Source organism: Lytechinus variegatus, chromosome 11, assembly GCF_018143015.1.
Source record: "Lytechinus variegatus isolate NC3 chromosome 11, Lvar_3.0, whole genome shotgun sequence".
NCBI classification, from domain to species: domain Eukaryota; kingdom Metazoa; phylum Echinodermata; class Echinoidea; order Temnopleuroida; family Toxopneustidae; genus Lytechinus; species Lytechinus variegatus.
The window spans coordinates 20,125,150-20,269,328 of record NC_054750.1 but is presented as its reverse complement, the minus strand read 5'-3'; the positions used below and the strand labels follow the sequence as shown (position 1 = coordinate 20,269,328).

General features: G+C 36.5%; 2 protein-coding genes and 1 long non-coding RNA gene across 3 annotated transcripts; 2 read left to right on the top strand and 1 right to left on the bottom strand.

Annotated features, from left to right (window-relative positions):
* Positions 1-9,608: 9,608 nt before the first annotated feature.
* LOC121424253 (E3 ubiquitin-protein ligase HECTD3-like) lies at positions 9,609-46,346 on the bottom strand. The gene is made up of 20 exons (XM_041619870.1): positions 45,952-46,346; positions 33,919-34,026; positions 32,953-33,303; positions 27,697-27,812; positions 26,943-27,056; positions 25,645-25,727; positions 24,652-24,754; positions 23,684-23,746; positions 23,204-23,362; positions 22,471-22,576; positions 21,204-21,321; positions 20,286-20,389; positions 19,063-19,185; positions 18,414-18,503; positions 16,496-16,702; positions 15,668-15,797; positions 13,613-13,687; positions 12,944-13,022; positions 10,204-10,272; positions 9,609-9,943 (listed from the first exon to the last, which is right to left on the bottom strand). The coding sequence occupies exons 1-20, from the start codon at positions 46,243-46,245 to the stop codon at positions 9,859-9,861; spliced, it is 2,577 nt and encodes an 858-aa protein (XP_041475804.1). The 5' UTR covers positions 46,246-46,346; the 3' UTR covers positions 9,609-9,858.
* LOC121423756 lies at positions 35,672-37,738 on the top strand. Its single transcript, XR_005971307.1, has 3 exons — positions 35,672-35,739; positions 36,383-36,598; positions 37,458-37,738. It is a non-coding gene; the product is annotated as an uncharacterized LOC121423756 (long non-coding RNA).
* A 5,273-nt stretch (positions 46,347-51,619) lies between the features above and the next one.
* On the top strand, positions 51,620-114,917 carry LOC121423724 (spliceosome-associated protein CWC27 homolog). Its single transcript, XM_041619160.1, has 11 exons — positions 51,620-51,777; positions 73,222-73,431; positions 74,141-74,284; positions 75,384-75,482; positions 76,194-76,291; positions 77,029-77,181; positions 78,108-78,353; positions 80,480-80,601; positions 82,480-82,589; positions 86,235-86,398; positions 114,130-114,917. The coding sequence occupies exons 1-11, from the start codon at positions 51,736-51,738 to the stop codon at positions 114,281-114,283; spliced, it is 1,542 nt and encodes a 513-aa protein (XP_041475094.1). The 5' UTR covers positions 51,620-51,735; the 3' UTR covers positions 114,284-114,917.
* Positions 114,918-144,179: the final 29,262 nt, after the last annotated feature.

Here is a 144,179-nt window from a genome sequence, read left to right as displayed (position 1 = left end):
CCTTGATTCGCTTTGAGGGCCGTGTGAGTCTCTTCAATTCCGGGGGTAACCAATCAGTGCTGGATGAGGGTTGTGTACAGGTAAGTTGCTTCCGCCACCTATTTATACAATATGCAAACATTGTTCTTATAAAAAAATATTTATTTTGGTCTCATATTCTTTGATTTTTGTATGTACAGTGCGTCCCAGAAAAAACGAAACCGAGATTTAGCTATCATTTATCATAACTTAATCATAAATAAAATAGACAAATGACCTATCAATTTAAAGCTTAGAATCTCCTCTTTCATCTGATATTACTTACATTATTTCTCATTCACACATGAGTGAGCAGATACAATTTGAAGAAAGGATATCAAAAATTCATTTGGCGGGGGGTATCTGGGTTTCAAAAAGAAAACCACATTTTTGAAAAGTTCAATATCTCCTCTTTAATTCGATATCTAAATTACAGAAAATGGTCAAGAAATAACAAAGTTCTGGTCATTTGAAATAAGGCTTAAATTTCAATAATTTCATAAAATGAAGAGGTTCTCCAGGCTGGCTTTCAAACTCACTCAACACTCCGTTTTGTTGACGATCAGCCATGCATTAAATCTTTTGTTCACCATGCGAAAGCTTCTGTGGGAAACCGGTGAAAACTCGTTTATCTCATGAAATTATGGAAATGCAAGCCTTATTTCAATGACTAGAACTTTTTTATTTCTTGACCATTTTCTGTAATTTAGGTACCAAATTAAAGAGCAGATATTGAACTTTTCAGAAATGTGGTTTTCTTTTTGAAACCCATATACCCCTCGCCAAATAAGTTTTTGGTATCCTTTCTTCAAATTGTTTTTGCTCACTCATGCGTGAATAAGAAATAACCTGAGTAATATCAGATGAAAGAGGATATTCTAAGCTTTAAATTGGTAGGTCATTTGTCTATTCTATTTATGATAAAGTTATGATAAATGATTGCTAAATCTCGGTTTCGTTTATTCTGGGATGCACTGTATAACTGTCAATGCTGCTTTTTAAGTCATTCTTTGATTTTGGAACTTTAACATTCGCCAATCAGACTAATTGTAAATTTAGTGATTTGATAGTGATTTCCTAATAAAACATAAAAATGTACATATCTCTGTGGTCCATACATTAGAAAAAATACATAAAATCCAAGTCATGAAATCAAAGGAAAATAAGGGAATAAGGATACTTACTCCAAGTCTGTCAAGCTCTTTTAGATGTACCCAACATATTTGACTTAGGTGGGTCGTCTTGTTTCTACACCGCCTCTCTCGAGGCCCCCCTGTCTGTGCAAGGCATCTTCTGGAAATCTCACCGTATTCCCTTTCTGGCCTTTGTCTAACCATCTACATCAAGAAACAGAAAAAGGAAAATAATCCTCCACAAATCAATTTTTAAGGGAAAATACATGTCAGTAGTCGTATTTATTAAAAGTTTTCAACTTGTATTTCAAAGGTAATAAAATTTCACCGTTTTCATCATTAAGATATCACTACGCAAGAAATTAAGTTTTTTGTAGATATTGATGGATCCAGGCACATTAAACTTTGTAATACTATTTTTGTTATTCTATGAAAATATGTATTAAATGCATTTTTATAATATGATATGTGGAGAAATTATTGATTAAAGTCTTTCTTAAAAAAGTAAGAAAATCAAATTGAAAATAAAGAGTTTCGTAAAAATCCTGGCAGTCAACTATTTTTTTCACATCATGTTCGTAGGATTTGAGTCTCTTGTAACCAGGATGCAGTATGATACTTATCACAATGGGTGATTTCAAGTTCAGTGTTGACCTTTTGGTGTTGGTGTTAAGACAATTTTTACACGAGTATAACACCAAACGTACGATTAAAATGGTCCTAAAAAGTAAAAAAAAAGTCAAAATTTATTTTGTATAAAGTCCTCAATACGTGAAGAAACAATTTGCGCTCCTCTTATCATTGGGTGAAGACCATCTGAATATAGGTAGGAGTCATCCCATTCAAAGAGTTCACTACAGTAAAAAAAATTGCATGATAGCTTGTGGCATAAGACTGCAAGTTTGGAATTATAATATAAGCTCTTCCGATATAACTGTTCACAATCCCATCTTGGCAGTATAGCAGAAAATATAATCCTTGCACACCTATATCGTTCACGTACACTCAAATATAAATTGTGGAACGCCTTCACATCCGACTCCCAAACACTCTTCTTCAAATTATTTGTTCCTACATGTATAAAAACAACCTTGGTTGTGAAATTGAAGTAACTGTCAGAAGAGTTAATTAATGATGATCTCAAACTATTAACTGTTGCTCCTGGGAAACACAATGTATCGGAAGAATAAGGCCCGTTATAAACAAAATGTCGAACAATCAAATCTCCAATAATCAGTACCCGACTGTCTGATGGAGCTGAAGGATGTGAATGAAATCTGTAGAGTATAGTAGAAAAAAAGAGAGGAGTACAAAGTTTGATTTCTTACAAATCAAATATCAAACATAAATAAGGCTGCGTTTATGCGACCTCAACCCAAAATCATGATTTGAATCATAATTCATAACAGCAACATGAATCACGATCCGACAGAATCAGCGTTTATACGACCATCTTTCTAACGCTGATTCTCCTTGAATTCGGGCCGATCCAGTGCGCATCACAATGCGCAGTTTGACCCAGGAAGTATAGGTCAACATTTTCGCGCGTGTTTCTAACTTCAGATGGGAAAGTTGTTCGGATCCGAGTCACCGCACAGGATGGTAGGGGGACATTCCTCTCTCCTATCCAATTCACGATGCCTCCTAACCAGGTGGTTCAGGGGGCCTACCTGGATCCCTTCCTAGATGTCTTCGAGTCAAACAATGTCTATATATATTTGTTTCTCAAATACATTGAAGTTGAAATTATAAATGTTATTTTTTTTATTTACCTTCATAATGATTTCCTTTTGAGCTTCACAATGCTGAACAAATTTAGCAGCTGTTTCTCCTATATGCTGAGGAATAGTGTGAGTGTACTCATCTGTTTCAGCATTCAACAATATGACACCTACAAAACTTAGTACATGGAGGCTGACGGCTACACGCTTTATATGATCTCCTATTTTACTCTCACATGTTGGTTTTCCCTCTCGGATGTTGTCACTAAGTTGCTTTGCATGTTCATTGTGTAGAGATCGCAACCATATCTTGCTTTCATCGTAGAACGAATATTTGATTTTTCTTTATGAAGACTCTCAATAGCTTTTATAATGAATTGCATCACAGAGGGTACATGTATACATGCATTTCTCCATTGTCTCTTGTGATGTCGGTATATGTGGGCTTACAACATTGTGAAGCATACAATAAAAAGCGATGATGTAATCCATTGCTCTTATCAGCCATCATGCTCAACAGTTCAAACGCTAGTCTTGGTTGAGTTGCACCTAAGATGCAGAAAGGTGTATTTGCTTGAATTGTTTTTTGGTTTTGAGTAGCATAATTCATACTGGAAACTTCAACACTAATGAGTTAACAAACATAGTAGTGTAGTATCCACAGTTCCTGAATCATTATCATTCTTAATCAGTTTGAATAAGATATCTCTCCTGAAACAAGCATTGCTCTGCCATTAGTTGCTATTTGTTTGAGGAGACTAGCTAATGTGCTCCTACCAATTATATTAATAATAGGTTTATCTCTTTCTTCAGCGATTCTAAATAATGCCTCTGTTGCTCCTGCATTTATTGCCTGCGATTTCCCGGTCCCAGGTGGTCCTATTATATTTGACATGTTGGGCCGTTTCTTGGAATTTCCCACTGGTTTCTGAATCCATGATGATTTTCAATGAAATATGCAGTAGCAGCTAACATAGATGTACACAAACATCCTTCACTACTGCTGAGAGCGGTAGCTTGCCTCTTATTTGCAGTCAGCTGTTTATGAATAATTGTATTGTGTGAATAAGAACCCATCGTTCTACAGAGCATAGACTAGAGTCTCATTTCTTGGTGCCCTGATATTCTTTAGGTCAATTGTGCGATATACTATGGCAATGGAGGAAAATTTCAGCCTTTTCTATACCTCAAGATATGTGTCTATTGAATTGGTTTTGACGTAAAATTTAATAACATCTCTGTTATTTTGCTTTAAATCATTTTTACTGGAATAGTATAGTATTTAATTTCCATATGAAAACAATACAAATACAAAACACATGGACAGCCCTGATTTACTTTTGTCAACTTGACAGTACTGTTCTTCTTTGGGGTCCCTATAATGATGATTGTAATTGATTTGCCCTCCCTCCCCCCTCTTTATTTGGAAGCATTATGTTTTCATGTTGTCAGTTGTCCTGTTTGTCGAATTAACTTCAAACTTGGCTCCTTTATGTATTGTTTCATAAGGGTTACAATATATACATGTCTGTATATATGCCAATTACATTTTCATGCCCATGGCCTATTTCTCTGCTTGCTACCATGCTCAAAGACCAATCCCATTTCTCAGGTCTCCAAAAGCCTACACCCTCTGTAGCCTCGCCTGCAGTAGATCCTGCTTGGTCCTCCAGTCTTTCTCCCATGAGAGGAATCATCAACATCCCCAACCAGGGTGCTACATAAGTACTTGCCTGATTACCTGGGGCAAGTAAAAGTCTGGCAAGTGTTTTGAAGAAAAGACTAAAACTACTTGTCCGAATTGAGCAAGCGAAATTCTCACAGTAGAATGACCAAAATTAGGGTCGATATGATATTGTATTGACCCTAGTTTTGGTCATGGCAGGCAAGATAAAATCACATTGGAAAAAGAAATGCAAAAACAAGGTAGATCAGTTCATGTCAAAAAAGAGAAAAAGGTCAATGGTTTATAAAACTGCAAAACTTTCTTTTGAACAGGTAAAACTATATTTTCAGGGATTTGGGGGGCAAGTATATTTCAACTATTTAAAAATTTACTTGCCTGACTGGGCAAGTGCTTCTAAAAGTTATGTAGCACCCTGCCCCAACTAATTCATTCACCCCATGACCATATATTGGAGCAGGGAAATATGAAGGCCTAAAACTTCATAGGAATGCACATCAGAAAATTCTTACAGTATAAACACAAGGTGGCTCGAGCATATGTTGGGTAAAGATCATGACCTAGAATTTGTTTGCTTTATACTTTTGCCATGCTGCTTCTGTCACTGTAGTCCACCAATGGCCACCAGCCCATCAATGTCAAGTGATGTCTCCATTTTGTTCATGCAACCCAAACATCAGACGGAGGTTGTAACTATCCGTCAAGTCCCACATGGTTCCCAGTATTGACTGGATCAACTGGCGGGTTTCCTCCACACAACTTTTTGTTGCTATGCATGATGCTCGGCGCGATTGAACCATGACGTTATACTACTGGGTTCTTCTTGCAGATATATTGAGGATGAATGATGCAATTTTCTTCACATAGGGTAGTTCACTTGTATTCCTTCATCTGTAGTGTATAAGATTTTGACTTGCCTTCTTTTGTATTCCTTTATATTGTGCAAATACGGTACATTGCAACATTATCAAGTTGAATGTTCTCTTGTGGAAGCAGTGTATTTTGATTATTATAAAAATTAGTTCTGCCAATCTTTCATCTTTGACAGTGTGTACCACCATACACAGAGACTCATAGTTATTATTTTTTGGGGGGAGGAATCATATTTTATTGAGAAAAATCTTTGTGTCATGATGTCACTGAACAGTTGTGAAATATGATAAAAATTGTACTGCTAGCCTGCTCCGAGTATGTTTAACTATTTCTAATTTGGACTTTGGATGAAGTTACTAAAATGGCTTGTCACATTTTTATTTATGTACATGTAGGTGGTCAATAAAATACATTGTAAATTGTTTTACCTTTGCTCTATGTAATGCAATATGACTGAAATTGTGTGAGGTATTTTTGACATGAGATTGTATTGCCTTCAAATTTATTTGAATTAAAAAATATCATGATGAAATACTATATATATTCATGTTTTCATTCTCTTTGTGTTGTAATGAAGAAAAACAATTTAATGTACTGTATAGTTAGAAATGGGAAAAATGGCTAGTGTGGGGAGAAAGTGAAGGGGTAGGGGCAAGATGAAGATTTGGAGGGAATGAAAAAATAGGGAAAGGGGTGAGTGAATGTGAAAGAAAAGGGGAGAGCAAGAAAGAAAATTTGGGGTGGGGAGAGGAAAGAGAAGAGGGAGGAAAGAGAAAAGTGACAGATTGAGAGATGGAGGATGGAGAAAAAATGAAGGATGGAGAGAAGAGAGGAAGTGAAGGATAAAAGAGGAAAGGAAGGAAAGGTGAAGGAGAGGGAGAGAAAATGAAAGGACAGGAAAGAGATAATGAAAGAAAGGAAAGAAAAAGAGGGATTTAGAAAGGGAGGGAGGAAAGAAAATGAAGGGTATGAGAGAAAGTCAAGGGATTGAGGGTAAAGAAAGAGGATGGATTAGAGAGGCACAGGGGGAAACTCTGGAGCATGTTGCATGAAAGGAAAACTCTGCCAATTATCTTCCCAGAGTTTTCCAATGTGTTATTGTCTTTGTTTTTGTCTATTTGCCAGAGTTTTTATATGGCAAAAGTTTTATGAAACAGGCTCCTGGTACCCGGGTAATTCTATTGGGACCACATAAATCTGTTTGACTTACGAGAAATTTGACCTAAAAAAGGTATAACAAATTTTTTTAATATTACTAAATCAAGTCTAAAAAATTGCGAAGGTTGATTTAGGCAGAGTTAAATGTATTGGACATTGGAAGTGGTGGGATATCTATGAAAACAAGCACCAGGGTCAACTATGCCCCTTCCATCATAAGGCAAGAGCTACATGAAGCACTAAAATCACACCCCTCCATTCCAGGGGTCCGTTGCAGAAAGAGTTGCGTTTAAACGCAAGTCAAAAAATCAATCGCAAGTCCAAAATGCGCGCTGTTGATTGGTTGAAAATCAAGTTGCGCATGATTTTCAGAGTTGCGATTGATTGCAACTCTTTCTGCAACGGGCCCCAGGTGTTTCTTTTGGTTGCTCACCAATTCTTCATTTTCTGCCCTTTTTTACGCCCCCCATTTCTTTTACTTTATTGGATCCCCTGAAATTGGAGCATAGGACAACTACCCCAGTGCCTCCCACTAAATAGATACCCCACTCGAAATGAAGAAAGAAAGACTTCTAACGTCAAAATCATTTACAGATATCATTTTATTAATTGAATTGCATCAGCATTTGTAGTATAAATGTAAGATGCACAAATCACAAATTCTGCCGGAGCAAAATAAATACACTTCCCCTCACATGATATCCATACATGATAGGAATCTGAAAAAAAATATATAACAAAATCTTTTCAACTAGTAACAATAAAGATTAAATTTCCAATAACAGTAGTTTTAGAAAGTAAAAATAAATTAGTCAGAATCAACAAAACATACATATGAAATATGTTTATGGCCACTACATTTGTTCATTTGATAAATAGTGTGTTTGTGCATGCTGGCAAAAGTACAATTTGTCCAGATAAAGTATTTCAGGGCCGAAAAATATATTAAAACTAGGGCATTTCTTCAGAAAGATAAAAAACAAAACAATAAATCGAAAGGGATACATGAATTATAATTAACATTTGGTGACACATAGCGATCTAAATTAACCTCACAATATTCTTGTTGTATCATTAATATCAAATGGTATACAAAATGTTACACATCAAGATTTCAAAGTTTGCAATGTATACATTCTCTCCTTTTTTCTCTGAACCAAGAAGAATGTTAGCATTCAAATCTCACATGTATCTACCTGTATTGAGCATTGACAAAATTTCATGTCAGTAATTAATTATCATATCGGGACCCTGTTGCATAAAACTTTGCCATGCAATGGTAACTTCCCTGAATTCCTTAAAGGGGAAGTTCACCCTGACAAAAACTTTATTGTAACAATAGCAGAAAAAATAAAAAATATTGCCGAAGGTTTGAGAAAAATTCATCAAATAATTAAAAAGTTATTAGAATTTCAATTATTTGATTTGTGACGTCATATGCGAGCAGCATTCCTACATAGCAAATGGTAAAAAATCAATGAAATGTAATTTTCTCAGAAAATTGATAATGGTTTTCGCTGTACCTTTTGTATATCAATAGACAAATCATTTCACACCCGATCATGAATAGAAAGAAAATAAAGTCATCAGGAACCATGCAAAATTTGAAATTCATGCATTTTATATTACATAACACATGGGCAGCTGCTCGTTTATGACATCACAAATGCAAAATTTTGAACTCTAATAACTTTCTTACTCTTTAAAACGGATTTTCCTCAAACCTTCACTAATATTTTTTACTATTTTTTGCAACAAAGTTTTCTTCAAGGTGAACTTCCCCTTTAATTTTGATTGGCTGCTTAGCATCATTACCATGGTAGTTACCATTGCATGGTAAAGTTACTATAAAAGTAACTTTCATGCAATGGGCCCCTAATGGCTCAGAATGAGATACCATAACTACATGTATGCCACAAGTTTGGTTTGATTTATTGTTTCCTTCTGCAACAATATTATTCATATAAAACATTTTTTCAGAACATAAACAAATACAATATATTGATTACTCTTTCTGGCATGGACCGTAAAAAAACTATATTAAAAAATATAATTCCAAACAAAAATGATCTACTACCAAATTATTCTAACACTGACAATGGTTGACGATGTTAAGAGTTAGAGCAAATATTGCATGAATTAAAGATGAGTGCAATATTTGCCCCAACGAGTGGAATACATGCATTTCTAGTACCCCCTGTAGAAAAGACATCCAATAACATTAATATAATGTTATGTTTTCATTCATTAGACTGTGCAACATGTCACGATATTACACAGCAAGGTTTGTGCATACTGTGTGCCTATGGGGGATTTGTCAGTCTGACATTTTGTGCAAACAATTCGGACCAAAACAGATATTTTCAATGCCCTGTTCAATTGCCCTCATAGATAATAATGAATAATAACATTCTCAGTTGTACATCAGAAGAATGTAGACTCAAATCTTTTAGATTGCATTTTTCCCCAAAATGGCATGTCTGAAGCCTCAAAAAAGTTTATTTAGTGAAGAAAGAATGTCACAGCCTAGATGAGTCATGTGCATAAAACTTTTTACAGGGAAAACAGAGGTTTATTTCTCTACCATATTTTTTTCCTGTGTCAAAGTCAATATTTGGCAGAATTGGGGTACCCTAGAGAATTCAAGTTTCACAAGAGTTTTTAAGGTAAGAAGTCTCATGCAATGTACAGTGTCTGCTTGACCTCTACAGAATCTGCCAAGAACTCAGGGGATGTTTCAGCTCTCTACCATTCAATGGTATGCTAAAGCCAAAATAAAAGGCCAAGGAATTTACCTATCTGAGTAATGATAGTAGGTAAGTTCTCTGTTTCATCCGACTGCCAATAATGCATGAATAATTCAAGGAGAGCAACCAGAGGTCTACAGCTCTACGTTCTCTCCGAGGAACCTGGCATGTGAAAGCCTTGCACGAGAACAGACATGCAGATCCTATACAAACGGAGATGACAGAACTGGAGATTTAATCATTCTGTGGTCCCACATACTCATTTCTGTGTCTAGTTTACCCATGTGATCTCACTCATGGTCACTGGTGCTCTGCAGGAATATCAGGTTCTGGTTTCACAAACTCACTTCTGCATCCAGTTGACCCAATTTGATCTCAGAGTCTCTTGCACTCTACGGGAAATCGGTCTCTGATCCCACACACTAATTTCTGCATCCAGTTGACCCAATTTTATCTCGGTCATAGTCACCGGTGCTCTGCGTAGAAATCGGTCTTCGGTCCCACAAACTCATTTCCGTGTCTTCTCACTCATCCCAAGGACTCATATCTGTGTCAATGGCAACACAATTATACGCAGCATACCTCAGCTTCTCCTCTGTGATCTTTGCACTGCAATGATATACAGAAAGAGGAATATGTTAACAAAATCTGGGTGTTGCATTTTTTCTTCAAATTTTTTGCACTTTAATTAAATATTGTGGCTACAAACATGTAAACAAAAATACTCCAGACAGCTGTTTTTCATGTGCGATTGCAGATATTTGTTTTATGTTTCTATGTCAATAAAGACCATTATTGAATTGAATTTAAATTGAAACGAAACAATGAAATTACAATAAAAAATGAAAGTTCTATAGAGAGAAACTTACCTTGAATATACTGGTAAGAACAATGTGTTGGAGCATGTAGATGACTCAGGTAAGGCATCAACCTTGTCTCTAGAAAAGAATGAAAAGAGAAAAAAACAATTCAGATAAGTTAAAGTCAGTCTGTATTGAGCTTAAAGGTACATGCCAGTTTTGGTAATGATATAAAAATGAGTTCGTACAGAATCCATTGAAATGAACACCAAAGTGTCTGTATAAATAAAACACATGTACAAAAGGATTCTGGAAGAAATGTGTAATTGCTGAGAAATCAGCAAATTAGCACAGGATTTGGGTCAACCGTCAGGCCGACATTCAAAGCAATAATAATACACTGTCCCACGTGTGCTTATCTGTGTTGGTGATCTTCAGCATAAACATTTTTCAGCGTAGATTTCAAGATTTTACAAAGTGTACCAGATCTAGATCCTCGATGATATACTGACAACTAAGCCTGGTTTTACAGACTTTCTCATGAAATCAGTGTTTACTGCAACTTCTGGCATTCTATTTAAAAGAGAAGTGAATTATGATATGTGGACACCAGGGGTGATATTCTGAAACTCTGTCATAACTTTTGTTATAAATTTTGTCATTTCTCTCCGAGATGTGACACCGCTATGATTGTCACAAATCGGTATTCTGAACATTGTCTTTTCCCTGTCATATCTCTCAAAGTTCCCACCCATCTTTTCGGAAGCAAACCAATCAAAATCATCGTTAGTTCCCAGTGGGAGCCCTTCTAGCCAATAGGAAGGCCCCGTGGCAGGTAGGGCGTATCCCCAAAACAGTTGCTGGCATCGCGCAACTACGCGTATATTGATGCGCTTAATTACAAAGAGAGACAGGGAGCTGTGAAGGATTTTAGAGGAGAAGTAAAAAAGTAAGGAAAACAGAGAAAAAAGGGGAATAAATATGTAGGGCCTAACTAATTGTAGCATGAAAAAATAATTTTGAAAATTGTCATGGATGATGAGTGAAACTAATACCACAATCTAATCTTAATAATAATCATTTGCTTCACATTCAGTCGGCAGGGTATCGGGATATTTGGTACTAAAAGATATGACAAAATTTATGACTGCTACCCCTCTGTCATAACTTTTGTCATATCTTTTGCTTGTATAAAAGGATTACGCGCATTTAAAGCCGCGTATTTTTGCTGCGCGCTAAAGAGAAGAGACAAAATTTATGACAATTTTTGTGACAAAAGTTATGACATCCACCAGAATACCGATTTTGTCATATCTCTGAGGTAAGATAAAATATGGAGAAAAGACGATGTTCAGAATACCGCCCCAGGGTCCCATCTTACAATGAATTATAATTGATCCACTCAATCTCAACTAGGGAAAGCCATTCTATTAGGTTCATACACACATTTCAATCTTCATCAAGCCATCCTTTCACTCTGTCATTCTATCACTGTTATTCATTCATGCCTCATTATCTCAACTACTGTTTCCATCTCCATTCACAAGCTCACCTTCATCATGTTTCCATCCCCCAAACCAGTTGTGTAAATATTGACCATGCTGTATTACCCCCACCATGAAGAACCCCATGTTCAACTCCATCTGTTTATACTTTCCTTATCCCTTTGCCTTCCTCCAAATATTATCTAACTATGTACACTGAATTATGTATTGTAGTTTAGTACAGAGAACAAAGTCAGTTGTGAATGTGACTCTAAGCCAAGCAGACATGCCTAGTTATTGAGTAGAGATCGAGACCGAGTATGAGTTCAAGTGCGTATTAGAGTAAGAATACGCATACACAAAGCATTCATGTCATTAATTTTCATGCAGGAAATTTGCACTATCTCCTTTAGAGAAGCAAACAGATACAATGATGCCTGGATGAGTATACATCACATTTAGAAAACAGTTTGGCTAGACGTATGTATTTTATATGTCAGGGTTGCTGGATTTTCATAGCAGTAATTAATTGGATTAATTGCAATAAATACGGGGCACAGACCATGTTTTTGTGATTTATTTGTTTGATTCTCACTTGAATACGATCTGAAGAAAATACTAAGGTGCAAAGCTGCCCCGAATAAGCAGGAAATACATAGTGGCCAAAAAGGAGTTCTCAATTTGTAGGTTTAATCAACCAATGAAATCATTGTATTTTTTCTGTCCAAAGTGTTTTTATTGATGTCAAATTTGTAATATGGAAAACAAGAAAATAGTCTCCTTCACGTCCAAACACAAGTAATCGCAACTCCATTGACATATGATGACATAGAAGTCAAGCTGTTCAGAAGTACTATGAAGCCCATATTATGGGCTAATCAATGAGGGTTTCTTATGCAGAACACTCAGCTGGTTAGTAATAAAACATGCATGCAACTTGTTATCCTGGAAAACACTCCGTCCCTCGGATAGGACGTTAAATGGAAGCCCTGTGTAGAGGAGAGACGCCACCTTGAAGGTTAAGTATCCACTGCACTATTCGTATAAGAGTAGGGGGAAACCCCAGTGTAGTGGTCCACCTGCACTTCCAAATCAGTCACATCGGGAGTAAGACCTGGGGGTCATAGTGGTTCGGTTCGCTTTTCGCCTTCCAGGCACAGGTGACACCAAAACAAATAATAATGAAAAAATACTTCGTTTTTTTTTCTTTCTAATACACCACCAAATAATAATAATAATCGTACTTTGCTTTTTCCTAGCTTTCTAATACAGCAACCCATCACAACTAAAAAAAAAAACAAAAATGAACTATATGATAAACTTACCCTCTATCTGGACATATATAGAGAGGAGCAGGAAGGCGTCGACGACCAGTCACAAACCTCAGGAAACGACTTCTATCCTCTGTAAAGGTAAAAGAAAAAAAGAAGCTAAACCAGGTACCAATTTCTCTGATTCTCTGTATTGCTATTTGCAAGTGGTTTGAATGATACACTCTAAATTGCATGGATTTGGAATGGCTTCAAATTGGCTGCAGCTGTGGTCCGGATGGGTTCTTGATTTAATTGGATCCTAAACATTTTTTTTTAGTCTCAAAGGACTCGAAATTAATCCTTTGAGATGGATGTATGAGATTCTGAGCCAGATTTTAAGGGGCTAAAGTGTAACTAGCTGAAAAAATTGAATAAGTATTTTAAAGTCTATGAAAGCTCACTTGGATACTTGAATTGCAACATATAAGTTGTATCTAGCACTGGGCATCGATAGGAATGAACTTGAATCTACATGGCATTGGAAATTGATTGTAATTATTCTGTTAAGGGAAGATTATCATGTGTTTTCATGGGGTTTGACACCATTCAGATGTAAATCCCCAGAGTAGATTGAAATTTATGACCAGCAGATGTAATGCTACTGAAAATTGCCTTGCTGTAGAGTCATGATCTAATACTTTCCCTGCCAGAAAATGCTCAGTGATAGATTTGTCATTTTACCATGGGTGAATTTAGTGAGTGCTTCCCAGAGATACTTGACCCTGACGTCTAATTCCTCAATATCTTCATAGAAAGCTGAAATGAAACATAAATCATTCATTCATTATTCATTCGCATCTTCATATATATATATATATATATATATATATATATATATATATATATATGTGTAAAGTTATACATGTACAACAGTTTTTGGCAACTCTTTTTCCTGAATTATGTTTTATTTCAGCTTTATATACATACATATATATACAGTGCGTCCCAGAAAAAACGAAACCGAGATTTAGCGATCATTTATCATTACTTAATCATAAATAAAATAGACAAATGACCTACCATTTTAAAGCGTAGAATCTCCTCTTTCATCTGATATTACTTAGATTATTTTTCATTCACGCATGAGTGAGCAAATACAATTAAAAAAAAGGATATCAAAAAATCATTTGGCGGGGGGTATCTGGGTTTCAAAAAGAAAACCACATTTCTGAAAAGTTCAATATTTCCTCTTTAATTTGATACATAAATTACAGAAAATGGTGAAGAAATAACAAAGTTCTGGTCATTTGAAATAAGGCTTGAATTTCAATAATTTCATAAAAATGAAGAGGTTCTCCAGGCTGGCTTTCAAACTCACTCGACACTCTGTTTTGTTGACGATCAGCCATGCATTAAAATCTTTTGTTCACCATGCGAAAGCTTCTGTGGGAAACCGTGAAATTACGTTTATCTCATGAAATTATGAAAATACAAGCCTTATTTCAAATAACCAGAACTTTTTTATTTCTTCACCATTTTCTGTAATTTAGGTACCAAATTAAAGAGCAAATATTGAACTTTTCAGAAATGTGGTTTTCTTTTTGAAACCCAGATACCCCCCCACCAAATTAGTTTTTGGTATCCTTTCTTCAAATTGTTTTTGCTCACTCATGCGTGAATAAGAAATAACCTAAGTAATATCAGATGAAAGAGGAGATTCTAAGCTTTAAATTGGTAGGTCATTTGTCTATTCTATTTATGATTAAGTTATGATAAATGATCGCTAATCTCGGTTTCGTTTATTCTGGACGCACTGTATATATATATATTATATATATATATGTATGTATATAAAGCTGAAATAAAACATAATTCAGGAAACGTATTATTCATTCATTCATTATTCATTTCGTTATATCTTCATAGAAAACTGAAATGAAGTCTAATCATTATTCTGAAATTATTCATTCATTCACAAATAATCTATTCAGTCTACAGATATCCCTTTCAACTAAAGATGTGAAATAAAAACACTACAACATGAACAGATGATAGAACAAACTCACAAAGAAGTGGCTCCAATTAAAATAATAATATTATACATGTAAACAATAAATGATCAAAAAATTACATTAGATACAATCGATGCAATGGAAAGTCATTTGTTTTGCCACTAAACATTGTGTTTATTGAGATTGTTTCTCTTTTTGAAAAAAACTTCCTCTGAGACTTTATAAATTAAAACATAATTATTAAATTGTTTCAAACCAGGGAGCATCTCCTGATATGGAAAGTGTTTATCAATGAAACTTCATCCAACCCTAAAATAATGCTAATAATGTGAAAGGTGAGGATGTATTTCTACTAAATATGTTTGTTAAAAGATGTTATGTAATCATTTACATTCCATGAACGCGGATTTCAAAGCGTTGTTGGTACAGTGGCAGATACATAATTTTGATCAATGCGAGTATTATGACATCGCTAATCAATGCATAAAAATGTGTATTGAATATGTTCTTGATAATTATCAATATCGGTAAGAGAATTTTCTTACCGATAACAGCGCTACTGGACATACAAAAAGGTTGATTGTTTTATGGAATTGTCCAACCATTAACATGAATACAAGCTGTTTTCAATTTCTATTTCTAGTTTTCATGATAAATAATTGTAATACAAAGAAATAGAAATTGTGGCATAGCAAAATTTGAAAAAAAAAATTCTCAGAGAGTTTCAGCTTGTAAAGTAATCCAGAACCTGGGGGAAATCATATCCTGAGTTAGAGTCACTTACTAGTCTTCTTCAAGTCCTCCACCGTGATCATAGGATCTCCGCAGATCTTTCTCTCGAGCTCTTGCCAGGTCAGGAGGTCAAGGACAGCTTGAGGGATGACCTTCAAAAGACCTTGTCTCAGGGACTCTACCTGAAAAATACATGGAGGAAGGGGGTGCATCATCAGCTGGTTCAGCAAACTTTCTGTACACTTAGAAAATTTATCCTTAAAATAAAAGAAGTTCCTGCAGCAGTCTCGAGAACACCTTCAATCTTACCAGATTGCGTAATCTTACAGGACATTGGTATTTGGTGGATGGAACTTTACAAATTTCCTTTGATAAAACACCCTTTTCCCCTTTTTAAAAAGACCTGTTCTGTTAAATTGCAGAAAATTTTCTGTCTTATGAATTTACAGAATGATTCTGTTAATGCTTTTTGCAAAATCTTCTTTGGTTTTTCTGTAAAATCAGGTTTTTTTAACAGTGTATGGTTGCTGCAAGTTGACACATATTCCATCAAGAGACAATTTTGTAACTTTAGGGAGTAATCTACCAGGATTTAGATATATAAAGAAATATAGATGTCAAAACACACCAAGTTTAGGAGGGCTTGAATCGTAAGCCAACAATCAGTTACTAAGAAAGAAATAAGGAAAAGAAAGTTAGATTTAGATCAAATTAGATCATCCAAACCTGGACCCCATTTCATTTAAGTTATTATTGACATTTCAACGAAATCCATGACATTTGTTGTAGTCACGATTGGAAGGCAAAGTTACCATGATAGTAATTTTTATACCATGGGGTGCAATATGCTGTAGCAAAATAATATGTATGTACAATGTACCTGTTCTGTGCATTCATTCATTCTAGCCTTCTTTACCAGCCTGCAGTACTCATTCCTGTCATCATACAGTACTTGTGTATCAGTGCAACCATCCTTGAGGGGTACAATAGTCTGGTCACTAAGACTAGTGGTGTAAGTCAGCTCACCAGCAAAAGAAGCCTCAAAGGTTTCCCTATCCATGGATTCTATGAGTTCTATCATCTTCACCTGTGTACAAAAATAAGAATAAACATAGGTATACTCATGTGTTTTATAAAGGGAAGTTCATCCATATATAAAACAGCTTTTGATAAATGCAGAGCAAAAGGAACTTAAAGGTCAAGTCCACCTCAGAAAAATGATGATTTGAATCAATAGAGAAAAATCAGGCAAGCACAATGCTGAAGATTTCATCAAAATCGGATGTAAAATAAGAAAGTTATGACATTTCAAAGTTTGCTTATTTTTAACAAAACAGTTATATGAACGAGCCAGTTACATCCAAATGAGAGAGTCGATGATGTCACTCACTCACTATTTCTTTTGTTTTTTATTGTTTGAATTATACAATATTTCAATTTTTACGAATTTGATGATTAGGACCTCCTTGCCTGAAGCACAAAATGTTAGAATAATGGAATTCCATGTGTTCAGGGAGGAATGAAACTTCATTTCACATGACAATGACGAGAAAATCAAAATATTTCATATTTCAAACAATAAAAAAACAAAAAAAATAGTGAGTGAGTGACATCATCGACTCTCTCATTTGGATGTAACTGGCTCGTTCATATAACTGTTTTGTTAAAAATAAGCGAAACTTTAAAATGTCATAACTTTCTTATTTTACATCCGATTTTGATGAAATTTTCAGTGTTATGCTTGTTGATTTTTTCTCTTTTATTCGAATCAAGTTTTTGTTGGGGTGGACTTGTCCTTTAAGATTCAGTGCATTAACAATATGGTGCGCCATCTATTGGTTGCAGCTAACAGGCCAAATTTCTAACTTCGGGTTCGACATCGCGATCAGGTAGCGCACAGTGCTAGTGTTGTGACCGTGATGCTTCAAAAATGAAAACGATTTGGCAAAAGCGGAGGAAGAATTCACCGAAAACTGTCTGAATCTTGCAAGAAAAATATGCGGCAAATTTCTCTCCCACCTCCTGGACCCTAGTAAACAGCATACGCAAGCAGCATCAGCCAGCACAGAATGATTGCATGCATGCACTAGCACGCAACCGATGTTGACTTATTCCCATGAGGCCTGTCCGCTGCAACCGATAGATGCAGAGCTGCCAACCTGAACAAGATCATTTCAGTATTTTGGTAATAATAATAATATAGGTATATTTACCCAGGGAGCCGCTTCAGTTCCGAAAACTGTTCTCTCAGCGGGCCCTGCTATTATTATTACCTTTAGCTGGGCTGCCTAGGCGCTCAAAGCATTCAAGGAATTTCTTCCTACCGGGTACCCATTCGTCTCACCTGGGTTGAGTGCAGCACAGTGTGGATAAATTTCTTGCTGAAGGAAATTACGCCATGGCTGGGATTCGAAACCCTCGACCCTCTGTTTCAAAGTCCGAAGACTAATTCACTGGGCCACAACGCTCCACACTTGGTGAGGAAATCAGTATTTTCAAAGAAACACCATAGGACAACACATAAAACTGAAACTTGAGAAATCAGTATTTTGCATGAAACCATCAGTATTCTTCTCATTTTTCAGTACTAAATACTGAAAATCCGTACCACTTGGCAGTTCTGTAGATGGTGCTCTGTATTGTGAATTCACCAAATGGAAGGTTATGGATTGTTAAAGTTTTGATCTTGTTGTGTGAGAGAAGCTCCCCCATATGTCATGTAATATAATGCCATGAAACATTTTTTTTTTCAGAAGAGTGTGATATTCTTAAAACTGATATTGCAGAAGACTACTTACGGCAGCTGCATCAACAGTCTTGAAGTCTCTTGACCAGGTTACATGTTCATAACCCATTAGCTTCCACACAAAGGCAGGTAATGACAGAACCTGATTGGATGAAACAAACAAAATATGTTCAGAGGATACATATATGCTCAAAAGTTTATCTTGACTTTAGATTCATCTTATATTTACAGCGGGGCTTAAATCTTGATATTATTAAGGCAAAGCCACTTTTCTAGAAGGCACTTTCCTATATTAGAGCAAAATGGGACGAACAAAGGACATAACAAAATCTCCATTCTGAATACAGTATATACCAATATGCAAACGAATCAATCATTTCAGCTGTAATCGTATTCTACATGACTACAGCCGAAACAACTTATTATGGCTTGCATGAATTAAATAAAAATTGGGGACATATTCATACAGTTTGAGTGTAAATTGAAATAAACGAGATCTTCTAATCATTCATATACTTACGATGGAAAAAATAAATCTATTCATCTGTACTTACTTTGATTGAAACAGTTTCACGTCCGATCCGGGACGCTTCTTCAGATTTATTTTTTCCATCATAATTTGACTATTGATGGATGAATCAAACCTTACATCAGTTCATTCATATACTTATTTATGAACTGAATTTTAAAAAAATTCTTACGAGATGTTCTCTACTTCTGAGACAGGCTCCCATCAACATCCCAATCCATTCATACTTGGCAAATTGACGACACGATGGGTTCGGCAAGTAGACATCACGGTTGATGTTGGAATCATCATTGTTCTGTATCCAAAGAAAGAACACAAAATATTTCAAGGGTAATTAAGCAGTTGATATTCACTTGCTCTACCGGTGTGTTGGCTCACTTGGTTGAGCGTCTGTCTCACAATTGGGAGGTTGCAGTTCAATCCTGGCAGTGTCAGACCAAAAGATGTTAAAAGATGGTAGTTCAACCATTCAAGGAATAGAGCTACGTCGATCTGGCACTGCACAATGGCTGCTGGGCCCACAATGAATCGGATAAACATAATTTTTGAAGTATTTTTATTTCAGACTTAAATTTGAACGATGAAATATAAATTTTCATTTTTTTTCAGACAGTCTATTTCTCAGATAGTCTGATACCACACTGGCTAAACCCATTTGGTCTAACTGTATTTAGTCCACACTACACTTGGTCCAACCATCACTTAGTCTAAGTCTCATTTCATCTAATGTCCAGTTGGTCTAACTTCCTCTTTGTTTACTTATTATTTCTTACTTTGTCAAAAGAAAATTTGGTTCATTAACAGTTTATCTAACCGTATCTAGACTAATGGGGCATTGCAAGAAACTTGCGATCAATTGCAAGTCTAATTTCGTTCTTGAAATCAAGCGTAAGTCGTGCAATTAATTGTAGATGTGCGATTGATTGCAAATCTGCTCCATGAAACAAGGAGTGTAATCTGATTTGCTACAGTTAAAAAAGGGATCAATCAATTGTAAAATTGCAACAGAATATTTGCGATTGATTGCAAATATTTTCTTGCAACACCCCCTTAGTGGTGTTAGATCAAGTTGTTATCAGACAAAATGATTACAGTCTTACTAAAAGCAAGACACTGGTAAATGAGCTAAATGTCGATTAGACCAAATGGTTCGTAGACAAACTGGCTGAGTAGGATTAAACCATGTGGGAAGAAACACACTACATTGTCAATGTTGAAGATACTCATTCCTGAGAAAAATGATGGTTGATTTAGTAATTTCCACAACACTCAAATACCCCCAGAATATCTTCTATGTTATAAGCACATCTTTGAATAATACTAGCTGACTCTAACTTGAAGATGATAAATAGGAGAATCAAAATAAGGTGGTGGGGTGGGGAGGTCAATATTTACCTGATTTGGGGATCTGATAAAGAAAGGTAGAGGAATAGGATCATCTTTCCCTGTTGGACAAAGCTCTTCTGCAAGATCTGCAAGGCTATCACGGAATCCTCCTCCTAAACACACACAGAAAAAGGAATAAAAACAGTTACGCAATACAGTTAAAAGAGCTACATTGTAAGTATAATACTTGATGAATGTAGAAAAATGGATGTTAGAAATGCAATAAGATTAATAGGTTTGTGACACTGCACATATGTGAATTGACTGAGCCAATTTCATCACATGTGACACTCTTTCCAGATTTTGATTGCTTTGGTACATCTATTTTACTTTAATAGAAACACTAAAGTATTGCCGAATGAGAAAATGCAAATCAATTTTAACTATGTCTAGAAGTGAATAATAGTACCCCTCAATAATACTTGGACATTCTAAAGTGGGATTAACTCCAAGGAACTCTAGCACAAAACAAATTTCCTGCCATGGGCTAATGACCAAAGGATGGACTTGATATATCATCAGCAGCAGCAGCATTTATTTTAGTCAGCATGTTCCCTCTTACAAAAGATAACTGACTCACAGACTAAGATGACACCCCCTCCTCCCTCTTCTTTCTGTCTAGCGCATCCTCCTCAGTCAGACCAACCTCACTGCTTTCCCTCTTCATATATTTCCATATTCTTTGGTCTTCCTTTTACTCATATGCTATATACTTCCACATTCCATACTCTTTTTACAGATTCATCATCATCAGGTTCATATACATACATTTCATGGAACATTTAGTGAATTTTACAAACAAATAGTAATTTTCATGGATAAAAAGTCAGTGATTTTCTGTTATAAGCTACTGAAATCCTTGCATCTGATTGGCTCAGAACAAACTGATCCCTGAAAAGATGCTTCATGAAAGACTCCCAGTCTTACCTTGGTCAATGATCCCTTCTGAAAGGAACTTGCACTCCCACCATTGATCATACTGCTGAGGCCATCTGAAGTCTAAAGGCTTCTCAAACTTATCCTTAGGTTTTAGTCCTTCGTACATCTGCGAGATAAATCAAGAATAAGAATTTCAGCGTGTAAATTCCCTCATACTAAGATTTTGAGCACTAACTGACCAAAACTACATCATCTGACAAGGGTAGTTTTTCATTTCCTTCAATCGAACCTTGTGATATAATTTGTAACCCCTCACAGGGACCTTTGTACAGTGAATTGCTGGCATGGGCTACATGTACCTTAGAAGTGATAATACCCAACTTCATCCCAATGAGCAGTCAACATACTATTGCCCTTGCAATCTTGGTAAAATCATTTTCGCTAAAAGCAGGCCTGTGAGTGGGGTTTAAAAAAAATAGGTGAAAAAAGCTGAAAATTTACCTTACTATTTACTTCTCGTCTTGCTTTTTAGAGGTATCTTGCTTATCATGGTGCTCTTGAATGTCTGTATGCGATCTTTTAAAAGACACTTTTGAAAAACACTAACTTCGTAAAGATCCCGAACACGTGAACTGGTTCATTCACTCGCGAGTCTCGATCGTATGTACATGTATATGTACGTATCCAACAACGTACACACGCAATGATTTCGGTGTTGTATGCGGTTTCCGTCTGCTGACAATGCATACCGATTGACGGGCCCATATGCCAACAACGGCAACGGTGCACGGTGTGATCCGCAGCAGTTTCATAGTTACATATACAAAAAATTCGAAACTTCGCGAAGGCAAAATACAAGGCCCCGTAACATGTATATTCACAACACACACATTCTGCTCGCACCCATTTACCTAGACTTGTTTTCCAGCCGTTTTGGATAAAATAGCGGAATTTTGACTTAGAAAAAACGGAAAAGGAACACAGGAAAAAAGCAGAAATTGAAATCGGTCTTAAAATGAAAATAGCGGATTTCCGCTAAATAGCCGAGATTTCACAGCCTATAAAAGATCAAAATCAAATCTGTCAACTAATAATATTTTACAAAATAATAGCATTAGTATATATATATTTGATGGCTTGTCAAATTCATGAGCTTCAACCTTCATACATCTGTTAGAAGACATGTATAAAAAATCAATTCTAAGAGGAAAATATGGTTCTCAATATCAAAGACCAACTTTTCCGAGAGTACAGATGCTTATAATGTCAACATTCTTCTATCAAGTTCACATCTCAGACTGTGAGAGACCTTTACCTGAGAGAAGATGGAGTTCTTGGCAGAGGGATCCTTGAAGGGATCTATCCTGTGATCGGCGGCACTGCGTCTGTTGATGTACAATCTTGGCATCCTAGAGGGCCTCCTACATGAAAATTCAGCGAGTGCAAAAACAATTAATAATTAAAAGATATATATAGAAATGGAGTTGAAGAGGTAGTCATGGCTCTCTTTAGTGAAGATTAATCTCACAATCTGGCGGGTTTTTCATAAAGCTGTTTGCAAGTTACAAGCAACTTCAAGAACAACCAGTGAACCTTTCTTGTGGTAATCAATATACATGAAATTTTCATTGATGTTGATTTCGTGCTTAAGGTTCACCAATCGTTCATAAAGTCACTTGTAACTTACAAACAGCTTAATGAAACACCCACCAGGGATAATTTAGAATGACTATAGAAACTCTACTCAAACATACTGTACATGCACTGGCCAGAATCCACAAGGATGCGTTTTAGAAGATGGCTAACTGCCAATTTGTCTACACCCGCTTGGTCTTCTTTCCATTCAGTCTGAAACTGATCTGAAATTTGTGCCATTTTCATCCGTTTTGGCTCATGTTATATCCATGTAAAAAAAATCATAGAAAATTAATGATGGGTGCCAATGTGAAGTACAACAGCAGATTATGAGTAACACCTTATGAAAATGTTATAACTCCGTGGGTTATGATTTAAAGTGAAAAATAATAACGATACCAAATACGTCCTACCCTGTTTCTGATTGGCTGAGGAAGTGATGGATGAGACCATTCCGCTTCTTAGAGAGGGGTAAGAACTGACGAACAACCTCCAGTGAACGAAAAGACCCCACAGAATACTCCCAAGCAGGCACAATGAAATGAATCACACTGTCTAGTAACTTAATAAACCTAAAAGTAGGAAGGAAATAAAAACAAAACAAAGTATGGTCATTCATTATTGTTAAAGGGCAAACATGATTTTTTAAAAGATGTGAAACTATGAATTTTATATAGCTGTATGTGTAATATACTGTTATATATGGTTGTGTTTGCTGTATTTAGTAATTTCCCCCCTTTGGGGGGGATGTATTAACTACATGTGCAACTTTCTCTGAGCACGGGCCTGTGTAACTTGTTGCAACCAATGTGATACATGAAGCAAGTAAATACACAAATCTACATATAACACAGTTTACAAACCACTTCGTAAATTGGTTATCACATCCCTACCTTTGTAAGACCAATGCTCTCTGGTATAACTTCTCCTTATCTATAAGCTCCAACCGAGGATATCTGTTGGAATAAGCAAAGGAATTAACAAACTGATTTAAAAACTAGAATGAAATAACTGCACAGCATATCACTCAAAAGACTATGGGTATTGGAAATATACAGACAAAAATCAAACCAAAATTACTTTGTTGAGATATATAGTACATCCAACCCCTTTATGCCTGACCTTGCTTGAAATGATTAATCTCTTCTTCATGCTTCATATGGAAAGGTATAATGCTCTAAATAATCACTGTGGGAGTAGCCCAATGAGTGAAATCAATTTGAGAAAATTGGAGTTGGACTCACAAAATAATTTGATTATTCAATAGAATTAATCTGAGGGACATAGGTTCGATTCCTAGCCATGGCATGTTTTCCTTCAGCAAGATATTTACCCACTTTGTGCTGCACTCAACCCAGGTGAGGTGAATGGGTACCCATTCATTCCTCAAATGCTTGAGCCCCTATAGGTAGCCAATCTAAAGCCGAGGTAATAATAATAGCAGGGCCGCTGGGAGAACAGTTTTTGTAACTGAAGTGGCTACCCTGGGTAAATATACCATTATCATTATTATTATTATGAATTAGATCCTTAGTCTACATCTTATTCTTCCGGGACAGACAGTAATGTGAAAATAATAAAATTAGAATAGCAAAGAAGAATAACAAAAGAAGAAATATTAACATAAAATTATCTGGATTTCAATCCTTTATTGGACTTCACCTTATCTAGCAAATGATACTTTTCTTCTCATCTTTCAATTCCAAACTCTTTCATTCCACCATCCAGCGGGCCTGTTCATGGTGGACCATTACATACCAGCTCTTTGATATTTCACATCTGTTCTTATTTTTTTCACCTTTATAAGACAACAAATATTTTTTTATTTAGTAAATACTAAAATACATCTAAAACAACTTACCTGACAAGTTCCTTCTTGTCAAAGAGATCAATATTGAGTCCTAGATCTCTCTCTTTCAAAGATTTGATCTTAATCCCATGTATCCTAGTATCCACACCATCATCTGAGAAACATAAAAGAAAGCTAAACCTACTTACTTCTCAATCATTATTACCAAAAAGCAAGTGCCCCTAAAGCCCCCTTTTACAATGGCATTTTTAAACCAAAACTCTTAATAACAGTTTTTTCCCATAGTTCATGCTATCTGTTATTGTTTTTTCTGGATATTCAATAGTCTGGTACTAAGTACTTAGAACTTACAGGACAAGTCCACCCCAACAAAAACTTGATTTGAATAAAAGGAGAAAAATTCAACGAGCATAACGCTGAAAATTTCATCAAAATCGGAGGTAAAATAAGAAAGTTATGACAGTTTAAAATTTCGCTTCATTTCACAAAACAGTTATATGCAACATCTCCGTCGGTATGCAAATGAGGAGACTGATGACATCACTCACTCACAATTTCTTTTGTATTTTATTATATGAAATTATATGAAATATTTTTATTTTCTCGACATTGTCATGTGAAATGAAGTTTCATTCCTCCCTGAACATGTGGAATTCCATTATTCTAACATTTTGTGCTTCAGGCAAGGAGGTCCTAATCATCAAATTCGTAAAAATTGAAATATTGTAAAATTCAAACAATAAAAAACAAAAGAACTAGTGAGAGAGTAACATGATCGACTCTCTCATTTGGATATAACTGGCTCGTTCATATAACTATTTTGTTAAAAATAAGCGAAACTTTGAAATGTCATAACTTTCTTATTTTACATCCGATTTTGATGAAATTTTCAGCAATGTGCTTGTCTGATTTTTCTATATTGATTCTAATCAACATTTTTCTGAGGTGGACTTGACCTTTAATGATTTTTTTTCTATCTTTCTTTGTTTTACATTCAATACTTGCAGACTCGAAAATCTAAAACATAAAGATTGACCAACTTACCCTTGCAAGACTTTATCCTGATTTCAACTGTTGAGTAGAATTGTGTCATGTCTTCCAAGATACAGATGTCTCCTGAAAATGTCCTTTGAAAGAAAAAAAAAAGAAAACCTACAGATATGGAGCTAAATTGAATGTCTGAACACTACAGATCTATTCAAATGCTAATTTGATCAAAATTGTGATGAAATTGCTATGAAAACTGTCTAATAATGTTTTTAAAATCCAGAACTCACAAAGTGCTACTGGCAGTTAAACAAAGTCCCGACTCTGTGAAGTCGAGAGTTTGAAGCTTAATGTTCAATTTTCTTAACTCTTCATGCGTTACGTTCGCATTATTGCACATCCGTAGGCGTGTTTCGTTCGCATTTTTGCACCACACATTTCCCATAGACGTCCCCTGTCCCATTGTTTTCGAACAATTGCATGCCCCGGTGCGTACCTAGCTACAATGTATAGCTTGGCGTTTTTGTATACCGTACATGTGTACCGATCGATCGATCGCGCGTGCGACATTAGTTTAGCGTTTGACGGATTATCGCAGTTTACAAATTACAGAATCGTTGAGTTATCCCAAAAAATCAATACATCCTGAATACAGCCATGAAGTTCATTGAAAAAGGAGAGGAGAAAATCAATAAAACCCTCCTCACAAACAATACCATGGGCCAGGTTTATTGTTAGAAATCTGTGACTCATGGCACGAATGTGAATGAGAGGGGATCACTGCTAAAATAATGCAACACACGGGAGGTTTACAGGTGAACGCATGAAGCACGAGTTAATGCTATTTCTCAATTAACACCAAAGTTATAAAAATGTTGTAAAGGTACAATCTAGATGAACTGCTTTGATTTGAAGTCAGACAGATGTGCGGCAAAATTGAATACAGTATTTTATGGTTTACATCAACTTGTGGAGATGATCTACAAGACTACATCCCCTCACATTACGTCATAATTATATCACTCATGTCATTGTGGAAATTCCTTTTAAAAACGTAAATTAGCAATTAGAGTTTGCAATCCATTGCCAATCAGTTTCTTAAAGCAATGTCTACATGAAAAGAAATCCCACAAAAACTAAAATATGCGGAAAGTGGTTTTCCAATTTTTGAAAATCTGTTAGAAAATGGAAATTCCATTATGTCATAAAGGAAGGGTTAAAAAAAAATGTCTTGCAAATTTGAAAAATTTCACTTAAAAAAAAGAATAAAAACAGAATTTCCATTTCCATTTACCAAACAATGGAAAAATTACTGTCCAGATGAATTGAGTAGGGCTCATTGGCTCTACACTTACTGTTCGATGGTATGATCACTGAGCTTGACTAGATGTTCCCGATCACCGGCCATTACTACAACATGGGTTGGCATATAGTTATCATCATGAGCGTTAACTGTGATAAATAGCTTCCTAAAAATAAGACAAAGAAAAGGGAACTTTTAATAAAACTGGGCGTTGTGGCGTGCGCCTGTAATCCAAGCTATCTGGGGAAGTTACAAATTGATGCAGAGGTTTGAGGTTTAAGCCCTGGTCACGTCTTCACGTATCTGACTGATACACATCTGTAAAAACTCAAATGCACACACCCACACACAAAAAAAAATTGAGGTGAATATGTGAGGCAGGATATGTTGTGTTTTTAAAGAAAGTCTTACATTTTATAAGGATTTGTTATCTGAAAGATTTTACACATATGCTTACCTTAATAACAAATGAAGAGGATAAATATACATGTAATTTCTTATAATTACCTGACTTTTCATCATACAAGTTTATAAATACATCTTCTCCATTGAAACTCTGTTGGTACTTTTTGTCACCATCATTTAGGTAATGTTGCTGTCAAATCTGGTTATCGCCTCTGCTTAAGCCAGTAATGGGTCCATGCCCTAGACTATCTTTCACTATTTGTTATCTAATGCTGTATGAAATGCATCTGTCTGTCTTGTTATTCTAACACACTCCCTCTAGTGCTATTCGTTCAATAAAGTTTTGCACACAGCAACTACTGAAATCCTTGCAATCTGATTGGTTGAAATCCCATACTTACTTGATAATGGTACCTCGCCTCATACCCAATCGTATCCAGTGTTGACCCTGTCTACCATCGCTCTCCCAGTAAGTCGTAGGATCGCCATCGGTCAGGCAAGATGCACTCTCATCATCCTACGTAGAAATAACGATACAGAATTTCATAAATAGAATAAAAGAGATTTTCCCTGACAGGTGTTATAAGCTACTGAAATACGTGCATCTGTTCGGCTGAGAGCAAATACATCAGAGAAAATCACCGACCATCTGCTTCACCCCGATCAGGCAAGATGCGTTCTCATCAACCTATGGACAAATATCAGGAGATCAATTCATTCAGTGCATAGAAAGTGAATTTCGCTAACAACTGTTATAAGCTACTGAAATCTTTGCCTCTAATTAGCTGAGAGCGAATTTGTCAGTGAAAATCATTGACATTCAGGTAATTATGATATTTCATAGTTTTTTTATAATTGCATTTCATTAACATTTTGGTCAGATCTGACAACTTTCCCAGATTTTGATTGGCCGAGACGCACTGTTACTATGGTAACTGTCAGATAAAACAGGACTTGTCGGACATGTCCTTTCATGAAACACTCCCCTGATTGGCTGAGAGAAACTTTGTCAGAGAAAATCACTGACCATTTGCTTCACCCTGATCAGGCAAGATGCAATCGCATCATCTTACTCACAAAGAACAAGGGAGACTTTCATAAACAAATATACATGTGAGTTTCAATTGCAAGTTTATAAGCTACTGAAAACCTTGCATCTAATTAGCGGAGAGCAAATTTGTCGGTGAAAATCATTGACATTCAGGTAATTATGATATTTCATAGTTCTTATAATTGCATACAAAAGAAATAGTGGGGGGGGGTAACATTATTGGTTCCCATATGATACTGACCAGGGAGCACATAAATTTATAACTACTTTGTGATATTAATGCAAAACTTTAAAATATCACAAGTTCCTTATTTTACATCCGATTTAAGAAATTTGGGGGCTTTAACTTAAGAGATCACCAAACAGGTAAGACACCACATTCTAATTGATGGACAAATCTACAATTCATCACATGACTTACTTTCACCAACTGGAAGCATGACGAAAATCTCGCGTTTGAGGGCTGTACCCCATCTTCTCCCAGTAATACAAATCCTATTGCCCTCAAGCATGAAATTTAAGTATAAAACACCTGTTTCTTGACCCCGGTCCGAAGATAATTCACCCCAGCATCTACGGTCACAGCAGGGGCCACACACGATGGATTGCAATGTGTGTAGTTCCGGCGAGCGCATGGATGTATACACGCGTTGATAGAAAGTTTTTTCTTCCTTTCTTTCTTTCTTTCTTTCTTTCTTTCTTTCTTTCTTTCCCCTCTCTCTTCCTTCCTTCCTTTCTTTCTTTCTTTCTTTCTCTCTCTTCCTCCTTCCTTCCTTTCTTTCTTTCTTTCTTCTTTCTTTCTTCCTTCCTTTCTTTCCTTCTTTCTCTCTGTCTGGCTGTCTAATTCTTTTCTTTCTAGACTTATTTTCTTCATCCACCCCCTTTCTACACCTCTAAAGAACGTGCATTTGCCAATCATATCTGTAGTAAGGCCTATAAATGTCCTTTTCTCAAAGTTGAGGTGTAGGCCTAGAACATTAAAATACAAAGACCAGCATTATGAATCACAATGTTTGGATAGCATTTCAATGTTCTATTCATATCTATTCAAAACGTTTTCTAATTCACATGCGTTATTAGCAGGTGATCTTCTTTATCTTTATCTCCCATTATTGTTCTTATTTTGTAGGCCTATAGCCTGTGTATACGGTAAACCTCCCTCTGAAATACCTTTCTTGGTTTCATGTTTTCTTTCAGATTTGTTTCCACCCAGGCGCGCCGGAACACTTTCATTTTTTTTTTTTTTTTTTTTTTTGGGGGGGGCAAAATCCCGAAGGGGGCACAATATTTTTGAAAGAGTGAGATACGGAAGCGATCGAGCGGGAGAGGTGTGGTTGAGGGTGTAAAAATTTAGTGTAAAAGTTGCGTTTCTAAGAGCATTCAAAAATAAATTTCTTGAGAATTAAACAGTCTTGGGGTTCTTTTTGCTCCTGTTTCCTCCCTTCTGACCCAGACTGGTGTTTCTTCATGATCAGGGTCGCAGTTCCAGCAAATTACGAGCCTTATTGCAAACTCTATTGTTTCAAACCAATGTAATATAGGCCTTTTAAAGACTTTAAGATGACAAACATGACCGTATGCATCCGGGGGCCGCCGATCGAGAGGGCAAAATTCACCCAAAGTGTGCACGAAATCTTTCAATTTTATTCTAGAAAATGCAAAAGCTCCCCCATCACCATGGGCGGAAATCCCAGGGGGACAGGGGGGACGCGTCCCCCTACCATTTTGGAAAGGGGTACATAATATCAAATGTCCCCCTACTATTTGTGCTCTTTTATTATGGAAAAAATACATAATTTCAAATCGAAATTATACACATGTATCCTCGAATTTCGAAATATATATAAACAGATAGTTTTTGTTAAGAACTTGGTTAGGAAAAGAAAAGGCATACCGGCCAACTATTCTCCAACTCTCATCTAGCCCTATATACCAGCCAAAGAGTGATGACATTGATGACATCGATGGCCATTGTCAATTTCATAACTAATAAAAATGATGAAAAAAGAAAATCGCCTCTGAATTTAGTGCATAGACGGTTAGACGAGAATGTTCCATACCCAGTAAAATCATAACCTTTGTTAATCCAATTCACTTTCCCTTTATTCCAAATTTACTTGAAATATACTGAGAATATTTTCATTGTTTGCGTACTCAGTATAAAAAATAGTTTTCATGAGTTATGATTAATCCTTCACGATGAACTTTAACTATGCTTTATCCCCCAAATTTGTTTTTAAACACTCTATTAACGAGACTTATACTCCATTTTTACACAAAATTCCTGCCGTGGGAGGGGTCATCATAGGTAGATCAAGGGGCGAAGCGGCGGAAGGTGAGGCGAAAAATAAGAAGAAAGATAGGACCGGGAAGAAAGTTGAATGATGGAAGGGAGGTGAATAATTGGGAAAAAAGAAAACTTTCAGGACATATTATAAAATAATAAAATCGCTTGCGCTTTGCATAAATACACAGCCATCTTTTTATTTCAAAACGTGCTTGATTTTTTTTTCACTTTTTGGATCGAAATATATAAAATCAAATCATTTATCTAAGAAGATATCCATCTTTTTCATAATTTGTAGGTTTAGCTTGCCATTCGGTTTTAGTCTGAAATGTATTCATTAAAAGGTTAAACGTTATCACACTGTAATAAGATGGAAAAGGGGCTTTTCAAAGGTATGTTTCACAGAGGAACTGTTCGTCAAAAGACGCCAGGCTTACTATGATAATGTAATTGCCCCGTCAGGGGCAAAATTGTTCATTTTTGACAATAGAAATGACAATTTTTGGGCATAAAAGTGCCTTCATCGTATACTTTTGTCCTTTAATATTTAAAAATTTATCATTTTTCTACTTTCAGGGGGGCACATGGGGGGGGGGCAAAATCTCGTTTTGCCCCCCCCAAAAAAAAATTATTTGGGGGGGCAAGTGCCCCCCTGCCCCCCTCGCTTCCGGCGCCCTTGTTAAAGATATATAGAGAGAAATAGAGATGGGGTGGAAATTCCACCCATCTCTATTTCTCCCTCTCTCTTTCTCCCGACAAAAGCGACAGGGCGCTAATTTTAATCACCTCATATTAGCAGAATGACAAATTTTGAACTAGAAAATAAAACAGACATTTATCACAATCAAATATGGGCATGTTCAAATGGGTCGCTTGATCAAAGATAAAAAAGGACACTGCAAAAGAACTTTCACTATGAAAAGGGGGCTAAGGGGGGGGGGGCAAAAAAACAACTTTTTTAAAGTGATTATTCAACAAGATGTACTTGAGGAAGGGGAACATATTAAAAATGGGCACTGAAGGGATCGGGGTTCAACGGCACGCGGTTTTGTAAACTAAGACACGTGATCGATCTTTCCAACACTCCACCTTCCCAACTCATCAATCGCCTGAACTCGCTCTCCAACGATGAACATTTTGACTTACAAAAAAATTAGCACAACATATCTAAGTTAGACATTTAATGGTGGAAACTAAAAGTATAAACGACCCAAAACAAACGGTGGAATGGATGCAGCGCACATGGGCATTTTACCGGAGAACCACGTATGGTGCAATAATACGTTTGCGATTAAAAAAATAGTTACAGGCATAGTTTGTATTTAAATTATGAATAAGACTTTGGGTAAAAAAAATAATGATTTCATATTTTTGTGCATATCAGCAGCATGATTATTATACTTTGTATGTTGGTATGCCATTACTTCTATTTTTTGAACGTTTAGACTGTATCATTGCGCGAGTGAACCCATTTTCTTGCTGGACGGACATAAACTATGCATGTATCGCGGTCCTTGCATGCTAAGCATACCGTATTTTTTATTCGCTTACTTTCCTTATTTCAAGGTCGATTTTCTTCGTTCGAAATTGAAAATGGACTAGTATTGGATGTCTGAATGTAATATGCCTTTGAAAACGTGATTAATATCGAATACAATAATTTCATTCCGAAGATCCTTCTACAGGCAGACAAGTCTTACGTAATAGCACGGCGTTGTTTATCATTTCATCCTTGCTCAACACTCATTTAGCTGGCCCGTGGTGGTGAAATCGAGACAAGGGGATTACCTGGCCAAGATGGGTTTATCGGGGTTGGAAAAGTTGTTTGAGATATTCCAAACACAAATCGGGGTATGAAACCGCAGTTTGCAGTCCGAAGTGAGGTCGAGAATCAAACGGGAAATTTTTGTAATGAAGCAGCATTCTAATTTTCTGTGAAAATGGAACCTAATCAATTTCATAACCTGAAATGACCTCTGAGCTCAATGACTGTACCCTATCCCCTAAATCAAAATGTTCGAGCATTCCTGGGCCCAGTCTTATCAAGAGTTATGATTGATCCATTCAAAGTTACTCTATGGAAATCAATCAGTGTCATAATTTTTTCTCAGGAAATTTACAAAATGTCCTTTGTAAACAAAGGAGAACACACCAAATTGTCAAGAAATCAATGAATTCATGGATATACATTCATATCTAGAAATTTTTTAACAAACATGCATTTTATATGTGACTTTGCTGGCTTTCCATAGTTGCGATTGATCGGATCAATCGCAAATCTTTGTAAGACAGGCCCCTGGACTCACATTAGCAACTTACCCAGCTCGACGATACATCAACAGACTCCACATACTGCTTCACACTCCCCAGCTTCTCATTCTCATGATCTGTGTGTTCCCCAAGGAACCTTGCTAGCTCCTCATCACATTCGAGACTCCAGACAGGAGGGACCGTCCTCAGATTCTCCACCCCTTCCATGTGGGCTGGTCTCACTGTGGGGAGCTTACCGATCCTTAGGCTATAGGTCACTTCTATTACCTCTTCCCAGCTGAAATACGAGAAAAATGACTTCTTTTGATCAATTATAGTCAATTCATACAACTGAAAAGTAAACAGACGTGTGCCCGTAACTGATTTTTGTAACTCTTTGAATTTAACAGAGTCACAGGCCTGTCAAATAATTGTATAGTATAATCAAAACAACTGGTCCATGAATTATGAAGTAAGATATCTTCAAGTCTATTGGTAGAGAGCCGAGTCCTCCCCATGACTCTATCTCTACAGCTCCCTTCTTCCACAAATAAGTTGTCCATATCTTATTCTATTCTATGTTTTCTTTTCCTCCTATTTTTTCCATTGTCATACCATGGATCCAAGGATCCAGCCACTGAAGCCATGACTGTAGATGGCCATCGACTGCCCATGTCCATTAATTAGCATGGATATTTGTAGGAATTTTTTTTAGCATTGCTGATTTATTTGACACTATAGATAGCTGACTTTGCTCTTAAAACAAATGTGCCTACAGCTAACTTAAAAGCAAAAATAACAGGAACACAAAACAAAAAAAATTAAAATATAAAAATAATACATTTCAGATATAGAACATTCTTTACTTTCCTATTCAATTCTCCAAAACTTTTCCACATAAATAAGGGAAAAAAAAGCGTTATAAAAAATAGCAATTTTCTTTTTAAGAATGTTATCGAATATTGCTATATTATAGGAAAACTTGGCAAGAAAGTTTGATATCGCCTGATCACATACTCATCTAGGGTGAGAGAATTTTTGACAAGGTGAACTAGCTATGTTTATTTCCACTGGTTGGAGTGTAGGGGGGTCTTCTTGGCTTGCCTTGCTGTCATACAACAACACCCAGCCTTCAACTGGCCTCTGGAAGGAATATTAGAAAAAATGACTTCGAAAATAAATTTCAATTCTGGTTATAATACTGAAGTATGAAAAGTGATTAGGAAATGTTGACTATAAAGTATAATTCCATAAAGCAAAAAGAAAGTTATGCTGTATTTTTGTGGAATTACCCAAAATGATAAGAAATATTCTGGCAAAATTAGGGTTGTATGAAAAGGGGTGCTCTCATTTGTATAAAAGTTTTCAAAGGCAGTCTAAATCTACTTTGCTTGGCATTATACGTTGTAATGGCAACCAGTCAGAATCGAATATTCTGGCACAGTTTTAAAACAAATTATCTTTTATAGCTTAACTTTCACATTCTTTGTGATTTTTCTCCTTTATTTTCTCTTCTCTTCCTTTTTTTTTAACCCTTTCCCTTTTTTTTTTGAATTGTCATTTTCTTCTATTATTTTTCTCATGATCTTTTCTTATGTTTCCCATATTTCTTGTTCTTTATATGATTTTCTTTATTTTTATTCTTTCTTCATTGCTTGTCTCTTCTATTTTTATATTTTCTTTCTTTTTTATACTTTTTCTGTCATTTGTATTTTTTCTTGCTTTTGATTTCCTTTTTTCAAATGCATTTTTCTGTTTAAATGTTTTCTGTTTTTTTTTTTGCTACAGTACAGTATACTACAATGTTAAAATAAAATAAACTTGATTTGGGTCGTGTTAATAATTTGGGTTTGGGATCCAGGCCAGGAGAAAGAACAGAATCTAAATCATGGGATGAAAACAGAAAGAGAAATGTGACAAACCTGGTAGGCTACAAAACTAAGTATACTCTAAAACTGTCTTAAGTTTGATAATCTTATTAACACTACACTAAATAGGCCTGTAATTTATGCATATGATTATGACTGCTCATATTGGTCCTCTGAAAAAAACTCCTAGGCCCTATGTCATGTCTGTAATGTAAGACTATATATCATGGAAATCTATTGAAAGCTAAATAAAATGTTATCATGCATATTTCATCTTTACATAAGTATAGTGATTGTATTACCGACCGGCCTTGTATTACCGAACGCGCGCATCATATGCGTCAGAAAATAATCGCTCAAACCTTTGCAACTTCCTTCCAAAAGGAACTTAAATAGAAAAATGATGAAAAATTATCAAAAACACAATTTCGAAGTCTTTATATCCTCAAAACAAAATATGGTCAAATTAGCTCATGAGTGACTTTGTTTTCCCAACTTTTCCCATAGAAAACACACGTTCGGTAATACGATACCTTTTCAAGTGACCAAAATATTTCACTTGCGAAGAGGGGTCCGATTGGAAGCTGATGTCGTAAAGGGGTCCGGACAGCCCGACCACCAGACAGCTCGACCCTGGACAGCCCGACCCGCTGCCCTGGACAACTCGTCCCGGTCGAGTTGTCCAGGGTTGGCTCTGAATCGGACAACTCGACCACTTGAATTCTTCTTCAAAATTTCATGAAATAAAATTTCAAACATTACTTCAAAAGTATTTTCCCGCATAATCCATGTTTCTTCAATACATTCTCGACAGAAAAATTGACATTTCAGTGCATTTTGAGCTATTTTGAAAGAAAATATAGCGAGTTCCCTTGCAACGAGAATAATCCGATACCGCCGGCTAGCCGGCCGCGCAGCCGGCCGTGTTCATTCAACTTACAACTTGCAAATTTGAGTCGATTTTTCCGTCACTTTACATATTTTAATGGTGAGTGTGTGCTATTTTGTATTTTCATATTCCATTTTCACATTTCCTGTACTTATTTAAAGTTATTGCATTTCACAAAACTGATACTTAATGCAAACTTTTTGAGATAGTTCACCTGGAAAGGACACCGATGCGGTGCTTCGCCTCGCCGGCCAGCCAGCTGGGCGACCGCTGTGCTGTGATTGTGACTGAGTGAGGCAGTCGGCTCAACTAGCTATGCGAAGTCAACTTACTTATTTTAGTTAATTTTTACGTCTCTTGACATATTTCCCATTTTCCAATGGCGAGAGTGTGCTATTTTTGTATTTTTTACACTTCTACTTATGAAAAAGTTTTTTTTAATATCACTAAGCTGATTATCATTAGGACACAGTGACTGCGTGGTCTGAGAATGCGCTTCCCAATTAAAGTAACCATCCTTGACGCCCTTTTTGGAGGCCTTCAGGCCGCGGGGGGGTGCTTCCAACCAACATCTAAACCAATTAAGGAAATACATTTGTAAGTTATGAAGTTTACAATATGGAATAGTTTATTGAAAAAAATGTATTGTACCGAAATTGAAAAACTTGTTTTTATCAAAATCTAAATTTTAAAACTTGCTTTTCCTTATCGAAAAACATGTCTCTTATTTTTTACCTGTCAGTATCTGTCACAGCTTTTTTAAATGCAAATTCCACTGGAAACAACGGGTCTTCTGGAGGATACAAGCACTTGGGCTGGTCCCAACCACCTACACCCGGGATGAGGAGAAGAGGTTTCATACTCGACAAGCGATGGCCTTTCCATTTCTTTCACGAGCAGAAATGATACCGAGTTCCAATGACTTGGGCATCAGAGCAGCAGTCCCTTGATCGATGAGGTAAGTACAGCTTCTTAGATAATATCAAATTTGTGCACTAAAAATTCAAAATTGCTTCTTAAAAATGTGAGTAACTACTACATGTTTAGGTTAAGTAGAAGTTGTAACATTCTAAATTAATTTTGGGTATGTAGGGGTTATGCTTAATTCATGAGGAACATTTATGTCATACACATATAGATGATACCAAGTATCGTTCAAGTGAGCTTGAAGGGGAAGTTCACCCTGACAAAAAGTTAATTGTAAAAACAGCAGAAAAAATAATAAAAAATATTGACAAAGGTTTGAGGAAAATCCATCAAAGAATTGAAAAGTTATTAGAATTTCAATTATTGGATTTGTGATGTCATGTGCGAGCAGCATTTCTGCATAATAAATGGTAAAAAGTCAAGAAATTGTAATTTTCTAAGAAAATTGAAACTGGTTTTACTATTCCTTTTGTATATATTCAAAAGACAAAACATTTCACACCCAAACATGAAAAGAAAACAAAAATAAGTCATCAGGAACCATTGAAAAAATTGAATTCATGAATTTTATATTACAAAACATATGGGCAGCTGCTCATTTATGACGCCACAAATCTAAAACTTAAAATTCAAATAACGTTTTGAAACTTTTCCTCATACATTCACCAATATTTTTTTGGTATTACTTTTCTGCTATTTTTACGACCAACTTTTTTTCAGAGCGAACTTTCCCTTATGATATTGAATTAGTTACAATTAATTTAACTTAATATATTTAAAAGTATTTGCTTCTAAACTGAAGGTTGAAATGATTTGATTTGTTTCAGTAGCAAAAGAGGTGCAGAGCTTCAAATAGTTGAAATTACTTTATTTTATTTCTATCTTTCCAGCTCTTTGAGACCACCTGAATTGCAAGCTCTGTATGGCCAGTTTTTGTGTGACAAAATAAAAGATGAGGAAGGGTTGAAAATCCCTCCAGCTAAGTTAGGGATCATGTAATTGCCATGGAAACCAAATATAGTAATGTATAACAGGTTGTATATTCCTGAAAGTGCAATTGTTGGATAAATGTTAATTTATATTGGCACTAATGTAATTTTAAGATTGTCCTTATTTTTAGCTTTACATAAACACCAAAAGCAGAGAATATTGTTCCCAGTTGGAATTGTGTCATATTGTGGTAATGTAATCCTATTTGAAATTTTGAACCAGTATTTATTTTGTGTGGGATATAATATGTTTTATATACACTGAAGTTCAATATGTGTTACTATGTAATTTTAGATCTGATCAAGTTTACCTTAATGTTACTTAATAAAACCCACTTAACTCCAAAGAAGTATTTTGAATATTTGGTTCTTGCACTATTTTGTATCCCTTTTCTCGCTAAATATTTACCTTTTATTGAGAGCTGTGTTGACGGGTTCCATGACATTTGCTCTGGCAAATTCCACACCATAATCTTATGAACAGCTTCAACCAGTAAGGTCTAAACCTAACTTAAAACCATATTTTGCAACCCTGAACCTCTATGTTAAGGGGCTTTCACAATTGCTCGTGCGATTGTTTGCGATCACTTGGTCACAATATATGTTGCACAGAATTGCAACGGTGAAGGGTCGTAAGTAGTCACGCAACCAATTGTGAAAGGGGCTTTAGACAAAATTAAGCCTGGGGCAATTGTCGCAGGAGCAAAGTGTCACATGGTAATCAGATGGAGATGATTGGAGAGATGAAGAGGGGGGGGTGAAAGGAGGGATGGCCATGATGAGGAGTGATGGAGTTGAGAGGGGTGTGGATGATGAGTGGATGGAGATGATGAGAGGAGGGATGATGCAAGGATGGATGGAGATGATGCGGGGATTGAGATAAGGTTTAGAGATGAGGATGGAGATGGTGAGGAGTTGTGGAGATGGTGAGAGATCGAGTAGAGATGATGAGGTGAATGGAGATGATGTGGAAGGGTTGACAGGAGTAGGGGTGGAGATGAAGAGAGATTGAAATGAAATCGGGATGGAGATGCGAAAATGGTTGGAGAACGGGAATGGAGATAATGGGGGTGGAGATGTCAGGAGGCGTGTTGATAATGGGAGAAGAAAGATAAAGGGCAGGGATCATCATCACAAACATTATTGCCTCCACCAACTTCATCATCATCAATATCATTACCGTCATCGTCATTATGACATCATCATCACCACAAACTTCATCATTTATCATTGGCGCAATGAGTGAAAGATTTTGAGGGGTAAGATGTGGCCCATTATGCCAAAGTTATTTTTTTTTAATTGTGAATGAGTAAAATTTTTGACATTTTTATTACACAAACTCATTTTTTTATTATGACATCATACTAAAACTCTTCTCTCTTTTCATTCTCTTTCATTCTTTTTTTGGGGGGTATTTTATCTTCTTCTTTTTTTGAGGGGGGGGGGTGCTCTTGCCCCCAAGACCATGATCCCCCACCACCTGTATTCCACTGTTCATTACCAACACCATCTACTATCATCATCAACGCCACTAGCTTCATTACCATCATCGTCACCACCACCATCATCGACATCATTACCATCACTCATCACCACCTCCCATCTCATAACAATCACCAGTCCATAATTATCTTCATCACATCATCATTATCCTCATCACCACAACATCTTGATCGTCATCATGATTATTTTATCTGTGATTTCATACACAGATACTAGTACTTATGTCACATTATTCATCTCTTACTGTAAGATGGACTTTACATATCACCCAAAAATGACATTTCAATCATTGTAAGTAAAAATCAATGAATAGGATTTATATCTCCCTTATCAAATCAGCGCATGTTGAAAACGCTTTGATTAGGGAACCAGATAAATAATAATGTATTTTATAACTATTAATGAGAATTAATGAAAAGTGAAATGTTAAGATTCAAACTCGCAGCTAAAGAAGTCACATTTGCGATTGACAAAAGGAATATTTCAAGCTAAAGCTGTTTGTTGGAATTCTTGTAGAGAGTTGGTATGATTATCATTAAACGGATGGTCCAGGCTGAAAAATATCTTAATACACACAGAGTAGAATTCACTGAGCAAAACGCTGAAAATTTCATCAAAATCGGATAACAAATAATAAAGTTATTGAAGTTTAAAGTTCGCAATATTTTGTGAAAACAGTCGTCATGAATATTCATTAGGCGAGGTGATGATGTCACATCTCCACTTTCTGTTTTCTTATATTACATAAAATCATATTTTTTCATACTTGTGAGAATAATATGTCTCCCTTATGAAATAAGTTGCAGCAATAAATATCTAATGTACTAAATCAGTAACTGTTGTCAATCCAGTTTTTCTAGTTCTTGGAGGAAAAAATAAACCTAATTTCATATAATAAAATACAAAAGAACAAGTGGAGATGTGACATCAGCCCACCTAATGAATATTCATGACGACTATTTTTACAAAATATTACTAAACTTTAAATTCAATAACTTTGCTATCTGTTTTCCGACTTTGATGAAATTGACGGCATTTTGCTCAGTGAATTCTACTCTATTTATTAAGCTATAAATACTTTCAGCCTGGACCACCCCTTTAATCAAAAAGTGGCACGAATATTCATCTTTGGATAAAGACATGCAAGATTAATTTTCTGAATGTGTTGGAAACGGCATTACCATGGAATAACAAGACAGGGTATTAATTTCCTTCAGTTCAGTGGTATCCTGTTTTCTGCACTTATATTCTATGCATTATTATTTTTTTTTCCATTTCTTAATTTGCGCCCCTGAATGTGCCCCTAGATACGACCCTGACTGACCTGGGTACAATACTAGTTTTATCTACTTGATGGTAGCTCCCCCAAATCTATCAACTTTTGACATGGCTGCCGAATAAAAAATATATCACTGGGGGGGGACCTATAATAAAGCCAACTTTCAAATGACACCAAAATGTGTTGAGCGAGCACTTCCCACTTAAAGGATATGAAAATTAGGCTGGGCAGAAATAGCCTTCCAATTTCAGTCAGTTTTTGAAGGCAAATCTGTTAGAACCTGCAAAGTTAAGGGTGTTGTGATAAGTTAATGATCAATCGTGGCCAGTTTTGGTTGTTAAAGCAAATTTCATAAATTATTAAATTGAACTTTAATGCATGAGTGAAGTTCAACACACATTGCATTTTTTGGGCAGCATTTTAACTTTATTATGTGGATCTCAGCAATGTGTTCATGGGAGTCGGGAGAATAGAGGGTGAGATGGAACTTAAGTGGGAAAAGTAGGTTGATGGAATAAGGTTTAACAGAACATTTAGCCCCCCCAAAAAAAAAAAAACCTCCCTCTCACCCACCCTCCCCTTCTGCTGAGAGACTGATTGCTCTTACATGTACGTATGAAGTCCAGAGCAGAATTTTTTGGAAAATGATAAGTTCCGAAAATTGGGGCATCAACTTTTACCTATCAATCCTTCTGTCAAAAATTTATCAATAAATCAACTCAATCAATGTGCAATATGCTTGATCAAACATTCATTTTTTCAATAAATTATTTAATAAATCATCATCGGCCTAATCAGTCAATTTCTTGGTAATCATTTGGCACCCCCTAGTTCAAACATCAACCCCCCCCCCTTAGTTCAAACATCAATTTTGCACTCCTACATGGATAGAACATGGCAGCGGATAAGGTTTTAATATCAATGACACCCTTAAAAATGTTATGAGGGAATGTGGTGACCGGGGAGAAAATCTTTGAAGAATTTGAATAGTAAAAACTTAATTGATTCTAGAGCAAATTGATGACATGAATGGAATAGTACATTAATACATAATATGGCCCACATATTTTATATAGCGATTATTTTTCTTTGTGGTCAAAAAATCTTGGTAGGGCTTGAGCAATTTTTTTTTTTGGGGGGGCTTTAATCTCCCCCCCAAAAAAAAAAACGCACCTGAAGAAGAGAAAAAGGGAGGGAAAGAAGAGAAAAAGTGGAAAGACAGAGCGAATGAAACAGTGGAATGGGGAGAAAGGAAAAAGAAGTGGAAAAGAAAAAAAAACAGAAAAGGCGAGAGAAGAGGGGAAGAAAGTGACGGTCCTACTTTAGGCCTTTTGAGATAACCTAATCATGTTTTGAGAATGAAATTATTTTCTTAAACTTTGGTCTGCAGGACTATCCCCACAACATATTTATCTTGGTGCCCCCTACAAAAGTTCAAGGCCCCAGTGCACCCAAAGCTGAATAAACCCAGCTACTTCATAGATCGAGTCAATGGATTGCATCATTTCCAAGAGTTTTCAATAATATTCCTGAGATGATGAAAAGGATTTTTGGCGATGGTGATGATGATAATGATGAACATTGGTGGTGACGGTGACGATGGTGGTGATGATGATATTGGTGATCATGATGATGATGCTGATGATTATGATGGCGATTATACTGGTGATACGATGACAATAATGATGGATGATGTGATAATGGTGGCAATGATGGTGATGTGATGAAGATTATGGTGATAATAATGATGGCGATGATGATAGTGGTGATGGCGATGATTATGATGATGATGGATGAAATGATGTTGGTGATGATGATGTTGGTGTGATGATGATGGTGGTGATGGCAATGATTGTGATATTGATGGTGGCAATGATAGAAACGATGATGTTGGTTATGATGTTGAATGATAATATGATGATGGTGATGATGATAGCGATAGTGATTATGGTGCTGATAAGTGATGATAATGATGGCGATGAATATAGCGATAACGATTGTGGTGATGATGATGATAATTAAGATAATGGTGATGATAATGATGGCGATGATAATAGCATAGTGATTTGGTGGTGATGATGATGGTGGTGGTGATGGCAATGATTGTGACGATCGTGATGGTGGCGATGATAGAGATGATGTTGGTGGTGAACTGGTGATGATGTTCCATTCCTCCTCTACATCCCCTCATCTCCATCGCCTCCTCATCTCTGCTCCTCTCAGCTTCATCTCTCATCGTCATCCCCTCCATCCTTTCCCTCATAATTTCAATCCCTCCTCTCATCATCTATTCCTCTCATCTCCATCCTTCCTTTCATCTCCATGCCTCCTCTCATCATCTCTATCCCTCTCATCTCCATCCCTCCTCTCATCATCTCCATCCTTCTCATCTCCAACCCACTTTTCATTACCATCCTTTTCACATCACCGTCTCCATCCCTCCAATTTCAACTTCATCTCTCCCAAAATGTCCACCTGATCACCACAGCACTTAACAGTGAAATGTTCAGCAGAAAAAAATACATGGGAGTAATAGAACACAATATTCACAATACTTTTAGTAGACTCATTATTTTTTATGTAACAATGTGATAAACTTGATCACAACTAAAATTACTAAGTAACACATAATTTTCTGTTATATCTTACAAACAGTATAGCATAACAAAACATGGTCTTGTCATGCTGTTGGAAAAAACAAACATAAGAAAATCAAATAGTGCACCATTCCTGGTATATTTGTTTACTATTTATATATTCACAAATTCATGTGTGCCCAGTCATACTTTTGCCTCTTAGTATAAAAAGCAATTGCCAGTCCAACTTCAGACAAATAATTCCTGCTATACTTCCTTAAAGCCTGCTATATTTGTATACTATTTGAGTATTTGTACATATTCACATATTCATGTGTGCCCATACCATATTTGTTGATTTGTAACTCTGATTGAGAACAATATCATCTGCTTTGGGTGCAAATGTAACAATATAGACAATCTTCAAACTACAATAGTAACCATACAAATTAACATGTAATAATTAATTGCCCCTTTGGTTTAAGAATATACATTTCAAAATTTATTGCATATATATTTGATTACCATGACAACTAACTTAACCCTAACTTACATAGAGGGCTCTTTCAAGGTAAATTAAGTCCACCATGATAATTCCACATGTTCAGGGAGGAATTAATCGTTGTATCACTTGACAATGAGGAGAAAATTAGAATATTTCATTGAATAAAATACAAAAGAAATAGTGCTTGGATAACGTCATAGTCTCTTCATTTGCATACCAGCCAGGATTTGCAGATAACTGTTTTGTGAAATTAAGCGAAACTTTAAAATGTCAAGACTTTCTAATTTTACATCCGACTTTGATGAAATTTTCAGTGTTATGCTTGTTGGATTTCTCTCTTTTTATTCAAATCAACTTTTTGTTAGAGTGGACTTGTCCTTTCAGCCCTTCCTTACAATATTGTTTCATAAATAAAACAAGCTAAGTACGTTTGCAATCCATGTTGTCTCAACTAAGTCAAACAGCTGGAAAGATGAAATGAAGTATGAAATGAATTATTGACAAAATTATTGTAATTTCAAATATTTGAAGATTCAAGATCTGCAGTCTGCACCTCTTGATAATAAAAGAAATTAGACCATTTTCAATCTTCACCTTGTCTTGAACAATTTAGAAGCAAATACAATTTTAATATATCAAAGTTAAGTTAATTTGCTAAACACACTAGAACCATACCTGGTATCTTCTGGAAGATTTACATAACATAAAGTATCCACATAAATTTCGCATTACCATACCCAAAAATTAATTTGAAATGTTACAACTTCTAAAACCTATAAGTAATTTTTTTGTTCAATTCAAACAATGTATAAAGAAAAAAAGTAAATTATAATTCAATTGTCCTTTCTTTCTTTAAAAGAATTTGAAAATACAAAAAAAATAAATTTAACTTTGATATGCCTGCATGAAGTGCGCAAAAATTGATTTATTGTATCTATAAAGCTGTATTTACCTCATCAATCAGGGGACTGCCGCTCTGATGCCCAAGTCATTGGAACTCGGTAATATTTCTGCTCGTGAAAGAAATGGAAAGGCCATCGCTTGTCGAGTATGAAACCTCTTCTCCTCATCCCCCCTGTACAGCCCAAGTGCTTGTATCCTCCAGAAGACCCATTGTTACCAATGGAAGTTGCATTAAAAAAAGCTGCGACAGTAATCGATAACGAAAAGCAAGTTTTTAGATTTTGATAAAAAGTTAAGTTTTTCAATTTCGGCAGAATACATTTCATTTTTCAATAAACTATTCAATTTTGATAATTATAAATACCCAATCTATTGTCAGTTGTTTACCCCCCCCCCCACTGCCCTTCAAAACTTCGAAAAAAAAATTGATAGTTATTTAAGAACAAAAATAAACAATGCACTTTCCTACAAAAATTGTAAACTTCATAACTAGTTACAATAAACATGTACATAGGCCGGCTACTGAGACATTTTCAAATCTATTTCCTTTTAGTTAGTGACATTAAAAAAAAACCTTTTTAATAAGTGGAAGAAGCGTAAAAATACAAAAATAGCACACTCTCGCCACTGGAAAATGAGCAATATGTCAAGAGACGGAAAATTGACTAAAATAAGTTGACCTCGCATAGCTAGTTGAGCTAGCTGACTGCCTCATTCAGTCACAATCACAGCACAGCCGGTCGCCCAGCTGGCCGGCCGGCGAGGCGAAGCACCGCATCGTGTCCTTTCCAGGTGAACTATCTCAAAAAGTTTGCACTAAGTATCAGATTTGTGAAATGCAATAACTTTAAATAAGTACAGGAAATGTGAAAACGGAATATGAAAATACAAAATAGCACACACTCACCATTAAAATATGTAAAGTGACGGAAAAATCAACTCAAATTTGCAAGTTGTAAGTTGAATGAACACAGCTCGCGCGGCGGTATCGGATTTTTCTCGTTGCAAGGGAACTCGCTTTATTTTCTTTCAAAATAGCTCAAAATGCACTGAAATGTCAATTTTCTGTCGGGAATATATTAAAGAAACATGGATTATGCGGGAAAATACTTTTGAAGTAAAGTTTGAAATTTCATTAATGAAATTTTGAAGAAGAATTCAAGTGGTCGAGTTGTCCGATTCATAGCCAACCCTGGACAACTCGACCGGGACGAGTTGTCCAGGGCAGCGGGTCGGGTTGTCCAGGGTCGGGCTGTCCGGTGGTCGGGCTGTCCCGGAACCGTCGAAAATATGAAAAACAATTTCGGCAAAATTTCTGCATATTTATATTTTGTAGGTATTTGTGTAGGCCTATTTATGGTGAAAGTTTGGTGAATTTTATTGGAATAATGTGTTTGATATGATCAAATTCATGAAAAGTGTTCGGTAATACGATCCACTACCATACCAGATTCTACTTGCATGACTTGGAAAAAATAGCTTGCTTTCTTTTTCTAAATTGCCCAAACTAAAGAAATTATCCATTTTCATGAATTGGGTAGGCCCTAATCAATCACCTGAGGCTGAACTTACTTAAGTTTTCGGGGCAAATAATCCACTAATCATGCTAATAATCCACTAATAGCTTACCTCTATTTTAAGCCATTGCCCTTGAGAGTTGCACATTGCAAGTCCAGCAACATACAACGTATTTTCATTGCCAGTTTCTGATGTCAGTGTGTTGATACATTCTGCCTGCCGGTCGGGGTTTTTGTAAACATTCAATCGGGTCGCTGTCGGAGAAAGTTTGAACTCGAGGCCGCTCGGCACGTAACAGAGTGCTTCTGGAAGTTCTTTGGAGTCACGGAAGCATTCGATACACTCTTGAAGACATCTTATTCGAGCCAATGTTGCCCTGGTTTGGGTATATACCGGAGAAAACATACTGATATTTATAAACCCTCCAGTTAAATCTCTGCAGTCAGTTGATGTCAAACATGGAAAAGTGGGTTTGGTCCGGATTTCTCCTGCTGAAATATGAAACTATATATTCCGAACTTGCCTCTAATGGTATCTTCAAAAATTGATTGAGCTAATCATTATGCAAACAAGAAGGATTTTACGAACGAGAAATAAAATGATATCAGAAATGAAAGGCATAATGCAAAGTTATGAAATCATTTTCTGGAATAATATAAACTTTTATGAAGATATTGTTGGCAACAGGGTCGACAAGATGTTAACTCAGTTTTGACAATGTTAGTACCTGGCCCGATCTGATTCTCCCTCTGTCCACGCTTATCAGGCGCGTAGCCAGGGGGGGGGGGCGGTGGGGGCGGTCGCCCCCCCCAAAAAAAAAAGTCCCCAAAAAGAAAAAAAAAGAAGGGAAAAAAGAGGAGAAAAGGAAAAGGGAAGGGAGGAAAGGGAAGAAAGGTAGCTTTGTGTTTTTTTTTCTTTTTATTCTTTATTTTTTTCTCAAAAGAGAAACTCCTTCACTCTTCTTGCTCTAAATTCATATATGAATTTTGCTTCCGCGCTGCGCGCGGTTAAATGACAATATTGAAGTTCTCCATTGTTCCCCCACCTTTAGCTCTAACCCTGTTTTTCCACCTCAGCTATGTGCTTCTTGCCAGTTAAAGTTAAAATTGTATACATTAGGGCATGAATTTGAGTAAGGTTAGGCCGAAGTAAATATATGAAGTAATCTTTTTTTTTCAATTGATCGCGCAACTTCTGGTCTGGTCGGCTCCGAGCGGGTAAAATCTTTATATCAGTTTCTGCCGTCACCTCCATAAAGTCAACTTCTCCCGCTTTTCAGCTCATTACTATAAACAACCATAATTTGGGGGCAAACAGGTTCCTAATCTAAAAAGAGGAAGATATGGAATTCGTGTCGTATTAAATAAAAAAAAGTACAATATTTTTTATCAAATTGTTCATTTCCCTGCATACATTCATCTCGTGTCCTGTTTTGCGCCCTCAGTTTGAAATTTTGAATGACACTTAAGTTTCTTCATATTCAAAATGAAGCGCTTCAGGATAAATCAAAAAAATTAGGCATCCTTTTTTATATAGATAGATAATTTCAATAAATCACAGAAGTTTCAACTTTTTGCGCACTATTTTCCTTGTAATGAAGTTCAATAATCTTAGAAAATCAATTGAATTAGAGCCGATTGGATATTAGAGATATCTACATTTGATGAAACGTCCGCCCTTTGAAATTTCAGTTTCATTGCTCTGGGCGGGGAGGAATCTTCTCCTCTGTTTTGCGAGTTAAAAATATGCACTGATGCTAAATTGTTTTGTAATTAAATCTGATCTTTCCAAAGAAAGTTTCAATATATCTTTGAGAATACCCTTTTCTCGGACCCTTTTTATGGCAAAAAAATTGATAAAACACTTAAGCTTCCGCGCTTCGCGCGGAGTTATTATCATTTTAATTTCCTCCATTGTATACCTCTTTTGTGCGTTCACAATCACTTTTGAAAACAAGGTTCAAAATCGCAATATAGTCAACCGAATTGGAGGTACTATAGACAAGAGAAACGGCTCCTTTTCATTTTAATTTATGAAACACTAAAAGCTTCGCGCTTCGCGCGGGGGGGAAACTCCCCTCCTTGCACCCACCCCCTAGGGAGCGCGCTTCGGGCGATCTGTAAGTGTTGGCACGCTTCGCGTGCATTTACCGCCCCCTCCAAAATGAAATCCTGGCTACGCGGTTGACGCTTATTTATATGGTGGGGGTTATAATTATTAGAATGTTGCTGTCAGCTGCCCGCTTTGTGTAAAGGGGGGGGGGGGGGATTGTAGATTTGCACATCAAACACGAGATGGTGCTAAAGATAGCTATATCCAAGTAAAATGGTTTGAGTGCATTGCTTGCTGTCTTCCCAGTACATTTAAAATGGTGAAGAAAACTATTTTCTAATTATGAATGATTGAATTTGAGCACCACTTAAGCTGAGAATTGAAACCGTAGGCCTACAGTTCGTGATTTTTTTTATCGCAGTTGCCTATATGCGTACATTAGCCACAACTTCAGAAACCGGATCATTGACTTTGAACCGGACTCCCGGCTATAGATATTCTATTACGATTCATGCAGGGGTGCGGCTAAAAAAAAGGTTTTCACTGCAAAACGAAGGTCATTGTCGTCACGTGGAGAGAAAGAAAAAGGTTTACTAAAAAAAAAATATTGGGTTAAAAAACTTTCAAAAGCAAATGACCGATTAATTTTCTGCCTATGGCGAATAACCCATGCTCCAGCACCCCGCTTCTCATGCAGGCTTAGGATTGGTCAAAAGTTGATCACGCAATCATGATCAAAGTCTTGCGGCGATGGAACTTTTATCTTGCATTCGCTTAGTTATGCACATCCCAACCCATCACTTTCTTTTCCCCCCATAAAATGCAGAGTGATGAAGTTCACCTCAGAACAGGGGCGGCAGAACCGGGGGAGGGGCAGGGAAAACTGTATGAGCCCCCCCCCCCCCCAACGTCCTTTTTCAAAATGGAAAATGCCTTTTTTTCAAAATGACATGTGCCCCTTTTCAAAATTAAATATCCTGCTTGAAGTAAAAAAAAAATACTACATTTTAGGTTAGAAAATCGCACAGTAAATCTTTAGCTCGCTCTTCGCTCTCGCTCATCAAAATTGCTTAGAATGTCCAGTTTTCAGAATGGAATATCAAATATTTTTGGGTCGCATTTAGCACTCGTGTCATTGTTTAGTAAGGTCTTCATTCTGTTCCTGGTTACAACTAGTTTTCAGGTCATTTTTTAATATCATAAATTTTCAGCTCGCGCTTCGTGCTCTCATTATTTGATTGGGGAGATATCCTATTCATAAGTTTCTAAATGCAGTCCTTAACACGTTCTTTTGCTGGTCAGTGTATCAAAAGTTTCATCTCGCGCTCCCCTGCGTTACTGCTCGGAATGTTGAATATTGTCTTATCAATGAAATGTCCAAAAGTTTGAGCTCGCGATTCGCGCTCGCAACATCTCTCAAGGATGTCATTTTAACAGTAATTAGCGCCGTAATTGACCAAAGAGCAAGTTTTACATCTTCAGATTTGAATTCTTTTCCAAACCACTTGCTCTCTATACGCTCTCTCGCGGAAAAAAAATATAGCCTAAATATATATTTTATAAAATCATTTAAAAAAAATCTTTGCTAAACTTAACTGCAAAAAAAAACACACAACTGCTTCACGATGATGATATTCTCATGTTGAAAATATCCGTTTGCAACAAATATATTTTAACATTATAAGTGCCCTTTTTTGGCTTTGCCCCCCAACGAAAATACACTCCGCCGCCTCAGTGTCTCGGAGGAACTTGAAAGTTTTCCCATAATGGCGTACAGATGGGGGTGGAGGCACTTCCCCCTACCCCCAAATTTTTATGACCAAGAAAAACAAATAGAAAAGAAAACAAAAGGAAAGAGAGAATAACATTATTTTCCTAATACTAAGTCAAAATCCATCACGAAATTGGATTTTCGTAATAAAAATGTCGAAATGTTTGCTCGCTCACAATTTTTAATATAAATTTTGCCCGATGATGCGCTATGTTTACCCACCTAAATGTTTGTGCCTCCCCCCGGGGGGCACTTACATTGACGAGTAGATACCATGCGCGACCCCACACAAAAAACACGTAAAAACGATGTCTTTTTCAAGGGCACGTTACGTACGTAACGTAATAAGGGTGTCAAAAACACTAAAATAATGGAAAAAAGGGTATATATTTCGCTAGGAACGCTACGTATTTAGGGTCAACTTTGCGAGGGTAAAAAAACTAAAATGTTATACAAAGGATGTACTTTTTGCCCAAATAGTCACCAGCAGGCGCGTAGCCAGGGGGGCGGTGGGGGCGGTCGCCCCCCCCAAAAAAAACGTCCCCAAAAAGGAAAAAAAAAGGAAAAAAGAGGAGAAAAGAAAAAGGGAAGGGAGAAAAGGGAAGAAAGGTAGCTTTGTGTTTTTTTTCTTTTTATTCTTTATTTTTTTCTCAAAAGAGAAACTCCTTCACTCTTGCTCTAAATTTATATATGAATTTTGCTTCCGCGCTGCGCGCTGTTAAATGACAATATTGAAGTTCTCCATTGTTTCCCCCACCCGTTCTCTAACCCTGTTTTTTCCACCTCAGCTTTATGTATTTCTTTCCAGTTAAAGTTAAAATGTATACATTAGGGCATGGAATTAGAGTAAGGTTAGGCTGAAGTATATATATGAAGTTATCTTTTTTTAATTGATCGCGCAACTTCTGGTCGGGTCGGCTCCGGACGGGTAAGATCTTTTATATCAATTTCTGCCGTCACCTCCATAAAGTCAACTTCTCCCGCTTTTCAGCTCATTACTAAACAACTATAATTTTGGCAAACAGGTTCCTAATTTAAAAAGAGGAAGGTATAAAATTTTGTCGTATTAAATAAAAAAGTACAATATTTTTTTTATCAAATTCTATTAAACTTCATGTCATTTCCCTGTACATTCATTTCCTGTCCTGTTTTGCGCCCTCAGTTTGAATTTTTTAATGACACTTTTAAAGCTTCTTTATATTCAAAATGAAGCGCTTCAGGATGGAGAACTTCAATATTGTCATTTAACCGCGCGCAGCGCGGAAGCAAAATTCATATATAAATTTAGAGCAAGAGTGAAGGATTTTCTCTTTTGAGAAAAAATAAAGAAAAAAACCCCACAAAGCTACCTTTCTTCCCTTTTCTCCCTTCTCTTTTTATTTTCTCCTTTCTTTTCCACTTCTTTTTTGGGGGGGGCGACCGCCCCTACCGCCCCCTGGCTACGCGCCTGCGAGGTGGGGCCGTACTTAACCCAGGTAAAACCGACCGTCCGTGACATTCAGGGAATATTGGTATCGTTTTGTTTCCAATACTTGTTAAGGGGTGAATTTTCCGAATATGAAAAATACTTGTTTAGGGTGCTTTTCGAGATCTCATGGTCGCGCATTATATCCACTCGTCAATGGATTGAAGTGCCCCCCCCCCCTCCCGGCCCCGAGACATATTCGGTTATCACGACTCCCTGCAAAAAGTCCTTCAAATGTCCCTTTTCTTGTCAGTGTATCAAAAAGACATTTTTTCTTCCGAAAAATTCCTTCTCCTTCTTTCGGTAGTGTGAACGTGTGTGGAGGGAGGGGGTGGGAGCAACGATGCTGCCATAAATATATTTATAAAAATGGTATCCTCCTCGCCCTCGGGTGGTTCCTCTAATAGGACGTTGAGGAGTATCATCAAGAAGAAGAAGAAGATTTGGGTTATAAGATACCATAAGTCAATAAACAATATGCGCTAATAAAATTCTATCGAAAGTCGAATTCTTCAGTTACCTTAATAGAGCCTGAACTGCGGCTGGTGCTAAAAATGGAAAAGTAAAACCTGAATTTGACAAAACAATTCATTAGTTTGACATCATAATGAGTAATATATACATCCAAGAGCCACCAACCAATGGGAAGGTAATGTATTCAAACGCTATGCTATTTTTATTGCTTAGTTATTTCGTCTGATCACCGTGACTACCCTGTTCGCTGGATGTTGATGCGTAGTCCCATACGTCTGTTGTTGCGTGGGTTTTGGTCTAGTAACGTAAATGAGGCTTGCGCTTTTTAAGTTTTGTGGAGCGCGATTGGTTGCCGACACACATACATGCCAGTCATTCAATAAACAAGGTTATGATATAACCTTATTCTCAGTTACATCTCTGTGTGTGGCAAAATAAGGATGGCAATGTTTGGCTTATTTTCTCTTTTTCTATGGACAAATGCTTGATTTTCTTTACCTCGAGCGTAGTTCGTGCAGGCTCCACTCCACTTCACTAGGCACGGCCGTAGTCACTAGATGGCAGCGTTCTCGCCAGGATTTTTCTTACGCGTGTCGCAAACCCGCCGATTCGTGGTGGCCGATTTTACACGTGATGTTTTGATTTTCACATGTGCTTTGATGATTTGATCCCGGTAAAGTCAAGTTTCATTGCCAATCCGCGAAGTTCACTGTAATATTGTTCTGATCAATACCTAAGTTGATATCGGCAAAATGTTGAAATGTTAAGTTGCTGTTTATCTAAAAATGTATGGGTCTTTTTGTCTGGAAATGTTTTAAAGTGTTTTGAGCTGTATTGACTTAAAATATATTTGAAATTACATGTCGTTAAGGACTCCCGTTCTCCGAGAAGAAATATAAATCACGCATCTATCAGGACATGTTTTAACATTGTTTTTAGTGCTTTAGTTGAAATATATTTGATATGCCTTTCGTTACGGACTCCCGTTCTCCAAGAGTAAATATAAATCACGCATTTTTCTGACAACCGCGGGAAAGAAAAATTAAAGAAATAGAAGTCACAAATATCTCAGATTAATGAACGATCTATTAGGAATGTTTTAAAATTGTTTTGAGGTCCTAACGAGTTAAAATATATTTTATATCCTTTCGCTATGAACTCTCTAAGAATAAAAATCCCCGGTAAAAATCACACATTTATTCTGACAACAGCGGAACTGAAAATAAAAGAACATAATTAAGTCACAAATAAGCCTGGCACGAGTAGTGATTTTACTACTCGAGGCGAGTAAAAAAAAATACTCGAGTTTTCTCGAGTACTCGAGTAGTAATTTGACCTTAAAATATCGCCATCTACGATCATTAATTACGGTCAAATTGTAATTCGGACGAAGACAAAATGTGCAAGAGTTTTGAGTGACAACGTCCATCACGGAACGCAACAGGTGGGACCATACGATTACGAAGCCTGGGTCTATCACACAGTAACTTTTCACGTCTCAAAAGCCGATATTACCTAGATTATTCATACAATGCTCGTATATCTGTCTTAAGTAGTTATTTTGAAGCGGAAAATTGGTCTTTATTTTCTGGTAATACCGTCTTCGAAGTTCGAACCAAGGTCGTAAATTTGTTTGGTATTCCATAGCCGCCGACGAACAGAACACAATCTCACTCGCATACTCGTTGTTGTTGTTGTTGTTTTAGCTTATACGGCGCGTGTCATTCAGTAGTGAATATTTGCGCCAACTCGTCATATATGTGTCAACTCGTCGTTGACAATGATACAGCCTTTTATCAAGACGTGCGGCAGCGCATGCATGATAGCTTGGTACTTCAATGCATTACTATTTTAGCGTGATCGCGATAAGACTTGAGAAAAGGCCATACTCGTGTCAATGCACATTGTCTCATTTCTCTCCCATAACTGGGGTGCCCGGTGCGTAATAAATCTTGCTCAGTGAATTGGGAATTTAGTGAAGTAGTTCGTGAAATGAAAATGCCATGCTACATCTACATGTATATTCTTACTCCCGCGCTCACTCTCAGTCTCTCACCTGTCACTCAGTGATATCTTTGCCGATTTCCAAATTTATTTGTATCTTTTATCACTTGTCTTTAGGCCAGGAGGGGGGGGGGTCTAAAATCTAATGAGAATTTGAGGGCTCCGTTGATGTCTAGATAACGGACAAAACATTGTCATCTTGTAAGTTTTCAGTCATAACTTCCGAAGTTTATTTTGCGAACATTTTTTTTTTAAACTCTAAAAACAAAACAAAACTCTGAATAGCCACTTACCGGTAGTTACAGGCTATAACTAGGAAAGGAAAAAAACAACAACGGCAAAATAGTAATCACAAAGTTGAATCTAATCTACTAATAAGTAATAACGCTTAATTTAGAGAGTTAAAGACCGTTAAGACATGAAGTATTGTAAAAATGAGGAAATGATAAATAATTCAAGAGCTTTAAGATGTACAAATGGGCCTTAGCAAAATACGCGAAAATTAACTCTATATTATTTTTCATCTCTGTAAGTCTCCTGTTTATATGTTTCAAAGTTGTAACGGTTAGTTTGGGACGTTGGTCTTTGCCATTTGGAATACAAGACACACATAAAAAACAACAACCGTAATCACAAAGTTGAATCTAATCTACTAATAACGGCTAATTTAGAATGTTAAATACAGTAAGACATGAAGTATTGATACATGAAATGTTGAATAATGCAAGAACTTCAAGATGTACCAAGAAGCCTAATTAAAAATATGCAAAAATTAACTTCATTATTTTCCATCTCTCGAAGTCTCATATTTTAACATTTTTAAAGTTGTCATGGTACTTAGTTTGGGACGTCGGCCTTTGCCATTTCCAAGAATCCTACAATTACGAACTTACTATTACTTGCAGAGGCGTGCTTTTGCGTCACCGTTTCGTTTCATTTTACTTTCCTGTTTCCTCTCAAAGCATGTCCGTCATTTCCTGATTGTACAGGGCTTTTCAGTTTTCAGTGAAACAATGTACAATTAAATTCATCACTCATCAGAGAGGCATTCTTTTTTACTTTATCGCTGACAACATTAAAATATATCAATATTAACATGTTGTATGGGTTAAATAAAATGTGCCGAACTGCCGATGCAGTTCTAAACTTCCAATCGTACATGTATTTATGTATTAGAAAGAATCATTAATATCACGATCCTCCTTTGATTATCGTATCGATATTATTTTTTTTCTTCTATATTATTGCTTATGGGACATAACTGCCTATTCGTTTCCAAGACATTAGCAATATAAACTGGAAAGATCATTGAAAATGAAATTGCCAAATTGATTTATTAATGATGTCTTATCTTATGCACATAATCTCTTGTCTCGCCATACGAAAGAAAGGAAGAAACTGTTTAGATCACCACTTTCACCAGATTTTGACCATTAATATAGATAGGCACCTGACTGCTCTTTTAAGAATACTTATAAGTTATTACTTGCAATTAGTAGGTTAACGATCACGATTAACATAAACAACGAACTTTTTTCCTCTACCTTCTTATCTCTCTTCCCCTTCGCCCGTCTCTCTCTTTCTCACACTCTCTCCATTATCCACCCTCTCCCCCCTCTCTCTCTCTCTGTTTCTATAGCTCTCGCTTCATCTCTGTCCCAGAAAAGTCAAACTCATCAAAAATGGTTTCAAAGCAGTGAGAAAGAATTGCTCTACCATACCATGTCAGTGATGTCACATTTACTCATATTCAAGCTCTCTAATTTTTATGACAATAAACTAGTAAAAAAACCTAAAAATTGTTGCGTTTTTATTGACTCAGTCGGTATGAGAAATAACCGCTTTGACTAATGAACTGAACTCATGCATGAAACACGAAAGTGCAAAACTGAGATAAATCAAATTTTAAGAACACGATAAGACTAGATGAAAGGGTCCCCCAGCTGGGTACAACTATTTATCTAGCCATATGTTTCACTATAGTTTATAATCGTATTATGATAAAGGAAAGGCATTTTTGACTAGATGTACTAAAAAGAAATAATAAAAAAATATTAGTTGCACCCAGCCGACCCATGATTTTAACTAACTGGTTTTAAGAGCGTATGTATTGAATTTTAATTATATTCCTACTACTACAAGACGATAAAATTGTTTACTTTATTCATGAAACAGCGAGCAGTAAGAACTAAGAATAGAATTTAGGCTGTATATCATCTTCAAGTTCGCACTATGAGAGAATTCAATTCAATTACTTCAAATAACATTTAAAAGCGCGCTCTAGTCTCTACTTAATGAGCTCCCTTCAGACGATTGGCAGCTGCGCAAGCGCAGTAAGGGGACTTTGATTTGAGCGCAGACTAGGCTTCCCGTCGATATGAACGACTGCAAAAACAATTTGTGGCTTATTTTGTTCATGGACGAGCTACGCGACGGGCGAACCGGAAAATAGGAGTGTAAGTTGCGATTTTGAATCTACTAATCTTACCCCCGAAAATGATTTCAACAAACGGATAAAAATAAAATACACGCATGGCTAGCTAGTAATGCGCCGCACTCGTAAGTCGCAACTGTGGAGTACTGGAGTTACGAAACAAATTAACAATGCAATTAAAGTATATTCTCGGTCAATATCATTCTGAACTTCACGAACGTACGAAGCACTGCGAACACAGCGGAGTGAGCGGACTACGCAAGCCACTCCGCTACTGGCATAAGCGCTAGCGCCTAGGTTTCCCCGGTCACATGAATTTTGAACTTGTGCCGCGCAAGCAGGACTTGTGCGCTCTGACTTCAATTCCGCCGTTAAAACATCGTGAATAAACTGTTCCACGTGAAAAAATTAAGAATTCTGTGTAAAATTATGAACAGCAAAATTCACAATTCAACACGAGTGGTCGAGTAGAGAGTCTTCTACTCGGAAGAGAGCGAGTAATCCAGCGAGTGAACGAGTGGAAAACAGTACTCGTACATCACGCGAGTACTCGAAAAATAAAAATTCCCTACTCGTGACGCGAGTAGTAAGGCAACACTCGAGTCTACTCGAGTAGTCGAATACTCGTGCCAGGCTTAGTCACAAACATCCTAGTTTAATGAACGATCTATCGGGACATGTTTTAACATTTTTTTGAGTGCTAATGAATTAAAATATATTTGATATATCTTTCAGTACGGACTCCCGTTCTCCGAGAGGAAAAATAAATCACGCATCTATCAGAACATGTTTTAACATTGTTTTGAGGTGTTTGAGATGCCTTTCGTTATATATGGACTCCTGTTCTCCAAAAATAAATATAAATCACGCATTTTTCTGACAACCGCGGGAAAGAAAATAAGACAAATTAGAAGTCACAAACATCTCAGATTAATGAACGATCGATTAGGTATGTTGTAAAATTGTTTTGAGGTCCTAACGAGTTAAAAAATATTTCATATACCTTTCGTTTTGAACCGCTCAGAAATAAAATTCACACATTTATTCTGACAACAGCGGAAATGAAATGAAAGAATAGAAGTCACAAACATCTAAGATTAATGAACGATCTATCTCAGGACATGTTTTAACATTGTTTTAAGGTGTTGATGAATCAAAATATATTTGATATATCTTTCAGTACGGACTCCCGTCCCCGAAAGAAATATAAATCACGCATCTATCAGGACATGTTTTTAACATTGTTTTGAGGTGTTTGAGTTAAAATATATTTCATATGCCTTTTGTTATGTACTCCCGTTTTCCAAAAATAAATATAAATCACGCATTTTTCTGACAACCGCGGGAAAGAAAATAAAACAAAATAGAAGTCACAAAAATCTCAGATTTATGAACGATCGATTAGGTATGTTTTAAAATTACGGTTTGATGTCCTTACGAGTTACATGTAAGATATATGTTATATACCTTTCGTTTTGAACTCTCTAAGAAATAAAAATCACACATGTATATGACAACAGCGGAATTAAAATAAAAGAACAGAAGTCACAAACATCTAAGATTAAATGTACGATCTATCTCAGGACATGTTTTAAGGTGTTGATGAATTAAAATATATCTGATATACCTTTCGGTATGGACTCCCGTTCTCCGAGAAGAAATATAAAACACGCAATTTTCTGACAACAGCGGGAAAGAAAATAAGACAAGATAGAAGTCACAAACATCTCAACGATCGATTAGGTATGTTTTAAAATTGTTTTGAGGTCCTAACGAGTTTAAATATATTTTATATACCTTTCGCTTTGAACTCTCTCAGAAAAAAATTCACACATTTATTCTGACAACAGCGAAATGAAAATAAAAGAACAGAAGTCACAAACATCTAAGATTAATGTACGATCTATCTCAGGACATGTTTTAAGGTGTTGATGAATTAAAATATATCTGATATACCTTTCGGTATGGACTCCCGTTCTCCGAGAAGAAATATAAAACACGCAATTTTCTGACAACAGCGGGAAAGAAAATAAGACAAGATAGAAGTCACAAACATCTCAACGATCGATTAGGTATGTTTTAAAATTGTTTTGAGGTCCTAACGAGTTTAAATATATTTTATATATTTCGCTTTGACTCTCTCAGAAAAAAAATTCACACATTTATTCTGACAACAGCGGAAATGAAAACAAAAGAACAGAAGTCACAAACATCTAAGATTAATGAACGATCTATCTCAGGACATGTTTTAACATTGTTTTAAGGTGTTAATGATTTAAAATATATTTGATATACATTTCGTTACAGACTCCCGTTCTCCGAGAAGAAATATAAAGCACGCAATTTTCTGACAACAGCGGAAATGAAAATAAAAGAACAAAAGTCACAAACATTTTAGATTAATGAACGATCTATCAGGACATGTTTTAAAATTGTTTTGATGTGTTGATGAATTAAAATATATCTGATATACCTTTCGGTATGGACTCCCGTTCTCCGAGAAGAAATATAAAACACGCAATTTTCTGACAACAGCGGGAAAGAAAATAAGACAAGATAGAAGTCACAAACATCTCAACGATCGATTAGGTATGTTTTAAAATTGTTTTGAGGTCCTAACGAGTTTAAATATATTTTATATACCTTTCGCTTTGAACTCTCTCAGAAATAAAATTCACACATTTATTCTGACAACAGCGGAAATGAAAATAAAAGAACAGAAGTCACAAACATCTAAGATTAATGAACGATCTATCTCAGGACATGTTTTAACATTGTTTTAAGGTGTTAATGATTTAAATATATTTGATATACAGTTCGTTACAGACTCCCGTTCTCCGAGAAGAAATATAAAGCACGCAATTTTCTGACAACAGCGGAAATGAAAATAAAAGAACAAAAGTCACAAACATTTTAGATTAATGAACGATCTATCAGGACATGTTTTAAAATTGTTTTGATGTGTTGATGAATTAAAATATATTTAATAACCTTTCGGTACGGACTCCCGTTCTCCAAAAATAAATAAAAATCACGCATTTTTCTGACAACCGCGGGAAAGAAAATAAAACGAAATAGAAGTCACAAAAATCTCAGATTCATGAACGATCCATTAGGAATGTTTTAAAAAATTTTGAGGTCCTAACGAGTTAAAATATATTTTATATACCTTTAGGCTTTTGCTATGAACTCTTTAAGAAATAAAAAAAAATGAAGCTACAGCCAAAGCAAGTGATACCTCCTTCGTCATATAAGGTACATTGCGTAATACCTTGGGTGAAGCAGCTGGGCTAGATCTGTCATCAGGACACTCGACAACAAGATAATCTGCCAAGATTTGCTGAACCATTAAATCAGGTAAACATGAGATGAAAATCGTTTCTCTTGGGTATCATTTGGGCAGCCACTGAGGTCATTTTAAAACATGAGCCATGAGAGCGATTGCTTTGGGTGGTGACGGACATTTCATTGATTTTTTTTTCAATCAGCGACTATACAAATAAAAAAAATTATACAAATTCTAATAACTTTTAAAGTCTTTGATGGATTTTCGTAAAACTTTCATCAATGCTTATCATTATGTTTAAGTTCTACTATGTTTACAATAAACTTTTTGTCAGGGTGAACTCCCGCTTTAATGTTTGGTCACTTGAAAATGACACCTACGTATCACGAACGTGTGTTTTCAGTAAGTTAATTTTCAGTTGGAAATATTGGAATATACAAAATCACTTATTCATTTTTACCATGCTTAATTTTTTTCAGGTTGAACTTCGAAAATGTGTTGACCATTTCATCATTTTGCAATCAAATTCCCTTTAGAGAGATGTTGCAAAGTCTTAGGCATATTCTGATCTGTACGATGCAGGATCTAGGGGCGGGGAGTTGGCATGACATATCGATTAAAAATACCTAAACATCGATCTCACGCCACCCCCCCCCCCCTAGAACATCAATCATAGAACTGTACACACATGTGAAAAACAATACAAGAAATTATAGTCTGTTTAGATGAAAGAATGAAAAATATAAATGAATCCAGCAATTAGCTGTCATACAAATAACATTAACATCTCGCTCCGGGATCTCGCTTTTTTCCTTTCACAAAATCCACATGTATATCGCAAACCGTTTTAATATTCATTCACATTTTCTAATATCAAGAATTAATTTCTTGATGTCAAGTATTAATTTTCTTGATATTAAGGATTCATTTCTGATTTCGAGGGTCAATGTATTGCAAGAAATCATTCTGATTTTCAATCAGAAATTCTTGATATCAAGAAATTAATTCTTGATATCAAGATCTTCATTTTCATTTCTGATTTTGTGCATGCATCAATATATTGCAAGAAATCATTCTGATTTTTATTCACAAAAATTAATTATTGATATCAAGAAATTAATTCTTGATATCAAGGTCTTCATTTTCATTTCTGATTTCGTGCATCAATATAAATTGCAAGAAATAATTCTGATTTTTTATTCAGAAATTAATTCTTGATATCAAGAAATGAATTCTTGATATCAAGAAAATCATTCTGATATTTATTCAGGAATCAATTCTTGATATCAAGAATTCATTTTCATTTCTGATTTCGAGCGTCAATGTATTGCAAAAAATCAATCTGATTTTTTTAAAGAAATGAATTCTTGATATCCAGAAATTATTTTTTTATATCAAGAAATGAATTCTTGATATCACAAGAAATGAATCTTTGATATCAAGAATTCATTTCTGAATTCGATCGTCAATTTATTGCAAAATATCATTCTGATTATTAATCAGTAATTCTTGATATCAAGTTAGAAATTAATTCTTGATATAAAAATAAATGTTTTTTGGTATCAAGAATTAATTTCTTGATATCAAGAAATCGTTTTATGATATCAAGAAATGAGTTCTTGATATCAAGAAAATGAATTCAAGAAATTTAATTCTTGATATCAATAAATCTATTATTTTTTATATCAGAAAATGTTAAAATAGCTTGCCATACGCACGTCGCTGATTTACAGTTCATACATCCAAGAATTTCAACAATTATTTCGTTGTTACATGACAGCAGAAATTGAGAATGAACGTTAAGAATATACTTAGCAAGTAATTACCAGGAAAATTATAGGGAACAATTCATTTTAAAATCAAAATTTCTTGAAAGTTATCAGAATACGGTATCATGTAAAAATGAAAAGTTACGTCGCATCGCGGACAATCAGTTCCAAACATTGCGTGCAGGTCCGGCTCTGGCTCAGCTAGCTACCCGCGCCAGCGGGCTGGCAAAGCTAGCTAGCGTGGCTGGGTGGCTGCTAGCCGGCTGGAAGTGGAAATGCGCCAGTGTCTATGCATGGATATTATCCGATCAAGTGATAAGATCGTAGTTTGTCTGTTGCCGAAATGATTCTGAAACATTCTATATTTTTGAGGATTGATGATGAATGATGCAACAATTATTTTCGATGATTTTCCTCACTTTTTATAATTTTTTTTTGCCCGTGTCGCTCACTTTTTGCGCGTGACGCACCAGGAGCTTGTGAATTTACGTGTCGCATGCGACGCGGGTGTTCTACACTGGCGAGAACGTTGCTAGATGGCGCTGTCGCGGAAGTGCTCAAAATTTGTACGTAAGTTTCGTCCGCTTGTCAATGAGTGAAATCGCATAGCGATGCGATATCGTCAAAATTAAGCCCCTGTCAGCGCGGATGAATATGATATTTTCTCTTTGTGATTGTCCTCCCGTGCGATGAAAAATATGTCATCGTAATGCATAGGACTTTCGCGAGCTACCGAAGTCATTTTCGTGCCCCAAATTCCATGAAATCTTCCAAAAATAACCATGAAAGTGTCGGTAAGTCAAAAGTGTCGTGAGTTGCTCTCAATTCTTACCTTATTTAGTTGCATTTCTTGCAAAATGGGTCTCGAAGGGTTTTCCGTTGATTGTGAAACTTGAATTGATTTCCTTTCTGTGTCTTGCAGTTAAATTGCAGCGCGGGGAATCGCAAGGGCTGTGGAAGCCCTTCTCAGTGAGGTTTACAAGCTGAGCTGCCCTTGAATTTGGTCGAATTTCGAGCCATTTTAATCGCGCGCACGGGATGATTAATTAACATAACAATTAGCAGATTAGAGATCAAGATTACGTCACGTACGTGCGTACGTGTGATACACAGAAATGAAATAGAACTTGAATCACACGGAATCACAGTCAAGAAATGCTTTGTTTTCTTTGTTTGCTAAATGATTTCCTGAATTTAAAATCATGAATAAACACCAGAGTAATGACATGAAGAAGATAATCATGGTCATATGAGGAATCAAGGCCCTCGCTGCCATTGAGTACGCGTGGCGCTTGCGCCACGCGTAATTCAATTTTGGAGATTTAGCGCCACGCGTAAATCATTCCATCGATGAAGCGCCATCCTAAAAAAATAGCGCCACGCCAAATTCTGCGAGCGCCACGCCTGAATTGCTCGAATCATTTTCTACCTCCATGCTCGAAGCAAGCGCCTGGCTGACCGCTACCGGTATACCATGCATCCCAAAACCCGGGGATGCCAGCGCTAGCGCGCTGCACCCCGCTCACCACAGCACTGACTGACTGAGCACACCGCCCTGACAGTGTAGGCATGGCGGTTTTAGTGAGCATGTTTACGTTATTTGCCTGCATGACGAGCTGGTATAGCCAGAGAGCTACACATTTTCTAACAGAGGTACAATGTACACACACAATCAGTGACTGAGAAAGAATGTATTGCTATGAATTCAGTATCCTCGAAGTCTGTGCATGATCGAGTATTTCAAAATTAATTTTTGATGATTGTTTTGAGTGACTTGATAAAGAATTAACTCCATCAAATGTTATATGTATGATTTTGTTTACCCTTATTTTCCGACCTACCTTTTTCATCGTTGTCAAGTTTCACAATTACAGAATGTTTGTGTTTTTTCTTAATCATATGGGCCAATAGATTGGCGCGGTTCCAAAATTTTGAGGGGGTGATTGTGTCTCCTAAATTAGACGACCTCTCTCCACTATAAAAATAATAAAAAATGCCATCATTCATAGAGGAATTTTGCCCCCCCCCCTGAAAAATGACAAGCAAATAAAAAAAAGTCATCAATTCCAAACTTATTTTGGGTACATGTATGCACACACCCCACCCCTGGATCCACGCCTGTCTGTTATGATAGACCTGATATTTTATTTTCATTTTTTTTTTTTTAATGACTTAAATTGATTGAAATATTGTTATGTCACTAATCTATAATTTCTCTTTCTTTGATGGTATCCAGTGACGGTAATGAAATATCATATGTAATGAACACTCACAAAATAGAAAACGCCAACTGAATTCATACACGCAGTTGGCGTTTACAAGGTAGTACACGGGTCATTTAAAAAAAGTTCCTATTTTTTTTTAAAGTGTAATACAAAGAAAGTCGAAGTTGCAATTTTTAGTGTTAGTGGTAAATGGTATTCGATGGTTGAATGTTATTTGAACTGATTTATGAATGTGTAATATTTGGGACTTGGGTTGAGATGAGGTTTTGGTATTTTTTTTTTACCTGCACGAATTGTCAAATCAATCTTGAAACTGAAAGATATGCCTTTGTTTACAATTATTAGGGTGCAAAGTTTCGAGTGTTGGATAATTGTAATTTTTTTTCAAGCAAAGATAAAAGTTATACAATTTTTTTATGTGTTTGACAGAAATTGCAATGTTTGAAATAAGTTGAAATAGTTTTTACCAAAGTTAGGCAATCATAATAGATCATGAATGCCAATATTTTCCATGTTCTTACCATTATATTTCATGTCTCACAGTTGTGCTAAAACGGGCCAACACTGAATAAATCCCAAAATACATCATCATGAATGCTCAAGAAACTTCGATATCTAAGCAATATTCCTTCAAAGTCAAATAAGCTTTGTCTCGCCTTTGCGTATTTGATCTGACGGTATTTTCCACTCCCCCCCCCCACACCTCCCATCTATGAGAATGAAAACCCCAGACAACACAAGTATCAGATTTCTGATGACCATGTGGTTCTCGATCAAGATTGCGCATTTTGTACTTTCCGTAAACAAAAGGGACGGGAGGAGGGTTCGTGAAAGGGGCTAGTCTATTTCAGTCGGTTCTAAAATGTCAAACTACCAAAATGCATATTCTTCAGTAAACTATACATGTATTCAAAATAAGGAATAGTTGGATGAAACTAAAAACGTTTGCATTAAATATAACTGGAAATTGTCCATAATTGAATTTGAACCACGACTGGTACTTTTATTAATCATATCGTGCTATCATTGATTTCTTGCCAATAAGGCAAGCCTCCAATTTAAGACTAGCAAACAAACTTCTTCTTTATCATACTTGTCCAAAAGAATGATGAAAGATGGAACGTAATTTTCTCAATATGGAAGAGATAAACAACTCGGGGGGGGGGGGTAACTCTGAAATAAAGTATATACAAGGATATCAAATTGAAAAATATATAGCATGTGAATTGAAAACAGATTTAAGAAATAAGATCAAAAGTGGCAAAATATGTCATGCTAAATATATTATTCAATTTGATTTATTCAATCTAATTACATATGGTATCCTGTTCCAAACTCTTAATAAAAGAAGTTCAACTTTTTAGAACAGAAATAAAGAAAAATAGTAGAGGAATAAGCATGGAAGAAAAGATGGAATGGAGGAGAGACCACTCAGACCAGCATGGAGAATGGCTATATTGTGCTCTAATTCAAGGAAAGTCAGATGAACTGATGCCGAAAGGAGGGACATATGGAGTTGGAAATTGGTACAAAATATTTTTTTCCAGGGGGGGGGCGTGTTATCATCGACCAATACAGCAGATCAAGTTGACCAACTGCTCACACAATCCACACACAAATTACAGCGCAAACATGTGGTGTCACTCAATGGTCAGAAGAATTTAAAAAAGTTTTACGACCCTCGTAACTTACTCGCCACATCGAGCCTGGGGATCCACTTGTGTAGATAACTTGATCGACTGTAAATAAAATGTAACCTACGAAAATCCTGGGGGACAAGCTGTCCTTATCTGACCTATAGTCAAAACACTGAGGCTAATCATTTGTACGAGAGCCAAACCAGAGAAGAAAGGGAGATCACAACAAAGTGTATATAAAACTAATTCTAAGCCATTAATACACGAAAACAATTCTAAAACATTCTAAATCGATCGTTATTCTGAGATTTTTGTGACTTATGTTCGAGAACGGGATTTCATAACGAAATGTATATAAAATATATTTTTACTTGTTAGCACAGGTCTCAAAACATTTTTCAAAATGTTCCTGATTGTCCGTGTATCTGAGATATATACGACTTCTATTCTGTTTTATTTCCCTTTCCACCTTGTCTAAATAATATTATGCCATTTATATTTCTCTTTGGAGATTCATAACGAAAAGTATATAAAATATATTTTTACTTGTTAGCATCTCAAATCAATTTTAAAACGTTCCTGATTGTCCGTTTAGTACTAGTAGTCTGAGATATTTAGGACTTCTTATTTCTATTGTTTTATTCTCCATTCCGCCGTTCCTTTTAGAAAACGGGATTTCATAACGAAAGGTATATAAAATATGTTTTGGTAGCACCTCAAATCAATTTTAAAACGTTCCTGATTGTCCATTTAGTAATCTGAGATATTTAGGACTTCTTATTTCTATTGTTTTATTTTCCATTCCTCCGTTCCTTTTAGAGAACGGGATTTCATAACGAAAGGTATATAAAATATATTTTGGTAGCACCTCAAATCAATTTTAAAACGTTCCTGATTGTCCATTTAGTAATCTGAGATATTTAGGACTTCTTATTTCTATTGTTTTATTTTCCTTTCCGTCGTTCCTTTTGGAGGACGGGAGTTCATAACGGAAGGTATATAAAATATACTTTTGCTTGTGAGCACCTAAGAACAATTTAAAACGTTCCTGGTTGTCCGCTTAGTAATCTGAGATATTTACAACTTCTGTTCTGTTTAATTTTCCTTTCCGCCGTTCCTTTTGGAGGACGGGAGTTCATAACGGAAGGTATATAAAATATACTTTTACTTGTGAGCACCTAAGAACAATTTAAAACGTTCCTGGTTGTCCGTTTAGTAATCTGAGATATTTACGACTTCTGTTCTGTTAAATTTTCCTTTCCACCTTGTCTAAATAATATTATGCCATTTATATTTCTTTTTGGAGAACGTGATTCATAACGAAAGGTATATAAAATATATTTTTACTTGTTAGCACCTCAAATCAATTTTAAAACGTTCCTGATTATCCGTTAAGTAATCTGAGATATTTAAGACTTCTTATTTCTATTCTGTTTTATTTTCCTTCCGCCGTTTCTTTTGGAGGACGGGAGTTCATAACAGAATGTATATAAAATATATTTTTACTTGTTAGCACCTCAGAACAATTTTAAAAACGTTCCTGGATGTCCATTTAGTAATATGAGATATTTAGGACTTCTTATTCTTATTCTGTTTTATTTTCCTTTCCGCCGTTCCTTTTGGAGGACGAGAGTTCATAACGGAAGGTATATAAAATATATTTTTACTTGTTAGCACCTCAGAACAATTTTAAAATGTTCCTGGATGTCCGTTTAGTAATCTGAGATATTTAGGACTTCTTATTTGTATTCTGTTTTATTTTCCTTTCCTCCGTTCTTTTTGGAGAACGGGAGTTCATATCGGAGGGTATATAAAGTACATGTATTTTTTAAATTTAATTAGCGGCTCAAATCAATTTTAAAATGTTCCCGATCGCCCGTTTAAGCAGCGCGCATGCGCGCGCATGTATCTTTTGCGCGCGTAATGTGCACGCGCGCGCAACGGCGCGGCCCGACGCTAAATTTGGGTGTTGGAAAATATTATCAATTCTGAAAAATGCGCCACGCGTAATTCCTTACTTTGCGAGAGCCCTGTGAGGAATAACTAAATATTTTCTGAAAACGAGTGAATATGATGGGGCAATAATGTGCATGCACTGGAAAATGAACATTCACCTCACTGTCAGTCACTCAGTGCCGTGGTGTCAGTCACTCAGACACAGTGCTTTACTGCCTTTTACTTTTCTTTGCACTGCCGCCGCCACTGGTTTTTCTTTTGCCAACTAGATATAAAAATCATTTATTAATATGTTTATTGCAATTTTTGAATAAATGGTAATACAAAGTGGAAAATAAATGAAGATAAAAATAATTTGGACTAAAAACTTGTCATGCCAGCACCCCCCCCCCCCCCCCTCTAAAAAATACACACTATCTTGAATGACTCGTTAATTTAATTTGCATTGAAAAAATAAATAATTGTATTTATGCACTTTTTTATTTCTCATTCTTTCTGCCAGAATATCAGATGCCATCGTGAATAACCTCACCACCAGATTGAACTCCTAAACATCTTGACAATGACTATCTACTGAGATATCTTGCCTTCTTGAGATTGGAAGTTTTAAGTTCAAGTCAGAGTGACCTAAGGCCCTACTAACAAGAAGAATCCAGATTTACATAAAAACAAATCAGTGAGACACTGTGTTTGTGTTTATTTTGAGGAGGACCTCCTGTCTCTGTTTTTATTATTTTATTGACTGAATGAATGATCAATACCTAAAAGTGAGAACTGATTTTTGAGGAGAGTACATTAGTGTATGATTTTGAGTGAATTTGATTTGAGTAACTGTTTTTCTTTATTATTTTTCTCATAATTATTATTTTGCCTTTTATTATATATTTTCAGTTATATATTGTCAGTTTATTTAAAGGGGAATGAAACCTTCGGAACAAATAGGCTTGTGTAGAAACAGAAAAATCAAAGAATAAGAATAAAGAAAGTTTGAGAAAAATCAGACAAATAATGAGAAAGATATGAGCATTTGAATATTGCAATCACTAATGCTATGGATATCCTCCCATTGGCAATGCGACAAGGATGTGTGATGTCACTGATGAACAACTTTCCCTTTGGTGGACTATAAAATACCCTCAAAATATCTCTTTTTGCTTTTTCTTATGATGATACAAACTCTTTATCCATGATGTATTCTTAAAAAATATGTATTACATGCCCTCGTGTAGAAAGAACACATGATCTATGGATAGATGTGATAAAAGAGGCAATTCAAGTAAAATATATACTAAAGTAATGGGGAGAGTTGTTCACAAGTGACATCACACATCTTTATCATTGCCAATTTGCTATCTCCATAGCAATAGTGATCGCAATATTCAAATGCTCATAACTTTCTCATTATTTGTCCGATTTTTCTCAAACTTTTGTTGATCTCTTTCTTTGATTTTTCTGTTTTCACACAAGCTATCTTGTTCCAATGGTTTCATTCTCCTTTAACATTAAGTTGAACTTCCAAATTTGATCAAAGTGTTCAATTCTTGGGATAGAATTTTATCAGGTAATAAAACTGAGTTTGATAAATCTAAAAAAGGACACTGAAAAAATATGAACACTTGGAGATGCTCACTAAGAAGAGGAAAAAACATGAAAGGAAATGGAACTTAAGTGGATGTTATAGCATGCCTTTCGCAGATCTCCAAGCACCAGGAATCATAGGCGGCGGAAGTGGGGGGGGGGAAGTACCCCCCCCTAATTTGAGGTGGGGAGGGGACGATTCCATCCCCCTCAATTTTTTGTTGATAACCTTATTTTTTAATTTTTTTTGGCTTGTCAATTTTCAATTTTGTTTCCTGTGTCCCCCCCAAGATATTATTTGGTCACTATCTTTTTTTTTTGGGGGGGGGGTCAAAAGATTTTGGCGGTTCCCCCCTAAAATTTTTGGCTTCTCCCACCAATGCCAGGAATGTTGATGTTCAACTGAGAGTTGCTGAAGTGGAATCTCCGTTTGTCTGTGAACTTGTTATAGAGAATGATTATTCCAGGACAAGTTAGATGATATTACCCAGCCCATAGCATACATCCCAACAATGGAATGGAGGCAATATACCCCTACATGAAGTATCATATTATCTTTAGGTTGGTTTGGAAAGTAAGTCCTCTAGTCAATATTAATGTCTGCCCAACAAAATGGTACTATCTGGCAATTTGGTGGTTCAATCACAAGCAGAAAAAGTTTAGTAAATTGACACTAGTAAGACAATTAAACAAATATAATACAGCCAAACTGTCTGACCCCTTACTTGACTACTGACTTAACTAATTATTGAAAAATGACAAGGGATGCTTAGGCCCTTTGTAACCATTTCATTGGGCAGACTGAAGCAGATGACTAGAATTCATACTTTCATGAAGATGAAGGAACATCAAAATGATTATTACAATTTAGCAAATATGAATTTATAACACTGTTATGGTTATAAAAAATAATGAATTTCTATCAAGTAAAATGACAATACAATGTAAGACATAACTGCAATAAAGTAATTTCATTTCCAAAAGATATCTTCCATAATTTAATAACCAAATTTCTCAAGATAATATTTCTTCTGCACAAAGTGTATGAAATGCTCAGTGTAAATCATGCTGTTTATAAATCTCTAGGAATTTTTTTTTTTCAAAATGAAAATACATGTAAACTTAATCAAAACCAGGGGTGTGGATCCAGGATTTATCCTGGGGGGGGGGGCACATTTTCAGGATGAAAATTTGTCAAGCAAAAAAGGGCCTTACGGGGGGGGGGCATTCTTTGATGAAAAATTGCATATTTTCATTACATCTTGACTGTAGCTCTCAAAGGGGGGGGGGGGGGTTTGAGCTAGATGTGCCCTCCCCCAGATCCACCAGTGATAAAAATCAACATTTATGAAAGATTGCATACCTTATATTCTGAATTGGTAAATTCAATGCATATGTCTACAAAATGAAACTGACATGTTTGGATAAATTGCTTATTTTTGTTTCAATAAAGAATTCATCAATAACAGCTTAGAGTTATTGAGAAAACATCAAGAAAAAATAATATTCTGATATGCAATAACTATATCTATTTTATATATGCTTTTTTTCCATAAATTTAATCCTTGACATGGGGGGCTGGTTTAGTAGTCAAATTCACCCCCCCCCCCCCCCGTTAAGTAAAATGCTTTATCAAAATAAGATTATGCTATCATTTATAAATTACTGCATTTTGGAGCCCATTAAAATTCAAAATGAATCATAGAGGGCAGTGCCACACCTTATTCACTGAAATTAAGGAGGGGCATGCACAGCTGAAAAACTATCAGCAGGGGCAATAATTTTCACTGCAATGTTAGATATCCTAAAAAAAATCCTGAAAACACATAATTAAAATGAAATTAAACTCCCAGGAAGTGCCCCTGTATACTATTACAGCCCTTGACCTGTATATTCTCAAGGGGTTCAATAATTCCTTCTCTTCCCTTGTAGAGTCGGTTCGGGTGCGAATGTGTCTGAAAAAAATAAGTAAAAAAAGGATCATTAGTAAAAATTGTAGAGAGAACAGAACATATCATTTTAAAAAAATTTAGCAAGCAAAAACAAAGATTGATCTGGCATTGGAAAATAAAAGGAAATTAATTAACACCGCCCCCCCCCCCCCCCCCCCCGCTTCAACATTTTTTGTTGTTTGCTTCTGCTTACAACTTTATAAATTTACCCGATACACCTTTCAAAACTTTTGGCTCCATTATCATGATTATGCCACTGTTCAATTATTATTTATTTGGAAACCAGTGCTAAAACTATAAGATGAAATGAAATTATATAAAGAAAAAAATATATATTTCACAAAGTATAAAATCATAATGATGTAGGTCATGTTGAAATTAGACCCTGGACTGGACTCAAAATTAGATCAAGTGTAGTGTAGACCAAATGTAAATTAGACAAAGTGTAGACCAAATGGCAATTAGAATTTTTTTAAACCAAATGGGTCAAGCCCATTTGGTATATGTATAAAGACTAAAATATATGTATATAAGTTAAAAAAATATAGGTTGTGCTGAAATTAGACCAACTGGACATTTCACAAAATGAGAATTAGACCAAGTGTAGACCAAATGGGTTTAGCCCATTCGGCATTAGACTAAATGAGAAGTGGGCAAATTGCATGTGAACCAAATGAATATACATATTTACAAAGTGGAACTGCATGATATAAAGCCAATTTTATGTACCAGTATTTGACAAAGTAAAAAAATATATAATTATGTAGGTTATGCTGAAATTAGACCAACTGGACATTTCACTAAATGAGAAATAGACCAAGTGTAGACCAAATGGCAATTTAGTAGACCAAATGGGTTTAGCCCATTTGGCATTAGACCAAATGACAAGTGGGCAAATTGCATGTAGACCAAATGAAAATACACCAGAAAACACATTTCACAAGTTGGGACTGATATAGAGAGCCGTAGCAGATGACGGAGATGGGTACATGATCTGCGTCCGCAAAAAACGCGCACGCATCTATGTACTAACATGAAAAACAGCATATGGGACGATCTGACTAAAAATCGCACATGCGGGGCTATTTGAGAGTCACAGCAGAGGACGGCTAGCAGACGCCGACGGGCGCGCGCATTTAGCGAGCACATCGTGATCGTTTAAATTATCGATAGTAAGGACAGTGCATTAACAGGGACCCGCGATGTCTATGACTTTTTCAACCCATGTTGGTGCCATGAAATTGCTCTTTTTGCAGTTTAAATGAATTTTACGTAAGTTTTAAGTGGTTTCACATGACAAATTAGATATTAAGAAATTTTTTGATATCATTCTTGGGGACAACAAACACATTTTGAAATTCTTGTTGTCCTGCCTAACTTCACTACTGCTACACTACGCTCCACCTACCCAAACTTCGAGACTGTGAACTTGATCTGATATTCCAAGTGACAAAAGGTGGGATTTTATGGGGGAAATATATAAAATTCCTGCAAAATCACAATCTTTAAAAACAAAACTAATAGTCTTTACACAAAGTTTCACTTCTTCTCCATGCTTCTCAGTCTCAATTTGGTGATTTAGAGCCAACATGAAGTTCCATACACGTATCAATGTTTCGCTGCCGATTTCAATACATCGCATGCACGTGAGGTCAGCCGGTACCTCGTGCATATCACATCCACATGTGTTGTTTTGAAATCGGCAGCGAAATATTGATATTGTTATATTTTGTTGCAAATGAAGTACAAATATAAGATGTGATGGCGAGTGGGTTTACTGTAATGGCATGAGACATACACATATACAATGTACGGGACGACCGAATGGTTGGTTATTACAAGTACGACACTGACAAGGGTTAAAACTCACGAATCACAAATGGCAGAGCTACCAAGTCTCACGCATTATGCGTGAGACTCAAGCATTTTGGACTCTTGTTCATCCCCTCAAATCTCTGTCTCACGCAACTATCACAGCCTATCCCCATATACATTGTGAACAATGTCTGTGATCTCACTCAGATTCACAGAAAATCTCACGCATAGCTGGTCTTTGAACTTGGCATCTCTGAAATGGGTTACTTCGACGGTACAAGACAGCGACAACAATATACTCACCTGGCACTTGCACAGACGATGCCACACGGTAGATAACAGACTACAGGTTTCTTCTAGACTTCTAATGACAGACCACGGCGCTGAGTGGGGAGCTCCTGGGATATCCTCACTCGATGGCGTCTCGGGGTCTTCTCTCTGTGGTGTCTGGATCCAATCTGTCAGCACCAGCTTGTGTACGTGCTGTGCAACGCACACACGTACGTAGCAGGCATAGGAGCATATAAAAGCTCCTCCAATCAGGAGTGCTCCTCGCCTACACACAGCACACACAGACTTAATACATACATGAACATAGATCAATACATAGACTTATACACATATACATAAAGGCTACTATAAGTACATAGCCCAATTACTACACATATTAAAACAACATCCATTGAATTACTTGTAATTGTGGTAATATTAGTTTCACATTACTTTTTACACTGAAAATACATGTAACTCACTGTAACAACTTAGAAAACATGCAAAACTGGGAATGGGTTTAAATAATTATCAGGGAATGTTTAAACTTCATCAGGAAAAAATCAGGGAATTATGTTTTATTGAAAAGCTGGGAACCCTGACTTTGTTCCAAATACTTCTTCTAATCTCTGCTGATTTTTTTTTACTGATTTTATTCAACTAATTTTTTTTTTGTTGAAACTGATTCACCAGGTTCTCCTCAAGACATCATGTGGAGAGTTAGACATAGAGCTGTGGTCCAAAGAGGCACCCAAGGCATGCAGGAACTTTGTCCAGCTCTGCATGGAAGGCTACTACGATGGCACCATCTTCCATCGCATCATCAGGAACTTCATGGCGCAAGGAGGGGACCCCACAGGAACGGGTGAAGGGGGAGAGTCCATCTACGGCCATCCATTCAGGGTGAGTGATGGGGGCATATCGGGGGATGATAATAGTAAAAGAAGATAGTTGGATATTAGAGGAGGGGAGAGGAAAGGATGGGAAACTAGGGGAGGCAGGAGGAGAGGAATAGAAGAAAGAGAAAAGGAGAAAGAAGAAAGAGAAGAGAGAAGAGGAGAAGAGGGAACAGGGCAACAGGCAAAGGAATAGGTGGATATGAGGGGAAGAGAACAGAGAAAAGAAGGGGAATGGAGGAGTCGAGGAGGAGTAGGATGAAGAGGAGAAGAGCTGGAGGAGGATGAGAGAAGAGGAGGATAGGGGAGAAGATGAGAAGAAATAAGAGGAGAGGAGAAGATGGAGATTGGTAGTGGAAGGGAGGAAATAAAGGAAATGAAGATTTGAAAAAAGTAGGAAGAAAATATGGATAGGAGATGAGAGATAAAGGAGTGAAAGAAGAAGGAAAAGCAGGTCGTTTTGATTTTCAGCTTAATTTCAGTTTATTTTTGGCTTTCCTCTGTACAAAAAGTATGAGATCTCTTTCTATTTCAGACTTCATCAACACTCTTGATCTTTTTCAGATTTTTTTTGTGACCACTCACACCCCTGTCTGTGTATTGAACAAATTTTGCTAGCAATACTGATGCTGATTGGGTATATCACTGTACATTGTAATTATTGATTCAAATACTGGTTAAGATGTATTGCCCATTATACATGTATTTGCCCACAGGATGAATTTCACTCCAGATTAAGATTTGTGAGGAGAGGTCTTGTTGCCATGGCAAATGCTGGACCACATGACAATGGTAGTCAATTTTTCATCACTCTTGGTCCTTGTGTGCATCTCCAAGGAAAACACACCATATTTGGAAAGGTGAGTGACAATATACGTATGTGATTTGGGTTTTTTTTAATCATGTTCATATATCACTGATGAGGATACATAAATCTGTATAAAAAAATGTGGAATTTCGGAGGAGGTTACTTAAATCCGATAATGACAGATCTAAGGTTCACAAACTCACCTAAAATTAACCTTTTTTTCTGAACCAGCGTCAAATTAAATACTATGATTTTGACCGGAAAATATCAATTGTATATCCCTATAAATCTTGTGTAATATAATTTTGCGGTACAGGTATGTGAAAAAAATATACTCCAATGCCAATGTTGAAAATGATTGTTACTGGTTCTGTCCATTGCTTCCTTTACATTAGTCCTCACTGCAGTCCTACATGTTCATTGGGAATTAAAAATACAAGGGTTATTAAGGGGAATGAAACCTTTAGAATAAGGTAGGCTTGTGTCGAAACAGAAAAATCAAAGAATAAGAACAAAGAAAGTTTGAAAAAAATCAGACAAATAAGAAAGTTATGAACATTTGAGTATTGCAATCACTATTGATATGGAGATCCTCCCATTGGCAATGCGATAAGGATGTGTGATGTCACATGTGAACAACTTTCCCTTTGATGGACTATAAAATACCCCCAAAATGTCTCTGCTTTCTCTTGTGGTGATACAAACTCTTTATCCATGATGTATTCTTTAAAAATCTGTATTACATGTCCTCTTATAGAAAGAACACATGATCTACTGATTGATGTCATAAAAGAGGCAATTTAAGTGAAATATATACTAAAGTAATGGGGAGAGTTGTTCACAAGTGACATCACACATCTCTGTCGCATTGCCAATTTAAGGATCTCCGTAGCATTAGTGATTGCAATATTCAAATGCTAATAACTTTCTCATGATGTGTCTGATTTTGCTCAAACTTTTGTTGATCTGTTTCTTTGTTTTTTCTGTTTTCACAAAATCTATCTTGTTCAAAAGGTTTCATTCTCCTTTAATGAGATGCAAATTGGGGTTTTGCGCTGCACCTGATTGGGAAGAACATGTACATGGGACCATCTTAATATAATAATTACTTTTTGGTTCATGATTGATGGTTCTTCCCTCTTCCTTGACAGATTGCAGGCAATACGATATACAATGCAGTGAAGCTTGGTGAAGTGGACATTGGAGCGGACGATAGACCGGTTTATCCTCCCAAGATAAAAGCCACTCAGGTTAGTGTAATGTTCCTTTGATAGAATACTCTTCCAGGGGAGCATCTTATGAATCAAGTAGTTGGTTATGTTTGCTGACTATTGGTATAGGCTGCGTCAAATCCTTGAATATGATTGACTGAGAGCAAATTAGTGAATGTCGTCTAAACACTATAGTAGATATGATTTATTCAAAAGACAACAGATGAGATGAAATACATGTATCAATTGGTGAATTGCCTCAGAAAATGCATGATTGGACAAGAAATATGTTTGACAAATCTACATGCCAACCAGATGCCTGATGACACTTCTTCTTTGCAAGTTCATCACCTCGGCTGCTTTATGCAGTAAAAAACAATCATAAAACAAATCCAATAATTGTTTAAGCCAGTATTGAATTCATGCTTATGTAAGTCGCATGTTGATGCTTTAATTCTGAACTATACACCATTAGAGCCTGTTTCTGCCATTTGTAAAGTCATTGTAACTTTGCAAATGGCTTTTGGCTTGTGAAATAGTCTCCTTGGGCGTGTTGCAGGCTAATCATGATCAGACATGACTAAAAAAAAAATTAAACGCTGCTCACAAATTAAACACAAGTAGCTCTCAACCAGTTAGAAGTGAATATTTGGAACTTGCGTTTGATTTTGTGAGCTGCTAATAAACACAACTCTTCATGAAACAGCCTCCAAGACAAACAAGTTTGTTTGTATATATTTTTTTGGTCAGGTCCTTGCTAATCCATTTGATGACATCATACCCCGGCAGCTGAAGAAGAGACATGAGAAGGAAGAAAAGAAGTCAAAAAGCAAATCGAAGGCCACAAAGTAAGTCCAGAGAAATTACGTGCATGTTTCTTTATCAATTTTTTTTTAATAACAATGTAGTACAGATATATTGAAACATAATATGATTTGTATTATTGCAATTATAGTAAGTGCTTTGAGCATCTACTACATTTATCTTATTTATCATTGATATAGGTGTTGTGGCTCAGTGTATTTAAGTCTCCAGGCTTTGAACCACAAAGTCAGGAAATCGAATCCCACCGCTTCACTCGCATCCTTTGGCAAGGCATTTGTCTACATTTGCCACTCTCCACCCAGGTGTGTGATAGCGTGCCTGAGAGGAAAGAATTCCTTTGATGCTTGAGCACCTCAGGGGGGTAGTTGTACTAAAGCTGGGGTGACAGTATGCAGTGTTTTGAAGCCTAGCTACCAAGCTTGAGAAAAACTTTTGTCTTTTTAATAAATTTACCTTTCCTTAATAATAATAATAATATAGGGTATTTATATTGCGCACATATCCACCTTGTTAGGTGCTCAAGGCGCTCCTATATTACCCGGCTAAGCTAGGCGTTCATAGCGCACACAGCTTTTTAAGGAATTACTTCCTACCGGTACCCATTTACCTCACCTGGGTTGAGTGCAGCACATTGTGGATCAGTTTCTTGCTGAAGGAAATTACGCCATGGCTGGGATTCGAGCCCACGACCCTCTGTTTCAAAGTCCGAAGACTAATCCACTGGGCCACAACGCTCCACCTTCCTTCTGTCTATCATCAGAAACTTCAGCCTTCTTTCGTTCGGGGAAGAGGCAGAAGAGGATGAAGAGGAAACCGTGGTAGCCAGTCAATCGATGAAGAACAAAAGCAAGAGCATGCATGACTTGGTGAAGGATCCCAATCTGAGCTCAGTCCCAGCAGTCGAGATAGAAAGGTAAGTCGTTATCCCAGGTAGGTGTTTCATAAAGATGTTCGTAAGATAAGAGCGACTTTAAGAACGACTGGTGATCCTTTCTTATGCGCTAAACCTTCGCCAATGAATATCCCATTTCCCACAAGAAAGGATCACCAGTCGTTCTTAAAGTCGCTCTTAACTTACGAACAGCTTTATGAAACACCCACCAGGTGTATTATTCATAATATACCAAAAATTTGTCTATAAAGACCAAGGGAGAAAAGAAAAGTGTTCTTTTGGAGCAGTTGGTCTCTTTTCTTTTTTCCCCCTTTTATGCAATAAAAACCTGTATATTTTGTGTAAAATTCATTTTGAGAATTTGTAACAGAAAAATACATGAATTCATTAGATTTTCTGATCCAACAATTGTTTAAAATAATATTCTACATTTGGAATTTGTTTGTATAACTCAATGTTTGTTTTCAAAATTTGTTTTTATTGAATCAAGAAAGAAAAATAATTTTGTCTGTTTAAAAGAGAGGAAACAATGCACCAAAATACCTATTGACACTTTTTAAAGTACAGATGAATCTGCGAGAGTCAAATATCTTGGGACTACAGAAATCCATTCCTCTGGGACAAAAATAGAAGGATAGAAGATGTAATTCTAACATACAGTGTACTTTGCATATTTGGGTCTGAAAAATTGCTTTGAATTCAATATGCAATTATTCACCTCCTAGAAGGTTGACTTATGCAATATTGACTGTACATACCTATATTTCATAATGAAAGAGAGAAGGGACAATCAAGTTAATCAACCCAGGTCCTTTGCTGGAGATAGTGGGAAAATTTCCCCTCCATGGCAATAGGTAGGGTTATACTACAAAAACGATTTTTCCATTTGTTGAGATTTTTGGTATTTCTATGGGTGGTGTTTATTTCATTCATGATTATTTTTTCAGAGAAGAGAAATCATCTCCAGAGGAGAGATTGCATCCCAAGCATCTAGAATCCGATGATGAAGGTGATGAAGAGGAGGAGGAGGAGAGAGAAGAGCATGAGAGAAGGAGACGGGATAAGAAGAAAGAAGCAAATGACAAGAAGAAGGAAATGACTGACAAGATTCGCTCGAAACTCACAAAGGAGAAAAAGAAGCCGGAGGATATGGTCAAGGAGCCGCCGACAGAGGAGAAACCATTATCAAGAAAGCAAGTCTTATTGGGCCCGTATTCTGAAGTCAGGTTTAACTTACACTCAGGTTTAAAGTTGTGGTTTAAGTATAGATAGCCGATTGTTACATAAATCACCAACGGTAGAGATATCATGTTTCAGCTCATTTGGCTCTCAAATCATAATTGTTTAGGAAGTATAAATAGATTATTGTCTTCACCATCGATGAATCAGGAAAGAGCACAGTAAACATAAGAATGTTCAACTTAATAAAATACTTTGATACTTTTGGCTTCTCGTACTTAAACCACAACTTTAAACCTGAGTTTAAGTTAAGCCTGACTTCAGAATACGGGCCATTGGGTTTATGCATTCACTTTCCCTACAGGCAGTTGGTCTAATTCTCAGATAGTCTTAAACCAAGACTTAAAAATAGAATAAAAAAGAGATCAAGAATAGATTTTTTTCACAATTAAAGGGATGGTCTGGGCTGAAAGTATATACAGCTTAATAAATGAGTAGTATTCACTGAGCAAAATGCATGGTCTGGGATGAAAGTATATACAGCTTAATAAATGAGTAGTATTCACTGAGCAAAATGCCGAAAATTTCATCAAAATCGGATAACAAATAACAAAGTTATTGAATTTTAAAGTTTAGCAATATTGTGTGAAAACAGTCGTCATGAATATTCATTAGGTGGGCTGATGATGTCACATCTCCACTTGTTCTTCTGTATTTTATTATATGAAATTAGGTTTATTCAAATTTTTTCCTCCAAGAACTAGAAAAATTGGATTGACAACTGATTTAGTGTATTAGATATTTATTGCTGCAACTTATTTCATTATAAGGGAGACATTATTCACACAAGTATGAAATAATGAAAAAAAATATGATTTTATGTAACAACATAAGAAAACGAAAAGTGGAGATGTGACATCATCAGCCCACCTAATGTATATTCATGACGACTGTTTTCGCAAAATATTGCTAAACTTTAAACTTCAATAACTTTATTATTTGTTATCCGATTTTGATGAAATTTTTGGCATTTTGCTCAGTGAATTCTACTCTATGTATTAAGATATAAATATTCTCAGCCCGGACCATCCCTTTAAGGTTAGCAGGTTTGAATGGGCTAAATATCAATTAGACCAAATGATTAGTAGATGATTTGTACCAGCCACACAGAAACGTTGTTAGCACTAACAGTTTGCCCAATCTTTGGATGATGATGTCAGATATTGATGCCAGATGTAAATACATGTTGTTGTGACATTAGGCATGGCTGTGTCATTACCAGTTTTAACAGGGGCCTGTTAACACATCGGTAGCGCTAACAACGTTTCTCTGTGGCTGGTACTGATTGTAGACAAACTCGGATTAGATATGGTATGCAAAGTAGACAAATTGGCCCGTATTCTGACGTCGGGTTTAACTTAAACTTAGCTTTAAAATTGTGGTTTAGGTATGGATGGCAAATTGTTACATAAAACACTCACAGTAGAGATATCATATTTCAGCTCGTTTGGCTCTCAAAACATTCTTAATTGTCAAGGAAGTATAAAAAGATGATTGTCTTCACCATCGATGAATCAGAAAAGAGCACAGCAAACATAAAACACATACAACTTTAATAGTAAAAATTTTGACTCTTTTGGCTTCCCATAATTTTAGCACAGAGTTAGACCGTGGTCTAAGTTAAACCTGACTTCAGAATACGGGCCATTGGGTGTAGACCAAATTGCAGTTTTCTTTCTTATTGATATGTGCGAGCCCTTTACCCCTACAAAATGTGTTTTATGCTACCTTATAGATTGTTTTTTAATGGTATTAATGCATTTCTGTGAAGGTTAAAAGGTAATTCAACCTTGGTCATAAAGTGGTCTGTGAGAGATGAGAATAATGACAAAATAGAATGATGATACATGCAGTTTGTGACAGAAATCGGAGATGCATTAAGAAAGTGGAAACAGTTTGAGATTTGACAAACTTTGTTTAATGCACGATACATATTTTTGCTCAAATTAACTTGAAATTATGCGAAAAAAAACCCATGGAGAACCATATTTGGCAAAGTCTATTCAAGTTATTGGTGTATAATGTCATTACAAAGACCTTGGAAGGAATAGTGCTTTTATTTTTTCATTTCTTTCCACAGGGAAGAACTGCAAGAAGAATCAAGAAAGCTGAAGGAAGAGTTACGAGATAGTAGAAAAAGAAAACAAAAGCAGGAATCCAATCAAGAACAGGCTGAAATAAAGAGAGATGAACCAAAGAAAGGTATATTCATTCATTCTTCACATAACTAGGAATTTGAAGTTCGAATCTGAGTCATTCTTACATCTTTGTGAAACTCCCCCTTGAGTTAACGTAACTGGGCATTTAACAGACCTGCCAACCAGTACGTTTTAGGTGTATTTAGTAAATTTTTGCAACTAAAATATGGCAGTACATTTTTTCTTTAAAAAATATTTTTTTTTTTAATTTTTTTTTACAAAATCGTAATTTATTGAGGAAAATCATCTCTATATGTCTCTATTTCATGAAACGTACACAAATATGGTTATCAGATCAATGTAATTTCCAGTAACTTGTTTTTTCAATCATTTTGTTGAAACCAGGGTGAAGATATACACGTGTTTCAATGTTTTTTTTCATTTGCAAGAGCAGTGCGCATTTTAGCTTGCATGCAGCTTGAGCGCCGCGATGAGCGAGTGCGCCAAGCATTTTATTATGAAATACACTTTTTTGGGGAGAAAAATACATTTTTTTTATCACAGAATACATTTTTCATTCCCAGAGGTTGGCAGGTCTGATTTAAGTGTGAAAAGTGTGAATTTTGTCACACTTGAATCCTTGTGAAAACCCCCTGGTGTTTATGTGTGACTAGGAATTTAGTGTGAATATAAATCACACATAAATCTTTGTGAAGCACCCACTGGAGTTACTGTGACTGGGAATTTAAGTGTGAATTCAAGTCACAAAGATCTTTAAGACAAGACCCCCCCCTTCCCCGCCTTCGCCAGTGTACTCTAACTGGAACTCAGGTGCAAATCTTTGTAAAAGACCCCCTGGTTTTCACACAACTTAATTCAAGTTTGAATTAAAGTATCACCTTAACGTTTGTGAAACACCTCTGGTTTTTATCCTTAAGCAACTGAGTTAATTTTAAAAAAATAATATATATATATAGAAAATAGACAATAAGGAATGTAAATGCTGTGCAGAAAGCTAGTATTCAAATAATTGAGAATTTCCTCTTTGTTTGCTTATTATTTTTCACTTTGTAAAATAAAAAAAACATTTTCATTAACGGTTCATCTATCATATATGACTGAGCGGTGTTAGACTGATACCCTTTTTACACAGGCTAAAATTTCCTTACCCCATACTATAGGTGGGGCTAAATTGCCATTTAGCCCCACCTATAGTACGGGGTTAAGCTTAGCCCACTTTCTTTTTACACAGCATTTTTGCAAAGTGGGCTAACCCCACCTTAGTACGGGATTATTTGGCCCTGCAAAAAAAGCAGGGTTATTCCACATTGCTGCAATTGCGATAGTAGGGAAACGCGTAAAAGTAATAGATATGTGAGAAGAAAGCTTAAATCGCTACGAAAGTCTAAGTACTATAGGTGGGGCTAAATGGCAATTTAGCCCACCTATAGTATGGGGTTATGGAAATTTTACCGTGCGTAAAAAGGTACGAGTGAAGTACTTGTACTACGAATGATCGACAAAAACCACTAGTCCGGGGTTAGCGAGTTTCGTGTGTGAAAAGCAAGCATTGCTTATCCGGGGTTAGCAATAACAATTTGGCATGTGTGAAAGGGAAAAAAATAGTACGGGGTTAGCGATAGTCCGGGCTAAGAAAATCTTGTGTAAAAAGGGTATAAATGGAAATAGACAAAATGGGCCAAGTCTGAATAGGGATGTAGGGTGTAGACCAATCATTTATTTACCCAAATGAATTATCACCCGGGTATGGAGTGGCAACTTGAGTTAATAGCTCATCTGGTCCTGCTTTTTCAGACAGTAACCATAGTAACATTGCTTGTCAGCCAATCAAAATCAAGGAAGGTTGTCAGATCCGACAATTTGTCGGAGGAAAATGTTGATGAAACACTCCCCTGATGTTTGCATTGTTTGTTTACTTCAGATGAAATGTCAGGCAAGGGAGATGAACTGGATGAGTTTCATGCCCAGAAGAAAAAGTTCAAAGCGATGAGAAAGTCGATGGCCAAGAAGGGCTCTAGTAGGGAAGAACAGGTGAGTGTAAATAACTGCGATGCTAACTGCTCTCTGTTCTTACAGAGGCTTAAAGTGTCATCTACTTGACAAGATGATAACAAGATATTTCATCTTGCAAAGTGAATTAATAGCCTGATTAAATCAGCATGGTATTATATTTTATCTTGCTATGTCGGGTCTTTTGTCAGCATGGCAACTTACATTTCGTTATCTACTACATGTTTGTAAATGTTGCTATTTCCTCAACTAGTTGGCATATCTTTTTGCAAGTATTTTATACATTTTTAAAATGTGTCCCTGAAATACAGGCATTGTATTGAAAAAACCTGAGAGTAAATTCGACTTAAAACACCTTTTATCCAAAGTTGTGCCGTATATATGTCTTTTGGGCAAAATGTGCAAATACTGTTTTTACATCAAAAATATGGTTTTCATCCCTTGAAATACTGCAATTTTACAAGTTTTGTGTCCCTAAAATATAGATATTGTATTAATAGAAGTTGAGAATAAATTCCACTTATATCCAGCCATTTGCTTTGTAGATGCATGTGCCAGACTCATTTGTAATTCCCCCAAATTTTCCCATGTAAGGCCCCTACTCAACGATCTACATTGGCTTCCAGTACGTCAGCGAATCAAATTCAAAATAATGCTCCTAACATATAAGATACTACATGACATGGCCCCCACCTATCTCAGTGAACTCCTTAAATTAAAATCACCCACCCAGTCTTACAGGCTTCGTAGTTCCCATGACACAATGCTCCTCAGTCTCCCAACATGTAAAACAAAGATCACACTAGGTGACCGTGCCTTTATCAGTGCTGCACCCAAACTCTGGAATAGTCTCCCTTCCTCAATAAGAAATGCATCCTCTGTCAACTTATTTAAAACCAAACTGAAATCCCACCTCTTTCAAGATAGTTTTTAATAAGAAGTCACTTTTTCATGTTTTTGATTATGTATTTTGTAGAAATAATTAATCTTTATTTATTTTTCTTCGATTAATTTAGTGAACTAAATTTTTGCGTATCCTGTTAATAATTGTTTTTCTGCTTATCTGTTATGTATTGTAATGCGCAGTTGAGTATATCCAAATAGAAATTGCGCAATATAAATTTACAATTATTATTATTATCAACAAGAGTGAAGAGAAATAGGGCATCCATTTACATGTATTTTTATATATGTGCAATATACGTACATGGACAATGTAGACATGGATGGACCCTGTAACATTGAATACACAATCAATTGTATGATTGATAAGAACCTTAAGTCTGTAGCAAGTCATGTACAAAGAATACAATGGATTGTTATATTGATTGTTCATGTATGGCTTCATGAAACAGTCCTCTTAACAATTCTGGGGAAAAACATCCACCACAGCCCCCCATAACAAGGATAATCGCAGCATTATAGGAAAAACACATCTTTTCATCCTTTCTTGTATTATATCTATTAGAGAAAAGTGAATTAAATCAAGCAACCATTCATATTAGATTTAAAGCAGATACCAACCAATAGCGCCATCTCGAGTCCTCAACTACTCATAACTGGCCAGTTTCCTGACCTGTAATGCTAGTGTAGTCTAGTAATATAAACCCACTTTAAGGATAACATGCTATTTAACTAGTCACTACATTTATACTGCAATCATTTTGTTACCAAGTTGCAAAACAATTACTTTTCCACTCAAAACATTTTAGTTTCTCTATACAAATACAATTATAGGTCAATATATTCTCTGTAGTATTAGTAGATATCTGAAAACGCATATTTTAAGACTATGTATTTATAACACACAGTCAATGAGAGACCACACACAGTTCACTTCCTCTTTAAAATAATTTGCGTTGTTTCGATTTTGTAATTCAGATTCGCAACTTTAAAACAAGTTCATTGGCAGTGGAATGCTGAATATCCACCTACATGTACCTTTGATTAGATCAATTTACCCTTAAAAGAGATGTATATGCCAAGAAATGTTCTTGCAGGAAATAGCAGTCATGTAAAGCCTTGAACTTGACTCTGGTGCTCTGAGAGATAAAATGGAAATTAAAAAAAAAGCTTTAGAGTATATTGACCCATTCTACACGAACTTGAACCCAGCTAACATACTTCAAAAACAACACACACATCTGGAAATGTAATACATGGTTTCAAAAATACTGAAGTCATTTCAACATTAGCCAAGAATGTTCTCCTAAGCAGGAAGTGCACTTGAATTTGTTGACTTACAAGATATTTGAGCTTCTCTATGAACTTATCCCTCTGGTTTAACAGTGATAGAACTTCACAATATCTGAAATACTTGTGGAATGTATTGTAGGATGTTGTTGTAAATTTAGAAATTGTTGATTGTACAGGTACATAGATTGTAGATAACAAATACACATGTGCAGGATGATATACAAGACATGGAAATTATAAGTAAAGGTTGAGGAGATGGGTATGGTTGTGGAGCGTTGTGGCCCAGTGGATAAATCTTCTGACTTTGAAACAGAGGGTCGTGGGTTCGAATCCCAGCCATGGCGTAATTTCCTTCAGCAAGAAATTTATCCACATTATGCTGCACTCGACCCAGGTGAGGTGAATGGGTACCCGGCAGGATTAATTCCTTGAATGCATGAGTGCTGAAAGGCAGCTCGAGCTAAAGCCGGGGTAAAAATAATAATAACAACTCGCCTCGGAGAATATTTCTAGATAGATGGCGCTATATAAATGCCTATTATTATCATTTTTATAAAAATAATAATAACAACTCGCCTCGGAGAATATTTCTAGATAGATGGCGCTATATAAATGCCTATTATTATTTTTATGGTTTGAATGTACATGTACATGACTTTATATTTTGAGGCTTGTATGTGTAGCTCTATTTAAAATCAACCATGGTTACCATCACTTCAGGCCTATATCTCAATCTGATGGAATGTTTAGGTTTCATTGTATAAAAGTTACAAATGATTGTAACCATGCAATCAAATCTGTCATGGTAACATGACAATTACCATTTATGGGAAGTTGTATGTACATGTACTCATATATAGTTTTATACATTGGGAACCAATAAAATGTACAAAGGTTTAAGTGTGAACAAACATATTTAAAGTCTCAGTTGTGTGTGGTTGATAAAACTTGTTTTTGCTCAGTTCATGCTTATGGGATTGATGTGATTGTAGGCTGCATATTATGTTTGGGCATAAATTGTGACATTTAGCATAATTTAACACTTATTATACTCTACCTTTATCTGTTTGTTGGCTTAACATTTGTATGAGACCATATACTTCATTTGAAATTTTTTACCTATTAAACTGTGTTTTTAAAATGAAGTTTATTAGGCAAAGTAGTGTATAATGTTGTTACATTGACACATTGTTCAAGTAACATTGGGATATTTACATTTGGTCCTAACAGTCAAATTATGGCAATTAGGTTGATCAAAGCTTGATACAGTATATACTCATGTACTTATTACTGTAAAGCAAGTCAGGCAGCTAAATACCTCAGATTTCCTATGCATATTTTCTACTTTTGAATGAATATTGAAAAGTTGTACCTATGCGACTGATGCCCACCAAATGTCACATTTGGTGGACACCAGTAGCATAGTTTCATTTCTTTTTTTAAATGGATTTCATTGCAATGCCCTTACAGACATTGGCATTGTTGGCCAAGTTCCAGAACAAACTGCATTCAGCCATCTTGAGTAAGAAACCGGAACCAGAGAAGGAAGAAGAAGAAGAGAAGGAGGAAGGAGAATACAGGGAAGGGGAAGAAGAGATGAAGGAGGAAGGAGAGGAAGAGGAAGGAGATGATTGGTAAGTGATGTGGTTTATATTCACATGGTCTACAAGCAGTTGGTCTACTTCTCAAACGGTCTAACGCCACTTGGGTTTAACCCATTTGGTCGACTATCAATTTAGTCTAATTGCCATTTAGTCTACACTACACTTGGGGGGTGTTTCACAAAGATTTAAGTATGACTTAAGTCGCACTTAAATGCTGACGCGTACAAGATATGCAACGCGCGATCTCATTGATAGATACGCATTAGTGCGCATCCTCTTGAGACAATCTGACCAATGCAGTCAATCCTTTCATACCGTACGCGGCATTTAAGTGCGACTATAAGTCATACTTAAATCTTTGTGAAACACCCCCTTGGTCTCATACCCACAAAGTCTAATTCTTATTTGTTCATATGTCCAATCGGTCTTATTTCTACTTTAAAAAAAAAATTTGTCAAAGAAAATTTGGTTCATTAGCAGTGCATCTAACGATATAGACCAAGTGGTTGGACCAAGTGGAGTTGGGTGGCATGGGTATAGCCTATTATGGAAACTAGACAAAATGGTTAGTATCTGGGCCGGTTGTAGACATAGAATTAGAATGTGTGAGATGCGACCAAACAGATTGTATACAAAGTGGATGCAGACCTATTGGCAATTTGCCATTGGCGTAACATGAAATGCCCCTGAGGACAACCCCCCTCCCCTTATAAGATCCCCTACTAGCATTGAACACCTCTCATCTAGAGGAGAGATCACTCAAGCACTTGTCCCCCTGGAGATCACTGTTTTGTCTTCTTAACCCTCCAAATGCTGAGCATACTTTCATGGGAATCTTTACTAGGGATCTAGATCTAGTCAAGGCCAGTAGTTCCAAGTCATGAGACCAATTACAAAAACATCCCGTTGACTTTGTACACATTATTCGGGCCAAGGCCAGCAAAATGTGGCCTCAAGGCCAACATCGACTTCATCCACAATCTTAAGAACAAAGTTTATGATAACGGTTAATTTCAACGGTAAACAACAGTTAACCATGAGTGCAGGATTTCACAGCAGGTTCCTCGATCTCCCATTATTTTTTTTTCTGTGGAGAAAGTGGGGTATTGCAGAGGGAAAGATGCCGGGTATGCTGTGGATAAATGTGGCATTGGTTTTTGTTAGATACCTGACTGGTGGCATCCTGCCTGGCTGGTGTTCACATCAGTATGTTCACAAGCTACAGAAGATCTTTTGAGGATACATGTGCATGTATTTGATATGCATACAATAAATGTTAGAAATCTCATAAATTTTTAAGTTTAACCACTCTTAGGAGTTACATATTATTGGAATCACTAAAGCCTGTTTTTCTTTCTATTCTTTCTAATCTGGAGAACTCTTTAGAAAAAAAAATGAATTGAGGAAAGGCTCTGTAAAATCTTTAATGAATTATATTCTGGTTTTATCAGCCATATCAGTGCTTTTCATGAACTGTCACCCCTGTCATTGGATTCTGGATTGCCTACATATGATGTATGCACAAACTTCACTCCATGGGGAGTGTTCCAGCCATGAGCAGTCAATATGCTGTAATCGATCGATCATGTCGTAGAGAGTGAGCATTCAAAGACTCCCAGATGATATAAATAGCGATTGATTTTAGGGTTATTGTTATGATCAATTACATGTATTATGGTGTGTGATCAGTCATACAGATCAGGATTATGATCGATCGCTAAGCTTTGTGTTAGAAGGCCCAGATCGCAGAGGATTATAAAAAATAAAGTTTCCCACCCTCTCTCAAAGAATACCATCGGAAGTGGGAATGGGATAATGATTTTTTAAAACGAAGTGATTAGTTTTAATTCTCATGTAATAAGAAAGTAAAATCAGGTAATTAGGAACAGAATATAGGTCAATAGGAACTCTTTGTCTGACTCAGGTTCCCTCCGACCCTGTTCTTCGGGTCATCTAGGATAGGTTTACACCTGTCATTAAGAGCTCTGAGGGGTCATTCAGACAGGGAGCTGTTTTAGCAGCTTAGACCAAAGTCTGGTAATGACGATGATGACAATGATGACGACGACGATGGTGAAGATGATGATGACGACGTTGATGATGATAATGATGATATTAATGATTAGGAGGAGGAGAAGGAAGATGATGATTATGATAATGATGATGATCAAATTAATTACAAAATAGGGTATTCATACTGCACATCTACCTCATTAATAGAGACACTCCTATAGAACCAAGCTATACTATATGCTTTTCACACTGCATTTCCTTAACCCCGGACTATCCTTAACCCATACTATCTTTTGTTAGATTCACACTGTCTTTCTTAACCCCATACTATCTGCTCAGCTGGGGTTAATGCCTTAACCCCGGACTATTCCTCAGCTCATGAATATTGATGATTTTACCATACAGAGCGTGATTAACGTGCAATCCAACTTCTGTGATTGGCTAATGCTTAGCCCTGTTTCATTTTCACACTGCATCTAGTGCTAGCACCACAATAAGCCTGCTAACCTTGCATTTTGCAGGGCCAGATAGTACCGTACTATTTACCGTGCCAGCCCACTTTGCTAAAACGTTGTGTGATAACGAAGTGGGCTAAGCTTATCCCCTGAAAATTGGTGGGGCTAAGACCCCCCCCCTTAGCCCCACCAATTTCCCAGGGTTAAGGAAAAAAAGTGCAGTGTGAAAAGCATTCTAGGCTACTCATGCTGCTCATAGATTTTTGAGGAATTCCCATTTGCCGGTAACCAATAATCATTAACCTCACCTGGGTGGAGTGCAACTTGATATTGATGAATTTCTTGCAGAAGAAAATTAATACATGTACCTTGGCTAGGATTCAAACCCACTGCCCTCTTCCTGCAAGGCAAGAGTCAAAAACACTAGATGATGTTTCTTCCACTGCCATCCAATAGGGGGAGTCTTAAAGCACCCATATCTGTTTCCTATTTGAAGACAGCATTGAAACTGAAAACTACCAAAATTTTGTATTTATGATTCTTTAATGTGGAGATATTAATAATGACTAGTTATAAACATTCTTGTAAGGTTCTATAAATCATTGTACATATACCATGGACACATGGTAGAAAAAAAAGCCCCCCCCAAAAACAGTTCCTAGCAATCTAAGACCACATCATCCGAATGATATTTTGAATTTTGATGGAAAAAAAAACTTGAAGCCAATTCCAGTAGTTTCATTTATTTTCATTTTCTCAATCACATCTCGCTTGCCCATACAACTATAACATGATCAAAATCATTAGTAATTTTTTTCGTTTTCTCGTGCCAATTTTGATGAGGAAGATTTTTATGTGAACAGAGATTGTCGTTATTTTCTGTTTTTCTAGCATAAACTCCAAAGCCTGTCACAGTGTGGCGAGGTACATATTCACTTGTACATTACATGAATTTGGGGTTAATTAAACGGTGAAATATATGGAGTGTGAATGGGACCAGTAATTGGTTGGTTTTATTTTGACTCTCCGTATTGCTTGATTAATTGTCCCTGGTGAGATGTTTCTTTTTTTTCGTCTTAATCATGAGACAAGGTGCTGATCGATTATTTGTTCAACCTTGTCTGAACATTTATGTCATGTTGAATAATTCTTTATTTCTAGAGTTAAAGAATATGCACATGTTTTTTTTTTTCTACCTGTAGCTATTGACATTGAAATATTATTATCAAACTATTTCTTTTATCTTTGAACTATGATTTTAATCCGATTCTCCTCTTTTTTGCCAACTTACATGTATGTTTGTATGATCATTCTGATTTAATATTAAAGGTCAAGTCCACCTCAGAAAATCGTTGATTTAAATCAATAGAGAAAAATCAGACAAGAATAATGCTGAAAATTTCATCAAAATTGGATGTTAAATAAGAAAGCTACGACATTTTATGAAAAGTTTTGCTTACTTTTCATGAATCAGTTATATGCACAATTTAGTCACATGCAAACGAGAAAACCAATGATGTTCCTCGCTCACTATTTTTGTTATTGTTTGAAGTATAAAATATTTTAATTTTTACAGATTGACAATAAGGACCAACTTGACTGAACCAATAAATGTTAAAGAATGGTAATTCCACATGTTCAGGAAGAAATAAAATTCTTTCTCTGGACAATAATGAGAAAATTAAAATATTTCAAGTATAATAAAATACAAATTAAATAGTGAAAGAGTGATGTCATCAGTTCCCTCATTTGCATACTGACCCAACTGGGATGTGCATACAACTGTTTTGTGAAATTACACGAAAATTAAAATGTCATAACTTTCTTATTTTAAGTCCGATTTTGATGAAATTTTCAGTGTTTATGCTTGTTGGATTTTTCTCTTTTTATTTAAATCAAATTTTTGTTGGGGTGGACTTGTCCTTTAATGATTGTTTCTGTTGTCTCTTTACCTGATGATCTGTTCTCACCTTTCTTTTGAAATGTTGTTTAATTTGAGGTGGGCGAAATGATTTTTTTTCAGTTAACATCTTGAATTGAAAAGATGTGTATTTCTGTCTATCTTTATTATAAAAAAAAATCTGTTTTGGTTGGTCAATCTTCATTTGAATGACTACATGAAACTGTTTCCTGAGAAGGAAGAGAAGATACATTTATTTTTGTTCTCTAATTCATTCTTTTTTGTCTGGATTGACCACTGATTAATGTCTATTATTGGCATTTAATCAAGTCTGGTGGTCAGTGAGTAATGTTCTTAATGGTCAGATAGTCCTTGACATAGTTTGTAATAGGCTTTATCCTTTCCTTTAGTCCCGTATTATCAATATGTTGATTCCACCTGTGAAGACATATCTTTTATTCCCAGGAGTTGTTTTTATTCCCTCATCAAGGATTTTTCATATTCTAGAAGTGATTGTCAATTTTCAAACTGCTCTATTTCTGTATCTAGTTTTGTCTTTCAGGATTTGTCTTTTAAAGGCCATGTCACATCGTCCCATGCAATCCTTGCGGGTGATTGCTCGCAACTCACCTGCAACAAAGTTATGAGCATGGTCAAAACTTTTCTGCATGCAAATCAGATATGTGTGTGCTTCTGCGGGCATCTGCATGTGAGATGCGGGCGACCTGCGGGTAGCAAAAAAAGTTACCCGCAGGGCTTGCACAGAACGGTGTGATTGGGCCTTAATATAAGGAAGTTTTTTTTGGGGGGGTCATACAGGTTTTCTTTTGGTCTACAAGCAGTTGGTCTCTTTCTCAGATAGTTCCATTTAGGACAATTTTTGACACCTGTCAATTAAGTTAATTACTTATTCTTTCGGATCATTCATGTATTTTATAATAACATAAAGAGATGACAATTCATTTATTTACAGGAATTGATGGGATGATCTTCTAGACATCATTATATTTGATACATTGCTTTGTTATTACAGATTCTTCCACTTGGGATATGCCTGTAAAATGATCATTTACATTTAAAATTGTTAATTTCTTTGTATATTCCCTGATACATTGATATCATATTTTAGATTTGGGCTTTGGGGACATACCTGTCATTACCGTAACAACTGTTCCATTTACGAAATATTTTGACACTTCCCTGTCAAATTCAGTTTCTTGTAACAATTTCGTATGATATTTGTATAACATTTTTTTAAAAGAAAAGAAAAGAAATCCCTTTACAGCAGCTGATGAAACGAATATGTATACATTCTTTGTATATTTCTTGACACATTGCTATCATATTTCAGATTTGGACTCTGGGGACATGCCTGTAATTAGCTGTTCCATTTAGGAAACATTTTGACACGTTCTTGTCAAATTAAGTTATTCTATACTGACAGACTGTACAGGGCTCTGACCTTGATTGACCGCTTACCTGTGTACCTGTCCAGGTAATAGACTGACCAGTCGCTTCTCATTAAGTCACAGATATTGCAGGGGAAATGCCAGGACAGACAACGGAAACACAGAACTTCTTATGAAACGTTGGGAAATGTCTGCAGGTTAATTGACTTGTCTACTTGCTCAGGATTGTAGCTCAAGTAGGCCCTTATTTTACCTGCATGCCTTTGATTCTATGAAGAATTAAGTCCCCCCTAGAAAAAAGAAGAAAACAGTATACCCTCTCCCATTAAAAAATGCAAGAACAATGAACGACTGAATAAATATGAATGAATGAATGAATTAATAAATAGATAGATGAATAAATAAATGAATGAATAGATAAATAAATAAATGAATAAATAGATAAATAAATAAATAAATAAATGAATAAAAGAATGAAAGTAAAAAGAAAGAATAATGAATAGGAATACAAATAATATGAATAAAATGAAATAAGATAAAAGTGGAAGGGAACAAACAGAATTGAACGACACAAACAAACAAAACGAAATGACCCAGAGTGACATGAAAGAAATTACTTGGAAAAATATTACAGTATTTACCACTCTCTGGCAGACATATCGAGCAGCGAATTATGTATATTTAGGAGGAGGGTGATCTATTTTGTCACTACCCCACTAGCTTGAATAGAATGTCACAAAGCTTTGCCTGGCCCTGTCACATTAAAGTTATTATTGTAATTATTGTCTTTGCTTAATCTTTGCTTTCCAAGTCCCATGTAATCATTGATTTTGACTGGCTGTTGACAAGGAAAACAATCAGGGATTTGGGATGATAATTGCCACCAAAATGCTGAAAATAGCCCTGGAAAGCAAAAAAAAAAAAAAAAAAAACAAACACACCCTGAAAATTACTTTTCACTGCAATGTTATCCAGTGTTTCAGATTTAGGCAGTAGGTTTAGATATTACATAGCCCCAAAGATAAAAATAGAAAATTGCCTGGCTGTCGAGTGTTGTTACATACCAACATTGTCAATACCATTAGATGGCAAAATTATGATAATAATGAATTTTATGCAACAGGGCCCAGTAGTTTGTACTTTGTTTTGTCAAGTATCAATTTGGGATCCAAAATAATTATGGTTTGAGTTTTGGCCTCCTTATTGATATGGTTGAGATCCTGGAGTTTCAATTTTTCTTTCACTGATTTTCTATGATTTTTGGAATGGTCATGCACACTGTTGATGTTGAATAAAAAGTGTTAGAAACAGAGGTGTTTTGTGACACATTTTACCTTCATGCTTTATTTTTAAGTTTGTGAGGAAGTGGGAACAACAATGATTGACACAATAAGGCTAATGAAAGAAACATTTGAGGGATAGGAAAGCAAACGGTTACCGAATTTAGAGTTCCGTCTAATGTCAAAAAGGAGTGGCTACCCTCCTTTTTAGTGCACACTCATCACCGACGCCAACATACATGACAATACGCTACCCAGGATGCATTGCAAATCCCTCATTTACCAATTACCGTCAATGCTTTCAAGAAATGAAGGAACTAACACCTTTTAACCTTTTGCTGTGGTGCACTCTGTCCGAGCTAACTTATAGAATCGCAATGAAAGAGAAATTGGACTTGATTTTTAATCCTTGTAGGTGGAATCAAATTTCAGCGCAATTTTGCCCAGTCATGCCCACCTTACACCTATAAATACATCCCTCACAAGCTCACACACATCCCGAACGCAGCTGTAAAATTGGTGCAGCGCGACCCTCCTGTTACGCCTTATGCTTCGAGACGGCCATATTTGTTTAATCCCCCCGTCTGCTCATAATTCTTCTTCGTCTCCAGAGGGGGTTCCCTATTTCCCCTCGTATAACAAGCCGAGAGTATTTCCTCTTCCAGTTGGTTGTGTTTTTGGGGTGGGAGAACTTGATGATATCAAATGCATATTGAGTCAGTGTGTTTGATTTGTTTTTATCCGTGTTTGTGGAGATGACTCTTTATGCTTTCCTCTCCCCATCTGGTTTCGATCAGGAGGAGTGATAATCCATCGTGGATTTTCTTCTAAATTTCCTGATTGAGTGGCATACGTGTACGTGCTTTTGCCAAAAATTTGCAATTTTGCCAAGATGTACGCAATCTGTAATACATCATTTGATAATTTCAGACTGGAGCTTTTCATTTTTTTTTCTCCAATGACTTAATTATTCAAGTTTTTTTTATTTCTTTTTCCAGTATTTTGAATTTTCATACCTTGTGCATATGTGTACGGTGCAATGACAGTGCAAAATTGTGTGGGGGATAATTTGCTTTATCATGAACAATATGAAATTCTAATGTAGAAAATCCTTCAGAAGGATCATTATTTTCATCATGTGGTTAGTTGAATATATGCTTGAGCTCGTTTGATTCTTCTTAAGAAAATGGCGTATTGCTATAAAATAGTAATACAAATAATGGATATTTCTGAGTGCAATGGACAGAATACTTCATGAGGTGAAAGATGAAGATAAATTCAAAGACGCGTAGCCCAGCTGAATGGATCATTCATTTCATCTTTTTTCTTACTGTACCGTTCCCCATCCATCTCCTACTTGTACCTCCTCCATTTCTAAGGCTCCTTGCGTTTTTTACCCCTCCCTTCCCTTTTCAAATCCTTGCTGCACCCCTGATCATTTGCACCTGGATCTCGAGGGGGTCCCTCGATCCCGTCATGTTGTGGAAGTCAAAGAAAACCCCTCCCGTACCCCTGCTTTGTGTACCCCTCCCATTTTTCTGGCTCCCAGAAATTTGTCACCCATCCCTTCCCTTTTTTGAAATCCTTGCTGCACCCTTGATCATTTGCAGCTGGATCTCGAGGGGGGTCCCGCCCCGTCATGTTGTGGAAATCAAACATTGCGCTACTCTGTGATTCCACCTTCTTACCTCACATCCTGAAACCAAACACCCCGCTACGGATGACTCTATAATGCCATGACGACTGCCAGAAAACTCTTTGAGCGTGGGTGAGAAGCAGAAATCTCACCCTCGTACCCTAAACAAAGAAGACTTAAGAATATAATGCAGTAGATTACTAGCTTGATTTGAAAGCGGATGACAGGGGATCATGGAAGATGAAATCAAGAGTACCCTGTGACAGTTATAGCGGAACTGGTCTTAACACGATCCCTTCCATTGTCATCTTCAAGGGATCTTCTGGGTTAGGACATCTGGCATGCTCCCATACCCCAAACTTATTAGATCTAGTGAGTTGTAAGAAAACTGAGAATTATGTCCATTTTGCAGAGCTTTGCTCACTGATGACACCGCCTCACCCCCGCACAAGCGTCAGTTCATGTAGCTGTTTCATATGTTAACACACACCCCCCAATTACCCCTAGATTCTGCGCTAGCGTCTGAACCATTGTCTAGAAGGCGGACGGGAGGATGTTAGATGTTGATTAATCTCTTCCTTCCTTCGCCCTGTTCAGATTGGTCCCAGGACAGCTCGTTTCCTCTATTGCTTTCCTACGGGGGCCAGCAAGCGAGTCAGTCAGCTCCGCACGGCCCAAGCCGGCTGGGGAGGGCTGGAGATGTGTACACAAAGACCCTGGTAATACAACAATATGACAATGATTGAGTTTACGCTTCACAGTACGATCTGATTACCTATCTGGTTGTCTTATGATTGTCTCTGATTAGGGTTGTCGTGTCTTTTCTTTGACTCATCTGTCAGATCTTGTCATGTCCCTCCTGAAGACAAATTGCTGACAGACTTGAAGATATAGATGAATCTAACTTCAGAGGACTGTAAATTATGGTGACCATATTAAACTGGGAGAGGGGCTTTTCAAGAAGAAAAGTACTTCCAATGGATTATGCTGTGAGCCTTGTGTGTTGATATGTCAGAGGATCAATTCTCATTTGTTGGGCATGAAAAGAAAAGCAATCATGAAACCAAAAACAGATCGGAATTTGATGGTTGAATTTCATAGCATAGTGCACTTGAATAGTATGGTCAAAAGGAAGATCAGATGTAACATGGAAAATAAATTAAAAATCAAACGATATACATGTAGATTGGTCTAAGTCTAATTCTAAAGACCAAAATGACAGTAGCTTGCAACAAGAAACAATATTAAGAGAAAGTGTATTCAACCATGGCTATTGAAATCTTGTGATTCTGGTGGTTGGTGTATTGAAAAAAACAAAAAGCCAATCAGAATATGTTATTTTAGTTGCGATAAGATCAAACGTTATATTCATCAAGAAAATAAAATTGGGCTTGATTGTACAGACATGTACAAAGAAAAGACTATAGGCACACATCTAAAGGAAGAGGTAGAAGTGGAAAGAAAAAAGAGATGGTCTAATACTCTCAAGTAAATCTTAAAGAAAGTACTAGGAAACTAGTAGGTTTGAGCATCAATCAACTGTTTATTTAAAACTTTAGACGATATACAGTAGATAGTGCGTATGACATCAGAGAAGGAACAACCTGTTTATGATAGCTCAATTCCCAACGAGATGGCCCAAAATATCTTCCTCCAAAACGTTCCGTCATTCAGATGAACTTCTCCTGAGCTCTGGGGAGGTGTGATCAGTCAGGAATCCGTCATAATTCTCAGTTAATCTTGTACTTCTAATCCCCTTCAAGAGACCATCTGAAGACTCGTTCACACCAACTAGATTGAGAAAATATACGTAGGGGAGAGAGGGCATGCGCTCGCCATGCATGGAGCGGCTACTAGTTATATGTAGGGAGTTGCGAAGCTGTACATGCATCTCTCACATGCGGTGCTCACGCTTGGCAATTTCGGCAGGGCTGGGGAACTGAGATGTCTCGTAATGGGGGTCTTTTTATCAAGGCTGGGTGGCTTCTGAATTGAAAGTTTGTCACTCGGAATATCTAGAAAACTGAAAATAGGTCTGAAAAAGGGGGTCATCAGAGCGTGAGTGCCACCCCCCTCCCCCCCCCCCCCGGGCCCTGTACTTTGTTTTTACTCAGGACAGCAAAATACTAAGCATTTGCTGATCAGGGGAGAATTCCCGATCAGAAAATACACAGTATTTTGCATGATCGGGGAGATGTGAAAGCAATTTGAGAAGACCCTTAGAAATCTAGCTGCGTCACAGCAGACCCTTTGAAAGTATCTTGAAAAATTCGAGCCATTCCAGAAATGACTTGACTACCTGTACCTGAAGGTGACCAGTCTGTTTTGCAATATTTGCTTGAGCTCAGTTTCTCTTAAGTGACCATTGTAAAAACAACCATCTGTTAGTGGTATTGTTTTGTAATCAAGTCCAGAGTTGAGTGAAATCTATCTTAGGCTTGGTCTTTTTACCTGTGTTGTCTTAATTCAAAACCCTCCACGTGTTGGCATACCTGGAAAACCTCATCAGGAGGGGCAAAAATTATTTTCAAAAAGAGGTCAAATGTCACCGCCATTTCCATCTTGACACTTACTCCATCCAAACTTTTCTGTCATCTAAAAAAAGCAGGGGGGAGGATGGTGTGCCCCTCCCCCAGCTTTGCTAGTGCCTCTCAGTAACTCTTCTGAGATTGAATACATTGAATCAAAAGATGACAAAGAAATTTTCACAGGAAACATGAAAAAGGAGTTCTTTTTTATTTATCTGCACTTTGACAGAGTATATATGAGGCCTGCTTTTTCAAACTCTGCTCATTCTCCTGAAGACGTCAAGAACACAGTTGTCAAAACATCAAGATTGGGTGGTCCTTTTCAGGACCACCACTTGCCCAAGAAAGATACATACACACTAAGAAATAAAGGTTCAAAATTGAACCTCGAAAGGTTGATGCAAAATCAGCACCCTATGGGTTCAAAAATTGAACCCTGCGGTTGAGGTTCATTTTTGCACCTGCGGGTTCAATTTGAAATTTAGGGGTGCAGTTTTGAACCCACAGAGTGCAAAAATGAACCCCAACCGCAGGGTTCAATTTTTGCACCCATAGGGTGCTGATTTTGCATCAACCTTTCGGGGTTCAATTTTGAACCTTTATTTCTAAGTGTCTGGTGTACCGTGAAACCTACTACACTATTATCTGCAAACTATGCACGTACATGAATTTACTGACTTTCAAAGCTGGAGTTGGATTTTCTAATGCAAAAGAATATATAAACATTTACTGACAGTTGTTGAAACAATGCATACATATATTCAAAACAATTATTTTTAAGAATCAAATTGTATAGGCCTATAAAGGCATGGATGCTGAAAGTCCTGTCACTAGTTTCGGCTTTCTCTCCTTGAAGATAATACATTCAAATCTTTTGCATTGTATGTTCTGTGTAATTATTTTAATTTGTTTACAGTATATAATTGATAATAAATAAATGAGGGATGCTAGTGGCAGAGAAGAAAACTGTACCAGGGATTAGAAGCTGTACGGTCGTCGATTGGGTGGGAGGGAGTCTAAAAAAAATCGAAAGTTAACATTAACGATGTGGTCTTTAGTAACCTCACTCACTAATTAGAATAAAAATAGCCATAGCTCTAATGTGGAAAGGAAGTTGTTGGGTAAAGTTACAGGTCTCTGAGGACACTCTTGGAGGAATACATGGCCTGAGGTCATCTTACCTGAGAGAGAATCATCCCTCAACACCACCCAGTCTTCCTTGCCTATCAAACCATGGAACTACTTGTACTGGTAAAGTCCTCTCACACCTGGTGGGGGTTTCATAAAGCTGTTCGTAAGATAAGAACGACTTTAAGAATGACTGGTGATCCTTTCTTTTGGTAAATGGTATACACCATAGGCGATGGTTTAGCGCGTAAGAAAGGATCACCAGTCGTTCTTAAAGTCACTCTTAACTTACGAACAGCTTTATGAAAAGGCCTCCAGGATGTTCAAGCCAGTATGTTCCAGCTAATGTATAGTGTACAAATGTATACCCGGTAATGGCTTTCGAGGATCTAGCAAAAACTATGGGTAATGAAGAGAAATAAAATAGTAACTTTTTCCGGGGCAGCTTTCTTTTAATTCAGTTTTTACATTCATTTTCCATTAAAAACTCAATCAAAATAAATACATACAAAATTCATGAATAGAAATCGATTTATTGTACCCAAGGCTTGCCATTTTGTAACAACAAAACTTTTTTTTATATAACAGTAAATTTGTTTCTTAATCTCGGTAGAGAATGCCTAGTGTACATGTAGATTGATGCCTTGTCAAAAGATTAGAGGGCTGGAGAGGGTTTGAACTCAAGAGCTTGTGGTTCAGAGTCCAGAAACTTTACTACTTGCCAAAGGATTAGAGTACTGAAGGGGGGTTTGAACCCCAGACCTTGTGGTTCAGAGTCCGGAGATATTCCACTGATCCTTGACACCACCCTATCTTCCTTGCCTATCAACTACTGACCTACTGGTACTGGTAAAGGTAGAGTCCCCAATTACAGTATGCTGCTACACTCAAGTTTCTTCTTTAATTCAATGCAGTATCACCCTTTTAATAAGTCCCTTGGAGAGGAAGGAAGGTTGTCAGTTCTGAGGTACTTAATTCGTAAGCATATACGGGCTGCTGTATTGCGGTTACCTATAGCAAACATACACCAACAAAGAAAAGAGAGATCTCATATTACTCTGTGTGTTTCTTCCCAAGGCTTCTTGATGAGGTGCATGCACCTTTTGCATTAGAATGTACTACAATATGTAGATTGATGAAATCCAGTTTGTATCTACATGTTCTGCTATATCATTCAACTGGAAAACCCTTCAGGCTTCAGATTAGAGTGAACGTCTTGAAATTCATTTTTCATTCTTTCATGCAATGATATTCTCTGTCAGGTTTTTGAACCCTGATCTCTTTTATACAGGGACCCCCTGCTCTAACCACAGAACTCTCTCACAGCCACGTGTGAGGTAGATGAAGCTTAAACCGATGGCTTTGCATGCTTGTACATAATGTATGCCATTGGGAGTTGTGGTGAACACGCTTGAACTTGGGGCAATGACACATTAGTTTCTCCATGTGCGATGGCTTTCATTTCTGCCTTGGGGAGGGGGTGCAAAGTTGATTGCAAAAGGGGAAGGAGAGAGGAGGGGTCAGATAGGGATAAGACAGTGGAGTCGGAAGGGGGAGAGAGAGAGAAGAGGGAGAGGTCATTACCGAGTGAGAAAAAGGTTCTTGTGGAAAAGGTTTATTTAAATAAAAAAATAGGAAGGAAAGGGTTGAATGGATAAATAACATAGCTTGCTCCTGCTCAAAAAAAGATAGAAAGTATGTACATTGTAAATGAGGTATTTCATGTGTTTGTTGGATACAGAGACATCCACATACAGGTTGGATAGGTAAGGATGGAAAGAAGGAAAAGAGAGACAAAGAAAGAAAGAGGAGGGGATGATAAAAGAAGAAGTGAAAATATAGCAAGAAAGTTCAAGCAGGGTGGGGGAGGGGAGGGGGGGGGGGTGATGATACATTTACAGAAATGGGAGAAGGTTCAACTGAAAGAGGGACAAATACATCTAGTATGGGCAACAAATTATGAGTGGGGGATGAGTGGAAGAGGAGAGGGGTAAAGAAAGAGGGAGGGGGAGAGCCAGATCATTTTTCGGAAAGTATCTGTAGCACATGGATCCAGAGTTCATGCAGGTGGCTTAGTGCTGCATCCCATTGAGACATGTGTTAATCAGACTCGCTTCCCCCTTGCCTCTGATACCTTGAAGAACAAGAGATGTTGAGGGTACGAGTCTCCATGCCCAGACTCTTGATTTGGTGAGAAGCCTGACGTGATCTTGACCAGAACTATCAGAACTTGGAGGTGTTACTTTGGCATATTATTTGGTCTCGAAGTCATATACATCTTCTCTCTTTCTCGCATGAATGAAATGCTTTGATTCCATATAAGCATTACTGCGCATACATCGATGGCAGCGGATTTTGAGGAAATGCTGCCATCTGTTGACCAATCTATTCGGCAAATGAATTGATGTTCAAGTACAATAATGTGCACACATGAGTATTACAGACCCCCATTCACTCACGTGTTATATCATAGCTCATCAAAAAATCATTAAAAATCAATCCCTCAATAGATTTTGCTTTAATTCACTGACATTAGTCACAATTAACAGTACATTAAGACTTGATATGTTAATCAGGTACTTGCCCAGCTCAATCAAAAGTTAAATGGCCTGAAATAAGACTAACCATAATTTCGGCCAGTTCGTTGCCAGAAAAACCAGAACTGCATTGTGGGTAATAACGATTAAAATGAATACAAAAATGCATTCTAGCCTCCCCAAACGCCTTAATTATGAAAGAGTATGAACGTAGCATTTTCTCTATCGTTTTTCTTTTGATATACAAACATTTAATCTATTTTTAATGAATTATTTTAATCAATAAAGTCATGTGATCTTTACTTACGCCTGTCCGGCATGCTTTGCGCGCGGTTGAATTACTCTCATGTGCCCTATAGTGTAGGAGCTAACTCATATCAACAAATCTGTCTGCTTGAATTTGATGTTCCCTAGCTTGCTTTCACTTGCCATGTATTACAGGTGAAAGAGACACATTAAACCTGGGACCCATTTCATTTCATTTTTGCAGTAATGGCTGTTATTCAGGGAGTAGCCTTAATAGGTATATTTGGCTTTTACTATTAAATCCCTCACATTAGGTGGTTTCAAACCGCCCCGATCACAAGAATCCTCGTTAAATTACGAGAACTTTTTAAGGTTAAAAAATACCCGTTAATTATTCCTGCATTCACACTGCCCCGAAACACATCCTTCGGGATATGTTCCCGAAGTTACAAGCATGCGCAGTATGGTCTGATAAGCAGGCAAGGCGCGAGATTCAAAATCACTAGCCCAGCAGCCACCCACGCCGCCGCGCCCAACGACACGCTGGGCTGAAAGTTCCCGTAATTTGCTTTCACATCGCCAAAATACCTGCAACCTTGGAAAAATCCCCACGAAATTTCTCGTAATTTCGCCAAGTACCTACTATTTAGCGGGTATTTTCTTTTTGGGAAATTACGCGTAGTTTGCTTTCACATTACCACTACTATTTAGCGGGTATTTTCTTTCTGGGAAATTACGCGTAGTTTGCTTTCACATTACCAAAATACCTGGTATTTTATGATCGGGGTAAATTTCCCGATCAGAGAATACCTGGAACTGGCGAACTTCGAGGCGATCTGAAACCACCTATATTACCCTATGTAATTTGTTATTTTTGTTATTTTGTCATTTTACGATATTCATCACTCCATTACTATGGAATCATTTTGATTGACTTTATTTGATCGCGATGTACAGAACATGTATCTTGTATGTTTTTTAGAGATGCGAAAATAACAAATTTGCTAGAACTGCTTAAACCTACTGAAATCATTCAATCTGATTGATAGTAAACTTGTTATGCATTAATAGGAATTGTGCATATTACATAAAGGCTTTATAAAGTAGGGTGCTGGTATAGTGGTATTCTTATGCCCTTTTTACACAGGATTTTCTTAACCCCGGACTATCGCTAACCCCGTACTATCCTTAACCCCGTACTATTTTTTTTCCTTTTCACACATGCCAAATCGTTATTGCTAACCCCGGATAAGGAATGCTTGCTTTTCACACACGAAACTCGCTAACCCTGCCAAACCCCGGACTAGTGGTTTATGTCGATCATTCGTAGTATAAGTACTTCACTCGTACACTTTTTACACACGCTACAATTGCCTTAACCCTGTACTATAGGTGGGGCCAAATTGCCATTTAGCCCCACCTATAGTACGGGGTTAAGCTTAGCCCACTTTCATTTTACACATGCGATCTTAACCCCGTACTATTGCTCTTAGCACCGCAATTGGTTGGATAACCCTGCTTTTTTGCAGGGCCAAATAATCCCGTACTATAGGTGGCCAAGGTGGGGTTAGCTCACTTTGCAAAAATGCTGTGTAAAAAGAAAGTGGGCTAAGCTTAACACCATACTATAGGTGGGGCTAAATTGCCATTTAGCCCCACCTATAGTACGGGGTTAAGGAAATTTTAGCCTGTGTAAAAAGGGTATTAGATGTATGTAGGAAGGTGAAAGGTCAATACATGTATAGTAACATTCTAATCAACCATTTTTCTGTTTCGATTTAATATTTCAATATGGTAAGGTTTTGTTGCTTTTAGTGTTGGAAGCTATGCATTACAACCTGGTATTTCAATGCCGATGTGCAGGTGCCAGACCAAATAATGTAGAATTTAAAATGACAATTCTGTTTAAATTTGATACCTCAATATGGTTATGTTTCTTCTCGATTAATTGCCCTGTTTTACGGGTGAAAGGAACGCATTACAACCTGGTATTCCTGTGCAGGGGTTACCGTCGAGTCAATGGGGTAAAGTGTTCAGGGTTCGGTCTTTCTAGCACAGGAAACTAATCCAGGAAGTGGACCCTTTAAGTACGATATTAACCAAGATATTACAGAATATCAAATAACTCCTTAATAATAACCCATCTCAGTTTGTGTAACCCAATTTGTTATTGAAAAGGGATATCTCGTTTGGAGTTGAGCTAAAATTGTTCCAAAAAGTCAGGTGTAAATCAGTGATCTTATCATGAAGCACATTTTGAATCCTTGACAACAAAACATTGAAATAGAGTTTAATCTGTCAAAATCAAGCGTTGGTTTTGATGTAATCGCCATTTTACATGTATATTTTGAGTTGTAACGACTGTTTGTAATCGTAGGAAATGACCATAATGGATTTTCCTACACTGTTTGATCAGTGTTTCATTATTTCCTTGTGAACTTTCATCGGGATTCTGTTTTAAAGCCAGATAAGTCAGAAACTCGGAATCAACCTGAACCATTATGTTATTTCACATCTAAGGAAATAAAAGCTGCATATACATGTTTATAGTGGTCTGTTGATATTAAATTAATATTGATTATGTGAGATATAAACTCAAATTTAGACTTTTTATGGGTAAACGAGTAGGACAATGCCTATTGAGCCTACATTTGGGCATGGGCCCGTATTCTGAAGTCGGCTTTAACTTAAACTCAGGTTTAAAGTTGTAGTTCAAGTATGGGAAGCCAAAAATATCAAAATTTGTATTAAGTTGTGTGTTTCTTATGTTTACTATACTCTTTCCCGATTTAGCGATGGCGAAGACAATCATCCATTTATACTTCCTAGACAATTATGAATGATTTGAGAGCCAAATGAGCTGAAGTATCATATCTGTACTGTAAGTGATTTATGAAACAATTGGCTTCCCATACTTAAACCACAACTTTAAACCTGAGTTTAAGTTAAACCCGACTTCAGAATATGGGCCTTATGCGAAATGTTCCATATTTTGCAATTATTGGACATTAATTACAAATGTACGTATTGGGCAATGGGGCTGCTTTATTATAAAGCCATAAACTATGCACAAGTTTACTACATGTAGGCATGGTTTACCGGTTAGCAACCTGTTCTTGTGCTAACAAATTTTCAGTGGGAGTGAAATTTCTACAACACTAATCATTTTTTTTAATGGGGAGGTGGGGGGGGGGGGTTATGTGGTCCATGCCCCCTTTAAAGCAACAGAAGAAAATCAGTTTGAAAATGAAAGTGTAGATATTGTATTAGGATACAGCACTAGCCACATCCTATCATACAGAACGCTGTGGTGAGAAGACCACAAATGTTCATTCTTTCTCATGACAGGCATATGTAGGATTCACAAGCTGCTTTGTGAAAAATCAATTAATTATAAATAGTAGGGCGTTTGTCTAGATATGAAAGCTGTAACAGTTATAAAACCACACTAGAACTCAAGAGGGGTGAATTGATACATACATATGTCATGTATATTTATATTTTATATTTGATCAATTTGATATTTCTACTTTTACGTACATTTACCTGTTTGCATTTTAATGGAAATAAATGAATGTACGCAATGTTGCTGGAAAATAATTACATTTGCTTTGGAGTCATTGTCAAAGTGCACACTATATGATGGCTATAACAGGTAAACCTTAGGAAAACCCAGACTGATGCGTGATAAACATTGTTTATAGGGGAATAGGGATAGAATCATGCTACATGTACTTTTCTGCTAGAAATGATAATGATGACAGTCTGTGTATCCATTTAAGACATTAATTATAAAAGCACTTTATAGATTACATGTAGCAGTCTGCATGAAAATTTGCTTTTAAAATGTCACTTTCATGTTTATGGGCCTTCTTTCCAGAAGTCTACATGTCACTAATAGATCCATCACTAAATGCTCTTAATTGATAACAAAAATTTGATAAGCGCATTTCATCTCCCGAGAATATGAATTCACCTTTTCTCAAATGTTACGTTAGCATTGCTTTGACAACAGCTAATAAGTAATTACCTCACAATAGCTTTCGCATGGCTTTTATTTTTGGCCAAGATGCCCTTTTGAGGAACTACCCTCCTGGGTACGCCGATGCGCTGCCTTGTCGCTCTCAACGCCAAATCTAGGCTGAATTGCCCCGAAAAAAGGGCTCTCTCGTTGACGGATATAGAGGATGAAGCTTCTCCTTTTGTCACTCAGCTTGAAGAGATTGGAGGGCTGGACCAGCGCTGACAAATTGAGCTTAAGATTCCCGGTTTGTGAATCTTAATCAATCCTTCCCCCATGGGTATTTCTTTTTAGGTTTACATGTTCTAGCTGTTAGGTAGTAGACTTTGACAATGGCTTTATTAAGATAAAAAATGATTATATCCCCCAACCAATAATGTGCATCAATGCATTCATGAGGTTTACGTGTTATAGCAGTCACAAAGTGTACTTTGAAAATTGGTTTAAAAATAAGCATGATTTATACATGTATCTTCTTCAATAACATCTCTTGGTTAGTATTTATTGAAAGGATGTTAAAAATGAACAATAGTCCTCTGAAAAAGAAAGTAGATGAATTAAATTGATCACTTTATAACTTTAATTATTCGATTAATCAATTGAAGAGTGAACTTCATGTTATCAAATGACTTTAAAAGCAATCAGCATTTATCTTTATTAAAATAAAATCTTTTTCATCAATTATTTTTACATGTATAATGTCAGAAGGGTGAGTTTAAGAAAAAATAAAAAAAATTCACTCCTGATTTTAAAAAATATATGAATCCAAGTGAGTGAGTATGTACTCATTGTTTTAGCATAAAGGTATATATTTTAATTTCTTAAACAGAAAAATAATGAGCATGGTATACCAATGTGTTGACAGATAGTAAAACAGCAAAATGAAGATATTCTATGAGATGAGAATTCTTGATGACCATTCAGTCCAGTGGCAAAGGTGTCCTATTGAGTCTGAACTGGCATTGAGGTAATTTACATGAAAGACAGTCTATCGCCATATAAGGAATTACTTTGACTAAACTGCCGAGCAAAGACCACCTCTTAAAATCGCAGGGCAAAAGTGCAAATGCCTGAAGTATCTGGGCTTTCACCAAAGCTCTCAATCTTCCATCAACAGTTGTGATTATAAATAGTTAGTTGGAATATTAGACTCCGTGCTGTGGATAGCATTTTATCACTCTTTATATGCATTGAACCCCACCTGGATAGCATCTTGACCTTATGCACAAAATTAGAAATCCAACATCAATTCGCGTCATTGGTATATTAAGGGGCATCTAAAATTGTGAGATTCTTTAATTTCAATACTTCGTTCACTGCACAACAGGTTGCAAATAACAAGAAATCTTCAATATTGGGCCTAAAATATAACAAACCTGTCTTCAAATTTTCTTTGAATTTATTTTTTATTTTCTTTACAAAATGTAATATTGGAATTAAATAAAAATTTGCCGTAATTTAGTGTTTATTTAGTGTTGGACATGAATTGATGTGGAGCATCTTCACAAAATAGAATTTTGAAGATGAACCATATTAGGAAAACCAGCCCTTGTATAAAAATTTATGCCCTGATACACAACTCCATGCACTCGTGCATTTAAATTTCATGATTTTTTTCTTTTACTAGGTCAGACTTTTGACCCATTTCAAGCACTCTGTTCATACATTGTGCAATTTTTTTTATTTCAATTATCTGTCTATCATTTTGGGGGAATTTTGCCTGGAATCATCCCAGTTTTGGAAGTCATTCATTGTAATAGTTTTAATTAGTATATTGCTTCCTCTGCTCATCCTTTCACCTGGCTTTTTTTTTTGCATTTCCGGATAACCTGAATTTCGTGAGAAAAAAAGCCCTTGAACAGAATGAAAATGTTCCCACAGACCAGCAGAACTTGCATGATTAGCACCTGAGTTGTACTTTCATGTTGTATCCTATATTAATCGGTTGATTTGCGGGAGAATGATGACCCATGTGGCGTGTTTGGGGGACTTGAGATTCCAGGAGTTGATGGGTTAATTTCTGTCTGTTTTCCCACGTACAGGCATGAATGGGAAAGCATTATCTGCAGTTGGTTGGTTCGGGCAGTCAACTCACAGCTCAGATTTTTTTCCACCCATGATCTACTAGTATTGCATGGATGGGAGAGAAAAAATGAAAGAAAGATAGTTGGCCCATGATGGAATCCACATGATTTGTTACATCCATGGCAGGATATGAATTATGATAAGGAAAATTGACTATTGATGAAATCAATAAAGATGATAGTTGGGAAGGGGGTGGGGTTATGACGAATTTCAGGAATAAAAGAATTAGTCCACTCCAAACCAGCATATTTATACCACTGGAACTTATAGCAGCCAAATGGTGGCCTTCCAAAGAGGAATAATGGATTTTCAATGTGTTATGCAATGCATGAGGTGTGTTGCTATGTCAGTGCCTACATAACCTTTTGTTATGCACACTTGAACCCCCCCCCACTAGAAATTATCACGAAGCAACGCTCAACAAATTGGTCTATATTGTACTTGTATTTGTTTTTTTAACAATCGATAACCACTCATAGAGCAAAAAAAAATCCCCATCCAAAGGGTTACTTTACATCAAGACTGGTCAGCCAACATACCCATCTCAGACGCAACTTTGTTGTTGTTTTCTGTTTAGGGTCATGGTAAGTTCATTGACCTTTGTGACCTTGACAACCAGACAAGCCGAAGTTCTAGGTCTGCTTCACCTAACTGTTATTTCCTAATACCATTTAGGATCAGGACTTTCTTAAGTGCACTAATTGATCTGCTGTCTGATGGCATAATTACCAAGTACTACATCCCGGTAGGGTTCCGCTAAAAGTGCAAAGAAATGGGATAGTGAGAACAGACCCAGATGATACTTTTTGTAAAATGAAAAATGAAGTTACTGCTTTCAATACATGGTCATTTCAATTATATTTGTGATGAAATATTTGCAGCTCAGTATATAATAGACATTTATTTTCTTTCTTTTAAACTTTCTAAATAAGTGCAACGACTTGATGTATAATTTTTATGTGTACTATAACAGCAAAGTTTATTGCTATTAATATTATTATTGTAATCATTCATCATCGTCATCCTCCTCCTCATCGTCATCATCATCATCACAGTTTACACATAAAGCCTTCTGTCTTTAATTCATGAATTTTCGATTAAAGCACCCAAATTATCAAAAATGTCTTTATCCCAAGTACTTCTGCCTGGAACACGGTCCTCACTCCAGTCATTTCTTAGTATAGGGTTTGGTTTCCATTTATCTAACTCTCTCATGAACTATGCAACAAGTTTAGTTTCATTTGTATTCATTGATGAAAGATGCCACTTGAGAAATGGAATGCTGCCAATTATGTTCGACTCCTAATTAATTTTTATAGTATGACAGATTTTGCATCAATTGTTTGAAAGTACATCTCCAAGGTTGCATTTGTTTCAAGTGACATGTACTTTCCAACAAGAATCACAGTTTTTTAAAGGAAACCAAAACCCAAGAAGAGAAGTAATCTTATTGGAAAGAGTAAAATGAGAGGAACAATTTAAAAAAAGTTTCATCAAAATCGGTTATGAAATAAGCAAGTTATGGACGATTAAAAAGTCTTGTTGTACTTACTATGTGGATCCTCAAATTGGCAAACGTGCTTCAAAATGGCTGATTTTGTGGACAACTCTCCATTTGTTTTGTACACATATTTCAGATTTCCCCCTTTATGTTACATATTTCCTATAATCTCCTCCTGACCTTGACATATATGGTGTGGATTATATTTTCCCCTTCTGTGCTCAGAAGGAGGCAAGATGCAATTTGAAAGATAATGAGGAAAATCTGAAAATTTGTGTACAAAACAAATGGAGAGTTGCCCACAAAATCAGCCATTTTGAAGCATGTTTGCCAATTTGAGGATGCCCATAAACAGTACAACAAGAGTTTTCAAACTCCCATAACTTGCTTATTTCATAACCGATTTTGTTGAAACTTTTTTAAATTGTTCCTCTCATTTTACTCTTTCCAATAAGATTACTTCTCTTCTTGGGTTTTGGTTTCCTTTAAACACTTTCAGTCAAAATCATGGTGGCACAAAAGCCAAGATTTATGTATTGTGGGTGATAGAAAAGGAAAACATGAAATGATGAAAATATGTGACCCCCAAAAAATGATGCTGCGAGTATCATGATTGACAAGATTATTTGAATACAACCAGTGTAAAAAGTAAAACTGATTATGCAAGGGCTGTTTAAAAGTCGACCTGTTGTGATCAGTGGGCATAAATATTTTTAGACCGTGACTAAATTTTTAAAAAAGTGAGATGGGGCTTGTCGCCCTTAGCCCCCCCCCCCCTTATTTTTCACTGCACACAACACTGTTCTCAATCATGCAACAAAACTGTGCCCATTCACTGAAAATTTCTTTGGTGTTAATTATTTTATTTACAATTTCAATCTGCTGCACTGAAGAAGAGATAAAATTTGGCAAGATTATGATAATAAAAAAAGTGATGAAATTACTCTTTTGCGGAATATATCATTCATACCTGTAGACAAAAATTAATCGTGATTCCTGAATGTTACAGTGTTTTAGTTCAAATCTTGCATGAACACATTACACATCCATACACACCTGGGCCCCGTCTTACGAAGAGTGATGATTGATCCGATCAATCGTAACTATAGACGGCCAGCAACATCAACATCTATTATGCATGTTTGTTCAAAATATTTTCTAGCTATGATGTATATTTGTGGATTCATTGTTTTCTTGAAAATTCACTGCGCTTCTCTTTGGATACAGAGGACATTGTGCAAGTTTTTCGTAGAAAGAAATTATGACAATGATGGATTTGCTTAGAGTTACAATTGATCAGATCCATCGTAACTCTTTGTAAGACGGGGCCCTGATCTTACTATATATATATATATAATATGTTTTACTTTGTAAATAACACATGCACGGTACACAACACAACCCTAATTCAGGAGAATTTGCTATGACCCATGTCAGGTACTATTCACTTTACTTTTTATTTCTGTTGAGTATGATCCTTTGTTATTCCTTGTATTACCATATGATTTCTCTTATTCTTTTGTTTTGGTTTTGATTCAATTTGCTATTATTTACGGTACATTATGTTTGTTCTGTTGCTTATTCTATGATTTGCTTTATTTGTTTTGTTTAGCAAATAAAAACTGAAGAAGGCCAGGGCCGAAAGCTTTACAACATAGTGTATACTTTGCTTCATCCTTGATTCTACTCTACTCTTCACACATATATTATAAACAATGATCAAAGCGATTGGTACATATATCCACGCCCCTCTCATTATATATATATATATATATATATATATATGTATATATATATATATATATATATATTACACTTGTTGAATTTGTGTTTAGCATCTAAAGTTAAGTTACATGTAGATTTCAGGAAGAATCTTGTGTTACGACAAGTTTTTTACTCTTGTCATTGCATAAAGGTGGATCACAAAACACAACTTAGAACATGATCCATGTTGTGTTTCAAAGATCAGCTTTTGTATTATGAACTCACCAATGTTGCCTTTCTTCACTCAAGAGAGTGTCCATCTTACAGGGTGCACATATCTACTCATTTTAATTTGTGTAAAATGTTGATGTAAGGCAGATTAGCAAATTGTTGTACCTTTGTGTGAGAGCTGTGACGTCAATACGGGGCAAATGTTCCCCCGTGGAATGGAACATCGTGAGACCGCAATCGTTTGGCACCTGCCCGAGTGCACCCAAGATGTTCTATTATCTCAACTGTCAAACAAAGCCACTTTGTAACATTGATTTTCAGGGTTATTACATTCTATTCATGTTGTAACAAAATATTTGTAGGTGTTGACTAAGATAGAGAAAAAATGTTATGATGGAAAATAAACAGTAAATGTTCTTTTATTTTTTTTGTTAGGACAGCCATCAATAGTTCAAGATTTATCTTGACTGACGAGCTGAAAGGAGGAGGGGGTCATGAAAAAGATGTTTTTATTTGACTTTGCCTCCTATCAAACAAGAAAGTAAAATAAAGGACATATCTTTGGAAGAAAATAGAATAAAATGATAAGAGAGATAACAAAGGTAATCAAAGCCACTGAGACTTTGTTCACTTTGTGAGTGAATTTCTCTTTTGATTGATAGGATTTATCTCAAAAGAAGAAGGGGATGGTAGTTTTATCAAAAATATTTTGTATTTGACCATGACTGGTCTAATAGAGAATGTAATTGCACTGGTTTTGAAACATCAGGCGAGTGCTCCCCAACCATCAAGTGAAAGGGTTCAAACTTTCTTAGGAGGGGGGGGGGGCAATTTCCTCAATATATTTTGACGTGCCAGAAGGAAAACATCACATTACAGAAGTAGGTTAAGAGGGGGCAGTTGTCATTAAAAAAATGGGGTTCACTGCAAAGACTTAGCATAAAGTTAATGGGGAAGGTGCTGGACAGAAATACCACCCCACCCCTCACTCCACCTATGCATGACAAGTCACAAGAAATTTATTTTAAGAAGCCCAAATATATTTTTGGAAAGAGTTCCATATGCACACCCCCCCACACCAAAAATGAAAAAAAAAGATTGTTGAGATTTCCAGTTGGTTCACTTCAGATTTTTCTATCATTTTTTTTTACTGTTGGTTACCTTAGTTGGGACTCGAACTCACCTCGTTTTATCTGCAGTCAAGACCCCTTCCCGCTACGCTAGCGAGAAGCGCTGATACCGGAAGGGGTATTTTAACGATTATCAGCCGATAGTTCGAATGGGGTAGACTCACAGACCCTTTACACGCACAATTACACGCACTAGATCTTGCTCGAAATTTGACGGAATAAAGCGATATTTTGGTATGTATTTCCACTCCCCAATCATTATGTTCTATATTAGGGTTAGATATATTATTCTTGTCCATGTTTTTATTTTCAATTTTATTGGGGGTGCATATGGAACTCTTGCCATATTTTTTAAAACTCCACAGGTGAGGTAGATGATGGCCATAGCATAGAATGCTCACCTGTGTTGTTTAGGAAGACGAATGTCCCTTTAAATGTAGTGCCCAGGTTTGTTCAGTGGATTTGAAGAGGAAACTGGGTCGGGACGGCTTGTGGTGAAAGTTACACCACTCTTCCTGTGGAAGGAAGTCTTCCCCTAGTGGTACTTGTGAAATGAGAGTGGTTTTTATAGTAACCTTACCTCGGCCCGGCCGTTCCACCTTTATTTAGCACGGGTCCCTTTCTTGTGTGATGATGGGACGTTGGAGTTGAATGCACCTCGGGTTTGTGTAGAAAGAAAACAAGGAAAGAATAACATCATGAAACTGATCATTATGATAGAAAAGATCAAAGATATGCCCTTTGCCACAATACACCACTCATACATGTACATATTGTACACCAAAATCCGAAACACAGATATTCATGCTTGAATGTTTTTCTTTCATGTTCAGCAGGAGGTATTAAAAAGTACTTATTGACATTACAGATGTTTGAATGGAACATTGTATTTTCAATGATGGTTTGCAGCAAAAAATGTTTTGCAAGTTGCTCTAATATTTTCCTGGCTTAGCTGGGCTTCCTCTTACAAGCACATATCATTCAGGAAATTAACACCTGCATGTAACAGTTTACACCCGAGTGGAGAGTGGCAAATGTAAATTAATTTAATGTCTTCATAAAAGTCATAAATGCAATATTAATGTTAGTATGTCATGTGTGTGAGTAATTTTATGTTTCTACTGTTGTTTTTGTTCCCGGCATGTAATTGAATATCTGTGGTCTGTCTTTGAAGAAAATGCATATTTGGTATTAAAAATTCATGTATTTCTCAATGACTGTCAGCTGACCTTTTTCTCTGCAAGGTGCTAATTTTTAATATGATCTTGTTGATTTTGATTTTTTTAAATGTTATGAGAAAACTCGGGCTCTTTCATAAATGGAATTAAACTCACCATTAAAATTAATGGTAAAGTTGCCATCAATCACAACTATGTATGATGGCAAAGTCTGTTTAACAGCAAATCTTTGTCAAATGTTCTATTGAAGAGCCTGTCATTGTAGCCAAGCTTGCCATTGAATGATAATATGCAACATTCATATAGCGCTTGAAGCATTGCATACTATTACACCAGCTTAAGCATGGCTACCTGATCAAGTTCTCGAGCATTCAAGGAATTTGTTCATACCAGAGACCCATTTACTACACGTAGGTGGACAGTGGCAAATGCAGATAAACACCTTGCCATAGGACACAAATGCCATGGTGGGATTTGAAGTACCCAGGACCTTGTGGTTGACAGTGGTTCAACGTCCAGAGACTTATCCACTAAGCAACAACGCTTTAACAATTGTAAAGTTTAATGCAATGAGGCTCAAGATATGTTTCTTGAATGTGCAGGATACCTTTATTATAGTATGGCAGTAAATTAGGAGGGAAACATAATTTTCATTGTGTACTCCTCAGATAAAGACTTGGTGTGATACATCAAAGATATCATTCAACCTTCAATGATATTTCTTGTTGTTTTACTTATTTATCTCTTTTTCTCTTTTCTTCTTTTCCTTGTTCTTGCAGGTTGGTCCACAGTCTGCAGTTTGATTCGCATGAAAACAAGGTGAAAGACGCCAACGTCAAGGACTCTGATACCTTCACCATCTTTGATCCAAGAAACCCGATGAACAAACGAAGGAGAGAGGATAGTAAACAGAAGAAGAAAGACAGAAGATGATAGTGAAAAGGAGATACAGGAGTGGTATCACATCATGTCTTTGTTGCAATATTCAGCAAAGATGATAATTCATTCATATGCATGAAAACAAGGTGAAAGACGCCAAGGTCAAGGACTCCGATACGTTCACCATCTTTTATCCCAGCAAACCTAATGAGAGAAGGTCAAATGATAGTAAGGAGAAAGACAGGAGATGATAAGGAAAAGAAGAAACTAGAGTGGAAAAACTTTCAAGTTGCTTCTCGTCCTACATTTGCATGAAGATTCAAAGAATATCCTGAAACTTCTGTCATCTTTGATTAAAGGAACCCATGAAATCAAATGAATAGAGAAGATATTAAGCAGAGAAAGAGAAGTTGATAGTAAAAAAAATGAATTGAAGATTAAATTAACTATCAAGATATTTTGTATCATGCATTTGCTGCAACCATTCATGAAATACGCTGAAACATTTCATCATATTTGATCGAAGGAGAGATAGAAGTATAGGGTGATAATAGAAAGAGGATATGAAGGTTGAAGAAACAATCCAGTTGTTTCACACTAGGTGGTTTCAGACCGCCTCAAAGTTCGTCAGTTCCAGGTATTTTCTGATCGGGAAATCTGCCCCGATCAGAAAATACCAGGTAATATTGGTAATGTGAAAGTAAATTACGCGTAATCTCCCCGAAAGAAAATACCCACTAAATAGTAGGTACTTGTCAAAATTAGGAAAACTTTCGCGGGGATTTTTCCAAGGTCGCAGGTATTTTGGCAATGTAAAAGCAATTTACGGGAACTTTTAGCCCAGCGTGTAGTTGGTTGCGGGTGCCTTGGGTGGCTGCTGAGCTAGTGCTTTTGAATCTCGCGCCTTGCCTGCTTATCAGACCATACTGCGCATGCTCGTAACTTCAGGAACTTGTCCCGAAGGGTATGTTTCGGGGCAGTGTGAATGCAGGAATAATTAATGGGTATTTTTTAGTTTAAAAAAGTTCTCGTAATTCAACAGGGACTCTTATGATCGAGGCGGTTTGAAACCACCTCTATAGAGTGTTTGCTGCAAACCTACAAGAGATATGCTCATCATTATTTGATCGAAGAAGAGAGATAGAAGGTGATAGTAGAAAGACGAATTGAAGATTGAATAAATTATTTACTTGCTGTGCATCATGTTTTTTCCCTGAGATTTAGAAAGGTGGAAGAACCTTTATCATTTCATCAAGCCATGTTTCTGCTGCAATTATTCAACAATAAATCCTGATACATGATTTCATATCTTTGTATATCTTTCATATCAATGTACTGAGGTAAAGACATATAAATGTCATTTATCAATGCTTTTCAAGAGCCTTCCTTGCCAAATCTCAAAGTAGTCTAGCACTGGGAAAGTTGGCCCTGTGGAATAGCCGTGGTGTAGTGGTTCTGACTCTTGCCTGGTAATTAGAGGGTTGTGTATTCAAATCCCACCATGGCCATGCGTCCTTTGGTAAGGGGGTTAATCAACACCTTGCCACTCTCCACACAGGTGCTAAATAGGTACCAGGTAGGATTGAAAGTCATTGTATGCCTCAGTGGTAACTGGTTGAAGTACTCCCCAGGGAGAGGAGAAGTGCATATATTGTGTGCGAAAATGACTGATTGAATCTGATGGTCACGGTAATCATAAATCTTTGAGCCCTTAGATATGTACTATGTACCGTACGTCTTAAGCACATTACAAATAACCGGATTATTATTAGATTGTTCATTTACTGCTATCAGCTGGAATGAAATTGAGTTCATAATATGGTCTTGAATCACATAGAGTATATTCACTGTGTGAGCAAATGTGATGCATAAATATAAATCACTGATATATAAAAAAAAACTCTTCTCTCTTGACAATGATATTGTCCATTTGAGTTCATTTACCAGTAATTCATGCTGAACTTGTAGGCATGAAAGAATCTGAGCATATTGCTTAGTGCGATTGTTTCACTGGCATGCATTTATGCAATATAATCTGTTGCTTTTGTCCAAGAAGAATACCGGTATTCCTGTTGGATAAAAAACACCAGGGCCCTGTTGTACAAAGAGTTACGATTGATCTGATCAATCGTTACTCTATGGAAATCCATCTGTGTCATAATTTTTTCTACGAAAAATTTGAACAATGTCCTTTTTAAGCAAAGAGAAGCGCAGTGAATTATCAAGAAAACAATGAATGCATGAATATACATCACAGCTAGCAAATATTTTGAACAGACATGCATAATAGATGTTGACGTTGCTGGCCGTCCATAGTTGCGATCGATCGAATCAATCGTAACTCTTTGTACAACAGGGCCCAGATTTGCCCGATTTCATGGAAGTAATGTCATACAATTTCAAGCACATATCTTTTTTATGCATGCAAAGTATATAATATACATACTTTAACAGGATTTATTCACCATTACCATTTACTATTCTATCACTCTGCTTGTATTTAACTGCAAAAAGGAGAATCTAGCCCTAAAACACAGAACTGTGACCCACAGGTCTGTCCTCATAACCATAACTGGTGGGGAAATGCAGGTGGACCACTACACCGGGGTTTCCCCCTACTCTTATACAAATAGTGCAGTGGGTTCTTAACGTGCAAAGGTGGTGATTCTCCTCTACATGGGGCCTCCATTTGACATCCTATCCAAGGGACTAGTTCTATGTCCTAGGATTGTGCTGCTTTAAATGTCTACAGGAGGTCCAAGGTAGAGGGTATGACATTAATTAGTATAAATGTCTATAAGGGAAGAACTAGTTAAAAATACACCAACAACTTCCTCGGCCTGCCCCTGTCATTTGTTTACCTTAAATATCTGTTGTATTTCAATCTTTGACATGGTCCTACTTTTCGCTTTGAAGTCTTTTGTAATGATTCTTTTTTTAGAAGTACAAAAGAACCTTGGATGTCCGTTTTGGACCACAATTTTTCCTGCGACCTTGTGAACAGAAATGTTTGATATTCGTTGAATACAGTCATGAGAAATTATCAGGAAATCGTTTTGGCATCTGGGTTCTGCACAGAGTCCTGTTTAATAGAAATTGTTAAGCAATGACAAATTACAGGCCAGGTGTACTGTTGCAAATGGCTATAAAAATAATTGAGGATTTATTATTGATAAACAAGGTGAAGGGTTTGGAGGGTTTGGAGGGAGTGTTAAAAGGGGGTAATAAAGGAGGACGGGGGATCGATGGAAGGAAATTAAGAAAAAGAACTATTAAGGTTTTATATCATATGAAAATATATGTTGGTCCATATATCCATATTTAAAAAAAAATAAAGTAGTGGTATTGTCTACATTACAACACACAACACTGGATACAATTGATTTTTAGCTGTGTGAAGTGATTCAGAAAATAGAAATCAGAGAGGGGGGGGAGTGGTCACCTGTAACGAAAATAGGCATAATATAAATTTCTGTTGTTTTTTAATGAATGTCTAGAGTGAACTATTTGGCAAAGACTTAAAAAAGGGGAATCCTACCCAAATAAAAACTTGTTTTTATAAGGAAAAGAAAAATCAGACAAGTTGTTAGGTGAAAGTTCAACCAATATTGGACATACAACAAGAAAGTTATGAATTTTTAAAAGTTGTAAATATTGGTAATCACTATACCCATGGAGACTTCAAATTGGCAGCATATGGGATGTCATGGCTTATGGGAAAGTTGTCCTTGCCACTTGTCATGATTTACTTACCCAGTTGCCAATTTGAATCTTCATAGTATTAGTGATTTCAGTCTTAAAGCAGCTATAACTTTATTATTGCTTGTCCGATTTCTTCCAAACTTTCACCATTCTGTTTAATTCATTTTTCTTCCTAACACAACATGTTGTGGCCAAGGCTGGATTCCCCTTTAATTCTCTAATACATGAGCAGTAAATGAAAGGAGAGTATGAAAATGAATCCAAATGAATCCTTATCAATTTTGATTTTCACATTTGCTTGTTTTTACTATTTGAAAAGATAGATAGTATCAAACTCTAAGAGTTTACAATTTCCCTACATGTATATGTATGTAAATGTTTGTATATATCTCTGTGCATTAAATGCTCTAACTGATGAAATGACACAGGTGTCGATATGCATTGATTTCTTGTTCAAGAAAACAATGATGTTTATTTGATAATTTGTAACAAAAAATGACAACAAGATTTAATCTTGGTTAGGATGAGGTGGGAATGGATTGAAGCTTCTATATGGCTTGAACTCATATTGGAGAGAGAGATAAGGGGGTATGTTTATTCATTTTAGATATACTAATTTGAAATGTAAATAGGAGGATTGGAATCTATAATTACAGTTTGTGGGGGAAAAAATAACCGGTGACATTCATACATGGCTGACGCGTTTCAAACATATTTTTAGAGAAATTTGTACATTTAAAAAAAGCCAAAGAAAGTTGTTTTTTGTACAGCTGTCAAATTTACACAATTTGGATGTCCAAATCAAGTTGATAACTTTCTGTTAAAAAAATTGACCAATGGCTATATTGCTGACCGTTAGTGGTGTACACTGCCTTACCAGAATATACCGCGATCAGACTGCAATATGAATGTGGTAAATTGCTGATTGCTCTACACCAGCAATTTTGTCTAATAATATCTGCTTGGTCTAACGCCAGGTAAGTCCATATGGTTAGATGAATGTTCATTGACCAAATTTTTATTTAACAAAGTAAAACAAAACAATAAATTAGTAGATGGAGTGAACATTAGACCAACTGGGCATTAGACTAGATAATTGTAAGACTTAGACCAAACGACAATTAAACCAAATTATGGGTTAAGCTCATTGTAATACTATCTGAGAACTTGCGAAATAGACCCAATTGCTGATGAGACGCAGACCGCCTTTTTTATTAAAGACCTATGCAATTTAAAGATATGAAGAAGAGCGCTATCTGTTGGTCAAGAAACTATTCATGAAAGTTATCAGCACCGATAAATAACTGGTTTTGATTAGCTTAAAGTTACCCTTTTTTATACTTTCTCATCGAGACATCTCATATTTTGTGGCATATGGACGTTTAATTATATTATTAAAAAAACACGGATGGTCGGAGATAGGTGATGTTTAATTAAAACTTCTGAAAGATTAAACATTTATATTAACTGAAGTAAACAAAGGTGTGACCTCTCGGCTTTCTTCTTAACACCGAAGGGCATTATTAAACAACGTACAGGTGTATCGATAATTGTAAACAACTAAAGAAAAGTAATTCGAGGTGAACCACTGGAACATAACTCGAGATAACTACCCGACAAATTTCCCGGATTCGTTGGTTTTCTGCTTTCATTAACAATAATTAATTGATTTTTTTTATATTGCACATATTAAATAACATTTTTGTTCATACATCGCCTCCCACGCATTGTAGGTGCCCTTCAAAAAGGAGGCTAAATAGTGGTAAATTGTCAGGAAATGTGGCATACCCTTAAGCAGCCATAAAGACTGGTAATTACCCCTCTCATCGGCCTCGTTCAATTAAAATCATGGACACAACTTATATTTCATACTTGACAGCATCGCCAAATGGCTGCATGCGGTTTGGTTACATAATAAATTTGTGAAAACTTTCCTCGGATTGGCGGCATTCCGACACCTCCGCATCCCCTAGTTCGTTTCGCTGCCCCAAGTCACTAGACTCATCCCACGCTAGAGGATGTAGAAACCAGCAGTTGAAGGGAGCATCGAAGGCCTGTAGTTATTATGTGTGGAAATTGTCGGTGCCAGTGGGCAGTGTCCTTATGTGGCTGACTCTGTTTTGATGAGTGATAACATGAAACAAGTTCTGCGATAAGAAGAAAAAAAAACTATTAATTTATTGCCTCTGACTCGTACTGTGACATCAATTTTCCTGTTTGGTATTTTTACATGACCTACATTTACGAAAGCAATGCAAAAACTATAATCATTATTTTTCCTTTTTTTTAAGTTTTGGCATTAATACGGGAACGCTTCTTGTTTGAAGGTCTGTAATTAAAAAAAAATCTAATAAAAATAAAGGGACCGGGGCACTGGGTTTAAAGTGGACACCTTGCACGTCTATATAAGAGCTCGTAAACAGTTAAACGGGTATCAAAATTCCAAAATCAGGGAAAGGGGTATACTTTCAGCAGTCCAGTTAGTATGGGTGTGGAAAGGGTTCGCCCTATCATGACAATATATTATTTGAAACATTAGTTAAGTTGAGAAAAACACGACAAAAATACTCGTTTTAAGTCCTCTTTGATACGAGCATGTTGACCGTATGTAGGGGGTGGGGCTTCTCGACAGGGGCGATTATAATTCTTTCACTTTCTCATATAGGCCTACATGCCAATTAAATCCTATTACAACAATGTCTAAGATCCTTAAGGATTAGATTGTTTTCAATGAGCGTGGTTATGTAACAAAAAAGGGGGGTATTGTCTTTATAAAGTTGTACTAGACAAGTCTAGACCGTTCTTTTTTTTTCATTTGTCGACCGTTACATGAGCAATGAGGTTCTCGTTCTTATTTTAGAATATTGATGCTATTTGTAGAGCCAGTCCGTAGTCAATTAACGTCATTCGCATTTAACGTACAAGGTTTAACAAGGGAAATTGGTCACAGTTAGTGTTCGAGAGACCGTTTGTCATCCACGAAATTGTGTGTGTGTTGAAATTACGCTTCTTAGCTACCCCCTGCAACGGAAACTATTGACCAATCACGGTAGACAATTTGACGCGCCGTTGGCATGTTTTGGTCGAAGTTTACATGAAGCTGTCCAGCTGGGCAGACGAAATTGTCATTTCAAAATTTCGCCCCATACTCGGGTCCATACTCAAACATTAGCGACCAATAACAAGTGGTACATGAACAATCCTGAAAAAAATGTTAACAACAAAATCATTTGAAGTACATGACTCGAAAAGAAAACTACCGTAGGCATACATTAAAGGTCAAGTCCACCTCAGAAAAATGTTGATTTGAATCAATGGAGAAAAATCAGACAAGCACAATGCTGAAAATTTCATCAAAATCGGATGTAAAATAAGAAAGTTATGACATTTCAAAGTTTCGCTTATTTTCAACAAAATAGAGATATATGAACGAGCCAGTTACATCCAAATGAGAGTGTCGATGATGTCACTCACTCACTATTTCTTTTTTTTTTATTGTTTGAATTATACAATATTTCAATTTTTACGAATTTGACGATTATAGGACCTCCATGACTGAAGCACAAAATGTTAAAATAATGGAATTCCACGTGTTCAGGGAGGAATGAAACTTCATTTCACATGACAATGACGAGAACATAACAACGTTTCATATTTCATATAATGAAATACAAAAGAAATGGTGAGTGAGTGATGTCATCAACTCTCTCATTTGGATGTAACTGGCTCGTTCATATAACTATTTTGTTGAAAATAAGCGAAACTTTAAAATGCCATAACTTTCTTATTTTACATCCGATTTTGATGAAATTTTCAGTGCTATGCTTGTTGAATTTTTCTCTTTTTATTCAAATCAAGTTTTTGTTGGGGTGGACTTGTCCTTTAATAGAGATTGTCATATCACATACTTTTTAAAATATTCTTTAGAAAGTATAAAATGCCATTTTCTGATCTTCATACCAGCATGGCCAATGTGAAGCTTTGAGTCTTTTTATATATACAATCAGTCCCGACTATCTGAATCAGAGAATTAGACATGCATGATAGGAAAAAAAGAAATTACTAAAAAACTGTTTAAATTTTAATTTTAAACAGTTTACTGACCAGTTTATTTAATGACAAGAATGTATGAAGCTTTCTTTTACTGTGTTAAGAGAAGTATATAAATCTATATCTTGAAAATATCAAATTGAATCACTATTCTTCGGTAATTTGTTTTCCTTGTGCTATTACCATGCACGGGTAACAAAAGTCGTGTAAGTCCATCGCCCAGCAATCATCACAATGAGCACTTTGGTAGGTAGGATTTGATTTTGATTGTTAAACTAAAAATATTTTGAACCAATCTCCACCTTTCAAAATCATTTAAATTTCGTCAATTTCCATTTGGTCACATCCCACATGGTGTTCTCCTAGTTCGTCTACAACCAGTTCGTCTATTTTCATTACCCATTTCGTCTAATTTCCAGGTACGATATACCCATTTCATCTAATGTATACTTGGTCTAAAACCATTCAGTCTACATGGTTAGATAAACTGTTGTAAACCACATTTTCATTTGACAAAGAATATGATAATATTTGACAAGTGGATATTATAGGCCAACTGGACATAGTCTAAGTGGATTTTATACAAAGTGTAGTGCAGAATTTCTTAGTAGACCAAATAATTATGTTTAGTTCATGTGGTACACTGTAAAAACTGTGGTGTTAAAACTGACACCAATTGGTGTTAATAATATAGAGGACCACACCCTGAGGTGTTAAAATTACACCCTAGAGATTGAACATAACACCAAAGAGTGTAAATGTAACAACCAAAGGTGTTGTAATAACACCTATAGGTGTAAAACTAACACCACCAATTTAACACCGGTGTAAAATAACTGATGTGGTCCTCTATGTACACCAGGTAACACCACAGTTTTTGCTGTGTATTATACTATCTAATAACTAGACCTACTGCTTGGAGACCAAGTAAACCTTCAAAATCGTTCTCGAATTTTAGCAGACTCATGTTTCTACATCACACCGATCAACCCTCATTTTCGACAAATTATTACCAAATTATTATTAGCTAGGCTAACTCATTGAACCCCCATTGGAACGGGGACATTGATTTAAAAGGCAGATAAGGCTCAGCAAGGAACGTACGTGCCTCATAAATAGTTCACACTGACCCGTGTATGCCATGGTTTTAATAAATAAGACGTTAGATATAAACACTAAACATATTTTGATGGCTTAATCCGTCTCTGATTTCGCTGCTTCATTCTTTCTTGCAAGTCAAAGTTTACCTCACACACACTGGACATACGGTACATCGATCAGTCTGGGGGGGGGGGCAATAAAAGACGTATCCCTGCCCCCACTGACGAGCTTGAAAGACCTTTTTTGCCCCCCCCCCCGACTAACTTTTTTCGTTTTGCTTGTCAATTTTTTGGTCTTGTACGAAATCCTTTATTTGTGATTGAAGACCTTTTTTCTTTCTTTTTTTTTGCTTGTCAAATTTTTTGGCGGACGTTTTTGCCCCCCCCCCCCTGTAGAAAATCCTAGGTACGCCACTGCTCCTGGAAATTTGAAAACCGTTTTATTCTGTTAATATATATTAAACGTGCATGATTGTACTTGTGCTTCATTCATTATATTTTTTTATTCACAACTTTACGACTCCCCATCAACCCTATCACCCTCTCCCTTCCTCCACCTACAGTTTCTCTATAATAATCAAAATTTCAAGAATCACAATCATGCTTAAAAATGAATTTAAAAAACAACACTATATTATTTACACAAATAACCCAATATATTATTAAAACTGATAGGGTGATCAGCCTCCGCTGGAAGGGGGGGGGGATGTGCAGTGTCATTTCGTGTAATGCATCCACCCCACGAATTCGCCACTGAATCATCCCCATTTATCTCACAATATAATGACTATATAACTAATATTATTCTTCACTTAGTGTTTTTGTTGTCATGAAAAAATAACAGTTATGGTATATGCTTTCTTTCAAGTTTAGTTTAGAACGGACGTTGGGCAAGAAGCCAGATTCGTAGTCGGGTCATCCTCGTTCACTTCCAGACGACCGCTTGAATCAAATTCTTGTCAGCTTCATCATGGATTTTGACACAATGAGTGACCGCCCAATCGAGCTTCAAGTTTGAAGGAAAATTTGACGTTATTAAGGCTTGAAACTGGTTATATCCGCCGCCTTCATTCAAACTCCCCTTTTAATCAATTTATTCGAGGAAGGAAAGAAAGGATATTGTATTAAAGAAGGTCAGAGGGATGCGATGGTCAAGGATTATAGTGTTTACTCTACGTTTAGATAATTATGATGACGTAAAATATTGACATGGTTCCTACACAGGGGCGATGACCACAAAGTGGCAGGGGGGGCAACCCCCATGATATTTCCAGAGATGTAAAAAGAATGAGGAAAAGGGGAAAAAGGAAAGAAGAGTGTACTGATTAGAGGTCTAGGCCTTGAAACTATAATTCTTTTATAATTACTCTTAGGCCGTATTGCCCCCCCCCTTCAAAATATCCTAGCAATTACCCCGTGTTCGTTTAGATATAATGACGTAATAATTTTCTCCTGAATGTACATCTGTATAATGAACGTCGGGATCAATAATAGTTTTATTTTTCAGGAATACGCGCAGCTTTTACCACGATGCTGCATGTATGTATAGGGAAAGACTTAACTTGTTTGCATTTGCTTGTAATGGACTTTATCTGTTCATGAACTGTGATTTCCCAAAGTTATTCTTCATTTTTTTCTTCATATTTTTAGCATTCGAACCAAATTAAGTGCATGATATTGATAAGGATCCATTTTATCTAGAAAATAAAGATAATTAAATCTCACAGTAGCATACTAGACTCCTAAAAATTATGTGGACTGAAATCGATGAATAAAGGTGGTTATCAAAGTCAAGACCTTGTTTTATCCACATGGTCTCTGCTGGAAATAAAACACAATTTCATGATACCCCGACCGTAATTGACAGTCGTATTTTTCCAATAAAGATTATCTTGAAGATACCATACTATACGCCTATGAAATTGCGATATTGATAATCTGCGCCACGGATGATCATGATGTAGCGAAATTTGTGAAAGGTTATAGAATTGAACAAGCCATCATGAATGAAGATGGGGACGTTTTTAACCTGATCATGATCCATCACGAACGTTAAGGGATGATCATTATCTCTTTCTCTTTAGGTGAACGTACTTATGAAGTCACAATTATCATTTTTAGTAGTATACACATTACTCGATTTTCTTAATTGTCATTATCATAATCTTTATTTGTAAATCAAGCCGTAAATGGATGTGTGTAATGGAATCACCGATTGCTTTGTTACTATCACATATTTTCATAAAAATCCATAAATAAGTTTATAATATAAGGACAATGGTGCAGAAAGAATAAAAATCAAGCGCAAACTCCACTCAGACGCAACATGATTTTGACAATAAGAGGCATGTATCTGGAACTCGTTCGGCGTGAGACCAACATCCAATGCGTATACACAAGAAAACATTCTCGTCATCAGCTTGGTCGCTTCGATCTCTCGTTTAAACAAATTCTTGTAGCTGTGACCCATTCTCCTAGCTGTGAAAACATGTCTGTGTTAGGCCATGATCGTGGGTAAACATTAGTCCTTTTGGAGTTATTATTAGGGGGGGGGTTAAACACATTCGGCGCTTCGTGTGGTTTGGCTTAACAGTTCAAACTCGTAGCACGTAGAAGGTGACGATGATTTGTAAAAAAATGAATGAATGTTAATGTGGAGAGTTGTGGCCCAGTGGATTAGTCTTCTGACTTTGAAACAGAGAGTCTTGGGTTCGAATCCCAGCCATGGCGTAATGGCCTTCAACAAGAAATTCATCCACATTGTGCTCAACCCAGGTGAGGTGAATGGGTACCTGGCAGGAACCTAATGTTTGCTTTGTAATCTTAGTAATTACGGCTGCCAAGCTACAGCTGGGGGTAATAATATCCTTCACCTTATAAGTCCTTTGGATGCGCATAGAGACATTATTCATAATGCGCTACACAAGAACTGTTTGTTATTATTATTATCTTGGAAATGAAAGTAAAAAGTAAATACCATTCAGAATAAAAAAAAATGCCCCTAAAGATTTCGTTCTGAAAACGAGTCTTCAGATCTTGAACTACATTCCAAGATGACGAATCTTCATGCTCGAAAAAAATCTGGTTTTGATCGAATCTAAAGGTGAAGGTAGAAACATTAACAAAACAAACCTCAGACTTATTATCATCAACTGACTGAACATTAGTAATAATGACGTCATTAACATGTGGGCACGATTGGGTTTTTCTTGGTCTGGAGATACTTTCAATGTCTTCATTTCCATGATTTCCATGTTGTGTCTCTGTTCATGTTTTCTTCTTAATCTCTTCTTTCGCCTATTCTTCTGCTTTGTCATCATCTTCGTCAATGTGATTCTTTTCTCCTTTTCCTTTTCTTCTTGTTCTCTTCTTCTTCTTCTCCTACCCCTCTTCCTTCCTCTTCTTTTTTCCTCTTCTTCCTCTTCCACTCCACCCCCTCCTCTTCTTCCTTCTTCTCCCTTCTTCTTCTTTCTTCTTCTTCCTTTTCTTCTTCTTCTTCTTCCTTTTCTTCTTATTCTTCTCCTCCTCTCCTCCTCCTCCTTCTTTTCTTTCTTCTATACTTCTTCTTCTTTTTCTTCTTCTTCCTCTTTTTCTCCTCCTCTTCCTCTTCCTCCTACTCCTCCTTCTTCTTCTTCCTCTTCTTCTTCTTCTCCTCCTCCCCTCCTCCTCCTTCTTCTTCATCATCATCATCCTTTTCTTCTCTTTAACTCTTACCCATTCCCTATTGACCTACTCGTCTCTTCATTCCTAGTATCCTGTCATCCTTATTTTCTGTCGAATTGTATTTTGATCTATTTACCTGAAATTAAGCCGTATTCATTTGAATGAAAAGAAATTATCACTGTATTCAATCCATGAAAAAAATCAGTGTTATTATGACGTCACAGAACCCCATCACGTTTCGTCATCCAAGAAGATCAAAGCTACGAAGAAGATCTCCTGCTTTCCTATAGGTGAAGGCTGTCCTTCCGCAGACGATCCTCAAACGAGTTTTGCCGCGGTATCGGCCCGCTGTATCGGTGTGCGATCGTCATGTGATCTCGAGACAAGCATCTCAACGGGAATCATAGAACAAGGGCGGAGGATGTTCGTGTGATGACGTCATAATGGATGATTATGACAATGGGTTATTATCATGTCTGTTATCCCCGATAGATGAGCATCTGCCTCTGAAAAAATACACAAGGCCACTTTACCGAAGCTGTCTCGATCACCGTGTTGAAAAAAGGGAGAGAGATTTGCAAAGGATCTTCTAGTATCTTACAATCTACAATGCTTCGTTCATAAATTAATAATACGAATTCTTATTATTTCAACGTCAGAAGTTATATTCAATGGACTGCATATGCTTGATAACTAAGCAATAATTGGAAATGGGGATTGATAAAAAAATAAACAAACTGTATTATTAGCATGATTATTGTTCAAACAGATACGTTTTTAGCATGAGAAAACTTTAAAAGCATCGACAACATAATATTTTCAGGAATTATTTCCAGCTGGCAATCGAGGCAATTCGTTTTCCTGATTACCATAACTTTCCAAAAATGAAAGGGCACGTGAACTATTTTCAAAATCATTTTATTGTTAAGATATTTTGAACTCAATAAAACTTGCCCATGTCTCTGTTCTCTTTTCGAGCATGTGTGTGTCTTTTCTACTTCATTATTGTAAAACCTCCGTAACTCCAGTATCTGGAGGTCCAATATCATACAAAACATGGTCGGGTAGTACGCAATACCGAAGATGGGAAGAGAAGCAATAAAGGACATATTGTGCCCTAATAATGCCCCGAATGCCCCCTTCATCTCTCCCCGCAAGTCCAAGAAAGTTTTGCAAAAGCTAAAGACCAACAAAAGGAAAATGGTCCAGTATTGTTTAAAAGAGATGGACAGGCTAGACATTTTTCACCATCATCACAATCATTACAAATCCATTGATGGTATAAGTTTGCATATACGCATGGACATTACCATGCTTACTAGACATGCTAGAAGTATCATTATGGGTGAAGAAAGAGATGTTCAATTTAGCACCTTTAGCAACACCACACTCGGAGCACATTTTGCAGGTGCTGTTTTGCACCATTTGAACTGAAAATTACTAAAGGTGCTCCGAGTACGGACCTCCAGTGTACCAATGGGTTGTTCCTTTAAAGCAATTTTTAAAGGTATACAGAGTTTAATTTTTGTAAGGTCCGCATTCTAAGGTTGTCTTGCATTTGAAGATATCATTTGGTGCTGTCTCTCCTTCATTAAAGAAAAACTTCATTATACAGTGATAAGGATAATGAGAACAATAATCTGTGTTAAATAATTAATTTGGTAGTTGGGTGTTCTGACTTATACCACGCTCTTAAAAAATAAATCCTATATAAATCTGTGAGCTTTTGAAACCCAAGATCAAATTCTTCCAGACGGTAATGGGCTCAATCTCATGACACGACGCCCCTTCCCTTTTCTTTCCGGTGTATCCCTATCATGGAGATGATCACATCATGTAAGATATGGAAACTATCTCCTCTACTCATCCATGATCATTATCAAGGTTACTGACGAATAGTTTATTACTCCTGCCTGAGCAGGCTGGCTGAACAACGATTTGGTAAATTAAGCACGAGTTCAAAGTTGTTTGTATACGAGACCATTGATTCCTTGGTGGCATACGCTACATTCACGATATTCGCAAAAGAGGATGGGGTATATGTTCATGTTAATGTTAAATCGATGTTGATAGTTTGCCAATTTCAAATTAATTCTGTGTTTTGAACAAAAAATTTCAACAAATTCATTGCATTGCACTGATTCTTCATTGAGGCAATCAAATTATGACACCATCCAAATCACAAATTCAAAATAATTCATTGAAAATGAAATTCTGCCGATTCACGATTGTCATCCTCATCGCCAGAGAAAGTTTGTTTTCCATCACCTCGGCTTGTTGACAGACAAACACAGATCCAAATACCCGCGGAAACAATTACAAAGATCTCTTGAAAGAATTGGCCGTCGCCTTTTCCCAATTACAAATGATCATTGTTAATTGAGACCTTAATTTGGAGGTCTGAATGTAGTCAGGACAGAACGTACGTTTAATTTCCTCCCATATTAAGCTGAATCACTGATCGGGTGTGTAAAGTGCAAGTAGGGCGATTAAAAATAATTTAAGGGCATTATTTGAAACAAATGACGATCTGAAGCAAGGTTAGAACCAAAATTGTGGGCCATAATTGCGTCAAGAGAAACGTTGGCACTTCTTGAGTCTCGCAAACACCGCAGAGGAGCTGTGATAATTTTGTCATGAGCTAAGCACTCTGAATTCACTGAATCATGAAAGGGTGACTGAAAACACGTTTGAACGATTACTCCCTTGTCAAAGTTGCTTTTCATCCGCCAAACCTCAAGAATGATTATTGTGACATGCTTTGTTCTCATTTCTACACATTATCCTCATTTCTAACAGAGGGTTTTGACATCTATCCCAAAAAGATGAAGGCAATGATTTTATTTCGATGATTTATGGACGCTGACGATAACATCAGTTTAAAAGTAGGGTAAAATCTTGGCAATGATTATTAAAAATCGGCGATTAGAATATCTCCAAAATCGTCGTTGTTCGTGACCCAGATACCCCTGACAAGACAGGTAGCTGTTGCAGAAAAAAAGACGGGACCGTTCCCTAGGTGACTCCTTATTTGGGTCCGGCGCAACCCAGTGGACTATTAGAACGCACCATCGGAGAAGAATCAATGGAAAATAGGCAGTGGGAACAGGGTGGGATGTTTCTGGGTAGTGTTGACATTAACTCATCTCGGATTGATGACGGGATATGGATCTAGTCTCTGGTGACGAAGAACGATTGGAAAATTGGAAGCAGCCACTTGCACTTTCAAAGGAAGAAGATGCGCTGCGTCGGAGAGTTCACGGTTTCACAAGGGAAATGAACTTGGTGAATAGTCGACGCAGTCAGGTGGTTCAGAGGTTCGGTGTTTACATTGGTGTTAGGTTGTCGGTGTTCGGTGTTCGGAGGAGGAAGACGCAGAGAATCGATGAGTTTACGATTTTCCAAAGGGAAATGAACTTGGTGAATTGTCGGCGATGGCTGGGGTTTCAGTCAGGTGTTTCAACGATTCGATCGGGTGCTCGGAGTTCGGTCGCCGGTGTTCAAAGAAGGAGGAAGCGCTGCGTAGGTGAGGGTAAAAGCCTAGGGTCACAATCATGGAAGCCCGGACCTCCTCCTCCCCCTCGAAAGAAAACTGACTACCAAAAAGCATAAAGGAGGATCTTGAAGGAAAGCCGATCCCCCCCCCCATCTAATCTGCATGCACAGACCCTGATCTGCTGATTGAAACTTTGATCAACAAGTGTGTCTCCACGCAAAGACTAGCACATACAAACAAAACTTGCTTTTTCGGGCCTTCAGAACACAAGTCATGAGTAGGCTACACATTCAGACACTTAACTCGAGTGAAGGGTGTGCACAGCAGACTACCCCCGATCTGCCCCAGGTTCACGATTTCACACGATCATGGTTGAAAATTTGACAATGACAGGGATAATAAGATATTAAGTGGGTCATTGACTTGGTGTTAGGCCGGAGTTTGACGTTTCGTGTATTACACCAAACGTCAAATCTAATTACTAATTAGATGTATAGCTGGGGAAGTAAGCAATAATTAGTTTATTCGATAATTAATTATCTGATATTAATACAAAATTGAGCTTCATCGATAACTTTTGATGAAGAAATGCGTTGTTATTGCCAAAACACCTTTCTACTGTTCTATCCAGATGGTACTAACATGACTAACTTCTCGTCTTTCTTGTTTCAGAAAAAAAAATATTGGAGAACATTTTGGCTGCCCTTCCACCAGTTTTGTTATCCCTCTCACATATCTCTGAGTGGCTTCCAATGTTTATTTAACTAATGAGGAAAATAAGAAAAAATTGTACGTTGCCATGGTAACCCATCTTGGCATTATGACAATCCGAGAAAGCAAGCTGCCTCTTCCCATTTGTTAATGAATATAACATCTAAATTCTTTACACCCTTTAGGTGGAATTTTTTTCGAAGGAGTTATACCAGGAATGAGGTACTGATCACAATCATGGGGTCTCAGTCTCATCACGTTTTTTACAGAGTAAATTTGTCCCAGACAACCGGTTTATCCATGGAGCTGATAGCTCCATGGTTTAACTCTTTAAATACTATTTTTGCAATGTTTCATTCCATACCTATTGAATAATTACAATAGGCGGCGGAAGGGGGGGGGGGGGGGCGATCCCCCTAAATTTTTGTTGATGACCTTTTTTTTGCTTGTCAAAAAATGTTGGTAGTCCCTCCCTGAAATATTGGTTGATAACTTTTTTTTGCCTGTCAATTTTGTTTCCTGCGTCCCCCTAAAATTTTTGACTTCCGCCGCCAATGATAATTACACATCCCTTGGTACCGTCTTGAAAATAGTTGGAATTGATACGATCAACCTTCACTATCAAACACATAATGACCTGAACAATTATAAATTTAGACAGAATTGAAAGCCCCCTGTTACACCCACAAATGTAATAATCTCCCACAAATGTAATAACGCCCACAAATGTAATAACACTTTACCCACAAATGTAATAACGCCCACAAATGTAATAACACTTTACCCACAAATGTAATAATTTTTGATCGCCCACAAATGTAATAACACTTTACCCACAAATGTAATAACGCCCACAAATGTAATAACACTTTACCCACAAATGTAATAATGCACTTTACCAACAAATGTAATAATGACTTTACCCACAAATGTAAGAAATTTGAAGTGATTTTTGGCGAATTCGTTCTAAACTAATATCCTATAGTAATGCGTTCATATAGCACAAAAGTTCAAAGTCTTTTTTCCAGACCCGGTTAATGAAATATTACAGTACAAGTCCAAGTCTTCTTCCAGACCCGGTTTTTCAAAATTATAATATACGTCCAAAGTCATTTTACCAGACCCGGTTGTTTCAAAATTATAATATACGTCCAAAGTCTTTTTTCCAGACCCGGTTAATTCAAAAATTATAATGCAAGTCCAAAGTGTTTTTTTCAGACCCTGTCGTTTCAAAATTTATAATATACGTCGGTGAGGGGTAAAGACAACATTCTAAGCCCAAGCATTTTAAGTGGGTTTAATTTTGAAGATTGGTCTCAGCTGTCATTTTTTCAATATTTCTTTATGTTTTAAATAACCGGGTCCAGACGAAAGACTAAGCATAGTACTCGCGTTATTCCACAAGAATAAGAATATGAGTCTTTTGTTTTTAGGATTGTTTAAATCATTTTTAAATCACCGGGTCTGGAATAAAGACAACGCTCTAAACATGTGCTTTTCTACATGGTCTTAATTTGGAGGATTGTTGGTTCTTAGATTCGTTGTTGGGGGTTGAGTTTTATTGATTTTTTATTCCTGAAATAATTGTGTCTGGAGGAAAGTCGATCTTCGACAATCGGTCTTCATGTTGTTCCACAGTAATTAGATATTGGGTATTCGTTTTAGAATATTTGTAAAAACTATTTTATTTTTCAAATAGTAACCAAGTCTGGAGAAAGGATGTCTGCTTTACCCACGCGTTATTACAATGTTTTGTAGGGGTAGTAGTATTATTTTAAAAAAGACATATTTTTACTGGGTGAAACTTTGGAAATTTGGTCTTAGATTTGAAGTTTTTCAGTTACTTTTTTTTTAATAGCCGGGTCTGGAGGAAAGAGTACGTTTTAAAACTCGTGTTATTCCACGAGAATAAGAATATAAGGTCTTATGTTAGAAGATTTTTTTCGTAACTGTTTTAGGTCTGGAATAAAGACAACACTCTAAACCTGTTTTAAAACAGGTTCTTAGGTTGAAGGTTTGTTTGGTCTTAGACTTTGATTTTTTTTTAATTCTTACTATTAGCGTTTTTTTTTAGAAAAATATGGTCGGGCTGAAAGACTACGCTATATCCAGCATTAATAAGATTATGGGGTCTTTATACTGTTTTTAAACTGTTATTCATAATGTTTAAATAACAGGTAACCGGGTCTGGAGAAAAGACTACACTTGATTCTCAATTTACTCTTAGTGCACATATTCACAATATACACCATATAAGTTGAAACAACAACAAAGACATTAATTCCACCAGTTTTAATTAACTGGGTCTGGAGAAAAGACTAAGCTCGATTCCCATTTTTTCCACAGGAATATCATTATCGCATCTTAGTTTGGACTTATATTATAAATTTTGAAATAACTGGGTCTGGAAAAAGACTTTGGACTTATTAAAATTCTTGAAACAACCGGGTCTGGAAAAAGACTTTGGATTTATATTATAATTTTTGAAACAACTGGGTCTGGAAAAAAGACTTTGGACTTATATCACAATTTTTCAAACAACCGGGTCTGGAAAAAAAGACTTTGGACTTTTATTATATTTTTTTAAACAACCGGGTCTGGAAAAAAGACTTTGGATTTATATTATAATTTTTGAAACAACCGGGTCTGGAAAAAAGACTTTGGACTTGTACTTTGATGTTTTATTAACCCGGTCTGAAAAAAAGACTTTGCACTTTTGTGCTATATGAACGCATTACTATAGGATTTTAGGTTAGAACGGATTCGCCAAAAATCCCTTCAAATTTATTACATTTGTGGGTAAAGTCATTATTACATTTGTGGGCGATCAAAAATTATTACATTTGTGGGTAAAGTGTTATTACATTTGTGGGCGTTATTACATTTGTGGGTAAAGTGTTATTACATTTGTGGGCGTTATTACATTTGTGGGTGCAACACCCCCCCCAAAAAAAAAATAAAGAATGAAATGCCGATTTTTTAAATTAATCAATTATTTTTTTTGGGGGAGGGGCTCGCTCTTTTAGTTCACTAGCTAATTTTTACAAAAAAGTGCAATGTCTCTAAAACGTGGCTCCTCCATTTTTCTTAATTTACCGACATGCATATTATTAATGTTCAAATGGTTAATGTGTTCTTTATGAAGGGATGACTCGTAGGGGGTAGAAGTGTCCAGCACAACATTGTGTATGAACTCATGAGTGTTGCATTTCCTAGGTGACGTTGTCCATTGAATGAGTTATTTTTCAAGCGACACCCCGTCTGAAAATGACACCTAACACTAACACCAAAACTAGAGAATGATAGAAGATTGTAATCATCGTATATGATCAAGCACATTCCTTTCACACTTTCCCCGTTGCCTGTTCTATCAACCCGCTCCTCCCCCTTCCCGTAGCAGGAACATTTGTTTCCCATAATTCCGATAAACATGTTGAGTCTGGTCGGTTTATTATGACAACATGAGCATTCAGTTTCCTATATACACGTGCAACCCACTTAACACCTGGAAACGTTTTTCCATCATTTTTTTCTTCACGAATGACTTTCACTTTGATTTGCGAGAATGTTGTTTTGTCATCCTATATATATCTTCTTCTTCCTCTTTTTCTTCTTCTTTTTAAATGACAGGGGGGGGGTCTGGCATAACGCCTCAATATTTTTTATAGGCAAGAGAAATCGCCTCTTGTACAAAGTGAACAATTTTCCAGAAGAAATAATAAATTGGCAATGTTTCAATGGTCCTCATGGATGGATAGCAGGTATAAACATATATTTGGTTGCTATAGTGACCAGATAAGTTGTATACTTCATGTTTCTCCTTTTCCTTACTTTATTGGTTGGTTTTCAATCAGCCCTGGTTTGCTAAATCTCGAAATATTTTGAACTACAGGGCAATACCAGAGTATTTGAAGGGGGGTAGATGATCCCAAAGAGTTTTGGTATATATTGTAATATGATTATGAATTACTTGAAAAAATAACTTTCACAAGATATTCACAAACTTCGATAAGATCATCTGAACAGAATGCCTACAGCAACAAAAAAGTGTCAAATATATATGTCATATATATATATATATATATATACATACATTATTAAGACATAAATATTTATGGTCAATTAAAACCTTCAAGATTCGGTAATAGCATCTGAGTGCCTTTCGCAGTATGAAAAAAGTGCAATATCCCATTTTAAGGGAATGTGGTCACCTATTGGCGTTTCTTACTAAATATTACAGAATATTTGATGTAACCGTTAAAAAGAAAAACTATTGGCTTTCATTTTTAAATACATGACTCTTTCTTTATAACGATCATCCTGATACCTTCTTTCTTCATCGCGCCTTGCTACCTCACCCCAGGGGGATTCGGGGAGGGGCAGACCTGTTGATGTACATGGGTGGGGCAGTTCATTATCCCCTTCATAATAACCCATTACAATCCTCAAGAAACCTAACACCACTCGGATTCAACCACACAATTTGACTGAATTAAGACGCAAGGATCAGGCTGCCATTTTCACGGATCAGTTAAAATCTTTTTATCAAAGAAGAAGAAGAAGAAAAATCTAATATCCCCTTTTGGTGTCTTGTTGTTAACACGCCGTGATGTGGGCGATGCGTCCCTAGACATTTCAAATTTTATATATAAAAAATAGGAATATCTCTTTTTAATTGTCTGCAATTCAAGACGAGAATGTCTCGGGGAGGCCTTCGGTCGGGGGCTGAAAGAAAAGGGCTGGGAACAAACCAGGCGTCGCATGACGTCATCAACGATCGTGACAAAAAGGAAGATTTCCTCTCAATTTTTGTTATTTCCATTACTTGTTTCCCTCTGTGGTTTTGTACGCCAGCTCGACTGCGTGATCTGTAGATGAGTTATGGAGTTTCCGCGATGAAAAGAATGAAATAAGTTACCTCGAGTTAAAAGCATTTTTAATTGTTCGCTAATGGGATTGAGTGGCACCGTGGTGAGAGAGTTTGAAAAGGAAGAATAAAAGAACCAACAAGAGAAACAATTAGGACAGCTTCCTAATAATGTCATGATGATGAACAATAACGATGATTTGAATATCAATGCGGTTGATGAAATCATTCATCGACTTTCGTAAAAAGCACAGACTGAAATGTTTACACCTTTCATTTTTTAAAGGCTACTGAGAAAGAAAACCCGTAGAGATATTGTCTTGTTATTATTTCTTGCTTTTCCTGTTGTTTATATTTGTGTTGGTTTTGTTTGAAGAATTGCTCAGATTTAATGGTCGGAATTCGGAATTTAAGAACAAAAATTACGGTGGAAATAAAGCTCACCTGGAATGAGTCTTTCAGATGGTAACACGACATTATTTTGTTCTGGACTTTATATCGTCTAAGATTGAGGTTGCAATAGGGTTAGGGTATATTAATGTTAAATCAAGAGTTGAAGTTGGTAATTCCGTTAGATTGTGGAATTTACAGCTGCTGCAGAGGAGGTTTCATGGAACCTTTCAGACGTAGAAGTGAATAATCATATCTGGTGGGTGTTCATAAAGCTGTTGGTAAGTTAAGAGCGACTTTAAGAACGACTTTCTTGTGGTAAAAGATATTCACCGTTAAATGTCCATTGGTGATTATTTAGCGCGCAAGAATGTTTAACCAGTCGTTATTAGAGTCGCTCTTAACTTTCGAACAACTTTATGAAACACCAACTTGATTACATCTGCAAAAACTGAAATTTTCGCTCATAATATACAGACATCGGCGTAATGAGCCACACATTTTGAAAGAGCTAAACATGGTGTAAGGGAAAAATTCGCAAAAAATGTCGCAAATGAGAAAAAAATGTCATTTTTAAAGAAAAGCTTATTTTGTGATAGATTTTGACAATATTCTTAGAAACTACCATTTTTTTTCAATTCGATGTTTCATTTAATTCCAATAAAAATCAATACAGAGTATAGAATATGGTAAGAACAAATACATTGTATATACAGTAATAAGGCAAGAAAATGTAAGGTACAAGTATTAAACAGATACAAATGACATTAAAATATACAATAATGGAATTGGGTGGTCATAAACACCTAACAAGGTTTGTCGAGATAACCACCCTTCTAAAATGAAATGATAAAATAATATCATATTCACACTTTCCCCTTTTATTTTCCTTTACCCCATTTCTCTTGGTCAGGGAACTTTTTTCCTGGGGGGAGGGCAACTTTACACCATTAGATACACACATTTTGGAAGAGGGGATAAATCAAATACATTAACATGAGGCACGGGAGGGTCGATATTGATGAGGAATTAAACAATATTAAGAAGAAGAAGACGAAGGAATGGAATAAGAGACCTTCGCCAACTTTCTTGAGATTAACCTCGCCTCGAAGGATCGAGGGATGGACCGGTGAACGTGATGAACAACACGATTCCGTAAATTAAATCATTAGTCGTTGCCATGGTAACGGAAGGCACAAATAACACATTGAATGTTTTCTTTTTGCAAACATCTCTGCTCTCTTTGGTTTCAATCTCACCTCGGAGCGTTGACAGATCATCTTCCTAAATCCACCCGATACTTATTTATCAATAACGTTGGAGAACGGGCCTGAATATTGGACTATCATATTAAAGAAATAAATTCAGTAAACACCGCACTTCACCATGAGATGTATTTTCACTTTAACATTCGTTTAAAAAGGATGTGAACGTATTTACATTAAATCAATATTTGTTGCCAAAAATCTTTCTACAGTTTAGATTTTCGCTTCTTAGAAACCAAAGATAACTGTACACAATCGTCATGATCAGTCATACTCGTCACTCATTTCATACGCTCTTTGCGGATGACGTCATGAAACTTTTCAATAATGAATGAAACCGTCCTTTCTCAAAATAGTCAAATGGGGAAGAAAATGAAAATATAAACATGATAAAAGAGGGCTGAAACAGTCAGCAGTAAAAATGTGGCAGCGATGAAAACGTCTTCGTTAGAGTGCGAAATATGATCAGGGAGCTGTTTTGGTTAAGCCAGCTCACTTTCAGCTCAATCTAAACTCCTAAATAAAGAAAAAGGCGAATGGAGCCCAGAAAACTGTCATCGCTCACCCAGGCACGAAAGGGATGCTGGGAGTGGGTGTTTTGGTGACGTCATTGAAGTCACGTGATGGGTGATACTACGCTCCGTTGCAACATTCATGTATCGTGTTAATGATACGACAGGCAAATCGATATGACCTCTCGTTTCGCTTCAAAGGATGAGAATGAAATGTGTTTTTATTCAAACATTGACATCGAGCTCTAATTAGAGGGGGGTTTGTTCTCTTCATTTCGTTGCCCCATAAACAAAATACTGGAAACTAATGTGCCCACATACTAAGAAATCAGTTGCGGACAAACTTCTAATTACAGATGATTACACTATATGATAGCAGCCGCTGCATCGGAATACAAAATCAAATCCTGAAAAAAAATCATCGAACATCATTAAAACAATGACATTAGACGATTTCACATTTTCATAAATCTCCGGCAATACACCGAGAATGTATACATTAGCTATCAATTTGAACACGTTGAATAAGAATAGGTATACCGATTAGAATTAGAGGTGAACTTCAATAGAATTTCAAATTTATAAACTAAACGATTCTTGTAAAATTTGTATATATATTTCCAATTAAAGGGCATGTCCATGCACCCCAACCGAGAGTTGATTCAATTAAAAGGAGAAAATCAAACATTTCATGGAAGCTGCCAAATTATGATATTAAAAAAAATCACTTACTTTCCACAAAGCATTTGCATGCACAACATCGTGACGTATAAATGAGAGAGTCGGTTGTATCAGTCATTAGATGTATATTTCGTTGTATGAATATAATCATAATGTTTCAACTTTGACATTAACAAGACTCTTGATCAAATTATAATAGGTGACAACGTTGGTGCTTCCACATTTTCGGGAGGAATACAATTTTGTTTTACGTCATAATGAGGAGAAATCATAATACTTAATGTTTCGTATAAAAAATAATAGGAGCCAATTTTGTCTTCAAGAATATATAAATGTGCTGCTATAGCATCACATGACCATCATCCTTCCCGGTATGCACTTCGTCTAGTACAGTCTGACAAGCAGGAAATAAATCGACTGGACTTACATTAACAACACATCCCCCCTCTTCAACAAACCAACGTGAATCTACACCCTCGAAATTATAGGAAACGTGAGCTGAAGCTTTGAATTCCTTCATTTAAAATCAAGCTGAATTAACTTTTTGGCCTTAGTCCGAGTTACACAAATTCGTGTTGAGGAAACTGCTTTCCAATTAGACTTTTGCAATGTCATGGGGCAAGAAAAGTGAAAGAGAATAGTTCGAGAAAGGAGTAAATTATTTTCTTTGAGGCAGAACGGAAAGGTAGGCCAAACAGGGTACACACGTGAAAGATGAAGAAAAATAGAAAGAGGCATTTACTATTTTGAGCTTTCGATGAATAAATGCAAAATCTATTTTGAATGAAAAAAAAAGAAAGGTAAGCAAGCAGGAACACCGCCGTGTATGACACCGTTTTTTTTTATACAAAATACCACTATTAAGTTTAATTACTCCCTGGCTCCTCAAGCTTGTCAAAATTCCATTAAAAATTAGTTTCGGGAATCCTGATATTGCCCATGCACTGATATGACTGTTTTATATGTAATTTATTGTATTCAGCGTGTAAAAAAATGATATTAATTACCCAATAAATGGAAAATAAACATTGTTTCATTAAAAGGTTTTGTTCATGGCCGTATTAGCATGCATTGGATCAAGAACCATATGTTACCTATAAATTTTGAAGCACTTTTTATTTTAATCATCAGATCCTTCATTACACTTCTAATAGTAAGTGCAAAACGTCGCCTAAACTAGCTCGGTTGCTTAACTCCCTCGCTAACATTTATATTTTACGATTTCCCACGTTCTTGCCAATTCCATTCGAGTTTTCTGTATCGTATTAAATCTCCCATCGTATTCACTTATTTTAATAAAAATAAAAATGACTTGAGATATCTCGAACGAAATCACATATCTTTAGAACCCTGGCACATCACGTGAATATGAAAAATGGGAAAAAGTGTTATACCAAAATTTTACATCTGTGACATTAATACCCAATAAGGTCATGGGGTTGTACCTGTGCAGCATAAAAAATCACGCTCTATATTTGATTGTGGCTTTTTTCCTGGTTTGTCATGCACTTACATTTACACTTCCTTACGATTGCGATTTTGAACTTCCCCTACTCATCTTGGGTAATACTTTCTGTACAATTCGTGAGACCATTGGGCATGGTGGTTCCTTGTAAAATACTGAAATTTCACGACGTGATTCAGGTCATGCGAAATTTGGATAAGAATATACTTTCTACTATTACATGAAACACGTTAAACTGGTCTGCCCGAGGGAAATTCAAATCATCAAAGGTATTCTGTAACATTCTTGGTACTAGTTCAAGGTGAAATTTGTGAGTTTGGGCGAATTTCAAGAATATGTCCACGCCGTGAATCATTTTGGTCACGACATGGCTCCCATGTCCACGATGGACGTCGATGTATTTTCCATCTTTAGAATGATCAAAGATAATGCTCAGCGCTGGTGTAATGAGCCACAAATTTTGAAGGGGCTGAAAATGGCGTAGGGGCGATATTTTTATCAAAAGTAGCGGGAGAGAGAGAGCGAAGAGAACAATACAATAATTATAATGGCATTAAAAATGTTGAAAATGGTGTAGGGCGATATTTCTATCAAAAGTCGCGGGAGAGAGAGAGCGAAGCGAACAATACAATAAATTGGCATTAATCGTGTTGATAAATGAAAATGTTGGCATTTATGATATGCAAAAATGATATCAAATTTCACACTTTTCATTCATTTTCTCCTGTTTTGTGGTGAACTTATTTGAGGTTTAGGTGTCCCATGAACCCATAAGTCAGTGATACGCAGAGGCAAATATAGGGGAAGGTGAAGGGTGGATCGAGTTGACCGTGTTCCCATTTTCCTTATTTCGTCCTCTCGTTTCATTTGATAGTGATGTTAAAACCATTTTATTCATTTTTATATTTCCCTTCTTGTCGTGTTTGCTATTAAATCAGACGACAAAAGCTCGAGGAACCCCCCAACCGAGAGAGAGAAAGAGCGAAACACCCCGGATTTGCCACTGATGTGAAGTTCAGGTAGAAAATCCGAAGACTTTACATATTCGAATAATGATTACATCAATTTAATCATGTTAATCAAAAGTTTAAAAATAATAATGCCATGTAATAAACAATGTGAAGAAAAATATAGGGTATAAGGTGAGGTGGTAGCCATGAAGGGGCGGGGTAAAAAAGGGGCAATTACAGGTCCCTGGGAATGATTTTTCTCACAGGGGTGCTGGTTTGATTTGACAGGTCCACGCCCCCCCCCAAAAAAAAAGTATTCAGTCGAAAACGAAGGTCATTTCGTTAATGAGAAATTTGACAAAAAAAAAAGAGGTTTTGTTACAAAATGAAGATGGAATTTGGTCCAGAAATCTTGACAAGCCCCCCCCCCAAAAAAAATGTAGGTAATATTGGTTACATTTCTGTCAGTGAGCACACCTACAAGAACGAGAGGTACTGTGTATGGAGAATAACACACGCAGCACCCCTAGGTAAATATTGGGGGTGTTTCATCACCCCCATCACCCCTGCTTCCCAGGGCCATCGGCAATTAAAGAGATGCGGATTGAGAGAAAGAGAGAATGGGTGAGTTAGAGGGGGGGGGGGTGAGAGAGAGAGAGAGTGAGGGAAGGCAGGATGCCGACTGTAAACATAGAGCAAGAGATGTTCGTCGTCATAGCGACGTTACGTCAAATAGGGTATGCAATCAAGCCAAAAGCTCACGAGTTTGATTCTTAAACAATACAGTACATGGAAATAATTTGATATAATGTTGAACTTGATGTAATTTTCCGCTTATTTTTACGAAAGAAAGTATACAACGGTTATACTCTTAGTGATTAATGCTCACATGAAATTAAAGTTTGAATTTATTTTTGTTGTTATAATACACTTCCGATTCAGCATTATTATTATAGAAAGTATTTATTATGATATGAATGAATGAATGAATTGAACTTTTTATTCGCGTACGGTATATGTACCTTTCACTGATGCATTACAAGATACAGAAGAAAAAAAGTTTATACAAATGCGATGACAATATAAATCAACATGTCAGCAGAATAATCAACTGAATTTAAATACAGGGTTAATGTCTGTAACAGTTACTGCAATTTTTATTAAGAATCCTAGCATAATATATCCGACTGCCTTTGACCTAATTTTACTACTAAACAGTTGTATGCATATCCTGGTCGGTGTGCAAATGAGGAGACTGATGACGTCACCCACTCACTATTTTTTTTGTATGTTATTATCTGAAATATGAAATATTCTAATGTTCTCCTCATTGTCAAGTGAAACAGCGATTAATTCCTCCCTGAACATGAGGAATTAGCATTGCTTGATACTATATGGTTCAGTCAAGTTGGTCCTTCATGTCAAATCTGTAAATGAGGAAATATTGTATAATTCAAACAATAAAAAAAAATATATAGTGAGTGAGGAACATCATCGACTGTCTCATATGCGTGTCACTGAGTTGTGCATATCACTGTTTTGTGAACAATAAGCAAACTTTAAAATGTCATAACTTTCTTATTTTACATCCGATTTTGATTGATGATATTTTCAGTGTTATGCTAGTTTGATTCTCCTTTATTCATTCAAATCAACCTTTTTCTGGGGTGGACTTGACCTTTACAGTGGGGACACTCAAAGGATAGATGACGCAATTAGGGACACAGGTTTGAGAGGCATATTGCAAAGTTTCGGTGTTAAATCGAGGAGGGGGAGGGGGCTCTCCTGTGCTACCCCTGGATCCGCACCTGGATCGTATATAGCAACCTAAAGAGCTGACTGAATATGATGGACGCTGGAAGAATTCGCCTAAATCTCAATTACTTAAAATTGATATCCCGCAGTTTTCATATTGATAAAATCCGCATGTGTGTATTTTAAAACTAAACTCGTTTCTCTTTTAATATGCTTTAAAAAAAGAGTTCCCTCTGTAATTGAATAGAGGAGGAAGCGACCTTATAGTTCATGGTCATATCTATCAGAATATGAATTGTAGAAATGCCCTCTTTGTGACACCATTTGGGTGTGTGAGGGTGTGCGTGTGTGTATGTGTGAGGGGCTGGGGTAATGCATGATATACAGGGGCCGCGGAACTGGGGGGCTGGGGGGGGGGGGGTCGTCCCCCCGCCCCCAATTTTTTTCTAAAACCGTGTACAAAAACGTAAAAATGACCATATTATGATTGTGATTTTTAGCATGGTCAGCCCCCCTTCACTTTGAAAACCGTTCCGCGGCCCCTGATATAAACATGATGTTGCTTAGAATAAACAAAACTTTAACAAGCAAAAGTACAATTTTAAGATTTTTGATCAAATTTGCATTAGAATTTTATCACTGAAATGAAAGATATGACATTTTTTGCACTGCTAAAACAACTAGTGATGGTTTCACAGGCGGTGCAGGGATATTGTGATGGGGGGGGGGGGGGGCATAACGAACTCACATTGACTTTAATTTTGTTCTCAATTGAATTATAAGGTCGTATCCATTAACGTAATGAGCCAAAAGAATTGAGGGGCCAAGACATGGCCTATGGGGCGATTTTTATTTTTTGAAAACTGCGAGCGAGCAATAATTTTGAAATATTTCATACGCAAATCTAATTTTGTGATAGATTATACATAATAATGAGAAAACTATATCGTTTCACCCATTTCCTTTTATTTTCTTTATTATTTTTTTCTAGCTTGTAAACAATTTGGAGGGTCTATGGCCCCCAGCCCCCCCCCCCGCCCATCCCTACGCCAGTGGTAGTATCATGATTATAGATTTACCATTGTTACAAGGCTTAAACATCATCCCTTTCGTACTCCTGTGTCGTCTTTCTTTTCTTTTCCCCCTCTCCCAAACTCACGGGAAAGGCTACCTCGCCGCCCCTGGGATGGGATCAATACACCGTTCAAATATTGATGATTGGAGGAAAAAAATATTGACAGTTCTTTACGTCATCTCAGATGAAACTTTTCCATTTTTAGATGAGCTTCTAAAAAGTATCAAGGACTACATCATTCAGAGGTCTCTTATTTTTCTCATACAGT

What these genes read in the sequence shown, in the direction of transcription:
- LOC121423724 (XM_041619160.1), top strand. Translation starts at nt 51,736, where the DNA reads ATGAGTAATATATACATCCAAGAGCCACCAACCAATGGGAAG. An exon ending in AGCCACCAACCAATGGGAAG is followed by an intron (nt 51,778 to 73,221) that starts GTAATGTATTCA and finishes CTGATTCACCAG; the next exon opens with GTTCTCCTCAAGACATCATG. An exon ending in GAGAGATGAACCAAAGAAAG is followed by an intron (nt 80,602 to 82,479) that starts GTATATTCATTC and finishes TGTTTACTTCAG; the next exon opens with ATGAAATGTCAGGCAAGGGA.
- LOC121424253 (XM_041619870.1), bottom strand. Translation starts at nt 46,245, where the DNA reads ATGTTTTCTCCGGTATATACCCAAACCAGGGCAACATTGGCTCGAATA. An exon ending in AGAACTCCATCTTCTCTCAG is followed by an intron (nt 21,322 to 22,470) that starts GTAAAGGTCTCT and finishes TTTATCTCGCAG; the next exon opens with ATGTACGAAGGACTAAAACC. An exon ending in TCAGAAGTAGAGAACATCTC is followed by an intron (nt 18,504 to 19,062) that starts GTAAGAATTTTT and finishes TCATCCAATCAG; the next exon opens with GTTCTGTCATTACCTGCCTT.